The sequence below is a fragment of the Loxodonta africana genome, chromosome 5, assembly GCF_030014295.1.
Source record: "Loxodonta africana isolate mLoxAfr1 chromosome 5, mLoxAfr1.hap2, whole genome shotgun sequence".
Taxonomy (NCBI): domain Eukaryota; kingdom Metazoa; phylum Chordata; class Mammalia; order Proboscidea; family Elephantidae; genus Loxodonta; species Loxodonta africana.
Genome location: NC_087346.1, coordinates 21,040,845 through 21,185,023, shown reverse-complemented (window position 1 = coordinate 21,185,023; position 144,179 = coordinate 21,040,845).

The following is a 144,179-nucleotide window of genomic DNA, read 5'->3' as shown; positions in this document are numbered from 1 at the left end:
ATAACAAAGTGTGTATATGTCTTTGTATGAGAAACTGACTTGAATTGCAAACTTTCACTTAGAGCACAATAAAAAAAGAAAGAAAAGAATATTAATGCATGTGAATCTAAATTGCCTGATTGTAGGTCATGTGAAGATCTCCAAATGATTTTGTGAATGAGAATCTTCCCCAAAAAAGATTAAACAAAGAAAAAAAGCAAAATTGATGAAGGAGTTTCTGGAGAAACAGACAATTGGAGGCTAAATGTTTAGATTCAGGAATGATCTGTCTCAGTTACACTTGTTAATAAAGACATGGAGGAGCTACAACCAGGAGTTGCTTTATGAGTTGCAACCAGTTATGTCTGAGGAGAACAAGCAACTAAGACTTACTTAGTTGATACACCACTTAGGTTAGGTGTTAACAGTGTTAGATAATATATTAACAGACTTGAAGAATAATTTAAAGATGTATAATTTATAATTTTTTCTCAGAATATTCTTTGAGAATGACAACCTAATTAACAAATATTTATACATTTTAAAGGGAAGGTATGAACCATTACAGCTTACAGGAAGGTACACTATGTTACATAAATACACACTATGAGTTATGAAATGAAAATTTAGCATTTTGGAAAAATTTGCCAAAGAAAACTTGACATATAAAGAAATGAAAAAAAAAAAGTTAATGTCTAAAAATAATTTGGACAATTTCTGGAAACTAGTCTTAATAAATTCTTTTGTTTTTTGCTTCAAAAAATTTTTACTTTAAATGCTAAAACAAAAAATCCAGTCTGGTGAATGTCTAATCCTATACTGGTCTAAAAATGCATGCTTTTCTCCTAAATTTATGACCCTTGTTTTCATCCAGTTACCACATATTATGATCTAGCAGATAATTAGACTCATATGTCCAAAATTTAAAAACAAACAAACCAAAAACATAAGGGTTTCCAGTAAAGGACTTCTAAATATTGAAAAGAGATAATAAATATAATTCAATGAATTCATTAGAAGTCAGGAAAGGAGAGGAAAATAAAGAGCGTGACACCATACAAAATGCAAGAGAGGAATCCAAACGTATACAATTATCACAATATATGTAAACTGATAAAACACAGATAAAGTTAAAGCACAATTTTTATTGTTTTTTTAAAATGTTACAAATTCCTTTATATGAAACAGAGCAAAACAATGACACAGAAAAGTCAAAAGTAAACAAATAGAAAACTATACATCAAACAAACACTATATTAATATCACACCAAATGGACTTGAAACCAAAAAATATTACTGTGGGTAAAGAGGATCATTTTATAATGATAAACCAGCTGTTTGCCAAGAAGATGTAACAGTCTTGGACCTGTGTTCAACTAACAACATACTTTCAAAATAAATGCAATATTCAAATAATTTCTAGAAGAAAATAACAAATCCATATGGAAGATTTTAACACAACTTTGTGAGGTAGTGATAGACCAAGTATACAATTTATTACCTACGTATACAGACAAATCGAATAACACAATTAACATGTTTGGTCTAATTTATCTGTATAAGATTCTTCACTCAACAATTAGAAAATAGACCTTTTGTTCCAAACACTCATGAACCTTCTATAAAAATCACAAAGCAAATCACAACAATCAATGAATCAATATGATATTGTCCAAATGTAACGCAATAAAATTACAAATCCCTGTGTTAAAATAGACCTCCTATGGATCTCCAGATGTATAGGTTTTGAATTTCAAAGGAACATTATCAAAATACTTCATGGATCTCATAATGATATTTACAAAAATGTTGATGATGTTGAAGGAAGCCAACGTTGTGAGTCAGGTACGATGCTATGTTCACTACATACATCTCATAAAACCCTAAGGGTAAATTCTACTAATATTAGTATTATTTTGCTGATGAGAATATTAAAGCAGAGATCTAATAAATGATGGAGCCAAGATTAAAAGCCCAGACAATCTGACTCCAGATACTGTGCTTTGAACCACTACAGTGTGAAGATATCAAAATGAAAGTTAGAATTAAACAGCTGTAGAACACTGCATGCCAGAACGCTCCCTTAGAAGCAAGGATGGCGAGACTTCTTCTCACATATTTTGGATATGTTATCAGGAAGGATCAGTCCCTCGAAAAGGACATCATGCTTGGTAAAGTAGAGGATCAATGAAAAAGACAAAACCCTCAATGAGATGGGTTGGTACAGTAACTGTAACAATGGGCTCAAGCATAACAATGATTATGAGGATGACGCAGGACTGGGCAGTGTTTTTTTCTGTTGTGCATAGGGTCACTATGAGTTGGAACCAACTCAACAGCACCTAGCAACAACAACAAAACGCTGCCTATCAAACTCGCAGAAGCACCAAAAACGGTATTTGTAGAAAGTTTTTTCTTAAAACCATAAACCCAGTGCTGTCGAGTCAATTCCGACTCATAGCCACCCTACAGGACAGAGTAGAACTGCCCCATAGAGTTTCCAAGGAGTGCCTGGTGGATTCAAACTGCCGACCTTTTGGTTAGCAGCCGTAGTACTTAACCACTATGCCACCAGGGTTTCTGTTAACAACGTAGGATAGTATAAATCAAAACCAAAGCAAACCCGTTGCTGTCAAGTTGATTCTGACTCTTAGTGTCCCTATATATAGGGCAGAGTAGAACTGCCCTATAGGGTTTCCAAGGAGCACCTGATGGATTTGAACAGCCGTCCTTTTGGTTAGCAGCTGAACTATTAACCACCAGGCCACTAGGGTTTCCATGATAGTTTTATAGAAGATAAATTGAAAATTGATGAGCTAAGAGCTCAACACCAAAAGTTAAAAAGAGAAATCAGGCACAGTGGGCTTAACTCAATGATATTAGAAAGGAGGAAATAATAATAGAAAAAAAAATTAGTTGAATAGAAAACAAGGACACAGAATTAACAAACCTTTTTCTTTAGAAAGACTAAGAAGAAACACACTTATCTGGCAAAGCTGATCAAGAAAAAAAGTAAGAAGGCATATAAAAATATTAATATGATTTAAAAAGGAACATAAATACATGTAGAACAGAGATAAAAATCAGCTTCAAATTCTGTGAGAAATTTCAATACTTGGGTGAACTGGCCAATATTCTAGAATAATGTAAATTATTAAAATGGACAGGAGATGAAATTAAAAAAGCTTTATTGTCACTTAATCAGTGATGAAGAACCTATCTGCATATGGCACAAAATCAGATAATTTTATATACAAGTTTTACCAAATCTTCAAAGAAAAGGTAACAACTATCTTAAGCATTCTTTCAAAAATTGCAAAACAAGGAAAGGTTCTCAACACACTAAAGCCAGAGAGACAGAGAAAGAGAAAGAGAGTACAGGAAAAAACAATTATGGGCTAATTTAATTTATGAGAATAGATGCAAAAGTCCTAAATAAAATATTAACAAAATATTACATATTTTTATAAAATACATAAAATTTATTTTCAAAGCATGCAGATGAGTGTTTTATAGTTGACACACTTAAATTGTTTTCTGTAACAAAGTTGCATAACAATGAAAACTTTGCCAGACATCTGTCTTCAAAATTCCATCTTGATAGCAGGAATTATTTCCCAAAACAATAATTTTTTTTTTACTTTTTATTAAAAATACTTCTTTTGCATTTAGACATATTAAGGATGTGTGTGTGTGTAGATATCTGCTAAGCAAGCATTTTCATCACAGAAAAGGTCAGAAATTTGGAACAGTTGGTTTTATTTTTGTAAAAGAAAAATTTGTAACTCGTTTTCAAACATTCCAACTCTTTTAAGAACTTTACTGTAAGACAACTAACAAACCTCTTTATGACTCAAAAGATTTTTATGTCTACTCCCCATTTTAGTAAAAATCACTGTAAATATATATATATATATTTTTAATCACTAAATCCACTATAGTATAGTCTCTAAATTCCTCTGTCCTATAACCTGAGTGATGCAACTAGTTCCAATCTATATAATAAACTGTAGTAAGGTTAATTGTTTTCTATTTTTTTAGATAAAAATTAATATAAAAGGACCATCTTCTATATTCTCTTGAATACAAGCACTTTAGAAACTGTTACTCCGATGAAATAAAAACCCAAACCCATTGCGTTTGAATGGATTCTGACTCATAGTGACCCTATAGGACAGAGTAGAGCTGTCCGATACGGTTTCCTATGGAGCACCTGGTGGATTTGAACTGTCAACTTTTTGATTAGCAGCCGAGCTCTTAGCCACTGCACCACCAGGGCTCCCTGATGAAATAGAGTGGTCTAAAATCTTTCCACACTAGGCATGATCCAGTTGCTGGGTATCAACAGAGCTTTTAGGATGATTCCTCAAAGATGAGAGTAAGACATTTTGTCTCTATTTTGAGGACTCAAGATTTCAGTCGAAAGGTTAGCACTGCCATTGCCTAAATCTAGTAGGTGGCCAGGTAGTAGTACTCAGTCCAGAGAAAATTCTTAAAATCTATTTTGAAGTGTTAAATTTACAGAGGTAGGTTTTTTCTCAAAATTGAACTGTTTCTAGATACACACATGTATTATGTTAGCTTCAGCTAATTTTAACACCAATGATCTATTCATTGTAAAAGATACAATACTCAGCCATAATTATAGGGCTATATTTCAAATAATAAGACTAAAATAGTACTTAAGGAAATTGCCTTATTCAAATTCCTGAGATCTAACTCACTGCTAATTAGGGACTGTGGCTTTTATATGCACTAATAGAAATCTCAATGGCCATAACATCAAGCCCTCCTAGAGGATTTTTTAAAAGAAACATGTTTTTCTATTTTAACAGTGGAGCTAGGCTCCCTGAAAGCACATTATACATTAGGATGCCATTTGGTTTTATTTGCATTCATTAGTGCTAGTATTGAAAACAATTTGTTCTTTAGTGGAAAGAAAAAAAGAGTTTCAAGTCCTTCAATAACCCCTCTCATTAATTCTTTGTGCAAACAAACTCTAGTCTGGTATAAAGCAAGATAACCTAATGGATGTTTTGTAGAGGATGTGCAGCCACTTTGTTTACCAGTTAAGTTTTATCAAATAAAATGGACCATGAAAAGCCAAGAAAAGTTTGCAGCTCTATAAATCTCAAGCTATATTTTGAACATTCCTAAAACACTCAAACTCTAAACTTCAGCTTTGAATAGATTTATAAGAGCCAAAGGTCACTGTTCTTCCAAACAGAGAAAACAGCACGTAGAGTTTTTGCTTATTTTCTGTCTCTTAAAAAAATAAAATACGACCGTCAAGGACATAAAACACCAATATTCAACTACTGGTAGCAGAAGTAGGGTCTGTGGGTGTTTTTGTCTCTTTGGTTATCACGTGTAACAAAACCAGATGCAGATTAACTTTCAGATTTTCTCTATCTTGATTTAATGGAGGTTTTAACATATTTGTTTTAAATAATAGTGATATTCCATGGAACATCTACATAGAGAAAGCAAATCAATTTAAGTACTCATGAATTTAAGAATATGGAATAGACGGGAGGTGGATTGGTATAGCAGAAATATTTCTTTAACTTCAGGTTGGAAAAAATTAGTTTTAGTTCTAGCATTTTTACTTATTAGGTATCGGACCACCACTTGTCTGTCAGTTTGTTGTACTGTGGTGGCTTGCATATTCCGGTGATGCTGGAAGCGATGCCACTGGTATTTCAAATGCCAGCAGGGTCACTCATGATGGTCAGGCTTCAGCAGTGCTCCCAGACTGAGACAGACTGGGAAGGATCTGATGATCTACTTCTGAAAAAATTGACCAGTGAAAACCTCGTGACTAGCAAAGGAAAATTGTCTGATATATTGGTGAAAGATGAGCTCCTCGGGTTGAAAAACACTCAAAATAAGACTGGGGAAGAGCTGCCTCCTCAAGTAAGAGTTGACCTTAATGATGTGGATGGAGTAAAACTTTTAGGACCTTCATTTGCTGATGTGGAGTAACTGAAAATGAGAAGAAACAGCTGCAAACATTCATTAGTAATTAGGTAAGGAGTATGAATCTAGAAAAATTGGAAGTTGTCAGAAATGAAATGGAATGTTTGAAGATCGATATCCTAGGTAACTGTCAGCTGAAAGGGACTGGTATAGGCTTTTTTGAATAAGATACTCATATGTTCTACTATGCTTGGAATGACACACTGAAGAGGAAAGGCATCAAGTTCATTGTCTAAAATAACATTTCAAGATCTATCCTGAAGCACAGCATTGTCAGTGTTAGAATAATATCCACACTTACAAGAAAGACCAGTTAATAAGACTATTATTCAAAATTTAAGACACCAACAAAAAAGGCCAAAGATGAAAAAATTGAATATTTTTACCAATTTCTGCAGTTTGAAATTGATCAAACATGTAATCAAGATGCATTGGTAATTGCTGGTGATTGGCATGCAAAAGTTAGAAACAAAGAAGAAGGATCAGTCATTGAAAAATATGGCCTTGGTGATAAAAATGATGTTAAGAAATTTCATGATAGAATTTGTCAAGAACAACAACGTATGCATTGGAAATACTTTTTTTCAAAAACATAAATGGAGACTTTATACATGGACCTTGCCAGAAGGTATATATAGGAACCAAATCTTCTACATGTGTGGAAAGAGATGACGGAGAAGCTCAATATCAGCAGTCAGAGAAAGGCCAGAGGCCGACTGTGGAACAGACCATCAATTGCTCATATGCAAGTTCAAGGCAAAGATGAAGAAAATTAAAACAACTCCACGAGAGCCAAAGTACAACCTTGAGTATAGCCCACGTGAATTTACATACCATCTCACGAATAGATTTAACATGTTGAACACTAATGACTGAAGACCAGACGAGTTGTGAAATGACATCAAAGACATCATACATGAAGAAAGCAAAAGGTCATTAAGAGCATAGGAAAGAAAGAAAAGAGCAAAATAGATCTCAGAAGAGACTCTGAAAATTGTTCTTGAACATAGAGTAGCTAAAGCAAATGGAAGAAATGAAGAAGTAAAAGAGCCGGACAGAAGATTTCAAAGGGCAGCTCGAGAAAACAAAGTAAAGCATTATAATGACACGTACTAACACCTGGAGTTAGAAGACAAAAAGGGAAGAACACACTCAGCATTTCTCAAACTGAAAGAACTAAAGAATGTCAAGCCTCAAGTTGCAATATTGAAGGATTCTATGGGCAAAATTTTAAATGACACAGGAAACATCAAAAGAAATGCAAGGAATACACAATCACTATCTCAAAAAGAATTGGTCAACATTCAACCATTTCAGGAAGTAGCATATGATCAAGAACTGATGGTGTTGAAGGAGGAAGTTGAAGCTGCACTGAAGGCATTGGTGAAAAAACAAGGTTCCATTAACTGACCGAATACCAATTGAGATGTATCATCAAATGGAGGAAATGCTGGAAGTGCTCACTCAATGCCAAGAAATTGGGAAGACAGCTACCTCACTAAGAGACTGAAAGAGATCCATATTTGTATCCAGTCCAAAGAAAGGTGAACCAACACAATGGGGAAATTATAGAACAATATCATTAACATCCCACACAAGTAAAATTTTGCTGAAGATCATTCAAAAGTCGTTTCAGCAGTACATCAACAGGGAGTTGCCAGAAATTTAAGTCAGATTCAGAAGAGGGCACGGAACCAGGTATATTGTTGCTGACATCAGATGGATCTTGGCTGAAAGTGGAGACTACTAGAAAGATGTTTACCTGTGTTTTATTGACTTTGCAAAGGCATTCAACTGTGAGGATCATAACAAATTGTGGATAAGGTTGTGACGAATAGGCATTTTGGAACACTTGTGTTCATGCAGAACCTATATATAGACCAAGAGCCAGTCATTCAAACAGAACAAGGGGATACTGCATGGTTTAAAATCAGGAAAGGTGTGTATCAAGGTTGTATCCTTTCACCATACTTATTCAATCTGTATGCTGAGCAAATAATCCTGGAAGCTGGACTATATGAAGAAGAATGAGCATCAGGATTGGAAGGAGACTCACTAACAACCTATATGCAGATGACACAACCTTGCTTGCTGAAAGCCGAAAGGACTTGAAGTACTTACTGATGAAGATCAAAGACCACAGCCTTCAGTATGGACTATACCTCAACATAAAGAAAGCAAAAATCTTCCTAACTGGACCATAAGCAACATCATGATAAATGGAGAAAATGTTGAGGTTGTCAAGGATTTTATTTTAATGGGATCCACAATCAACTTTCATGGAAACAGCAGTCAAGATATCAAGAGATGTATTGCATTGGGTAAATGTGATGTAAAAGATCTCTTTAAAGGGTTAAAAAGCAAAGATATCACCTTGAGGATTAAGGTGTGACTGACACAAACCATGGTAATTTCAATTGCCTCATATGCATGTGAAAGCTGGGCAAATGAATAAGGAAGATCAAAGAATTGATGCCTTTGAGTTAGGGTGTTGGCGAAGAATATTGAATATACCATGGACTGCCAGAAGAAAGAACAAATCTGTCTTGGAAGAAGTACAGCTAGAATGCTCCTTGAAAGAGAGGATGGGAGACTTTGCCTTAAGTGCTTTAGATATTTATCAGGATGGATCAGTACCTGGAGAAGGACATCGTTCTTTTAAAGTAATGGGTCAGTGAAAAAGAGGAAGACCCTCAACAAGATGGATTGACACAGGGGCTGCAACAATGGGATCGAACATAGCAACTTTTGTGAGAACCTCGCAGGACCAGGCAGCGTTTCGTTCTGTTGTACATTGGGTCGCTATGAGTAGGAACCAATCTGAAGGCTCCTTACAACAAGAAAAACAACAGGTTTTGGAACTTTGGACAAGCTATGCAAGTTTGTAGAGCCTTTTAGTCTTCATCTGTAAAATATCTGACATCCTCTTTTCCTCCTACTTTTACTGTGTAGATTACCAGAGATCCTTATTAAGAAAAAAAAAATTTTTTTTTTAAATCTTGTTTACTATTTTGTTTTTTCAAGTTAAAAACTTATACAAGTTTAAGGTATCACAGTGATTTTGTGTAACTAAGTTCTTCCATTCCCAGAATTGCCTAGATCCCTGCTCTGGGCTCACTTACCTGCTTTTTCTGGGTAAAATGGGGAACCCCTAGGCAAGTGGCATCAAAATGAGCTACTATTGTTCATCTAGCAATCTTTACCAGAATTGGTGTTCTAGTTTCTTAAAATTTTATTTTAGAACCCCTGTGCTAACAGTGGCAGTGCTTTGTATGGTCTTACTTGGTGGATGCATTTGTAATATCAGTTGCACTGCTACTAAGTATTTAATTTTATAAGCGTATCAAAAATGGGAAACAAAAATGTCATTTCTATTCCCTACAGGGATACAGGTAATGAATGTAAATAGTTCATATCTCTGGATTTTTAAAAGTATCTATTATGCTTTTAAATTTAAATTCTAAGTCCATTGGGCAAGAATCTCTCTAATTCATCCTGGTAAATTATTGATTCACAAATGTTGCCTGTAAGTCTTATTTATGTAAACTAAATTTTTCATGTATTTCAGGAAGATCTTAGGTTTATATAGCAGATTTATATATTTATTCATCCACTCATATATTTATTATTTTTAGTCAGAATATTAGTATTTGCCAAAACTTATGCCAAGAGTTAATGCACTTTGGCTATAAGTTATTCTCACTGAAACAAGTCCTACTTTATCTTTATATAGTCCCTGATTGGCTCTTCTTTTTAGCTATACTTATAAAAACCTTCTGTTATTAGGAGCCTTAATTAGGAAGCCCCAAGTGTCTTTAGTCAATTTCCTTTAGGTCCTAGTTGATTGCCAACCAGCCTGGACAATAAAAAATAAAAAAATAAAAAAAATTTTAATAGGCTCTGATGACAGGTTGTCCCAGGATTCAAAAGCTGTGATGTGCCCGCTGAGCCATGCCAGGTCATCATTGGAAGAGTGCACAGGGGTGCATGTGCTAATCCCTGGGTTAGGCCATGGGGCAAACCTGTTGGTGCTGGTTAATGGTGCTGGGTGCATGGCTCAGCAAGCACATCACATCACCGGTGACACCCAGGTACATCCTGACCGATTCAAACGACAAGCAGGCACTCACTGCCTGTGTTAACACCCAATGACCACTTGGCTGTAGTGATACGTATCCTATACCTAGCCAGTTTCCACAGGCCAACCCCACATGTACTGAGACCCCTTGATCTCCCACTGCCTACTGATTCACCAATTTGTGGTCACATGAAGGGCCTACACCATCCATTTGAGTAACAATGCTACTCTGTAGCCAAGTATATGATCTGTCCTGCTTTCCTTCAGATGCATTAACTGCTAGCACCAATTTGGAAGGACCCCATGATACCATGAGAGCTGTGGAGAAACCCAGACCTCCTAACACTTGTCACCACAAAATACCAAGATGAAGCAAACAAACATTCAATCACTCAATCAATAAAATAACACCTTAATTCCTCAGATATAGCAGACAATATCAAATCATATAAAGATAGAGGACAAGATGGCTCAAGCAAGTGGCCAAAACAAAGGGACAGAAAATTTTCTTGAAGAAGAAACAGCAATAGAAGTACTTGATAAGGAATTCAATAGACTTACACATAGAATCCTCAAAGAGAGCAAGGAAAACACAGACAAAACTGTGTAAGAATTCAGGACAACAATGCAAGAACAAAATGACAAAATAAACAGTTAGAAACCATATAAAAACAGCAACTAGAAATCCAGAAGGTTCAAAATAAAATATCAGAAATAGATAGCTCAATGGAAGGACATAGAAATAAAACTGAATCAATGGAAGAAAAATCAGCAAAATACAGGACAAATCTCTTCATACTAATTTATTCGAGAAATGATCAGAAAAAAGAATAAAGAGAAAGGAAGAAAGCCTAAGAGTTATATGAGACACTACCAAGAGCAAAAATCTAAGCATGATTGGATTTCCAGAATAGAAGGAGACAAGAAAAAGCATGGAGAGAATTTTTGAAGAATTACTCACAGAAAACTTCCTGATATCATGAAAGATGAGAAGGTTTCCATCCAAGAAGCTCAACAAACCCCATACAGGATAGACCCCAAAGTCACCAAGACATATCATAATCAGACTTTCCAAAATCAAAGACAAAGGATTCTGAGAGCAGTTTGTGAAAAATGAAATATCACATTCAAAGGGACACCAATAAGACTAAGCTTTGACTTCTTGGCAGATATCATGTAGGCAAGGAAGTGATGGGTTGACATATATAACACCCTAAAAGAATTGCCAACCAAGAATTTTATATCAAGTAAAACTATCTCTAAAATACCATGGTGAAATTAGGACATTCCCAGATAAACATAAATTAAGGAAATTTGTAAAAATCAGACCAACCTTCCTAGAAATATTAAAGGAAGTCCTTTGGGCAGAGAACCAACCACGTGAGACACCGATCTGAGACCAAGACACATGACAACATCACCCAGATACCAACACAGACAAAGAACTCTCAAAATTAAAATAAAGCTACAAAGCCGAAAACAGCAAATCAGAGATGTCAATCTGAAAACAATGACAACTTCAAAACAAAAAGGGGGAATGAATGGCACAGTTACAGCACTTTCATATGTTGAGAAAGTCAAGGTGATATCAAAACATGACAGATTAAACATAGGATGGTAAAGGCAAACCTCATAGTAACCACAAAGAAAGTTAAAAAACATATCCACCAAAATGAAGAAAATAAAAAAGACCTAGTAAAGACAAAATCAAAAAAAGTGAAGGAAATAAAAAGACGATCCATTAACGAAAAGAACTCAGCACAGAAAATGATGCAGAACAAAGAAACCATCAACATCATAAAAAAGCCTAACAAAATGACAGCAGTAAATTCGTATCTATCAATAATCACATTGAATGTAAATGGCTTCAAGAGAGTGGAAGAATGAATACAAAACATGATCCATCAATATGTTCCCTACAAGAGACACACTTTAGACATAAAGATATAAATAGGTTAAAAATCAAAGGATGGGGAAAAGAGTGCATCAAGCAAACAGTAACCAAAAATAAGCATGAGTGGCAATATTAATATCTGACAAAATAGGCATTAAATTAAACTCCATCATAAGAGACAATGATGGACATTATACAACGATTAAGGGATCAATCCACCAAGAGGACATAACCATAATAAATATGTAAGCACCCAATGACAGAGTTCCAAAGTACATAAAATAAACTCTAACAGAAATGAAAAGAGAAGTAGACAGTCCTGCAGTAACAGTAGGAAACTTTAACACAATACTTTTGATGATGAACAGAACAATTAGAAAGAAACTCAACAAAGACACAGAAGATCTAAATAACGCAATCAACCAACGTGACCTCATAGACATATACAGAACATGCCACCCAACAGCAACACAATACACATTCTTCTCCAGTGCACATGGATCATTCTCTAGAATAGACCATATTTTAGGCCACAAAGCAAGCCTCAATAAATTAAAAAATGTCAAAATAATAGGGAGGCGGGGCCAAGATGGCGGACTAGGTAGACACTACCTTGGATCCCTCTTGCAACAAAGACTCGGAAAAACAAGTGAATCGATCACATACATAACAATCTACGAACCCTGAACAACAAACACAGATTTAGAGACGGAAAACGAACAAATACGGGGAAGCAGCGATTGTTTTCGGAGCCTGGAGCCAGCGTCCCAGTCAGCGGATTTTCTGGAAAAACTAGTTTCCCAGTGATGGCTAGGAGACAGCAGTCCATATCAAACCACCTAAAGAAGCAGACCATGACAGCTTCTCCAACCCCCCAAACAAAAGAATCAAAATCTTTCCCAAATGAAGATACAATCCTGGAATTATCAGATACAGAATATAAAAAACTAATTTACAGAATGCTTCAAGACATCAGAAACAAAATAAGGCAAACTGCAGAAAAAGCCAAGGAACACACTGATAAAACTGTTGAAGAACTCAAAAAGATTATTCAAGAACATAGTGGAAAAATTAATAAGTTGCAAGAATCCATAGAGAGACAGCATTCAGAAATCCAAAAGATTAACAATAAAATCACAGAATTAGACAACGCAATAGGAAGTCAGAGGAGCAGACATGAACAATTAGAATGCAGACTGGGACATCTGGAGGACGAGGGAATTAACACCAACATAGCTGAAAAAAAATCAGATAAAAGAATTAAAAAAAATGAAGAAACCCTAAGAATCATATGGGACTCTATCAAGAAGGATAACTTGCGAGTGATTGGAGTCCCAGAACAGGGAGGGAGGACAGAAAACACAGAGAAAATAGTTGAAGAACTCCTGACAGAAAACTTCCCTGACATCATGAAAGACGAAAGGATATCTATCCAAGATGCTCATCGAACCCCATTTAAGATTGACCCAAAAAGAAAAACACCAAGACATATTATCATCAAACTCGCCAAAACCAAAGATAAAGAGAAAATTTTAAAAGCAGCCAGGGAGAAAAGAAAGGTTTCCTTCAAGAGACAATCAATAAGAATAAGTTCAGACTAGTCAGCAGAAACCATGCAGGTAAGAAGGGAATGGGACGACATATACAGAGCACTGAAGGAGAAAAACTGCCAGCCACGGATCATATATCCAGCAAAACTCTCTCTGAAATATGAAGGCAAAATTAAGATATTTACAGATAAACACAAGTTTAGAGAATTTGCAAAAACCAAACCAAAGCTACAAGAAATACTAAAGGGTATTATTTGGTCAGAAAACCAATAACATCAGATACCAGCACAACACAAGGTCACAAAACAGAACATCCTGATATCAACTCAAATAGGGAAATCACAAAAACAAATTAGGATTAATTAAAAAAAAAAAAATGCTCATAACAGGGAATCACTGAAGTCAATATGTAAAAAGATCACAATAATCAAAAAGAGGGACTAAATACAGGAGGCATAGAACTGCCATATGGAGAGTGATACAAGGCGATACAGAACAATACAAGTTAGGTTTGTACTTAGAAAAATAGGGGTAAATAATAAGGTAACCAAAAAGAGGTATAACAACTCCATAACTCAAGATAAAAGCCAAGAAAAATGTAACGACTCAACAAACATAAAGTCAAACACTACGAAAATGAGGATCTCACAATTTACTAAGAAAAACGTCTCAGCACAAGAAAGTATGTGGAAAAAAGAAATTGTCAACTACACACATAAAAAGGCATCAAAATGACAACACTGAACACTTATTTATCTATAATTACGCTGAATGTAAATGGACTAAATGCACCAATAAAGAGAGAGAGTCTCGGACTGGATAAAGAAACACGATCCGTCTATATGCTGCCTACAAGAGACACACCTTAGACTTAGAGACACAAACAAACTAAAACTCAAAGGATGGAAAAAAATATATCAAGCAAACAATAAGCAAAAAAGAAGAGGAGTAGCAATATTAATTTCTGGCAAAATAGACTTTAGACTTAAATCCACCACAAAGGATAAAGAAGGACACTACATAATGATAAAAGGGACAGTTGATCAGGAAGACATAACCATATTAAATATTTAAGCACCCAAAGACAAGGCTGCAAGATACATAAATCAAATTTTAACAGAACTGAAAAGTGAGATAGACACCTCCACAATTATAGTAGGAGACTTCAACACACCACTTTCGGAGAAGGACAGGACATCCAGTAAGAAGCTCAATAAAGACACGGAAGACCTAATTACAACAATCAACCAACTTGACCTCATTGACTTATACAGAACTCTCCACCCAACTGCTGCAAAATATACTTTTTTTTCTAGCGCACATGGAACATTCTCTAGAATAGACCACATATTAGGTCATAAAACAAACCTTTGCAGAATCGAAAACATTGAAATATTACAAAGCATCTTCTCAGACCACAAGGCCATAAAAGTGGAAATCAATAACCGAAAAATCAGGGAAAAGAAATCAAATACTTGGAAACTGAACAATACCTTGTTGAAAAAAGTCTGGGTTATAGAAGACATCAAGGAGGGAATAAGGAAATTCATAGAATGCAACGAGAATGAAAATACTTCCTATCAAAACCTCTGGGACACAGCAAAAGCAGTGCTCAGAGGCCAATTTATATCGATAAATGCACACATACAAAAAGAAGAAAGAGCCAAAATCAGAGAACTGTCCCTACAACTTGAACAAATAGAAAGTGAGCAACAAAAGAATCCATCAGGCACCAGAAGAAAATGAATAATAAAAATTAGAGCTGAACTAAATGAATTAGAGAACAGAAAAACAATTGAAAGAATTAATAAAGCCAAAAGCTGGTTCTCTGAAAAAATTAACAAAATTGATAAACCATTGGCTAGACTGACTAAAGAAATACAGGAAAGGAAACAAATAACCCGAATAAGAAACGAGAAGGACCACATCAAAACAGAAACAACTGAAATTAAAAGAATCATATCAGATTATTATGAAAAATTGTACTCTAACAAATTTGCAAACCTGGAAGAAATGGATGAATTCCTGGAAAAACACTACCTACCTAAACTAACACATTCAGAAGTAGAACAACTAAATAGACCCATAACAAAAAAAGAGATTGAAACAGTAATCAAAAAACTCCCAACAAAAAAAAGCCCTGGCCCGGACGGCTTCACTGCAGTTGTACCAAACTTTCAGAGAAGAGTTAACACCACTACTACTAAAGGTATTTCAAAGCATAGAAAATGACGGATTACTACCCACCTCATTCTATGAAGCCACCATCTCCCTGATACCAAAACCAGGTAAAGACATTACAAAAAAAGAAAATTATAGACCTATATCCCTCATGAACATAGATGCAAAAATCCTCAACAAAATTCTAGCCAAATAGAATTCAGCAACATATCAAAAAAATAATTCACGACGATCAAGTGGTATTTATACCAGGTATGCAAGGCTGGTTTAATATTAGAAAAACATTAATGTAATCCACCACATAAATAAAACAAAAGACAAAAACCACATGATCTAATCAATTGATGCAGAAAAGGCATTTGACAAAGTCCAACACCCATTTATGATAAAAACTCTCAGCAAAATAGGAATTGAAGGAAAATTCCTCAACATAATAAAGGGCATCTATGCAAAGCCAACAGCCAACGTCACTCTAAATGGAGAGAACCTGAAAGCATTTCTCTTGAGAACGGGAACCAGACAAGGATGCCCTTTATCACTGCTCTTATTCAACATCGTGCTAGAAGTCCTAGCCAGGGCAATTAGGCTAGACAAAGAAATAAAGGGCATCCGGATTGGCAAGGAAGAAGTAAAATTATCTCTATTTGCAGATGACATGATCTTATACACAGAAAACCCTAAGGAATCCTCCAGAAAGCTACTGAAACTAATAGAAGAGTTTGGCAGAGTCTCAGGTTATAAAATAAACATACAAAAATCACTTGGATTCCTCTACATCAACAAAAAGAACATCAAAGGGGAAATAACCAAATCAATACCATTCACAGTAGCCCCCAAGAAGATAAAATACTTAGGAATAAATCTTACCAAGGATGTAAAAGACCTATACAAAGAAAACTACAAAGCTCTACTACAAGAAATTCAAAAGGACATACTTAAGTGGAAAAACATACCTTGCTCATGGATAGGAAGACTTAACATAGTAAAAATGTCTATTCTACCAAAAGCCATCTATCCATATAACGCACTTCCGATGCAAATTCCAATGTCATTTTTAAGGTGATAGAGAAACAAATCACCAATTTCATATGGAAGGGAAAGAAGCCTCGGATAAGCAAAGCATTACTGAAAAAGAAGAAGAAAGTGGGAGGCCTCACTCTACCTGATTTCAGAAGCTATTATACAGCCACAGTAGTCAAAACAGCCTGGTACTGGTACAACAACAAGCACATAGACCAATGGAACAGAATTGAGAACCCAGATATAAATCCATTCATGTATGAGCAGCTGATATTTGACAAAGGACCAGTGTCAGTTAGTTGGGGAAAAGATAGTCTTTTTAACAAATGGCGCTGGCATAACTGGATATCCATTTGCAAAAAAATGAAACAGGACCCATACCTCACACCATGCACAAAAACTAACTCCAAGTGGATCAAAGACCTAAACATAAAGACTAAAACGATAAAGATCATGGAAGAAAAAATAGGGACAACCTTAGGAGCCCTAATACAAGGCATAAACAGAATACAAAACATTACCAAAAATGATGAAGAGAAACCCGATAACTGGGAGCTCCTAAAAATCAAACACCTATGCTCATCTAAAGACTTCACCAAAAGAGTAAAAAGACTACCTACAGACTGGGAAAGAATTTTCAGCTATGACATCTCCGACCAGCGCCTGATCTCTAAAATCTACATGATTCTGTCAAAACTCAACCACAAAAAGACAAACAACCCAATCAAGAAGTGGGCAAAGGATATGAACACACACTTCACTAAAGAAGATATTCAGGCAGCTAACAGATACATGAGAAAATGCTCTCGATCATTAGCCATTAGAGAAATGCAGATTAAAACTACGATGAGATTCCACCTCACTCCAACAAGGCTGGCATTTATCCAAAAAACACAAAATAATAAATGTTGGGGAGGCTGCGGAGAGACTGGAACTCTTATACACTGTTGGTGGGAATGTAAAATGGTACAACCACTTTGGAAATCTATCTGGCATTATCTTAAACAGCTAGAAATAGAGCTACCATACAACCCAGAAATCCCACTCCTCGGAATATACCCTAGAGAAACAAGAGCCTTCACACAAACAGATATATGCACACCCATGTTTATTGCAGCTCTGTTTACAATAGCAAAAAGCTGGAAGCAACCAAGGTGTCCATCTACGGATGAATGGGTAAATAAGTTGTGGTATATTCACACAATGGAATACTACTCATCGATAAAGAACAGTGACGAATCTGTCAAACATTTCATAACATGGAGGAACCTGGAAGGCATTATGCTGAGCTAAATCAGTCAGAGGCAAAAGGACAAATATTGTATAAGACCACTTTATAAGATCTTGAGAAATAGTATAAACTGACAAGAACACATACTTTTGTGGTTACAAGGAGGGGAGGGAAGGAGGGAGGGAGAGGGTTTTTTTTACTGATTAATTAGCTGAAAAGAACTGCTTTAGGTGAAGGGAGAACAGCACTCAATACATGGAAGGTCAGCTCAATTGGACTGGACTGGACCAAAAGCAAAGAAGCTTCCGGGATAAACTGAATACTTCAAAGGTCAGCGGAGCAAGGGTGGAGGTTTGGGAACCATGGTTTAAGGGACTTCTAAGTCAATTGGCAAAATAATTCTATTATGAAAACATTCTGCATCCCACTTTGAAATGTGGCGTCTGGGGTCTTAAATGCTAACAAGCGGCCATCTAAGATGCATCAATTGGTCTCAACCCACCTGGAGCAAAGGAGAATGAAGAACACCAAGACCACACGACAACTAAGAGCCCAAGAGACAGAGAGGGCCACATGAACCAGAGACCTACATTATCCTGAGAACAGAAGAACTAGTTGGTGCCCGGCCACAATCGATGACTGCCCTGACAGGGAGCACAATAGAGAACCCCTGAGGGAGCAGGAGATCAGTGGGATGCAGACCCCAAATTCTCATAAAAAGACCATACTTAATGGTCTGGATGTGACTGGAGGAATCCCAGTGGTCATGGTCCCCAAACCTTCTGTTGGCACAGGATGGAAACCATCCCCAAAGACAATTCATCAGACATGAAAGGGACTGGACAGTGGGTGGGAGAGAGATGCTGATGAAGAGTGAGATAATAATATCAGGTGGACACTGGAGACTGTGTTGGCATCTCCTGTCTGGAGGGGGGATGGGAAGATAGAGAGAGTTGGAGGTTGCCAAAGTTTTCACAAAAGGAGAGACTGGAAGGGCTGACTCATTAGGGGGAGAGCAAGTGGGAGTAAGGAGTAAGGTGTATATAAGCTTATATGTGACAGACTGACTTGATTTGTAAACGTTCACTTGAAGCTCAATAAAAGTTAATAAAAAAAATAGGGAACATCTTTTTAGATCACAATGCTACAAATTTATACATCAATAACAGAAAGAACAAAGGAAAAAATACATATGTGGAAACTGAATAGCACCTTGTTTAAAAACCACTTTTTTTTTTTTTTTTAGTAGCAGAAATTAAAAATGAGATAAGAAAATTCCTAGAATCAAATGAGAATGAAAATACAACACATCCAAACCTTTGGGACACAGCTTATAGCAACAAACGCACACATCAAAAAAGAAGAAAGGGCTAAAATCAATACTTTAACCCTAAACTTGAACAAATAGAAAAAGATCCGTAAAAGAAGCCTTCAGCGTCCAGAAGAAAGGAAATAATGACGATTAGTGCAGAAATAATTGAAACAGAAAACCATAGAAACAGTCAACAAGACTAGAAGCTGGTTTTTTGAAAGGATCAATAGTATCGACAAAACACTGGCCAAACTCACAAAAGAAAAAAAGGAGAATATGCAGATAACTGATATAAGAAGAGAGATGGATGACAATACAGTAGAACCAACTGAAATAAAAAGGATCATAACAGAATACTATGAAAAATTATACTCTAACAAATTTGAAAACCTAGAGAAAATGGACAAATTCCTAGAAACACACTACCTACCTAAACTAATAAAAACTGACTTAGAAAATCTGAACAGACTCAAAACAAAAGAAGAAATTGAAGAGGTCATAAGAAAATAAAATAAAAAAAAAAACCTGGCCTGGATGGTTTCACTGCAGAATTCTACCAAACATTCAGAGAAGAGCTGACACCAATACTACTCAAACTATTCCAGAGTATAGAAAGTGAAGGAATACTACTGAATTCATTCTAAGAAGCCAGTATAACCCTGATACCAAAGCTAGGCAAAGACACCACTGACAAAGAAAATTATAGACCAAAATCTTTCAAGAGCATTGATGCAAAAATTCTCAACAAAATTCTAGCCAATACATAACAACCAAGGGAAATTCATACCAGCTATGCAAGGATTGTCCAACGTTTGAAAATCAATCAATGTAATTCACAACATAAATAAAACACAGGAAAATTATCACATGATCATCTCAATTGACACAGAAAAGGCATTTGATAAAGTCCAACACATGTTTCTGATAAAAACTCTTACCAAAACAGGAATAGAAGGAAAATTCCTCAACATAACTAAGTACGGAATACACAAAAATAGGTCATTATAAGTAGAAATTGACTCAACAACAATGGGTATGCAAAACTGACAGCCAACATTATTCTCAGTGGAGAGAGGCTGAAAACATTTCCCCTGAGATTGGAAATCAGACAAGGATGACCTTTATCATCACTCTTATTCAACATTTTACTGGAAGTAATAAGACAAGAAATGGAAATAAAGGGCATCCAATTCAGTAAGGAAGAAGTAAAACTATCCCTATTCAGAGATTATATGATCCAATACAGAAAGAATCCCAAAGAATCCACAAGAACGTTATTGGAACTAATAGATGGACCCAATAAAGTGGTAGCAGTGAAGATCAACATACAAAAAATCAGTCAGATTCCTCCATACTAACAAAGAGAACTCCAAAAACGAAATCAGGAAATAAATACCATTACAATAGCTCCTAAAAAGATTAAAAAAACTTAGGAATAAATCTAACTAGAAACGTAAACGACATAAAAATAAAACTACAAATGCTACTTCAAGAAGGCAAAAGAGACTTTCATAAATGGAAAAACATACCATGCTCATGGATAGGAAGACTTAACATTGTGAAAACAATACTATTCAAAGTGATCTATAGATACAATGCAATCCTGATCCAAATTTGAACAACATTCTTTAACACGATGGAAAAACTAATCATCAGCTTTATATGGAAAGGAAAGAACTCCTGGATAAGAAACGCATTACTGAAAAAGAAGAACAAAGTAGAAGGCCTCACACTACCCAGTCTCAGAACCTACTATACAACCATGATAGTCAAAACATGCTGGTACTGATACAATGACAGACACATAGACCAAAACTGAACAAAATTGAAAATCCAGAAGTAAATCCATCCACCTATGGACACTTGATCTTCAACAAAGGGTCAAAGTCCATTAAATGGTGCTGGCAAAACTGCATATCCATTTGCAGAAAAAAGAAACAGGATCCATACCTCACACCATACACAAAAACTATCTCAAAATTCATCAAAGACACAAATGTAATACTTTGTCTTAGTTATCTAGTGCTGCTATAACAGAAATACCACAAGTGGATGGCTTTTAAAAAGAGAAGTTTATTCTCTCACAACCTAGCAGGCTACAATCCAAATTCAGGGCGTCAGCTTTCTCTCTGTTGGCTCTGGAGGAAGTTCCTTGTGATGCATCAGTCTTCCCTTGGCCTAGGAACATCTCAGTGCAGGAACCTCAGATCCAAAGGCCATGCTCTGCTCCCGGCACTGCTTTCTTGGCAGTATGAGGCCCCCATGTCTCTCTGTTCACTTCTCTCTTTTATATCTCAAAAGAGATTGGCTTAAGACACTATCTAATCTTGTGCTCATCAATATAACTGCCACTAATCCATCTTATTTCATCAGTGGTAGGATTTACAACACATAGGGAAATCACATAAAATGGTGAAAATCACACAATACTGGGACTCATGGCCCAGCCAAGGTGACAGATTTTTTAGGGGACACAATTCAATCCATGACATACTTGAAACTATAAAGGTCATGAAAGAAAACATGGCATAAATAGGATATCCTGCATAATGAAAGATGCACAAACTCCAGAAGACAAATTAGATAAGTGGGACCTCCTAAAAATTAAATACTTACACTTATTAAAAGGCTTTATCAAGGCGGTAAAAAGAGAACCTAAAGACTGGGGGAAAAAATCATTGACAAGGACATATCTGATAAAAGTCTAATCTCTAAAATATATAGAAAACTTCAACAACTCAACAACAAAAAGACAAACAACCCAATCATAAAATGGACAAAGGACATGAACAGACACTTCACCAAAGAGGACATTCAGGTGGTTGACAGTACATGAAAAGATGCTCATAATCATTGGCCATTAAACCTTTTGCCATCCAGGTGACTCTGACTCATGGACACCCTCTAGGACAGAGCAGAGCTACCCCATAAGGTTTCCAAGGAGTGCCTGGCGGATTGGAACTGCTGACCCTTTGGTTAGCAGCTGTAGCTCTTAACCGCTATGCCACCAGGGTTTCCCTGTTAGCCATTAGAGAGATGCAAACCAAAACTATAATGAGGTACCATTTCATCGCTACAATAATGCTCCAATTAAAAAAAAAAAAAAAGAACAGAAAACAATAAATTCTGTTGAGGTTGTGGGTAAATTGAATCTCTCATACACTGCTGGTGGGAATGTAAAATGGTACAATCACTATGAAAACGATATGATACTTTCTTAAAAAGCTAGAAATACCATAAGATACAGAAATCCCTCTCCCAGGAACATATCCCAGAGGTATAAAAAAAAAAAAAAAAAAAGAGGTATAAGAACCGTCAAACGAATAGACACTTGCACACCCATGTTCATTGCAGTATCACTCACAATAGCAAAAAGATGGAAACAACCTTAGTGACCGTCAACAGATGAATGGATAAACAAATTATGCACATACACACAGTGGAATACTACACAATGATAGAGAACAATGATGAATCCATGAAACATCTCACAAATGGGATGAAGCTGTAGAGCATTACGCTGAGTGAAATAAGTCAGTCACAAAGGGACAAATATTGTATGCGACTACTGTTATAAAAACTCAAGAAAAGGATTACATGCACAAAGAAACAATCTTTGAGGGTTACCAGAGAGGGGAGGGGAAACCACTAACTAGATAGTAAAACAAAAACCCAGTGCCGTTGAGTAGACGTTTGTTAAATTTGGTGAAGGGAAAGGCAATACACAATATAGGGGAAGTCAGCACAACTTGACTAAGGCAAATTCGGAAGCCACTGAGAGACTTTTAAGCTGGATAAATGGAAACAGGAAACCAGGGAGCGGGGGTGGGGGAAGGGTGAGAGTGCTGACTCATTGCAGGGATTGCAACCAATGTCACAAAGCAATTCGTGTGCAAATTTTGTGAATGGGAAACTAGTGTGTTCTGTAAACTTTCACTTAAAGCACAATCGAATGTTCAAAAAAAAGAAGAAATCAAAGAATGCGTTACGTTGGACAAAGGTTCTGCAAAAGACCTGTTTTAAAGCGTTCAAAAGCAAAGATACCACTTTAAGGACTAAGGTGTGCTTGACCCAAGCCACAATATATTTTTTTTCTTTTTTTTTTTTTAAATTTATCGTGCCTTAGGTGAAAGTTGACAAATCAAGTCAGTCTCTCATACAAAAAGTTATACACATCTTGCTACATAACCCTAGCTGCTCTCCCCCTAATGTGACAGCACACTCCTCCTCTCCACTCTGTATTCCCCGTGTCCATTCAACCAGCTCCTGTCCCCCTCTGCCTTCTCATCTTGCCTCCAGACAGGAGCCTCCCACATAGTCTCATGTGTCTGCTTGAGCCAAGAAGCTCACTCCTCACCAGTATCATTTTCTGTCTTATAGTCCAGTCCAATCCCTGTCTGAAGAGTTGGCTTTGGGAATGGTTCCAGTCTTGGGCTAACAGAAGGTCCAGGGATGAGGAAGAGACACCCTTCACCAAAATGGGATGCAGAATGTTTTCTTAATACTTTTTGTTATGCCAATTGACCTAGGTGTCCCCTGAAACCATGGGCCCCAGACCCCTACCCCTGCTACTCTGGCCTTCAAAGCATTTGGTTGTATTCAGGAAACTTCTTTACTTTTGGCTTAGTCCAGTTGTGCTGACCGCCCCCGTATTGTGTTTTGCCTTTCCCTTCACCTAAAATAGTTCTTGTCTATTATCTAATGGGTAAATAACACTCCCGCTCCCTCTCCATCCTCATAACCATCAAAGAATATTTTCTTCTGTGTTTAAGAACTTTTTCTTGAGTTCATATAATAGTGATCTCATACAATATTTCTTGTTTTGCAACTGACTAATTTCACCCAGCGTAATGCCTTCCAGATTCCTCCATGTTATGAGACGTTTCACAAATTCATCAGTTCTTTATCATTGTGTAATAGTCTATTGTGTGAATATATCATAATTTGTTTATTCATCTGCTGATGGGCACCTTGGTTGTTTCCACCTTTTTGCTATTGTACACTGTGCTGCAGTGAACATGGCTGTGCATGTATCTATTCCTGTGAAGGCTCTTATTGCTCTAGGATGTATTCCAAGAGGTGGGATTGCTGGATCCTACGGTAGTTCTATTTCCAACTTTTTAAGGAAATGGATTTCCAAAGCAGTTGTACCATTTTACATTCCCACCAGCAGTGTATAACCCGGCCAACATTTATCGTTTTCTGTTTTTTTGAATTGACACCAGCCTTGTTGGGGTGAGATGGTATGTCATTGTAGTTTTGATCTGCATTTCTCTGATGGCTAATGATCATGAGCATTTCCTCATGTATCTGTTAGCTGCCTGAACATCTTCTTTGGTGAAATGCCTGTTCATAGCCTTTGCTCATTTTTTAATAGGGTTATTTGTCTTTTTGCTGTTGAGTTTTTGCCGTATCATGTAGATTTTAGAGATCAGATGCTGATCGGATTTGTCATAGCCAAAAACTTTTTCCCAGTCTGGAGGTAGTCTTTTTACTTTTTTGGTGAAGTCTTTGGATGAGTATAATTGATTACTAGGAGCTCCCAGTTACCTAGTTTCTCTTCTGGTGTTTCTCCACTGTTGGTAATGTTTGGTACACTGTTTATGCCATGTATTAGGACTCCTAGCATTGTCCCTATTTTTTTCTTCTGTGTTCTTTACCATTTTAGATTTTTATATTTAGGTCTTTGATCCATTTTGAGTTAGTTTTTGTGCATGGTGTGAGGCATAGGTCTTATATCATTTTTTTTTTTTTTTTGCAGATGGTTATCCAGTTATGCCAGTACCATTCATTAAAGAGAATGTCTTTTCAGCATTTAATGGACTTTCAGCCATTGTCAAATAACAGCTGCTCATATGTGGATGGATTTATGTCTGGATTATCAATTCTGCTCCTTTGGTCTATGTATATTTCTTGTACCAGTACCAGGCTGTTTTGACTACTGTGGTGGTATAGTAAGTTCAAAAATCAAGTAATGTGAGGCCTTCCACTTTGTTCTTCTTTTTCAGTAATGCTTTACTTACCTGGGGCCCCTTCCCTTTCCATACAATGTTGGTGATTTGTTTCTCCATCTTATTAAAAAATGCCATTGGAATTTGGATCAGGATTGCATTGTATCTGTAGATCACTTTGTGTAGAACAGACATTTTCACAATGTTGAGTCTTCCTATCCATGAGCAAGGTATATTTTTCCACTTATGTAGGTCTTTTTGCAATAGGGTCTTGTAGTTTTCTTCGTTTAGGTATTTTACATCTCTGGTTAGATTTATTCCTAAGTCTTTATCTTCGTGGGACCTACTGTAAATGGTATTGATTTTGTGATTTCCTTTTCGCTGTTTTTTTTTTTTGTTAGTGTAGAGGTATCCAACTGATGTTTGTATGTTTACCTTGTACCCGGAAAGTCGGCTGAACTCTTCTCTTAGTTTCAGTAGTTTTCTTGAGGATTCTTTAGGGTTTTCTGTGTATAAGATCACGTCATCTGCAAATAGAGATACTTTTACTTCATCCTTGCCAATATGAATGTCCCTTATTTCTTTTTAAATAATTTTTATTGTGCTTTAAGTGAAAGTTTACAAATCAAGTCAGTCTGTCACATATAAACTTACATACACCTTACTACATACTCCCACTTACTCTCCCCCTAATGAGTCAGCCCACTCCCTCCTTCCAGTCTCTCCTTTCGTGACCCTTTTGTCAGTTTCTTACCCTCTCTACCCTCCCATCTCCCCTCCAGGCAGGAGATGCCAACACAGTCTTAAGTGTCCACCTGATACAAGTACCTCACTCTTCATCAGCATCTCTCTCCAACCCATTGTCCAGTCCCTTCCTTGTCTGATGAGTTGTCTTCGGGAATGGTTCCTGTCTTGGGCCAACAGAAGGTTTGGGGACCATCACCACTGGGATTCTTCCAGTCTTAGTCAGACCATTAAATCTGGTCTTTTTATGAGAATTTGGGGTCTGCATCCCACTGTTCTCCTGCTCCCTCAGGGGTTCATTGTTGTGCTCCCTGTCAGGGCAGTCATTGGTTGTGGCTGGGCACCATCTAGTTCTTCTGGTCTCAGGATGATGTAAGTCTCTAGTTCATGTGCCCCTTTCTGTCTCTTGGGCTCATAGTTATTGTGTGACCTTGGTGTTCTTCATTCTCCTTTGATCTAGGTTGGTTGAGACCAATTGAGGCATTTTAGATGGATGCTTGTTAGCATTTAAGACCCCAGATGTCACACTTCAAAGTAGAATGCAGAATGTTTTCTTAACAGAATTTATTTTGCCAATTGACTTAGAAGTTCCCTTAAGCCATAGTCCCCAAACCCCCGCTGACCTTCGAAGCATTCAGTTTATCCCGGAAACATCTTTGCTTTTGGTCCAGTCCAGTTGAGCTGACCTTCCCTGTATCGGGTATTGTCCTTCCCTTCATCTAAAGTAGTTCTTACCTACTATCTAATCAGTAAATAACCCTCTACCACCCTCCTCCCCCCCCAATAACCACAAAAGAATGTGTTCTTCTCAGTTTATACTATTTCTCAAAATCTTATAATAGTGGTCTCATTCAATATTTCTCCTTTTGCAACTGACTAGTTTCACTCAGCATAATGTCTTCCAGGTTCCTCCATGTTCTGAAATGTTTCACAGATTCCTCACTGTTCTTTATCGATGCATAAAATTCCATTATGTGAATATACCATAATTTATTTAACCATTCATCCATTGATGGACACCTTGGTTGCTTCCAGCTTTTTGCTACTGTAAACAGTGCTGCAATAAACATGGGTGTGCATATATCTGTTCTTGTAAAGGCTCTTATTTCTCTAGGGTATAGTCCGAGGAGTGGGACTTCTGGGTTGTATGGTAGTTCTATTTCTAACTTTTTAAGAAAACGCCAGATAGATTTCCAAAGTGGTTGTACCATTTTACATTCCCACCAGCAGTGTATAAGAGTTCCAATCTCTCTGCAGCTTCTCCAACGTTTATTATTTTGTGCTTTTTGGATTAACGCCAGCCTTGTTGGAGTGAGATGGAATCTCATCGTAGTTTTAATTTGCATTTCTCTAACGGCTAATGATCGAGAGCATTTTCTCATGTGTCTGTTAGCCGCCTGAATATCTTCTTTAGTGAAGTGCCTGTTTGTATCCTTTGCCCACTTCTTTATTGGGTTGTTTGTCTTTTTGTGGTTGAGTTTTAACAGAATCATATAGATTTTAGAGATCAGGTGCTGGTTGGAGATGTCACAGCTGAAAATTTTTTCCTAGTCTGTAGGTGGTCTTTTTACTCTTTTCATGAAGTCTTTAGATGAGCATAGGGGTTTGATATTTAGGAGCTCCCAGTTATCTGGTTTCTTTTCATCATTTTTAGTAATGTTTTGTATTCTGTTTATGCCTGGTATTAGGGCTCCTAGGGTTGTCCCAATTTTTTCTTCCATGATCTTTATCGTTTTAGTCTTTATGTTTAGGTCTTTGATCCACTTGGAGTTAGTTTTTGTGCATGGTGTGAGATATGGGTCCTGTTTCATTTTTTTACAAATGGATATCCAGTTATGCCAGCACCATTTGTTAAAGAGGCTGTCTTTTCCCCAATTAACTGACACTGGTCCTTTGTCAAATATCAGCTGCTCATATGTGGATGGATTTATATCTGGGTTCTCAATTCTGTTCCATTGGTTTATGTGCCTGTTGTTGTACCAGTACCAGGCTGTTTTGACTACTGTGGCTGTTTAAGATGTTCTAAAATCAGGTAGAGTGAGGCCTACCACTTTCTTCTTCTTTTTCAGTAATGCTTTTCTTATCCGAGGCTTCTTTCCCTTCCATTTGAAGTTGGTGATTTGTTTCTCCATCACTTTAAAAAATATCATTGAAATTTGGATCAGAAGTGCATTGTACGTATAAATGGCTTTTGGTAGAATAGACATTTTTCCTGTGTTAAGTCTTCCTCTCCATGAATAAGGTATATTTTTCCACTTATGTAGGTCCCTTTTAGTTTCTTGCACTAGTACTATGTAGTTCTCTTTGTAGAGGTCTTTTACATCTTTGGTAAGACTCGTTCCTAAGTATTTTATATTCTTGGGGGCTACTGTGAATGGTATCGATTTGGTGATTTCCTCTTCGATATTCTTTTTGTTGATGTAGAGGAATCCAAGTGATTTTGTATGTTTATCTTATAACCTGAGACTCTGCCAAGCTCTTCTATTAGTTTCAGTAGTTTCCTGGAGGATTCCTTAGGGTTTTCTGTGTATAAGATCATGTCATCTGCAAATAGAGATAATTTTTCTTCTTCCTTGCCAATCCTGATGCCCTTTATTTCTTTGTCTAGCCTAATTGCTCTGGCTAGGACCTCTAGCACAATGTTGAATAAGAGCGGTGATAAAGGGCATCCTTGTCTGGTTCCCGTTCTCAAGGGAAATGCTTTCAGGCTGTCTCCATTTAGAAGGTTGTTGGCTGTTTGCTTAGTATAAAAAAAAAAATTTTTTTTTTTTTTTGCTTTGTATAGATGCCCTTTATTATGTTGAGGAATTTTCCTTCAATTCCTATTTTGCTGAGAGTTTTTATCATGAATGGGTGTCAGACTTTGTCAAATGCCTTTTCTGCATCAATTGATAAGATCATGTGGTTTTTGTCTTTTGTTTTATTTATATGGTGGATTACATTAATGGTTTTTCTAATATTAAACCAACCTTGCCTACCTGGTATAAATCCCACTTGGTCGTGGTGGATTATGTTTTTGATATGTTGTTGAATTCTATTGGCTAGAATTTTGTTGAGGATTTTTGCATCTATGTTCATGAGGGATATAGGTCTGTAATTTTCTTTTTTGTGGTATCTACCTGGTTTTGGCATCAGGGATATGGTGGCTTCATAGAATGAGTTAGGTAGTATTCCATCATTTTCTATGCTTTGAAATACCTTTAGTAGTAGTGGTGTTAACTCTTATCTGAAAGTTTTGTAGAACTCTGAAGTGAAGCCGTCCGGGCCAGGGCTTTTTTTTATTGGGAGCTTTTTTTTTTTTGATTATCTTTTCAATCTCTCTTTTTTTTAATGGGTCTGTTTAGTTGTTCTACTCCTGATTGTGTTGGTTTAGGTAGGTAGTGTTTTTCTAGGAATTCATTCATTTCTTCTAGGTTTGCAAATTTATTAGAGTACAGTTTTTCATAATAATCTGATATGATTATTTTAATTTCAGTTGGGTCTGTTGTGATATGGCCCATCTCGTTTCTTGTTCGGGTTATTTGTTTCTTTCCCGTATTTCTTTAGTCAGTCTGGCCAATGGTTTATCAATTTTGTTAATTTTTTCAAAGAACCAGCTTTTGGCTTTGTTAATTCCTTCAATTGTTTTTCTGTTCTCTATTTCATTTAGTTCAGCTCTAATTTTTATTATTTGTTTTCTTCCAGTGCCTGATGGATTCTTTTGTTGCTCGCTTTCTATTTGTTAAGCTGTAGGGACAGTTCTCTTACTTTGGCTCTTTCTTCTTTATGTATGTGAGTATTTATCAATATCAGTTGACCTCTGAGCGCTGCTTTTGCTGTGTCCCTGAGGTTTGATAGGAAGTGTTTTCATTCTCTTTGCATTCTATGAATTTCTTTATTCCCTCCTTAATGTATTCTATAACTCAGTCTTTTTTGAGGAGGGTATTGTTCAGTTTCCAAGTATTTGATTTCTTTTCCCTGATTTTTCTGTTATTGAGTTCCACTTTTACGGCCTTGTGGTCTGAGAAGATGCTTTGTAATATTTTGATGTTTTGGATTCTGCAAAGATTTGTTTTATGACCTAATATGTGATCTATTCTAGAGAATGTTCCATGTGCACTAGGAAAAAAAATATACTTTGCAGCTGTTGGGTGGAGTGTTCCGTATAAATCCATGAGGTCAAGTTAGTTGATTGTAGCAATTAGGTCTTCCGTGTCTCTATTGAGCTTCTTACTGGAAGTCCTATCCTTCTCCGACAGTGGTGTGTTGAAGTCTCCTACTATAATTGTGGAGATGTCTATCTCACTTTTCAGTTCTGTTAAAGTTTGTTTTATGTATCTTGCAGCCCAGTCATTAGGTGCATAAATATTTAATATGGTTATATCTTCCTGGTCAATTGTCCCTTTAATCATTATGTAGGGTCCTTCTTTATCCTTTGTGGTGGATTTAACATTAAAGTCTATTTTGTCAGAAATTAGCATTGCTACTCCTGCTCCTTTTTGCTTGTTGTTTGCTTGATATATTTTTTTCCATCCTTTGAGTTTTAGTTTGTTTGTGTCTCTAAGTCTAAGGTGTGTCTCTTGTAGGCAGCATATAGACGGATCATGTTTCTTTATCCAGTCTGAGACTCTCTGTCTCTTTATTGGTGCATTTAGTCCATTTACATTCAGTGTAATTATAGATGAGAATGTGTTTAGTGCTGTCATTTTGATGCCTTTTCATGTGTGTTGTCAACAATTTCATTTTTCCACTTAATTTTTTGTGCTGAGACGTTTTTCTTTGTAGATTATGTGTTCCTCATTTTCATAGTATTTGACTTTATGTTTGCTGAGTCATTACATTTTTCTTTGTTTTATTTTGAGTTATGGAATTGTTAGACCTCTTTGTGGTTAACTTAATATTTGCCCCTATTTTTCTAAAAAAAACCTAACTTGTATCGTTCTATATCACCTTGTTTACCTCCCCATATGGCAGTTCTATGCCTCCTGTTTTTAGTCCCTTTTTTTGATTATTGTGATCTTTTACATAATGACTTCAATAATTCCTGTTTTGAGCATTTTTTTGTTTTTAAAATTAATCTTAATTTGTTTTTGTGATTTCCCTATTTGAGTTGATAACAGGATGTCCTGTTCTGTGACCTTGTGTTGTGTTAGTGTCTGATATTATTGATTTTCTAACCAAACAATTTCCTTTAGTATTTCTTGTAGCTTTGGTTTGGTTTTTGCAAATTCTCTAAGCTTGTATTTATCTGTAAATGTTTTAATTTTGCCTTCATATTTTAGAGAGAGTTTTGCTGGATATATGATCCTTGGCTGGCAGTTTTTCTCCTTCAGTGTTCTATATATGTCATTCCATTGCCTTCTTGACTGCATGTGTTCTGCTGAGTAGTCTGAAATTACTCTTATTGATTCTCCTTTGTAGGAGACCTTTCTTTTATCCCTGGCTGCTTTTAAAATTTTCTCTCTCTTTGGTTTTGGAAAGTCTGATGCTAACATGTCTTGGTGATTTTCTTTATGGATCAATCTTAAATGGGGTTTGATGAGCGTCTTGGAGAGATATCCTTTCGTCTTTCATGATGTCAGGGAAGTTTTCTGCCAACAGATCTTCAACGATTCTCTCTGTGTTTTCTGTTGTCCCTCCCTGTTCTGGAACTCCAATCACACGCAAGTTATTCTTCTTGATAGAGTCCCACATGAGTCTTAGGGTTTCTTCATTTTTTTAATTCTTTTATCTGAGTTTTCTTCAACTATTGGTGTCAATTGCCTTATCCTCCATCTCCCCTACTCTGCATTCCAATTGCTCGATTCCCTTCCTCTGCCTTCCTATTGAGTTGTCTAATTCTGTAATCTTACTGTTAATCTTTTGGATTTCTGAATGCTGTCTCTCTATGGATTCTTGCAGCTTATTAATTTTTCCACTATGTTCTTGAATAGACTTTGATTTCTTCAACTGCTTTATCACTGTGTTCCTTGGCTTTTTCTGTAGATTGCCTTATTTCATTTTTGAGGTCGTCCCTGATGTCTTGAAGCATTCTGTAAATTAGTTTTTTATATTCTGCATCTGGCAATTCTAGGATTGTGTCTTCATTTGGGAAAGATTTTGATTCTTTAATTTGGGATGTTGTAGAAGCAATCATGGTCTGCTTCTTTAAGTGGTTTGATATCGACTGCTGTCTCTCAGCCATCTATAAGATACTGTAATGATTTATTTTATATTTGCTTACTGATTATTATCTTGTTTTGTTTTCTTTCAATATACGTATATGGGCTAACAGATTGCCCTGTCTTGATTGTTCTAGCCTTTGAATCACTTATGGATTATTACCAACTGGTTTGGGCTGTTACCAGAAATATAAGCCTAAGAGTCCATTCACTATTATTGAGTCGAATCTGATTTTGGGTCACCAAGTGTGTGGTGTAGACTATCACCTATTCACTTAGAGGAGTAGTGGTGATAGTTGTGTGCACCAGATTCTAGTAGCAGCAGGGGGTCACACTCCAGGGGGGCAGAATGCTGACGGACTTCCCCTAAGTTCCAGTGAGGTAGGTGTGTCTCTATTCTTAAAGCACTTTCGTGAGTGGGCTCTGCAGCTGTACTTTAGGCACACAATGCATGTACCTCTACAGATTGGTATGTGTCACTATCCTCAGACCCCTTTGACAGGAGCTAGGTGGTTTGGGTGGAGCTTTAGCCCTCAGTTCCTTGTTGTGGGTCAGTGAGGGCTCTGTTTAAATGGTAGAGATATCAGACCTGGGAAACTTGTCTTTCCAGTAATCTTCTAAAACGGTTACAGTCAGATCACTATTAAAATTGCCTTTGCATTATGATAGTCACCTTGTTCCCTGTAGGGATGAAAGCCCAAGTCTGTGGATCTCATATGCTTGGCTGGAGCTGGTTCTATATTTTTATTCCAATTTTGAGAAGTCAGGGAAGGATTTTTGGTCCTTGGGTTTTTTGTAGCTGCTTCTCTCAGGCCAGAAGAATGTGTTAGGAAAAGACAAAAAACAAAACAAAAACAAAACCCCCAGAGCACTTCACTCCCTGGTCCAGGAAATTCCAATGTTAATGAAATCACCTAGGAAGGGAGGGGAGGGATCAGATAGGAGAGAGTAGCACCCAGGAATATAGACAAAGTTACTTATCTTGCTTGTTGATGACTGTTTTATCTGAGATTCCCAAGGGGCGTGTAGCCTGTGTGCACTGGCTGGGTCAAGATTGCCCCCAGGGTCAAGCCGCCTTCCTGTGCTTGTGCTGTCTCAGAAGCCGTGGTCAGTTCCTCCGCTCCCAGTCCAAAGCCCAGTGCCAAGGTTCCCCGGCTGGGACACCGCACTCCAGGCTCCAAACCAGTCACTGCTGCCTGGTGACTTCTCCTCCTGTCAGTCGCTTCGCTGCGCTGCCTGCATACACTGTCTGGGCTTCCCCCGAGGTCACTTCAGGGGGCTAAGGCTGCGTCCCGTGGTTGTGCCATCTCAGGATGCCATGCTTAGCTCCCCTGTGCCCAGTCCAAAGCCCGGCACCAAGGTTTTCTGACTGGGATGCTGGCTCCAGGCTCCGAAAACAGTCGCTCCTTCCCCATGGTTGCTCGTTCTCTCGTTAGCCCTGTCAGTTTGCAGCCTGCTTGTGCTGGCTGAGTCTCTACCGAGGTTACCCCAGGGGGCTGGGGGTTAGGGCTGTGTCCCATGCCTGCCTCACCTTAGCAAGTCGCAATCAGCCCCACCAGTCGGCACCAGGGAACCGCAAGAACTCAAGGCTGTGGCGCCAGACTCCGGTTCCCAAGGCTGTTGCTGCTTCAGGGTGCAGGTTTTCGCTTGCCTGTCACTCGGGTCAACTCTTTAGATCTGTGTTTTATTGCCAGGGTTCGTAGATTGTCATGTATGTGATCGATTCACTTGTGTTTCTGAGTCTTTGTTGCAAGAGGGATCCGAGGTAGCGTCTACCTAGTCAGCCATCTTGGCCCGCCTCCACCCCTTATTTCTTTATCCAGCCTTATTTCTCTGGCTAGGTCCTCCAGTACAATGTTGAATAAGAGTGGTTTCCAATCTCAAGGGGAATGCTTTCAGACTCTCTCCATTTAGGCTGATGTTGGCTGCTGGTTTGTATTAAAAAAATGCCCTTTATTATGTTGATGAATTTCCCTTCTATTCCTATATTGCTGAGAGTTTTTAATCATGATTGGGTGTTGGACTTTGTCAAATGCCTTTTCTGCATCAATTCATAAGATACTGTGATTCTTGTCTTTTGTTTTATTTATATGATGGCTTACATTAATTGTTTTTCTGATGTTAAACCATCCCTGCACACCTTGTGTGAATCCCACTTCATCATGGTGAATTATATTTTTGATATATTGTTAAATTCTATTGGCTAGAACTTTGTTGAGGATTTTTACATCTAAGTTCATGAGGGATATAGGTCTGTAATTTTCTTTTTTTGTGGTTTCTTTTACCTGGTTTTGGTATCAGGGATATGTTAGCTTCATAGAATGAGTTTGGGAGTATTCCATCCTTCCTTATGCTCTGAAATACCTTTAGTAGAAGTGATGCTAACTCTGCTCTGAAAGTTTGGTAGAATTCTCCAGTGAAGCTGTCAGGGCCAGGGCTATTTTTTGTTGGGAGTTTTTTAGTTACCTTTTCAATCTCTTCTTTGTTATTGGTTTATTTAGTTGTACACCTGTTTGTGTTAGTTTAGGTAGGTAGAGTGCTTCTAGAATTTTGCACATTTCCTCTAGGTTTTGAAATTTGTTAGAGTACAGTTTTTCACAGTAATCAGATTTGATTCATTTAATTTCAGTTGTATCTGTTGTGATATTGTCCATCTCATCTCTTATTCAGGTTACTTGCTTCCTCTCCTGTTTTTCTTTTGTTAATTTGGCCAGCGGTTTATCGATTTTGTTGATCTTTTCAAAGAAGCAGGTTTCGGTCTTGTTAACTCTTTCAATTGTTTTTCTGTTCTCTATTTCATTTAATTCTGCTCTAATATTTATTATTTGCTTTCTTCTGGTGTCCAAGGTTTTTTTTTTGTTGTTGTTGTTCTCTTTCTATTTGTTCAAGTTGTAGGAATAATTCTTTGATTTTGGCCCTTTATTCTTTTTGGATGTCTGCATTTTTTTGCTATAAATTGACCTCTGAGAACTGCTTTAGCTTGTCCCAAAAGTTCTGATAGGAAGAGTTTATATTCTCATTGGATTCCATGAATTTCTTTATTCTCTCCTTAATTTCTTCTATAACCTAGTGGTTTTTGAGCAAGGCGTTCTTCAGTTTCCATGTGTTTGATATCTTTCCCCTACTTTTTCTGATATTGATTTCTACTTTTATGGCTTTATGGTCAGAGAAGATGCTTTGTAATATTTCGATGTTTTGGATTCTGTTAAGGCTTGCTTTATGACCTAATATGTGGTCTATTCTGGAGAATGTTTCCTGTGTGTTGGAAAAGAAAGTATACTTGGCTGCTGTTGAGTGGAGTGTTCTGTATATATCTATGAGGTCAAATTGGTTGATTGTGGCATTTAGATCTTCTGTGTCTTTATTGAGCTTCTTTCTGGATGTTTTCTCTTTCACCAAAAGTGGCGTGTTGAAGTCTTCTCTTATTATTGTGGAGCTGCCTGTCTCACTTTTCAATGTTTTTAGAGTTTGTTGTATGTATCCTGAAGTCCCGTTGTTGGGTGCATAAATATTTATTATAGTTATGTCCTCCTGGCATATTGACCCTTTAATCATTATATAGTGTCCCTCCTTATCCTTTGTGGTGGATGTAAATTTAAAAATTATTTTGTCAGAAATTAATATTGGTACTCTGGCTCTTTTTTGATTTTTTGTTTGCTTGACACATTTTTTCCCATCCTTTAAGTTTTAGTTTGCTTGTGTCTTTAAGTTTAAGCCGTGTCTGTTGTAGGTAGCATATAGATGGATTTTTTTTTTTTTTTAATCCATCCTGGTGCTCTCTATCTCTTTATTGGTGCATTTACATTCAGCATAATTATGGATAGGAGAGAGTTTAGTGCCGTCATTTTGATGTCTTTTTCTGTGTGTTGTTGACAGTTTCTTTTTCCACTTAATTTTTTTTGCTGAGTAGTTTTCCTTTATATATTGTCTTTTCCTCTTTTTCATTGTTGATTTTGTTTCTTTTGAGTCTTTATGTTTTTCTTGTATTTTAGTTCGATGTGCAGGGTTGTCATTCTCCTTTGTGCTTACCTTAATATTTACCCCTATTTTTTTAAGTTTAAACCAAACTTTTATCTTTTTAATATCGCCTTGACTTTCTCTCCATATGAAAGATTTATGACTATATTTTTTAGTCTCTTTTTATTGATTTCATGTTGTCATCTTTTACATAATGACATCACTGTTTCCCTGTTTTGAGTGTTTTTTATTTTGATTTATTTTTGTGTTTTTTCTATCTGAGTTGATATCTGGTTGCTCTGCCCTGTGTTCTTGTTTTGCGTTGTTATCTGATATTATTGAATATCTAACCAGAGGACTCCCTTTAGTATTTCTTGCAGTTTGGTTTGGTTTTTGCAAATTCCCTAAACTTCTGTTTATCTGGAAATGTCCTAATTTTGCCTTCATATTTGAGAGACAGTTTTGCTGGATATATGATTCTAGGCTGGCAGTTTTTTTCCTTCAAGCTTTTATATATGTCATCCCATTGCCTTCTTGCCTGCATGGTTACTGATGAGTAGTCCGAATAACTTATTCTTATTGACTTTCCTTTGTAGGCGACTTGTTGTTTATCTTTAGCTGCCTTAAAATTCTCTCTGTATCTTTGGTTTTGCAAGTTTGATTATATGTCTTGATCTTTTGGGATCTACCTTCAATGGGGTTCGAAGAGCAAATTGGAGAGATATCTTCTCATCTTTTTTGATAGCAAGGAAGTGTTCTGCCAACAAATCTTCAACAATTCTGTTTGTATTTTCTGTTCTCCCTCCCTGTTCTGGCACTTCAGTCACTCATAGATTATTTCTTTTGATAGAGTCCGATGTGATTCTTAGGGTTTCTTCATTTTTAAAAATTCTTTTATCTGATTTTTCTTCAAATATATTGGTTCCAGGTGTTTTTTCTTCAATCTCACTTGTTCTTTCTTCCATTTCCTCATTTTCTGCTCCTCTAAGTTGATAAATGAGTTGTCTAATTCTGAAATTATATTGTTAGTCAGAATTTCTGTTTGCTGTCTCTCTATGGATTCTTGCAGCCTATTAAATTTGTCATTATGCTCTTGTCTAATCTGCTTAAGTTCCTCTAATGTTTTGTATGTGAGTTCTTTGGGTTGTTCTACATTTGCCTGATCTTCTTGATCTCTTGAAGAGTTCTGTATATTAAGCTATTGTATTCTACCTCTGGTAATTCCAGTAAAATATCTTCATCTGAAAGATTCCTTGATTCTTATTTTCAGAGCTTTTTGAAGTGATCATGGTCTGCTTCTTTAAGTGATTTGATATTAACTGTTATCTCTGAGTCATCTATAAGTTATTGTATTAATTTATTTTATTTTTTCTTGCTGTGTCCTAGCTTTTTGCTTTGTTCTGTTTTGATATGCCCAAATAGGCTGTTTGAGTGAGCTAGTTTGATTATTTCTGCCTTTGAAGCTCTAACTTCCTGTCACCAGATGGCTAGAGCTGTTACCAGGTATATGAGCTGAAGCATCCATTCACTTTTCTTGTATGAATTTAACTCAGGTGTCCAGGTAGCTGGTCACCAAGTGTGTGGTGCAGGCTCTCACCTACAGTCTTAGAGGGACAGGTGTGATTGGTGAAGGCACAGGTATCTGTCTGCAGCAGGAGGTCATGCTCTGAGCAAGGCAAGGGGCTGACAGCCATCCCGAGTGTCTGCGAGGCAAGTGTGAAACAGCTGAAACAACCAAAGTTAGACTTCAGGCACATACACCTTTGTGCTGTGCCAATGAGGGCTTAAGCTTCCAAAATGGGCCCACTCAGGTCCATGCAGGGTTGAAAAGCATTCAAAGTCCATGGACTGCTTACGCTTATGTCCAAGCAAAGGGGCTGCTTCTGCCCTGAATTTCCAGCTAAGAGGAGCCAGCAGTTTATTTTTTCCTCATTAGTAAATTTGTTTCTTCTCTAAGGCTGGGAGAATGGCTCAGGGTAAGCAGCAGAACCTATCTCAGGCCAAGAAGAAGCAACTACCACTGAAGGCAGCTTAGAGGCTGGAGCAGAGGGAGGAGGGATCAGATAAATGGGAGAGAATTCTTTGAAAGGGGTGCTTTTTAACCCACACAGCAAATTAGAAGTACGCACTTATCTTTTGCTGAGAACACTGTTCTTTGCTGATTCCAGAGGCGTGAGTAGACTCCGTGTTGCTCACTCTCTCTCGCTGAGGAAACCACATCCTGAACACTACCACCAGACCCAGGGTATTAGGCCCTAGTTCCTGCTGAGTCAGGTCCAGCAATTCCACCCTGCTTCTGAACCATCTCTCCCGTCCCCTGCCACTCGCTCTGATTTCTTAACTTTACCTTTGATATTCAGGGCTCCTATCTTGTCGTATGTATAATTGATTCACTTGTTTTTTGTGGTCTGTCGTAAGAAGGAGCACCTGAAGGGTATGACTACTCTGCCATCTTGGCCGTCCCTGAAGCTATGGTATTTTTAATCATCTGATGTAAATGTGAAAGCTGGACAGTGAATAAGGAAAGTCAAAGAAGAATTGATGTCTTTAAATTACGATGTTCCCAAGGAATATTGACTATAACATGAACTGCCAGAAGAATGAACAATCTTTCTTGGAAGAAGTACAGCCAGAACGCTTCTTGGAAGCAAAGAAGTCGAGACTTCTTCTCAAGTACTAAAGTAAAGGGCCAGTGAAAAAGAGGAAGACATTCAGCAACATGGATTGCCACCCTAGCTGCAACAATGAGCTCAAACTTAGCAAAGATTGTGATGATGGCACATTTCCAGGCAGTGTTTTTTTATGCTGTACATAGGGTTACTGTGAGTGAGAACCTACTTGATGGTACCTAACAGCAACACACTAAGTACCCTAGTGGCACAGTTGTTAAAGCACTGAACTGCTAACTGAAAGTGCAGTGGTTTGAAACCACCAGCTGCTCCAGTAAAGAGAGATGTGATAGCCTGATCACTAAAGACTTATGGAATCTGCGTCAGCACTGACTAGATGGCAGGGGGCTTGGTTTACTAAGTACCTAAATTTTAAGATTAGAAGAAATGAGTGACAAGATCTATGTACATAAGGAACTTATTAAGAAAATATTGTAATAAACTATCATCCAATAGTTTGGAGGCACATTTTTGCTTTTGTAAATTGACTATGAAAAAAAGATGACAGGAAATAATGGATGGATGAAATAGGTAATAAGAATGGTGTTGTTTGAAAGATGAGAGCATTGGACATTTTTACTTTTGTGGGCCTACAAAATGGTGAAGGGTCTAGCATATTGAAAAAAAAATCATATCTGAAATTTGATTCTTGGTGTACCCATTCTAGGACGTGGGGATTTGAGATAATTAGTAGAAATTTATCTTGGAGTTGCTGACATCAGTTTACAAAGAGGCTGCTGACATGACTTGGTGCTATAGAAGAGAAAGTTGACGTGTGATAAAACTGAAGTTAATTCTACCTGCCAAAACATTAGAGAAATATATTTATCAAATAGAAATAATTAGTAAGTATGTATACAAAAACACCCACAATGGATTTTTACAATGAGAGGAAACAAGATAAAAAATGGAAAACTTGTAAGTGCTCCTTTAAAAGTACGTTAGATACAGATGAAATTGTTTTGCATCTTTCTATTTCTGAAGTGTTTAGTCCAGACATTTGTCTACTTATTGTGTAACTTGATTTTAAATTTTACTCATAAGAAAGTAGATGAACTTTTCTATATTGCAACTTTTTTCTTCTACTTTTCAATATGTGCTTTCACTTGAGCTAGTTTATAATTGCAGTTTTACTACTTTATTGCCATGTTTTATTCTTAATGTAATATGCTTACATAGTAAAGGGTGATATAGTGCACAAAAGTTATTACTATATGAACTGATGGCATCATTTTCCCTTGACCTTGGATTCTGTTGGTTGCTAGAATCATGAGGAGAGAGCTTTTTGTTTTTGGCCACTTGGGAGACTAACAAAGGCATTAATTTTAAAACTAGGCTGGAGTAATTACCATTACATTTATTTTAGAGGTTAACATTTGTGTTATTTCCTCTTATTGCCTGGCTTTACAGAATGTTATGCCCCACTGCTTTTATTAAATCCAGGTAATAGAGGAAATAACAGTGTTATTAACCTCTAACACTGATGAAAAATTCGTCTTAAGTAAAACATGGTTTAACATCAGAGCAGTTGTGTTAGTAGTCTAGCTGATTCCTTGAGGAAGCACAGTAAGGCTTTGTATTCTCGTGTCCACATTTAATATTATAAAAGTAAAAACAAAGTATAACATGAAATAAATCTCTGGGGATAGGGATTAGATTTTAATTCGTACTTGTACTGTTACTAATAAAAGTTGTAGGTTTCTATGACATTACACAAATAAATATTGATCCAAAGGAGTACAACTTTTTGGTGATTACAGATGGAATTAGTTTTGATAACTTGATTACTTTGGAGAAAAGCACTTAGGAATTTAATATATAATAATTGACTCAATCAGAAGTCTCCAGTAGGAAGCTTCTAAGCACAGATATTTTTAAGCTGGGGATTACTTTAGAAAAATTCTCTTTTCCGTGCTTGTTTGAATTTAAAGAATACTTTTTTTAAAGTGATTTTTGGTATCTAGGCAGAGGGAAATCTTGCTTCCCTGGCTCTAATGAGTATACTACATGGTGATGTGGGAATGTTTATTCTATTTTGGACGATAAAGCAAGTGTCTCAAAGAATTTCAGTAGTTTTAGACTAATGTGAAAATATATACTTAATAAATAAAATTAGGGTAGTAATAATTTATTATAGGAAATATTTGCAAAAGAATTAAATATCATAGTTTATTGATTAATTTAATCCTATATTTGATTCATAAATATTTTACTTAAATTTGGTATTAAGGTAACACATCTTCTCTATCAAGTAAAAAGCATTTATGTATTGAAAGGCTTTTTATTTGTTTGATTTAAATAAATCTTTCTGCCTAACATTTATTAGTGAATTGCCAAATAATTTGAAGGTAATATTTCTATTATGGAATACAATGCACCTTTTAATTGTAAGGGTATTGTTTTCTAACCTACTCACTGTATCTGCTACCATGAGTTTGAAAGTAGTGAAGTATTAAAAGATTTTCTTTTAATTAATTATTCTTATTTTAAATATAGAATTAATATACTTTAGAGATATACTGGAGCTCTGGTGGCACAGTGGCTAAGAGCTCAGCTGGTAATCAAGAGGTTGGAAATTTGAGTCCACCAGCTGCCCCTTAGGAGTAGCATTGGGCAGCTCTACTTTGTCCTATACCATCGCTATGAGCCTGACGTGACTGAACGGCAGTGGGTTTGGTTTGGTTTTTTAGAGAGATATTGTTGAGACAGCATTGACAAAGAAAATTATGTTTTATTTAGTTACTCAAAGAATTTGTAGGGAACAATAATATATTTGAAAGCTTCTATGCAAATTAAATTAAACCAGGTATACGTACGTGTTTTGTAGCTATGCAATTGCATATTACATAATAATATTATCTTCATGCCTTGTAGTGACCAGTTTACTTGGAATATGTATAAACTTCATTGTATGTCTATAATGTATATAAAAAAAAATGTATATTATCAAATAAAAATAATAAAGAAAAATAATCTTTAGGAAAATACACAACGCGGCTTCATAAACACCTCTATCTAAAAGGTCAACACCCCATTTACTTTTTAAATTAACCCACTTCGATGATTAACTTAGTATATCCAAGCCAATAAATTACTGAACATTACTGACTGGAAGCTTAGTTAGTATCCAAAACAAGACTGCCATTTATGAACTCATTCTCCAAAGAAAAGAAAAAAGGAGGCATCAAATCTGCATTGTGGATGTGTTTGGTTCCCTCACTCTAAACACATTATTACACTCTATTTTCCCATTTAGAGAGGCTCTTGTAAACTGAGCATGTGGCTGTTTAAATGCCCAGTAGGGCATCCGGGGCTGCAAAAGAAGGAAAAATTATTCGGAACCATTTGCATTCGTTCAAGGACAATGTTAAGCATTTTACAGCTGTTTTATTGATATTCTCGGGCTGTTTGAGCTGTCTTTTATGTCAGAAGCCCTTTCCTGCTTGCAGATCATCAGGAAGCATTCTGCTGTGTGCTCTCTGCCTAACCTAAGTTCCTCCAGGGCTCTGGGCCTTTGATCAAGGATACCATTTGCAAGCTGGTTAAAAATAGGAGACTGCCGCAATAAGCCTGAGTCCTGACAGTGAGGAAAGGGCCCTTTCCTTTTTCTTTTTCAACTTTGTTCTCTTGTTTTTTATCATTGGAACACATGATCTCACCACAGAGGAATAGTGTTCAGGAATTAGAGCACGCTTAAGGTGAAAGAAGTTTACAAGTGAAGAAAATTTATTAAAGAGTTCGACTTCTTGAAACCACGCTTATCATTTCAGTAAGTTAATGTTCTGAGAGAAAGGAGTAAATTATTCTCTTTGGGTATAACGTAAGCAACACTTGATCACCATACATTTAAGATACACTATTTGATGCATAATTTTCTAACTTCTACTCCAAAGGATGGCTTTTAAAAACAAAGGACTTACCTTTTTAGTGAAAGAAAGATATCTATGATGTTGATTGTTTCTTAGCAAACCAAACATAAAAGAGTTAAAAAATTATCATTATAAGGATAAAGTTATGATAAAAATGACTCACATTTTTATTATTTCTACTTCTTATCATTTATCAACACTTTCTTTAAGTTTGTCTACTTACCGAAAACTAAATCAGGAAGCTTTATTATGCATGGTTTTCTTGTTATAGACTTTCATTATCCATTGGTTAAGCAACAAATCAAATATGGCACAAGCCCTGAAATTAGAAACCTATTTGAAAAGGAAACATAATCTAGATGGTAAAAGTGCAATAACTTTGGGTACTGGAATATCAATATGACACTCTGTATAGAATATTTAGTATGAAGTGAAATGAAATGTACTAGAAGGGTCTTGAGGGTTTAATGAATTTCTGAATTCTCTGCCAGCAGACAGGACTATTTATTTGTTAATTTACCCAAATAAAGATCTGTGCAAAGTCAAATCCTATAATGCAAAGCAGGATATGAGAGTGCTATCAAAGAGACTAAAAAGGTATTTGTTTTAATGTCACATTCATTCTTGACAGAGATAGAGCCTGGATAAAATGTAGGGGACAAAGAGGAGTTAGTAAAAGAAAGAATCAAGGGAATAAATTTGCAGGGGGGATGGTTTTTAAAGCAGAGGAATCAGCTTATACAAATTTCAGGAAAAAGAGTTCAGAGAGTACCTTAAAGTGTAAGTGATACGGTTATGCTGGGCTGGGGTACAGGGAATGGGATCTGTGTGCCTTGTGTTGGGGGAGTTGGGAGGTAGAGGGCGAAGTGTGGATTGGGCTGGGCTGGGCTGGGCTGGAAGTGGAGGTTGGGGTAAATAAGCAGGGGCCAGATCATGGAAGAACAGTTGTGTTGTGTGCATTGAGTAATATTGATACTTTTTCTGTAATCAAAGTGTACTAACTTGTGCTGCTGTGTTTCTGTATTAATTCGTATATTTTTTAAACTCCTAATTGCCTAAATTTCAACATAAAGCAGAAAACTTTATAAATTGTTCTTGTGTTTGTGGTTAAATATGTGTACGATAGCTTATATTCCAGCAGATGCAATACTGTGGCTTAATCAGACCAAGTTTTATATTACAAATAATATAACATATAAGAAATGCCCCAATCCGTATCTTTGGAATGGAGACAATTATCTCTGAAAGTCCAACTCAGAGATTTTTTGGAGCATGATGTTGGGATTACCACTGCTTTGATGTTGACGTGTGATATACTCACCCTTGTCAAGCTGCAAAATCCTAGGATGGGTCTTTGTTACCTCTGTCTCAAGGTGATAATAGAATTTTGCATGCCAGGGAAAAGGATTTTACTGAAAAGATGGAATATACATTTGACTAATGTCTGGAAAATCAACTTGCTTCTAAGTTATTCAAGGACCTTAGAAGAAATCACTGAAGTTTTGTGATTTCCTATTATAATATTTTCTGGTAAAGTCATTTGGCCACTAAGCCTTGGAAAATTCAATTGGATCTCTTATAATGAGTGAGTGTATCCAATCACACATGATTTGGGAATTTATTTATTAATTTAAAAATTGTTATTGTTCAGGAAATAACAGAGGGGTACTAAATTTAACTTTCTTCTATTGTTCAATATTATTCTAAATTTGCTGGTGTAAATTATTAAAAATGAGCACTAAGTCCCAACTTAAATGAAAGTTACCTGTGTTGCTCAAATATGTTTTCATCTGCATGTCTAGCAAATAACTTTTATGTAAATTTGAATCTACATTGAGATTTTTAGGACAAGTATAATAGCGCTAAATTGGGTGCTTGATATGTACCAGAGGTGACCTCCGAATGGTAATTTTATTGGTCAAGGAGTCACCCTAAATAAGTAAGAAAAGCAGGAGGAGGGAGTGGGGAAGGTAAGGTGTGACACTGTCTTAGTCGTCTAGTGCTGCTGTAACAGAAACACCACAAGTGGATGACTTTAACAAAGAGAAATTTATTCTTTCACAGTCTTTTAAGCTACAAGTCCAAATTCAGGGTGTCAGCTCCCCGGGAACGCTTTCTCTGTTGGCTCTGGAAGAAGGTCTGTATCATTAGTCTTCACTTGGTCTGGGAGAATCTCAGAGCAGGAAGCTCTCAGGTCCAAAGGATGTGCTCTGCTCCCGGCGCTGCTTTCTTGGTGTATGAGGTCCCCATGTCTCTCTGCTCACTTCTCTCTTTATATCTCAGAGAGATTGGCTTAAGAGGCTACTTAATCTTGTAGACCTCATCAATATAACTGCCACTAATCCATTTTATTAATTTTATTACATCATAGTGATAGGATTTACAACATACAGGAAAATCACATAAAATGGTAGACAATCACACAATACTGAGAATCATGGCTCACCTAAATTGACAGGTATCTTGGGGAGACACAATTCAATCCATGCCACATGCCATTGCATGATTAAGTAGAAAAATATTTTTCTAACCAAGTTATCTACCTCATTTGCCTCTTTTTTCTGTTTTTGTCCTCAACTTTATCTTTCTTCTTTGTCCTGTTCTCCTTTGCTAGAACGTTAAGCTGTAAGCTGTACTGTGAGTTTAAATAAGTTGGATAAGTACCAGAGATAGTGACATTTTGAATTTACCGAAGGGTTTTTATTTGAAAATTGTCAGGGTATTGTTGTAAGACAAACAGAAAAAATGGGAGGGGAAATAAAAATAATTTAGCCTTAACACCCATTAGATTTTTCTGCCGCATCCACAAAACTTAAAGAGAATATCATGTGGGTTTTTCCATGAGTGAGGAGATAGACTGTGTAGTCACCACTGTGAAACTCCATGGCAGATTGAGCATATATCATCAGCACTGGCATTTCATTCACTGTAAGCTCTCATTAAATTCACTCTAGTAGAGAGCCAGAGAACATCCCATGTGCTCAGAGGAAAGAGCTGAATCATTAAACAATGCTCAATGTATATTTTATGTATTTACATTGACTTTTATAGAATAATGTTTCTTTCTAAATACAGTAGAACTATTAACTCAATGTTTGTTAAGGTGTAGCTACTACAAAGACAAAAACATAGATTTGATTATTTTAACATCAATTATTATTTTAATAGATCAATAAATATTCATCTTATATATAATTTTATATAATGAAATTACTTATTACCTTTTCTAATGACTCATCTGTGAAGGAAAAGTTATTCCAAAAAAGATATCTTCCCAAGGAAAAGAGAATAAGATTCCATAAGAGAAAAATGTTATCACCGTTATAGCACTTCTGTATATTAAGCCAGATTATATTAACCAATTAAATCTTCTTCAGAAAAAGACATAAAGGGATCCTAAAAGTGACTGCCGTATTGGATAGCACAGTGCTAGAAGAATAATCTGCTAAGTTTTTTTTTTTTTTTGCTTTAATCATCTTAGATCTCAGACATTCTCTTTGGGGGTGTTCTCTGTATGGTATTCGTATTATCAGATTTTGGAATGCCATGTTTCTGGAGATTGGGAAACTGTGGAGAACTTCTCATAAGAAATTCTACAAAGTAATTATGGGATAGATTATAACTATTATAAATCCCCGGTTTGATAATTCCAAAATACCTACTATCTCTGAGTTTGGTTCTGATGTTTTCCTTGTCTCTTCAGACTTTGTTTTTTTACTTTTTAGTATGCCTTGTAATTTTCTTTTGAAAGTCAGACACAACGTATTGGGTGAAAGGAACTGAGATAGACAGGCTGAGGTAGATAGTACGGGGTTTTGTATCTATCTGGCTAGAAGTTAGGCTATGTTTACTTTTTTCTGTAGCTGTGATATAGGAGGCTAAAATTTCCTGCAGTGTCCTTGTTTTTGTCTCTTCTGTTATAACTGGTATTCCCTAGAGACTCTTTCTCAAATAGTGCCTGAAGCTTGCAGTTCTCTCTGCTGTAATCCCCTGTTATTATACAGGAGCCCTATTGATGAGGTGGTAAAATGTGGAGGGAGAGCAAACATCTCTAGACCTGTGATTAGGTCTCAGTCCTTTATTGAGCCTGTCCCTGGGCTGTAACTTTCACCAGCACTTCTTAGCTTTTTCTCCCTCTCTTAGATGCGACAGGAAGGCAACAGAAGACTGGAATTGGTGGTATTTACCTTCCCCAGGTCAGTTAGGCTTTGGTAAAATAGTTTCCCTTGAGGGTAGGTATCGTTAAGGAGAACAAAAAACTCCCATGTATTTCAAAATGGTTACTTTTCCTCTTGCCCTGCTTAAATCACAAGGGGACTTTTCTTTTTATCTTCACAGTGAGAACCTGGTTGGGCTTTTGGAGGTAAAACTCACAAAACCCAAAGATTGGGCCCCTCCTGAATTTTAATGCTCTAGCTTAGCCACACTGACCCTGCAGCAATTTGTCAACTCCTTTTTAGTGTTCCCACTGGTTCTGGCTCCAGCTGCTTGTCTTCTGCTCCTGGGCTTTCCCTCCCAGTGAGCTGTGATTCTCAGCGTCAGCCTGTCTGTCTCTCCAGTTTTGAGGAAAACAGTTTTTCCTGTGACATCAATTCACTGTTGGATATAATAACAGCATTTGATTTTCAGTTCGTTCAACTTTTTCTCGTTGCAAGGATGGGAACGATGACTTCAAGTTTTTAAATGTAGGACAGGAAACCAGAAGTTTTTAGTTGCTCTACAACAGGCTATAAAATGATTTATTAAAAAAAAAAATTTTTTTCTCTCAATTCAATTTACAAAGCTGTCAAAGAATCAACCTAGTTAAAATATATTTTACACTTAAAATTTTTTGTTTGTTAAGTCCCACAAAAAGTAATATAGGTGATTTGTCTTTGCACGTTGCTGTTTTTCTAGTCAGAATGGCTAAAATGTGTAATGACTACTCTTCTTCCTCCCCCTTAGGTTAAAGAAGTTTTGCATTTATATTCAAAATCAAAGAATCTATTTCTTTTCTCTAGCAAGATAATGTTTAACACGCACATACACACAAATATTTATGGTAGATTATGCTATTGTTCTTTATTATTTATTCCCTCCTTACCTTTAAGAAGATAATACATTCCTGTTCCATTGATTTTAGACTTGACTATGTCACTTGCTTAAGCCAGTGGATATGCCATATCTGAATAGAAGTCCTTTTGTTTTGGGCCTCATGAGAAGAGCATGTATGAGATGGATGCTGCTTCTTCAGCCTGGACCCTGAAATTGGAAGACAAATGGAGAAGGCCCAGCAGACTTACAGCCTGCAGTAGAGCTCCAATCAGCCAGTAGTCTTCATTTAATCTGCACAAGAAATAACTGCTTATAGTTGTTAGGTCTGAGATTTTGGGATTGCTTTTTGTACAACAAATATTATCTAACACAAGTTTATAATATTTCTACTATAGCAAGTATTACTATAATGTTTACAATAATTATTTCAACCTTGCACTTGTACAGGTTGCAAGCTGCTATCAAATAGATGATCTTACTTGAGCCTCATGGCTACACTAAGTGAAGGTGAGTAAATGGAAGTTAAGAGAAGTTAATGAATTCTCCCAAGGGCAAAGTGCTATTAAGTGGAAGAAAAGAACTTGAACTCAGGTATTCTTATTTCAAGTTGATGTTTTTCTGGGCCTTAGTTTTACTAATCTCCAATCCACTTTATAAACTTCTTAAGGGTCGCACTTCATCTCAATTGTCCATCACTCCACCTCATGGTGACCTTGCCTGTGTAGGTACTTCATGCATATTAATCCGTAACTGGCATTTCAAAGGTCCCCCACTGACCTCAGGGGAAAGATCAAAATCCTTAGCATGTTCTACACCATTCTGAATTGTCTGAGCTCTGTGTATCTCCCTAGCCTCAAATTCCTCCTTAGTCACCTCTTGATTGATCTCTGGCCTCCAGCTGCACTGACTTTCTTTCAAGGTCCAGGGTAAGGTCATGCTTCCTTCAGCCACAGGGCTCTGTGCATTTTTTTTTTTTTTTCTTCTGCAAAATGCTTCCTCCTCACTCGAAATTTTCACCATGTACCATCCCATCTCCCCTCCCAATCTAGGTCACTTCTACTCTTTCTTCAGATCTCCCATCTGTAGTCAATGACCAGGAAACCTTTCCTGACTTCTTTGAGTAGATCAATCCCCATACTCTGAAAAGACATTTACTTCTGCCTTGGTTGTGACTGATGTGGCTCTCTTTGTATAATGTCTTTAAATTCTGTTTTTTACCAGTTATTATTATTTTATTATTAGGTATTTATTTTGCTTGCACTAGCCCCTAGCGCACTGCCTGGTACATACTAATTACCCAACAAACATTTCGTAAATCAATGAGTGTTCAGATACAACACTAAACATTAATTAACTGAGCAGCAATGGGTGCAACTGAGCTGACAGTGATGGGATAGAAGTATTTTAAGCTTGGTTAAGGGGAGAGATCTGTTGTATGGAGTTGGAACTAGCAATGAGAAGGAAATGTGGTGTGAAGAAAGCAAGGGGTCATGTGCAGCCATTGTTACATCAAGAGACAATAAACAGAAACATAATAGAAAACATTTTTATTGGACATAGCTACACAAGGCTCACCACTTTGAGGAAGCATGTGCCAATACCTCATTTCTCCGTAATGGCCCAACTCTTGAAACTTCATTTCCAGTTTTCACAGAGGTTTTGTTTCTCGACGTGTTCATCAGTAAAACGTAGAGGTTTTCATGTGTTTTCCCAAATCTATAATTTTAGTATCGTTTTATTTCCTGAGGTCTGTTTAAGTCTATTTTCTCTGCAGGTTTCACTTTTTTTTTTCTTCTTGAATAAGCATCAAGTTGTATAACTTTTGGGTCAAGTATGAAAAACTTTCTCTCTTCTCCTCTTATTTACTCCTGAAGTCATCCTATTTATTTATACCTATGTTTTCGCATATCTTTTCTTTCCTATCCTTTTTATTTCTAGTACAAATTCATTGAGGGTTTTTACTCTCTTTCGCTGAGTCTGCTTCTGTTTCACAGATGGCAACGTAAGATTTTCACTAAAACAACAACAACCAAACAAACAGAAACACTTCTTCCAGGATTTCTGATAAAGATAGGGACATGTGTGGGCATTGGCCTTAGGCCTTTGAAAATATGTTGGTTTAATGTTAAAAAGAGAGACATGGGATGTGAATAAAACAAAGTAAGGAGAGTTTGCCTATAAGAGACTCAGATTAATGCAAGGATCCAATTGAGAAGTATGAGGGAGGCATGAGTATTGATGTATGCCAAAGTAATTGAGCATGAGCAGGTATACTTGAGTGGCAGGCTAGCCTGGGAAACATCTTAAGTTGAGCTACAGGGAAAGCTAAGAGCTCATCATAACTCTTGGGTGACTGTATCAGAATGCACTTGAATTCCAGTATATACATGACATCTCTCAGCCTGGTTCCTCCCATTGCACACTCAAATCAACCCCAGTGTAAATCAATTAAAGTAGAGCTACTGCTGCACAGTCCAGGGTCCCATCAACTTCTCAATGATCTCAAGGTCTCCACTGTTTGAAAAGCTTAAGAGCTGGTTAAGGAAGCCTTATCATTTGTCTATTAAATATGACAGACATACACTCCTACTTGTGCAAGAGCCCATTCTACGGCACTTACAAAGAATTGCATCTAAATAGCTGAGTGCAGTTTAGAAACAATCCTATTACTGTCAAAATGGGTTATTGAACAGGTTTAGTTGCATAAAACAGTAAATTTAGCTAGTGTTTGCTATCACTTGATATTCATTTGTCAATTAAAATCCTTTGTCTGTTCTATGTCTGAACCAAGACATCAAAAATGTGATTTCATGACATTGTGTCACCAGCTTGACAATATCCCTTGCCTATGTTGCCTTTTTCCCTACTCCGCTTTTTCCTGCCATGTCTATTTTAGGGTCTTCAGGCAGAAATCTAACACTACATTTAGAAACTCTTAGTTTTTGATCTGATGTCTTTGTTTCGCTCAGCCACTATTCCCGTGTATCTGATCTTTTTGTAGCTCCTTTTACTCCTTTATCTTTTCTTCTTTTCCCCACCATCCTTCTTGAAGGCACTGTGCCAGTCTCTTCGTCTATCCACATATCATCTGCCCATCTCTGCTGTCAGTTTGCTGGTCTTCCTCAGCCAGGATAGGACGCTATTTCTTTACAACATATTCTTTCTTGTAAAATAACATACTATAGTAATTCAGCAAAATTTATACATTTTTGTTTATTTAAAAATATTTATGATACCATGCTTACTTTTTACATAAGCAGGCCTGTCGTCTGCGATCTCTCCTCATCATCTTGCTGCAGGGTACAGCAGTTTATCATAGAGGTTTTTCCTATGACTAAAGGCCACCAGAATCGAGGCTTTTGCATATGTTGTTGTTGTTGTTAGGCGCCATCGAGCTGGTTCTGTAAGGCGGAGGGAGAGAGCTTGCACTTGGGAAGAGGAAGAGGCAGGGGGTGGTGACATTCCTCAATAAGACAATCCCCAAAAAAGGAAGAGAGAGGCGGTGGTGACATTCCTCAATAAGCTGGCCCCTACACAGTTAAACTTTAAGCTAAGGAAATGATCTTTACAGGGGTCTTTGATTTGATAAAGTCCTTAACTTGATAAGATCCCTAACTTAGTAATTAAACCTTAAGCCAAGGAAATAGTCTTCATGGGGCGGGGCGGGGGGGAGGTCTTGTCCTGGCTTTTAAAAGTTAACAGAGACAGACAGAGAGACAAAAATGGTATAAAACCCCAAGAAAATGACTATTGGGGCACTCAGGTTCTTCTCTACCTGAGTAGCCCACTTGATACCTCCTAGTCAAGTGTGATTTACTACTAATCCTCTGCTTGCTAATAAATCTTTGCTTGCTTGGCACTATTTGTCTCAGTGTTTGAATTCTTTCCTACACCAAAGACAAGAACCAAGGCCATTCTCCGGTAACAGTTCCAACTCATAGCGACCCTATGCACAACAGAACGAAACACTGCTCAGTCCTGAGCCATCCTTACAATTGTTTTTATGTTTGAGCTCACTGTTGCAGCCACTGTGTCAATCCACCTCATTGAGGGTCTTCCTCTTTTCTGCTGACCCTATACTTTGTCAAAAATGATGTCCTTCTCCAGAGACTGATACCTCCTGACAACATGTCCAAAGTATGGAAGATGCAGTCTTGCCATCCTTACTTTTAGGGAGCATTTTGGTTGGACTTCTTCCAAGACAGATTTGTTCATTCTTTTGGCGGTCCTTGGTGTATGCAATATTCTTCACCAACACCACAATTCAAAGGCATCAATTCTTCTTCGGTCTTCCCTGTTCATTGTCCAGCTTTCACATGCATATGATGCGATTGAAAATATCATGGCTTGGGTCAGGCACACCTTAGTCTTCAGGGTGACATCTTTGGTTTAACACTTTATAGAGGTCCTTTGCAGCAGATTTACCTAATACAATGCATCCTTTGATTTCTTGACTGCTGCTTCCATGGCTATTGATTGTGGATCCAAGTAAAATGAAATCCTTGACAACTTCGATCTTTTCTCCGTTTATCGTGATGTTGCTTATTGGTCCAGTTGTGAGGATTTTTTTTTTTTTTTTATGTTGAGGTGCAATCTATACTGAAGGCTGTGATATCTGATCTTCATTAGTAAGTGCTTCAGGTCTTCTTCACTTTCAGCAAGCTAGGTTGTGTCATCTGCATAACACAGGTTGTTAATGAGTCTTCCTCCAATCCTGATGCCCCGTTCTTCTTCATATAGTCCAGCTTCTCATATTATTTGTTCAGCATACAGATCAAATAGGTATGATGAAAGGATACAACCTGACTCACATCTTTCCTGACTTTAAACCAATCAGTATCCCCTTGTTCTGTCCAAACAAGAGCTCTTGATCTATGTACAGATTTCTCATGAGCACAATTAAATGTTCTGGAATTCCCATTCCCATTATGTTATCCATAATTTATTATTCACATATTCAAATGCCTTTGCACAGTCAATAAAACACAGGTAAACACCCTTCTGGTATTCTCTGCTTTCAGCCAGGGTCCATCTGACATCAGCAATGATATCCCTGGTTCCATGTCCTCTTCTGAAACGGGCCTGAATTTCTGGCAGTTCCCTGTCGATATACTGCTGCAGCCGTTTTCAAATGATCTTCAGCAAAATTTTGCCTGTGTGTGATATTAATAATATTGTTCTATAATTTCCTCATTCAGTTGAATCACCTTTCTTGGGAATAGGCATAAATATGGATCTCTTCCAGTTAGTTGGCCAGGAAACTGTCTTCCATATTTCTTGGCATAGATGAGTGAGCACACCCAGCACTGCATCCGTTTGTTGGAACATCTCAACTGATATTCTGTCAATTCCTGGAGCCTCGTTTTTTGCCAATGCCTTCAGAGCAGCTTGGACTTCTTCCTTCAGTACCATCGGTTCCTGATCATATGCTATCTCTTAAAATGGTTGAACATTGACTAATTCTTTTTGGTATATTGGCTCTGTGTATTCCTTCCATCTTCTTTTGATGCTTCCTGAGTTGTTTAATGTTTTCCCCATAGAATCCTTCACTATTGTAACTCGAGGCTTGAATTTTTTCCTCAGTTTTTTCAGCTTGAGAAACGCCACGTGTCTTTTTCCCTTTTGGTTTTCTATTTCCAGTTCTTTGCACATGTCATTATAATACTTTGTCTTCTTGAGCTGCCCTTTGAAATCTTCTGTTCAGTTCTTTTACTTCATCAATTTTTCCTTTTGCTTTAGCTGCTGGATGTTGGTGAGCAAGTTTCAGAGTCTCCTCTGACATCCGTCTTGGTCTCTTCTTTCTTTCCTGTCTTCTCAATGACCTCTTACTTTCTTCATGTATGATGTGCTTGACGTCCTTCCACAACTTGTCTGGTCTTAGGTCAATAGTGTTCAATGTATCAAATCTATTCTTGGCATGGTCTCTATATTCAGATGGGATATACTCAAGGTCATATTTTGGCTCTTGAGGGCTTGCTCTGATTTCCTTCAGTTTCAGCTTAAACTTGCGTATGAGTAATTGATGGCCTGTTCCACAGTCAGCCCCTGGCCTTATTCTGACTGAAGATGTTGAGATTTTCCATCGTCTCTTTCCACAGATGTAGTCAATTTGATTCTGTGTGTTCTATCTGACGAAGTCTGTGTGTATAGCTGCCACTTATGTTGGTGAAAGAAAGTATTTGCAATGAAGGAGTCATTGGTCTTCCAAAATTCTATCATTCTATCTCTGGCATTGTTTCTATCACCAAGCCATATTTTCCAATGACTTAACCTTCTTTGTTTCCAACTTTCGCATTCCAATCACCAGTAATTATCAATGCATCCTGATTGCACTTTTGATCAATTTCAGACTGTAACAGCTGATAAAAATCTTCAATTTCTTCATCTTTGGCCTTAGTAGTTGGTGCTTAAATTTGAATAATAGTCATATTAACTGGTCTTCATTGTAGGCATATGTATATCACTGACAGAGTTGTACTTCAGCATTGATCTTGAAATGTTCTTTTTGACGATGAATACAACACCATTCCTCTTCAAGTTGTCATTCCCAGCATAGTAGACTATATGATTGCCTGATTCAAAATGACCAATACCAGTCCATTTCAGTTCACTAATGCCTAGGATATTGATGTCTATGCATTCCATTTCACTTTTGACTATTTTCAGTTTTCCTAGATTCATACTTTGTACATTCCAGGTTCCAGTTATTAATGGATGTTTGCAGCTGTTTCTTCTCATTTTGAGTTGTGCCACATCAGCAAATGAAGGTTCCAAAAGCTTTACTCTATCCACGTCATTAAGGTTGACTCTACTTTGAGGAGGCAGCTCTACCCCAGTCATCTTTTGAGTGCCTTCCAACCTGGGGGGCTCATCTTCCAGCTCTATATCAGACAATGTTCCGCTGCTATTCATAAGGTTTTCACCGGCTAATGCTTTTCAGAAGTAGACTGCTGAGTCCTTCTTCCCAGTCTGTCTTAGTCTGGAAGCTCAGCTGAAACCTGTCCTCCATGGCTGACCCTGCTGGTATCTGAACACCGGTGGCATAGCTTCCAGCATCGGAGCAACACACAAGCCCCTACAGTAGGACAAACTGAGAGACACGTGGGGGGGGGGGCTTTTGAATATAGGAATAATAATAACTATCTGCTGTTTTGAAATCTGGTTTCTGAATAAGGAGAAAAGTTGTATTGGGCTACAATTCTTGTATTATTTTTGTGAATATAGAGAGGAAGGATGATATAAATGATGTGTTCATCGTTGCATGTTCTGGATGCCTCTGCAGTGACCTTGCTCTGTAGCTTGTGTCTCTCCCTTTTGCTGTGTAGTTTCCATTGGCTTAATCTGATGGCTCCCGAAAGTGAGAAAAATAATTTTCTCTATTTTTAGCAATTAAGGAACAGAAATAGTCTTTAGGTATCTTTACTACAGCTTCCTTTCCTTTTGACACCAGGCTTAGGAAGGAGAATAATTAATTTATTAATTGCAATACAGAATTACGTAATTGTATAATTTTAGATTATACCTTCAGTATGTGAAGCTAATTACAGGTTGTCTATCATGTGCCAGATATTGAACCAGGTACTTTACATACATTATTCTTGATAAATATTATTATTCTCATTTTACATGTAAGGAAATAGAAGTTCAGAGGAGCTAAGATACTTTCACGATGGTATGTAATTAAGTGGCAGAGCTGAAATCTGAATCCAGGTCTATGTAATCTTTCCATTACACCTTTGCTATTTATCTGAAACTAACACATATACACACATACATATATTTCTATATTTTCATCTTGGCATGTAATATGTATTATTTCTTACTTTTTAATTAACTTGTATTAATTATCATAAATACAAATGTCGAGGCTAACTGCTTAATTAATATTGTGAAGTTAATCCACATAGTCACTTTATAAGTACGTGGCATGGACCAATTCTCATTGCCAAATGAATCCAAGAGGAAGAACTGCCTGAACACCAATAGCTTTATTGGAAGCCTCAGGAAGCAGGGAATTAGACTGATTGCTTAGACTTCAAGCTTTGCAATTACAGCCTGGCATTTGAGTAATGGCAATTTAAATTTCAAGTTTCAAGAACGGCTTAAGACCAATTCTATCATCTGCCTTTTTTTTTTCTCCCACATTTTTTGGAAAAAGAACAAATTACTTTAAAATGTATCTTGTGGAACTGCTAGGAAATTTTACTAAGTGTTTTCATCTCTGAAATGAACTTAATATGTGTTCATCATTTAAGAAGAACAGTCTGTCTGGTATAGGCAGAAATTGAGTCCCCATGGTAAACAAAATTGCCTCAGGCTTGCTTGAGCATGCATTTTCTAAGTAGTGGGCACAGAGACAGGGTAATTGGCTACCTCCTGGTTGTAAGTATAGTTATGTTAAATGTGGGCCTGAGGGGAACCGCCATTTTGGGTTGTAGTTTATTATTAGGTGAGGAAATTACTGGACACCTCCAGCTGCCATTAATCAGCCACAGAGTCAGACTGGAGCCAAGTGCGAAGCCTGTGGGTGGATTCTGCCCAGTGCTGTGGAAATACAAGAAGACAGAGACAAATGTTTTCCAGCCTAGCAGCACTAAACTCTGCCCTTTCACAGTCCTTAACATGCGTGTTCAAATTGATTTAGTCCATTTACTCCCTCAACCTAACCATCTATTTTCCTTGAAGACTGACAGTTTTATGTGTTGCTACCATGTTATTATGTGTTGCTGCTCTGCCGGTAGCTATAGTATTTCAGAAACATTTACTTCCAGACATAAAGGATGAGCAAGGAGGGGGATGGAGAGAAAGGGAGGCAAGAGAGCAAAACATGTCCATCATAGCATGGAGCTTTTCTCTCTCTTTCTTTTATTCTTTTTCTCTGTCAATGATTTCCATGAAAAAGCCTTGAATAAAATCTCCCACTAGAGAAACACATCTGTCAGGTGATGTCAACGCTTGGCTTACTCCCTTTCCTGTTGGGTTGCAAACATGGCATTCTCTCATGGTCCTGGAATGCTGACATGGTCGAGTGGAGAAAGCCAAATACAGGTAGGGTCAAGCTGAAAAAGGATGGGGCCCTTCTGTCCTCAGCTTAGCTTTGGAGGGAAAGGGAAAGATCTAGGAGAAATGTATTGTCTTTCCTGCTATGCAAATTCAGAAATGGGGGATGGTTGAGATTAAACACCAAGACAGTAAATAGCCTCTTGTCAGCTGCAGTGATGTCAGTCAAGATATTCCAAGTACTTGTCCAACTGGGGACATTTGCCTCAGGATAAGCAGGAATTCAGATTTGACCCTCACTCTCAAATTTTTGGAACTGGATGAAAGTGCCTTATCTGAACATGTAAGAGTATTTCTGGCACTGAAGGCCAAAGACTAGAACTCAGAGTTAAAATAAATACTGAGAGAAGAAAAGGAAACAGTGAGGTTAAAGGTTAAATCAGATATGAACCTCCAAGCTCACTTCGACTTTACCATAAAAAAAAAAAAAAAAATTACCCTTGTTTTATTCCATCCGGTTTTCATTTACTAATCTGTGCAGCAGCAAACAGTGAAACTCTTTTTTTCCTCTTCCTGCTTTTGTGTTGAAGGGTAGAAGAAGACAACTCCATTCAATTATCTATACAAATAAAGATAAAATAAGCAAAATAAAATAAGTCACTTGAAGTGTGTAATCAGATACAAGTATTTTCCACAATTTTCTTTGGATAAGTATTTTGGTGTGCATAATATCTGATTCTATTTGAGTACCCACAATTATTACCCATTAATAGAAATACCTTTGTAAATAGTACCTTTAGAATTAATTAGCCATTTTATAATGAAAAGAATTTGGGGGAGTGACACTGAGTGAAACATAATTACGTATATATTAAGATGTATATAAAGAAATCCCTGGGTAGTGCAAATGATTAAGCACTCAACCACTAGCCCAAAGATTGGCAGTTTGAACCAACCCAGAAGTGCCCCTGAAGACAGGCCTGGAGATTGGCTTCTGAAAGGTCGCAGCCTTGAAAACCCCATGGAGCCTTTCTACTCTGCATACGTAATTACCATGAGTCTAAATAACAACAGCATATACACACACACACAAACACTATAGTGTAGATAAAACTTACGGTTCAAGGTTTTAGTCTCCCAGTAACTCTTCAGGTGTGTCCTTTCTAGGCTGCTGGAGGTCACTAGGAGGGAAGGTGGGCGTTGAGGCGATGTTTGTGGTAATCCTTCCCTCATAAGCATTTAGATGATAGTCTGTTATTTTCCCTCTGATTTTCCAGGTTTGCTTGGTTGACTGTACCTAATCAGAGGTCACTTCATTGGTACGTGGAGTTCCTCTGGAGCAGGGCCCCTTAGGAAAATGAAGCATGTGGTTATTCAGCCAGACACTCAGTCTCTGTTTGATGACCGTGGAATGGCCAAGAAAGCTTTACTGACACTCACCCCTGTGTTCAAGTATTGTTGTCTGTTTGGTGCTTGGAGCATTGATTCAATACTGCTTTGTAAGCCTGAGGGTAAACCCAACCCAGTGCCGTCGAGTCGATTCTAGCCAAGTGAATTACCTATACTGCTTTCTGCAACAACTGAATTTTTTTTTGATGGAATCCCATGCAAATATCATTTGACAACATAAACTTTACTTAGTATGAAGATCTGATAGATAGTAGAACTACCATAGGGACTCTTACCCAGATGATGAATTTCAAAAATTATTTAAATTCTCTTTTTAAAGTACAAAAACTAATTTGTAAAAACTACTTTGTCATTTAAAAGTTATCTTTATTTGGAAATGTGATACAGAGGCTTTTTAACACTCTCAGGGATGGAAGATTGTATGAATATTTTTTCTTAATCCAAAATTGGAACATACATTATAAAATGTGTTGTTGTTGTTGTTAGGTGCTGTCAAGTCGGTTCCGACTCAGTGACTATATATACAACAGAACGAAATACTGCCCAGTCCTGTACCATCCTCACAATCGTTGTTATACTTGAGCACATTGTTGTAGCCACTGTTTCAATCCATCCTGTTGAGGGTCTTCCTCTTTTTCACTGACATTTTCCTTTACCAAGCGTGATGCCTTCTCCAGGAACTGGTCCCTCCTGATAAGATGTCCAAAGTACCTGAGAAGTCTCACCATCCTTGCTTCTAAGGAGCATTCTGTCTGTACATCTTCCAAGAAATATTTGTTCGTTCCTTTGTCAGTCTATGTTATATTCAGTATTCTTCACCAACACCATAATGCAAAGGCCTCAATTCTTCTTTGGTCTTCCTTATTCATTGTCCAACTTTCACATGCACCTGAGGTGATGGAAAATGTCATGGCTTGTACCATTGATCACTGCCCTGAAAGGGAACACAACAGAGAATCCCTGATGGAGCAGGAGAGCAATGGAATGAAGATCTCAAATTCTCGTAAAAAGACCAGACTTAATGGTCTGACTGAGACTAGAGGGACCCTGGAGGTCATGGTCCCAGAGCCCTTTGTTAGCCCAAGGCTGGAACCTTTCCTGAAGTCAACTCTTCAGACAGGGATTGGATTGGACTATAAGAGAAAATGATAGTGGTGAGGAGTGAGCTTCTTAGCTCAAGTAGACACATGAGACTATATGGGCAACTCCTGTCTGGAGGCAAGATGAGAAAGCAGGGGCGGACAGGAGCTGGTTGAATGGACATGGGGAATACAGGGTGGAGAGGAGGAGTATGGTGTCTCTTTAGGGGGAGAGCACCTAGGATTACAAAGCAAGGTGTGTATAACTTTTTGTATGAGAGACCGATTTGATTTGTAAACTTTCACTTAAAGCACACACACACACACACACAAAAAAAAACAAAGTAGATTATCAGTTTTATGTTCCCTAGTATATTACCAAAGTGATTTATCAACTGAATGTTTAAAACATCATCCTTGTAATTAAATTTTCCAAATAGTATAAATAGTACACACATAATTAATAGTGAACAAATTTACTCTGACATATTTGCATTAATAAGGCTTAATTCAAAAAATGTAGTTTTGATTTTGCAGTAGTTCATAAAATGTATTTTCCCAAATAAGCATTTTGTTGCTTTAATAAAATTTACTTATTCAATTAAAAAAAAAAGAGAGAAAATATCATGGCAGTCAGGTGCACCTTAGTCCTCAGAGTGACATCTTTGCTTTTCAACACTTTAAAGAGGTCTTTCGCAGATTTGCCCAATGCAATATGTCCTTTGATTTCCTGGCTGATGCTCCCATGGCTTTAATGATGATTCCAAATAAAATGAAATCCTTGACAACTTCAATCTTTTCTCCATTTATCATGATATTGCTTTTTGTCCTTTAAAATGTAGGACTGTCTTTATGGGAACCACAACTAGACTGTTTAAACTTGAGAATGTCCCAGAAAAATGGAACAAATGATTGCCATAGTTATAGTTTAAATAACTGATATTTTAGTATTTTTCAATCATGTTTTATATATGTAAACCTTTTCCCTAACAAAGCAGATAAAAATATCCAATAGAAACGTTTCTATCCATATCATCCAAGGGAACCACTCAGGAGTCAGAGAAGGATCTAGAGCTTGTGATAAACCTGGTCATCTTGATATTCCACTTTTTTCATCCTTACAGAAAGTTAGCAATCCAGTATGGATTCCCAGTGGCAGTAAATAAGCTTGAGAATAATTAGCATTGTACAAAAAGCCTGTAATTACAGATGAAAATTTTCCTTTATTGGTTTCACATTTTATATAGGCACATATCTGCAACTATAAACAAAGTCTCTCGGTGGCTATTTTCATTTTAAAATAATTGTTAAATGCATGTTTTTGCATCACTAAATTGTAATTTTTTTGTGTGTCTTTTGTTATAAAGTATTCTTGCAGAAGAAGATTTGAATGCATTAAAATGTTTGTTGGATGGTGATAAATGCCCAATAAACTATTAAAGAGGGATTTATGCTTTATTGGTATGATGGAAGGTAAGCAAAAGGAGCAAATTAAATCTTATTCTCAATTATAAATTATCATGGCAAAAATTGCTTATGTCTTGTATTCTTTCTGCCATAACACATTTATTGAGAGAGCCAGTGTTTTATATTTTCTTGCTTTCTGTTGTCTTGCAGGAAGCTATTAGATATTGAAAGTAAACTCCTACTTTTGACTAAAGGAAAATTGTCCTTGCCATTCGTTAGGGTCAGTGAATTTACAGAGCTAATTAAGGCCTGTGTGCTGTTCTTTGAAGCCCTAAAAGGAAAGCCTTGTTGTTGTAGGACAGTATGCTTCATCTTGGTTATATGATAGTATAGTGTATAAACAAAAGAGAGAGGACGTGAATAAAGAAGCCAGTGAGAAAGAACACACAATCACCTGGATAATTACTTTTTTTTTTTAGTTAAATACTTGTGGCTAAATTATATTTAGACTACAAGATGAGTGAAATGAGTTTGGAAGACTTTCAGTACAGACATTCATTATCAGTTATATCAAACTGTGTCTTACATAGCATCAGCTTACTACATGAATACAGATTATTCTCCAGAACCCAGAAAATACAGCCCAAGCAGAATAAGAAGACAGTGATTCCGTTTAGCTACATTGTGATTTAATTCATATTATTCTAAACCAAAACCAATATTAAAAAAAAAAAAAACCCAAACTCATTGCAGTAGAGTCCATTCCGACACATAGTGACCCTATAGCAACCCTATTCTACATGTTCAAAACTGGGAGCTGATGAACAAAAGAGTAAACCATCATTCCATCTCATCATCTTATTCAAACTATGACAGGTTTGATTTTATATCCCATTTTTATTTTTAATGACAGCTTACCTGTCTGCCTTTCTATTCTGTTTCCTGCCTTCTTTTATCATTGCAATAAGTGTAACTCGTGCCCATGCCGTCTTTGAATGCCTTGGTGGCCTCCCAGTACACTGCATTGGGATTTCTGGATGAGCTGAGTTAGAAAGTAGGAGTACTTGAAATTTTTTTTTTTTTGAGTCAGGGATTTATGACAATGGTGAAGTAGCTAAAATTCTGAACTTTTATGGCTGACCTAAAAACAAAATGTCTATTAATAATGTGGAATAATTTTCCCACTCTAAACCAAACTATTCCAAAATGAAAACTTAAGAATTTAATGACAGAGAAGTCTTACATATATTTTATATAATTATATATAAATTTGTATGTGTATATATGTGTGTGGATATATTCATATATATGTATGGATATATACATACGTTGTTGTGTTGTTGGGTGCCACCAAGTTGGTTCCACCTTATAGAGACCCTATGTACAACAGAATGAAACACTGCCCAGTTCTGCACCAATCGGTGTTATGCTTGAGCCCATTGTTGTAGCCACTGTGTCAATCCATCTTGTTGAGGGTCTTCCTCTTTTTTTCTGGCCCTCTACTTTACCAAGCACGATGTCCTTCTCCAGGGACTGATCCTTCCTAATAACATGTCCAAAGTATGTGAGACATAGTTTCTCCATCCTTGCTTCCAAGGAGCATTCTGGTTGTACTTCTTCCAAGACAGACTTGTTGGTTTTTTGGCAGTCCATGGTATATTCAATATTCTTCGCCAATACCACAATTCAAAGGCTTTAGCTCTTCTTCAGTCTCCTTTATTCATTGCCAGTTTTCACACGTATACGAGGAAATTGAAAACACCATGTCTTGGGGCAGGTGCACCTTAGTCTTTAAGGTGACATCTTTGTTTTTCAACACTTCAAAGAGGTCTTTTGGAGCAGATCTGCCCAATGCAATGCCTCTTGATTTCTTGATGCCTGTTTCCATGGATGTTGATTGTGAATCCAAGTACAATGAAATCCTTGACAATGTCAATCTTTTCTCTGTTTATCATCATGTTGCTTATTTTTCCAATTGTGAGGATTTTTGTTTTCTTTATATGGAGGTGTGATCCATACTGAAGGCTGAAGAGCATATATATATGTATATATATAATATATATACATATACATATATAACTTACACACATTTTTCCTTGGTAAGGATTTTTTTTTTTTAAGGATTTAGTATAACTCAACAAATATTTATAGAGCAATAACTAGATACTAAATGCTAGTAACAAAGGTGTTATGGATTGTGTCCTCCAAAAATGTGTGTCAAGTTGACTAGGTGATAATTTCTAGTACTATGTGGTTGTGCACCATTTTGTGCTCTGATGTGATTATCCTCTGGGTTATAAATCTTAACCTGTATGATGTTAATGAGAAAGGATTAGAGGCAGTTATGCTAATGAGGCAGGACTCTATAGGATTAGGTTGTATATTGAGTCAATCCCTTTTGCAATATAAAAGACAGAATTGAGTGAAAACAAGAGGGACCTCAATACCACCAAGTAAGAAGTGCCAGGAGCACAACACAAACTTTGGACCTGGGGTCCGTTTGCTGAGAAGCTCCTAGACTAGGGGAAGATCAATGACAAGGGCTTTCCCCAAAAACTGACACAGAGAGAAAGCCTTCCCCAGGAGCTTGTGCCCTGAATTCAGACTGCTAGCCCCCTAGGCTGTGAGAGAATAAATTTTTTTGTTAAAGCCATTCACTTGCAGTATTTCTGTTATAGCAACACTAGATAACAAAGACAGAGGGATAAGTAAAATATATAGATTTTGTCCTGAAGGTACTTAGGGTCTAAATTAGGAGATTAGAAGGTAAACAAGATTATTTTATTGTGTGTTGAGGTAAACATCAGTAAGTGCTGTGACAAGAGTATGCCCAGGCTGCTAGGCACTACAGGTGTACAGACTGTTCTGGAGGATTTAAAACTACACCTTGTTCAGAGGAAAACTGACCTAGAAGTTTGCATTCGATGTGAGCTTGTCCTTTTGGATGATTACCAGATTTACACAAGAACCTTAAAACTTTATATTGTTTTCCTTAATTATGCCGCTGACTAGATAAAATTTTTCTTTTCTATCTTGACATTTTGTTATTCGGTGATTTAAAAAATTCGGTTAACTGCTTGTTTTCTAAGGAGTACAAAGTTTAAAGTAAACTACACTCCCTGTACTTTCATTCTTAGTTTTTAAGATGATTTTGATGAATTTCACAGAATTTAGCCCTGTATATGTTTGAGACTGTTCCAGCAATTTTACCAACCAGTAGGTGCCATTGAATAAATTGCTATCCTGATGCTCAACTTTGATTCAATGATCATTAAAAAAACCCAAACAAACCCAGTGCTGTCGAGTCAATTCTGACTCATAGCGATCCTATAGAACAGAGTAGAACCGCCCCATAGAGTTTCTAAGGAGCGCCTGGTGGATTTGAACTGCTGAACCTTTTGGTTAGCAGCTGTAGCACTTAACCACTACACCACCAGGGTTTCCTCAATGATCATTACATTATATTAATTAATGTTTTCAAAAGTTTTGTTTAAGCCTAGATTATAATAACATGAATTACAGCGTTTTTCTTCTGGTATTTTAGACATCATTACCATACTGAATTAACTTGTAGGAATTCTGGCCAATTTTCGTGATAAATTGGCTCAGCCATGTCATGCATAATTCAGTGGCATAGGTGTCTAGCCCGGTGTGTTCTCTGAGGGATGCGGTTTTACTTTGCCCCAGTAAGTTTGATTTGTATCTCAGGAATGTGTAAATATGCACATAGTTTTATTTATTTATTTTCTACATAAAACCAAACTATATGCTTTATTATAAACATTGCATGTTTTTTTTTTTTAATCTACATGCTTAGTTGTAAAGAATGACATGATACTTTTGTGGAGATGTTTTCACATCATTCTTTTAATGACTTTCTTATTCAGAAAAATCCAGTTTTCTTTCTTGTCATAATTCCAATAAAAATGTTCTTGTGCAGGTATTCAAACTAGGTGTTGAATTTTCTATTATGAAAAAAAAACTGTATGGCAGAGTAGCTAAGAGTATGAGTATTGAAGTCAGAGACTCTAAGTATTCCTTTTCTGTTTTCTTAAGTGCTGAATGCCATAACATGAACAAAACCAATATATGCAAAGACTACCGAGCACTGTAGAAGTGACTCTAGCGTAGGTCCTACTCCCTAGCAAGTTACAATCCTGGTTTAGCTTAGAAACAGAATATATATATACATATTAATAAAGAGAATGAATGAATGGCAGTCTTGACAGTAGGTAGTCCACCTGAGTCTGGCGACAATAGGAAAGGTGAAACTGAAGCTGTACAGAGCTCTTTATCGATAAAATTTGTTCTGGGAGCTAAGATAGGTATAGGAGTCCCTGGGTGGCTAGGATATTAACCAAAAAGTTGGCAGTTTGAACTCACCCAGACGCACCTCAGAAGGCAGACTTGGAGATCTGCTTCTGAAAGACCACAGCCATGTACACCCTATGGAGGGCAATTCTACTCTGAAACACATGGGGTCGTCATCAGTCAGAATCAACCCAACGGCAACTAGTTAAGATGGATGTACTCCACGTGGGTGTATTTAGGGGCAGGAGTCCCCAGGTTATGAATGTCCAGTTTACGAACAACCCATAGTTATGATGCAATTTTATGTTATAAGCTTATGATATTAAAAATTTGAGGCACAATAACAAACAGGAGCTACTTTTTGACCCACATCAAAACATTATTATTACTGTATTATTGTGTTAAAGATATTTTAGTGTATCTGGAAGTGTTTCTTTACTGTTTTTCAAGCATAGAATGGTACACTATACAATATATATTAAGAAAACATTTTACTAATTGATGTTGGGTTTTTTTTTTTTTTTTTTTATGGACCATACCTGTCATGACTTACGTACAAATTCGACTTAAAGACAGATTTAAGAGAACAGGATGCGTTCATAATCTGGGGACTGTCTGTATTAAAATGACACCTGTTAGCTATGAACATCCCAGGGCACTTATGAACTGGAAAAGCCCTGCAGTGACACAGTTCCAAGGTGGATAATATCTGTTCCACAGTCATTGAAATAAAATTTCTTCATCAGGCTTCAACAATATGTAATCCTTGAGGTTTTAGAACGGAGGCAAGGGAGTACTTCCAGATCCTTGAAAAATAATACTTTTAGGCAGAATGTTTAGCAAATGAATTTTTACTTTAGTTGTGCTTACCTCTGAGGAAGTTCGGAAATTTCAACTTAAATGGTAGTTGTGAAATCCATCTTGAAATTCAATTTCAGGTGAGTATTATGTTCTTTTTAATTTCCTCCTTTAAAAGACTGGTGACAAAGATATCTACTCTTTAGCCAGCTGGTACATTCCAGGACAGGGTTGGATACAACAGGAGAGCTAGTTGCTAAATATTCTTGACTTCTTACTTGTACTTTGCTGTCATTGTTCTTACTTGTCAGAATTAATGAATGGAGATGAAGATGAAATTAATGCAATATTTTTATGTCAAATATGTTTTCAAGATTATATAGAGATGCTTACCATTAAATAATCATTTTTGTGAATGGGAACATGTCAGGTAATGATTATACTAAATACTGATTAATTATTTTATGTGTTAAGCTATATTACAGACAAATAACTGAAATCTCAATTTTGGTATGCAAAATACTCCTTTAAAGGTTATGATACCATTTAGAATCTAATTTGTGACTTATATAACTAAATTTCAACAATACGTAAAAACTTTTAGATAGTTTCATTTTAGGGACTCATTCATGGTTGTTACCTTTATGTAGTATAATTTAAAAACGTGGATCATTTACTAAAATATAACAACTTTTAATAACCTGTAATTGAATTTGGTGGATACATTCACTACTTCCCCCAATATACATACTCTAATATTGAGGAAACTGCAAAAGATTAATACGCAGTCATGTAGAGAAACCCAAGCTGGAAAATTAATAGCACAGCTGGAAAAACTACTGAACCTAGCATTTAAAAATGCTTGTGGAGGCTCAAAATCTATCCCTGGATCTCAGAGGTGGCTCTTTGTGACCTGATCAACCCAATCACGAACCTTCAGAACATTTAAATATCACACTGGTGGAACATGTCTGTCCCTACTGCAACCTTCACCATTTTTCTCCAGATTGTCTTTCAGCACTCATTATTAGCTTTTGACAAATTGTCATTTCTTATGTTCTTTTTAAAAAGACAAGTTGATAATTGACCGGCAAGGTAGCTGGCCTGGGTTAGAACTCTGTTATTGAATTCCTGTAGTGGGAGTGAAAACAAAAATACTGGAAGATACCCATGTTATGCCTACAATTAACAGGGTAAACATCTTAATAGGCATAGAAGACACAAACAGATGTTCTAATTGCATGTCTGTGAGAAACTGCTGTTTACTAGTTCCACTCTGGCTTGGCCTCTGAGACCTCAGGAAGTTGCTTGCCCAGTGGGGATTTCAGTGATTTATTGATTTCAGTACAATGAATATTTCAGAAACTAGCAGTATTTTTTAAGAGGTTAAACGCATCCTTAAAAGGTTAGCATTAATTCATGCTCGAAGGGAATGCCTTCTCTACTTTACCCGGGCAGAGATGGCCACCTTTGCCGTATTTTTGCATATGTCGGAGGAAAGTGGGCCAGGTAATGAAAGGGATTTCCTAGCAGAGAATGTAGAAATAAAACCTATACACGAAATTGTTTTTCTCCCTGAAGTGAAGAAAAAGGAGTAAGGCACGGATAACAGCAAAAAAACTAAGAATTCTTCTTTGAAACTAAGACACTGAGTGGTCTTGATCAAAACCGTGAAGATAAATTTCCGGTTTTTAATCGAGACCCTCAGAAGTGAATAACAGAATTTCAGCAGTAATAAGGTTCTGAAACTTGAAAGCTTTTTCAATGCTTAAGAAATGCGTTAGACGTTAGATTTACCGCTCACCTTCTGTACTGAATTTCAAAATCTATTCTGATGTAATTATTTGGTTGCTGTTTTCTTTTCTTTTTTTACCAGAAAACATTTAGAAAGTAATTGATGGGTACTTTGGACTCTTGTCTTGTGCTTGCTTTCATCTTTGACATGCTCACTAATATTGGTGGACTGGGATGTCTTCATTGATATTAATAATGATAGCCAATATCTATCTAGAATTTACTCCATGCCAGGTATGGTGTTAAGTGCTTTAAAGAAATTATTAAGTGAACGCCATTACATCAGATGAGTAAATATGAAATCACTGACAGACTGTTCATTTTGTAATAACTGCTGACAATATTTTATCTTCTAGCTTATCTTTAGAGCCCTGGTGGCACAGTGGTTAAGAGCTTGGCTGCTAACAAAAAGGTCAGCAGTTCGAATTCACCAGCCACTCCTTGGAAACCCTATGGGACAGTTCTACTTTGTCCTATAGGATCGCTATGAGTCAGAATAGATTCGATGGCAACAGGTTCAGGTTTTTTGGTTGGAGCTTTTCTTTCAAATTGTGTTCAGTTATTTGTTAGTCACAGTAAGATTAGGCTAATTTTTTTTTTTCTTGAGGTTAAAAAAAAAGAAAAGATACGAATTTCATGGTGGGACAGGCTTCCTGCTTTGTGTGGTATGGCTATAGACCAGCACCGTCCAGTACAGTAACTACTGGTCACATGCGGCTGTTGAGCACTTTGAGGCATGGCTGGTCCGAATCCAGATGCATCGTTAGTGTAAAACATACAACAGATACTGAAGACTTAGTATACAGAAAAGAATGTAAAATATTACCTTAATTATTTTTTATATCAATTACATGTGGACATGAAAATATTTTGGACATATCAAGTTAAATAAAATATATCATTAAATTAATGTCACTTGCTTATTTTTACTTAGTTTTAAATTTTGTTTTGCTGCCATTGTTGATTTTACTTTTTTTAAATGTGACTGCTAAAAAAAAAAAAGATCATTGCCATGGAGTCGATTCTGACTCACGGCAACCCCATGTGTGTCAGAGTGAAAATGTGCTACATAAGGTTTTCAGTGGCTGATTTTTTGGAAGTAGATCACCGGGCCTTTCTTCCAAGGTACCTCTGGGTGGACTTGAATCTCTAGTTAGAAGCCAAGTACTTCTACTCAGAGACTGCAATGTGGCTACTGGAAAGTTTAAATTTTAAGGACCAGAATTTCTTACCTGTTTGACAGTGCACAGCATCTCAAACCTTTGAAGCAGACTGAACACTGACAACTTTCTTTTTTTCAGTATGTCATTTTATTTTTTGTTTTTATTGTGCTTTAGGTGAAGGTTTACAGCCAAGTTAATTTCTCATACAAAAATTGATACACATATTGTTTTGTGACATTGGTTGCAATCCCCACAATGTGACAGCACACTTCCCCTTTCCACCTTGGGATTCCCTGTGTCCATTAACCAGTTTCTGTCTCTTCCTGCCTTCTCATCCTGCTTTTGGACAAGAGCTCCCCATTTGGTTCTGTGAATCTGATTGAACTAAGAAGCACATTCCCCATGTGTATTATTTTTTTTTGTTCTATAGTCCTGTCTAATCTTTGTCTGAAGACTGGGGTTCAGGAATGGTTTCAGTTCTGGGTTAACAGTACATCCGGAGGCCACAGTTTCACAGGTTCCTCCAGTCTCTGTCAGACCAGTGAATCTGATGTTTTTACGTGAATTTGAGTTCTGTTCTACATTTTTTCCTACTCTGTCCAGGACTCAATTTTGTATTCCTTATCAGGGCAGCCATTGGTTGTAGCCAGGCACCATCTAATTCTTCTGGTCTCAGGCTGGTGAAGTCTCTCGCTCATGTGGTTCTTTAGTCCTTTGGGCTAGTATTTTCCTTGTGTCTTTGGTTTTCTTCATTCTTCTTTGCTTCAAGTGGGATGGGTCTAATTGATGTCCCTTAGATGGCCACTTGCAAGTTTTTAAGATCCCAGATGCTATTCACCAAAATAGGAAGTAGAACATTTTCTTAATAAACTTTGTTATACTAATTGACCTAGGGGTCCCCAGAAACTATGGTCTCCAGGCACACCTTCATTTCTTGTTCTACACTGACTTTTGTCTAGCACTGGCTTTTTATTGCCTAAACCCAGATTCATAAAGATGTGATTTCATAAAAAAATGTAGCATGATGTATTATCGAAACCGTGAATTACCTTGATCTACTAACTCACATGGTGTCTGATGCATGTCTCTGTGATTTCCTCAAAGATTTAAAATATCCAGTGGCACCTCTGTGTTTTCACTAAGGTTCCCTGGTATGCCTTGGCACACAATTTGGAAACTGCAAGCGTAAACTGTTTATAATTTGACAAATTTTTGTTTGTACATATCTCATATGTTTATAGAATTGTAAATGCTTCCATGTCACATATCTAATTCACCTTTACACTCATTCATCTACTTATTCATTTAGTCACTCAGATTGAGCGACTAAAATGTGCAAAACACCAAATGCCGGGTGCTGGTGACGCAGTAATGAATAACACAAAGTCCCTGTTGCATAGAGTTTGCATTCTAGTGGATAGAAACAAATAAAAAAAAACAAGTAAACAAGATAACTGCAAACCATGAGTTTGCATATGGCTCCTATGGAAGGAGCGATGTTACAGAGCAATGTTAGGTAGGAGAGTGGTATTTAGGTGTTTAGGTGGCCTGGTCAGGGAAGACCTTTCTGAGGAGGTGACATTTGAATCAAGACCTGACACAGAGCATAAGCAAACCTGGAAAAATGTACCCGAAAAGAGCATTCTGGAAGAGGCAATAGCAAAGTCCAAAGGCAGTGAAGATGAAAATAACTTGAGGTGTTTGAACAGCAGAAAGGAGGCTGAGGTTGTTGAGGAATGGAAAGCGTGACAAATTTGAGGGATTAGTGGGAAAGACGCTATGCAAAAATTTATATGCTACTGTTATTACTTTAGATTTTTGTTTTCCAAAAGCAAGGTATCAGTCGTCTAGCACAATGCTTTGCATATAATGTAGGATTGTTGAATTAATGTGAATAAGCAAACAATGGGTACATATATACCCTTGATAATTTGCCTATCTATGGAGAGACTCACACACGAGATGCATACAGGGTCTAGTTTAAAAAATAAGATTAAAAAAAAAAAAAAAACCTGGAACCCAAAGAACTTCATGTATTCATCTAGGCCCAGAATATGCCTAAACCGGGGTTTTTTTTTGGCCTACCTTACCAAAAAGTCAGAATTGTTTTTCTAGTTTCAAACTTTCCTTGTTCTTAGGCTGACCATTTTACTTATCAAGTTGCTTCCCTCATTGACCTTCAGTTCCTATTCCAGGCTTACATTAAAGTTATCTTTTCTGGAAATACAAGCAGTATGCTCCTTCTGGTTTCTAGTTCCTACTGAACTAAAACTGTTTCTCTTCTTATAACCACTTCATCCTACTCAGCTCTCTAGGTTCACTTTTATCCATTTGTCTTGCAGCTCCGATCTATGCATCCATTTTCACCTCACCATTTCCCCTCTGTCTCTGTGTCTCTTCTCCTCTTTTATAAGGACAACTCTCAGCATGAATTAGAACCTATACTCTAGTATGATCTCATGCTAAATTAATTGATAACATCTCCAAAGACTCTATTTCCTAGCAAGGTAATGCTCATAGTCCTACCAGGGCTTAGGACTTCAACATATTTTGAACATATATGTTCAACATATTTTGGCAAGACAATTCAATCCACACCTTGGTATCACTCTATACTTAAAAGTTGTTTAATAAACTTTGCAACTCAAGTAACTTAATTAAGTTTGTGAGTCTTTCTGTTTCATGGACTCTGGAAGAACCTGCCTAATGATATACCTGAATGCTACCATTGAATCAGAGTAATTTTCTACATAACAGTATTTTAATTCTGGTGTGTCCCCCATATGGAGCCTCCCAAGCCCTACAACCTCACATATGTAAAGTATGAAACAAATGAGAAAATAAATAATTTGTATTGTCCCTGGAATAAAACAAGTTTCTTTTTGGAAGTCCCTTAAACCAAAAACCAAACCCATTGCCATCGAGTCAATTCCGACTCATAGTGACCCTGCAGGGCACAGTAGAACTGCCCTGTAGGGTTTCCATGGCTGTAGTCTTTACAGAAGCGGACTGGAGCATCTTTCTCCCACGGAGCAGCTGGTGCATTAGAACAACTGCACCACCAGGGCTCCTCTGAAAGTCCCTAGGTGATGCAAATTGTTTACATTTGACTACTAACCTGAAGGCTGGCAATTTGAACTCACCCAATGGCACCATGGAAGAAAGCCCTGGCGATTTCCTTTCATAAAGATTATATCCAAAGAAACCCTGTGGAGCTCAGTTGTTCTCTATAACACATAGGTTCACCATGAGTCAGAATCAACTCAACGGGAACAAGTTTGGTTTTGGTTTTACTGACTTACTCTCCAACATTTCTCATGAATTTCATCCATTTTATTTTTTGCTATCTTCTATAGTGATATTGGATTCTCCCCAAAACACAACAGACGTGGAGTAAAAATTCCACTAAAGGTAATTGTTCTCAGGTATGAATAAACTGAATAAGTTCAGATGCATTCCTTTGTTGGATATGTTTGGGGATGTCTTCCTACTTTTATGAACCTCACTTTTTACACACTACCAGTGGCCCTAGGAGGATGGCTTGTGGATCTTCCAGCTCTTCTGTCTAGAGAGGCTCCACATAGGTGTGCAGGCTTTTCCAGTTGCTGCATGCTTCCTAAATTATTCTTTCACAGTCTGAAAGTGAAGTAAACTATTTAGTTATGCCAATACATCAGTGAGCACAATCATTTGTGTGCAAGGACGAATTTTATCTGTAAACATTTGTTACACATATAATATCCAAAGGGAAGAAATCAATTGACACACTTGAGAAATCACATACTATTACAATTGTAAGAGAAGTTGAGGCCATTTTAAAACTTTTATGGAGATTTTGTTTCAAGTTTTGAGTATTAAAAAAATAAACACTTGGTCATTACGTTTTCAAAGTAGTGGCGGATCAAGGAGATTGTTATCTGTTTAGCTAGTTCAGAAAAATGTGGCTTTTGATAAAATTTTGAACTCAAAAATAGAGACCAGGCTGCTTTGACTATGTTATCACAAACTGCCAATAACTGATCCAGTTTCTATTTGCCTTTCCTCATTGTTGTTTATAGTGGTTGGAGATAGTCTGAAATATGAAGCTTCTACCAGTATAGAAAATCAGTTAATGTTCTCTAGAATTACACAATTTTGGTGATATAGGTGAAACCAGGTTTCTTGTTTCAGAAATCCTTCAATAGTGGAAGTACAGTTCATTTGTGAAAGGCAGGAGTTATTTTTTGTTAGCTAGATTTAGTTCAGTGAGTTCAAATTTTCATTTGTAAGTTCTTTTTCTTTTCAATTGGTACTTGGAAATTGAAAAGGCATTATTAATATTTAGTTACCTTAGCAAGAATTTATGACCTAATACAGAAGTCCAGGGTATATTCGTCTTTCCTCAGTTATATATTGTTACTGTTATTTGCTGCCATCGAGTTGGCTCCAACTCCTGGCCACCTTATGTATGACAGAAGGAAACGTTGCCTGGTCCTGTGACATCTTCATGACCCTTGGTATGTCTGAGTTCATTGTTTCAGCTATTGTGTCAATCTATCTCATTGAGGGTTGCCCTCATTTTCACCGATCCTCAGGCTCACTTCAGCGATTAAAGTAACATCTTCGTTTCTTAACACTTTAAATAGACCCCTTGCAGCAGGCTTTCCCTATACAATCTATCAATTGATTTCTTGACTGCTGTTTCCATGGATATTGATTGTTGATCCAGATAGACTGAAATCATTGACTTTCGTTTTTTCTTCACTTTTCATAATGCTGTTTATTGGTCCACTTGTGAGGATTTTTTGTTTTCTTCACGTCCAGGTGTAATTCATACTCAAGACTGTAATCTTTAACCTTCACCAGCAAGTGCTTCAGGTCATCTTCATTTTTGGCAAACAAGGTTGTGTCAACTGCATATTTAAGGTTGCTGTGAGTCTTCTTTCAACCTGATCCCACATATAGTCCAGCTTCTTGAATTATTTGTTCAGCATACAGATTGTATAAGTAAGGTGAAAGAATACAACTCTGTCACATAGCTTTTTCTTTTTTAATTTCTGAACTATACCGTATCCCTTTGTTCTGTTTAAATTACATAAGAACTCCTAAAAAAGTCAAATTTTTTTTGAAAGCTGGTTTCTACCCAAAGTTGACTATATGATCAGTAGTTTTCTTAAAGAATTGATTAGTGGCCAATATAATAAAATTATTTTCTTTGGTATGGAAAGATCCATTTAAATTATTCAATTTCATAGCAAGAAAGCAGTCTTGAGGCAAACGGTATGATAATTGAGCTGGGTAAGTATTAATTTGATTCAGACTAGAACCAACCAAGTGGTCAGTATTTGCTATTTCATTACAATGAGTTCTAAACATTGCTTTCTGTTCACATTGTCACCAGGTTGTAATTTTCTCAGAGAGCAATCTGTGGAGAATTAAAGACTTGTTTAGTAATTAGTCCAGGAAAGTGCCAAAAAAGTCTTGTGGCTCCTTAGTTATGCTTTGATATTGCCAGCATCTATTAAATAAATCAAGATTTGGGAAACCGGGAAGAAAGGAAAAAGTAACATTGTAACGGTGGCTTAATTGAACTGAGAATTACAAAACTTGAAAAAGTCATAATAAGCTTGTTTAATAATGATTATATCATACAAATCTGAAAATTATTTTTTAAAATCTCATTTAAGCTCGTTCTATTAAGAGATGATATGGGGAGTAGGAAGGAGCAGACTGAACTTAAACCCCCGGTAAAACTAATGGTATTAGGGGCAATGGTGGTTTAGAGGCATGATTCCCGCCTTCTGTGTGGGAGAAAACCAAAGCCAAACCTGTTGCCATTGAGTCAATTTTGACTCTTAGTAGCCCTATAGGACAGGGTAAAACTGCTCCACAGGGTTTCCAAGACTGTAATCTTTATGAAAGCAGACTGCTACATGGGAAGCGACTGGTGGGTTTGAACAACCAACCTTTCAGTTAGCAGCCAAGTGCTTATCCACTTCACCACCAGGGAGATTGGGGCTCATTTCCCAGTCAATGCACTTCAAGCACAGTCACCGCCCATCTGTGAGTGAAGGGTGTATGATGCCATGAAGTTGAACTAATTTCAGTAGCGCTTCTAGACTAAGATGGGCCAGGAAGAAAGGCCTGGCTTTCTGTTTCAGAAAATCAGCCAATTAATACCCTGTGGATCACAGTGATCTGATTGCAACCAATTGTAGTGATGGCATAGGACCAAGCAGCGCTTTGGTCAGTGATACATGGACTTGCCATGAGTCAGGGCCAACTCAATGGCAGCTAGCAACCACAGTAACATAAAAATCTGAAAATTATTTTTTGAGATGTCATTTAAGCACCTTTTATCAAGCAATGATATGGAAAATAGGAAGGAGCAAACAGAATTTAAACCCATGGTTTATTTAAACACACATATAATTTTTTTTTATACTCACACACCAAGTAAACAGGATTCCATAACCAAGTTCAGTGCAGAGATCTCTCTTTTAAATTGGAGACTAGTTGAAGCTCTTGTGGAACTTGAGGGCCTCAAATCGAATATGCAGCTAGCTCTTTCATTTGGAAAACAGAGAGCTTGATCTTGCCTACGGCAACTAGAATTCAAACTGAATTGAGAGGAAACTGATAAAAGGGTCTGCACAGGTGGCTTGTACCTTAGGAAGAGCAAGGGCCATTGTCAGCATCCTCTTGGCTTCCTTCCCTCTCCTTCATATGGGAGGATGGGGGGAGATATGAACCAGTGGGGGCTCTAGAGCCTTCAATGGGGAGAAGGAAAGAGGAACCAAGTCATAGTCATAGAGCTTCTCAACTCTGTTGGCCTTTACCCCTGTCCTTTGCTTCTTGGACCAACTCAGTACCACTTTTTTTTTTTTTTTTAATATTTTATTGTGTTTTAGGTGAAAGTTACCAGAGCCACTTAATTTCCTATTCCACAAATTGTATACAAAGTATTCCTTGACATTTGTTGCAATCCCCACACTGGATCAACACTCTCCCCATTTCTGCCCTGGTTTCTCCATTTCCTTTTGCCTGATTTTCCTACCCCTTCCTGCCTTTTCATCTTTACTTTTGGACATTGTCCTTTTGGTCTCTTAAAATTGTTTGTTCCATGAAGCACACTGTTTTCGGGTGTTATTGTTTATTTAATAGGCCTGTATCTTGCTTGGCTAGAAAGCAGTTTCTGGGAATGGCTGCAGTTACAAATCAGAGGGGTGTTTCAGGGCCATAGTCTCTATCAGGCCAGTGAGTCTGGTTTTTTTCTTATGAATTTAATTTTTTGTTCTACATTTTTTTCCCACTCTGTCTGGGGCCCTGTATTGTAATCCTGGTTGGAGTGATCAGTAGTGGTAGCTGGGTACTATCGAATTCTTCTGGTCTTGGGGTCTTGTAAGATGTGGTGAGCATGGCCTGTTAGTCCTTTGTACTAATTGCTCCCTTGAGTCTTTGGTTTTCTTCACTCTCCTTTACTCTAGACAGAAAAAGACCACTAGATTCAGTAGCATCTTAAATTATCTTGTCACTCTGACTTTCTTCCTATTATAGCACCTATCTGTTTTCATAAGTGAAGCTCTAAGTTTTCTTTCCATTGCTCTAAAAATACTTCATTGACTCTTTATGTCATACTGAATTGATTTTAAAACTTCACTCTGGCGTTTTGAGCTCTCAATAATTAGTTTTTTCCCCTTAATTTCCACTCTTCATGTCCTGAAGTGTCCTCTCCAATTTTTTTTGGCATATAAAGGAAGTGAGGTGGTAGTAAAACTCCCAATTAACACACATGCATTGGAACCACCACTGATGTGGTACAAGTGTGGGATACTATGTGAAAATGAGTTTCCATTCAGGGTCTTAGTGAATTTATTTATGGTCTTATTAATATCAATTCTATAATAAGCCATTTCAATTTAACATTTGTTTTTCCACCATATCTTTAAAACCCAAGGGTCTGAGAGTTCCTTTACCTGTAGAGATAGATAGATTTATTCTTTATAGGTTGGAGAGATTGTGGTTAGAACTACACCTTCAGGAAGTACTTCTGAAAGAGTCCCCGGGTGGCTAAATGGAATCTTATCTGGCCCAATAAATAAACAACTTTAAGAATGTAAACCCCCTGTGTTCTAATATTGCCACTGTATGCTGTGTGGCCTTGAACACTCTCTGAACCTTAAGTTCCATCTTTGGAAAGCTAAAATAAAAACCAGAATTAAGGAAATAATTTAAAAAATGTATTTGGATACTGAGCTGAAAGGAACTGTGTCAATAATTTTGGGAGAACTAGCATAAGTCAAACTCAGGGAATGACAAGTAGCATGGGGTGAAGCGATTTGTACTTTGACATGTATGAAGACACATGTTGATGATTGAGCCCTTACTAAAAAAAAAAGAACAAAAACTATAAAAAGGTATTTTATGTAGATTGACGAATGCTTTGTGATCCTTTAATTCTAGCTCAACATGTTTATGGTTTGGAGGAATGACACAGAAAATTTAGTAACAACCAGTAGTTGAGAATATACTCTTATCTATGCTTCTGCTTTGAAACTATGAATATTAGTTCTCTCATTCTAAAAATACTGGGTTAAAGATAACTCTTAAATGGTATTTATCTGATGGGGACTATCTGATAAATAATGTTTTGATGCAGATATTTATATTTTCCATAAAAAATAAACAATAAAAGACAAGGCTCTGTTTTGAGGGATTCATTAGGTGTTAGACGTAAGTCACTTTTTATATTTCTTAAAGAGTTGACATTCCAGTAGAGATGTAAGTATTTATTGAGTACCTCATAGCTATTTTCTTTGACAGTTCTATTTTTGAGATGGTATCTAAATTCAGATGAGATATACTAAAGGTCTTACTTTGGCTCTCATGGACTTGCTCTAATTTTCTTCAACTTCAGCTTGCATATGAGCAATTCATAATCTGTTCCGCAGTCAGCCCCTGGCCTTGTTCCAACTGACTAGATTTGTTCTGATTAGATTCGACCCATTGAACACTAATGACAGAAGACCAGACGAGTTGTGGAATGACACCAAGGACATCACACATGAAGAAATGAAGAGGTCATTAAAGACAGGAGAGAAAGAAAAGACCAAAATGGATGTTAGAAAAGACTCTGCAAGTTGCTCTTGAACAGAGTAGCTAAAGAGAAAGGAAGAAATGATGAAGTAAAACAGCTGAAAAGAAGATTTCAAAGGGTGACTTGAGAGGACAAAGTAAAGTGTTATAATGAACAGTGCAAAGACCTGGAGACAGAAAACCAAAAGGGAAGAACACGCTCAGCATTTCTCAAGCTGAAAGAACTGAAGAAAAAATTGAAGACTTGAGTTGCAATATTGAAGGCTTTTAAGTGGAAAATATTAAATGACTCAGGAAGCATCAAAAGAAGATGGAAGGGATACACAGAGTCACTGTACCAAAAAGAATTGGTTGATGTTCAACCATTTCAGAAGGTAACGTATGATCAAGAACTGATTGTACTGAAGGAAGAGGTCCAAGCTACACTGAAGGCATTGGTGAAAAACAATGCTCCATGAATTGATGCAAGGCCAGTTGAGATATTTCAATAAAATGATGCAGCACTGGATGTGCTCACTAGTCTATGCCAAGAAATTTGGAAGACAGCTACCTGGCCAACTGATTGGAAGAGATCCACATTTGTACCTATTCCAAAGAAAGGTGGTCCAACAGAATGTGGAAATTATCAAACAATAGCATTAATATCACACACAAGTAAAAGTTTTCTGAAGATAATTCAAAACCAGCTGTAGCAGTACATTGACAGGGAACTGCCAGAAATTCAAGCCAGATTCAGAAGAGGACGTGGAACAAGGGTATCATTGCTGATGTCAGATGAATCACGGCTGAAAGCAGAGAGTACCAGAAAAGTGTTTACCTGTGTTTAACTGTGCAAAGGCATTTGACTGTGTGGATCGTGACAAATTATAAATACATTGAGGAGAATGGGAATTCCAAAACACATAATTGTGCTCATGAGAAACTTGTACTTAGACCAAGAGGCAGTCATTTGAACAAAACAAAGGGATAATGCCTGGTTTAAAGTCAGGAAGGGTGTGCGTCCTTTAACTGAAGGCACTGGGTTACTGGGTATGCTGAGCAAATAATCTGAGAAGCTGGACTATATGAAGAAGAATGGGGCATCAGGAGTGGAGATAGATTCATTAACAACCTGCGTTATGCAGATGACATAACCTTGCTTGCTGAAAGCAAAGAGGACTTAAAGCACTTACTGATGAAGATCAAAGATCACAGCCTTCAGTATGGATTACATCTCAACATAAAGAAAACAAAATCCTCGCAACTGGACCAATAAATGACATCATGATAAATGGGGAAAATACTAAAGTTGTAAAGGATTTCATTTTACTAGGATTTCATTTTACTTGGATCCACAATCAGCGCCCATGGAAGCAGCAGTCAAGAAATCAAAAGACACGTTGCATTGGGTAAATCTGCTGCAAAGACCTCCTTAAAGTATTAAAAAAAGCAACAAAGTCACTTTAAAGACTAAGGTGCACCTGACCCAAGCCACAGGGTGTTTATAATTGCCTCATATGCATATGAAAGCTGGACAATGAATAAGGAAGACTGAAGAAAAACTGATGCCTTTGAATTACAGCTGTGGCAAAACATACTAAATATACCCTGTACTGCCAGAAAAACAAACAAATCTGTCTTGGAATAAGTACAGCCAGAATGCTCATTATAAGCAAGGATGGTGAGACTTTGTCTCATTTACTTGAACAAGTTATCAGAAGGGACCAGTCCTTGGAGAAGGACATCATGCTTGGTAAAATAGAGGGTTGGTGAAAAAGAGGAAGACCCTCAATGAGATGGACTGACACAGTGGCTGCAACAATGGACTCAAGCATAACAAAGATTGTGAGGATGGAGCAGGACCGGGCAGTGTTTCCTTCCATTGTACGTACAGTTGCTGTGAGCCAGAGCCAACTGGATGTCATCTAACAATAACAGTAGGTATTTTGCACTGTATTAGGTGCTGTGAAGGACACAGAGACATTTAAATCATTAAAAAAAAAAAAAAAAAGTAAAAAATGGCCTCTTTGCTATAGAAAACTAAAACCCGCTGCCATCCAGTCGGTTCCAACTCATAGCGACCCAACAGCATTTCGAAGGCTGTAAATCTCTAAGGAAGCAGACTGCCACGACTTTCTTTTGCGGAGCTGCTGGTGGTTTGGAACTGCTGGCCTGTTAGTTAGAAGGTGATCGCTTTTAACCACTGTGTTCCCCAGAAAACTCAGACCGTGTCAAAGTTTATGTTCTAATGATTTCTTGGAGGAATAATTTCTCAAAGAAAGCAAGGAGGAAGAAAAGAAAAATGGAAGCGAGGCAGAGAATAAGGGAAAAAAAATACAAAATGCCTCATTCTGTGCTGTCAGAGCTTAACAAGAAAAGGATGCTGGTTGCACAAACTCTGGGGAAGCCTTGTGGAACATTGCCTACTGGGATAGTTGCAAGCGAAGGTGGAACCATAAGAATTTATTTGCTAGATCCTTTCTGTCTTTTCTTATTTCCCCTCTTCCCTCTTCCCCTCCTTCTCTTTAATACCTTCTACTTGTAGGTTCTGCTTTTGTGCCTATGACGTTGCTGTTGTTGTTGTTAGTTGCTCTCGAGTTGACCCCTAACTCATGGCAACCTTATGTGTAATGAAAGGAAACGTCCCCCTTCATGATTTTCTTTTCTTCATGATCATTGGAATGTTTGAGTCCATTGCTGCTGCCATTGTGTCTCATTTTGAGTTCTGCTACATGAGCAAATGTCTCAAAAACTTCCTAGTCTTCACTCAGTCTGCATCATTAAGTTCAACTCTACTTTGAGGAGGTAGCTCTTCCCCAGTCACATTTTGAGTGTCTTCCTACCTGATGGTCTCATCTTCTACCACTGCATCCATCTGACAAAGTTCTGCTGTTATTGTGAGGTTTTCTTTGGCTGATTTTTGGAAATAGATCACCAGGTCTTCCTAGATAGCCCCCGGATAAACCAGAGTCTTCATGGATTCAGTTGGAGAGGACTTAGGTATTGGGGATTCTGAAACACCAGTTGTCCAGGCGTGAAGGAGGTCATGCTTCTAGAAGATGAGGCAGTGCTGAGCTGGAGGGTTCAGGTTTTCAACTGTGAGGATAGCGTGAGCTATTACTGGATCCACATGGGTTGGGAAGTAGGAAAGGTGGCAGAGGCAGAGATGGGGTCAGATGAGAATGCACAGATCTGGGAGGTGCATAGCTGGGCCATTACAAGTAGTAATTGCTAATGGGCTATCATTAATAGTGCCTTAAGTGCTCAAAGAATTCAGAGATCATTGGCTCTCTTAAAATGGTGTTTGAACCCTTATTTTAAGAAAGAGGAGGAAACATTGAATAAACTCTTATACTATGCCAAGATTATTTTTTTTTTTTTAAAGTAAGTGGGGAATAAACACCAGATAGACAAGCTTTTTAGTGGAGAATAAGACATTCTCAAAAAGAAACAGAAATTTGGAAAGGAAGAAAGAAGGGTAGCAGAAAGGTGAGGACTCTGGGAAGAGCAATAGAAATAAATAAACTTCTGGAATAAGAAAGATGTGTTATTAAAGTCATATGTATGGAATACTAAAATGGACTTAATCACATCTAAATAAAAATTTGTCCAAATGGTTAGCCAGATAAAATAATTTATGTCTCATATTTCACAATTCTGGTGTCAAGAGAAGATCCTCTTTTATTACTTTGACAATCATTCTTACGACACATAAGAAAAAAATACAAAGTCAACCAAAAATAAATTGTGAATTTTAAAGTGTGATGATGAACAGAAATAGCTAGTCTTTGTTAAGGTTTCTGGTTTATATACTTCCCTACATCATGGAAAACATTTTGATTACTTTCTTTAAGGAATAGAAAAGCATTAATAAATTTTTAAAAATTGTGACTTCAAAGAACTGTATGAGAGGATATTTGGAGAAGAAGAGGTCTAAGTATGTTACAAGTAGAGAAATAATAATAATGATTTCAGAATTGTGGAAATAAGAGAAACTATAAGGCCCATCCTGCTGTTTTATGTTTATTTTGTCTTCCCAGAAAATTCTGTATCCTCGCCTCTAAAGTAGTGCTCTTTTAAGGATACCCCACTGTTTGATACTGAAATATGTAGCAAAACATGTATAAACTGCATTTCGTATAAATAGGAAGCAATTTACTTTTTAAAGAAACTAGTTTCTAAGGCGAAAGGAGTAGGAAAGCTGTGATTTTTGTTAATTCTTCTCTGAAAGTGGCCTGGTAGTCTGAGGCAGCACTGGGGTGAGCGTGGCGCTTGTGTTGCAGCCTGAGGTAATCTGTTTTGGGTGGTAACATAATTCTCTTTCAGTAGTGAGTTTGGGGTATTAATTATTTATCTGATTATGTATGCTTTCTCTTTTTCATGGAATCCTGCTTTTCTCAGAGTATGTGTAAATTCTTTGTAGGATTATCTTTATCATATTGGACACTGAAGGACTTTTCTGCCTCCATACATTCATATGAGCAGCACCCACTGGGGCGAAGGGGGTGACTTGGATCCACTGAGGTGGCAATTTAGAACCTTGGAGCTGCATGGCTCACTTGACAAACCTACCTGGAGGTTGTGGTATGTTCCCTCCAGTCCCTCCCAGTTGAGAGTATTTACAGTAAAAAATCCAAGAAATCCCTCAGAATTGTCCAGCATAATTCTTCACCATTTCTGAACATAGTGGAGAAGCTCTAAGAAAGAGAAATGTCTCCCAAATTTTCATATAGATGAAACAAAGTCTGTGTGTATCCTCTGTGCTGCTGAAGCCAGGCTGTTTCTTAGTCTTTCACACAACTTGCCCTGGAGTCCACTGCTTTTCTATCTAGTAGAAGAAAGCTGCTTTCAGCTCTGCTCTTAATCCGGAAGTTTCTCTTCCCACCAGTAGTAGTGTGCATATAACTTTGTCCCCATAACTGCAAATCTGGCAAAACACCAGAATTCACAACACCTGTATAAAAAGCCAACCCTTGTATAGGTAACTCATGGGATACATTAAGCAGAAAGCATTGAAGGAAGGCAACATTAAAAAAAAATTTTTTTTTTTTTGACGTAGAAACTATGTCTTTAAATGTTGTGTAAAAGTATGTGATAATTTTCTGAAATTCATAATGTCCCTGATACAAGTAAATTACTTTCAGGGTAGATTAGTTTGGAGTATCACAGTATGGAACCCACCAAAATGGATCCACTGATGAAGATGAAGAGAAAGCTGAGCTGTGCCAGCTTATAGCTACACGTTGCTAAAGGGTTTTAACCTGTTCTTTAGGGAGAAAAAAAACTCCCATTAGGACTCTACTGTTTTTGTGTACGTGGTTAGGTGACTGTACTTTAGCCATTCTCAACCTATCCTCTTTGTCTCTATTAGGTTCTTAATGATTGAACCCTTTTAGACATAGTCATAGATCAAGAATCTCAGTCAGTAGAATAATTTCACAGTCAGTAGAAATTACAAACTATTAATGTGCCATGTCTTATTCCAGTTTCGATGTGTAAATATTTTTCCATCTCTAAAGGCTTACTAACATTACTAATATTTGGCTCTTTAGGACAAAAATGGAAACCCAGGTGGCGTAGTGGTTAAGTGCTACAGCTGCTAACCAAAGGGTCGGCAGTTCATATCTGCTAGGTGCTCCTTGGAAACTCTATGGGGCATCTCTACCCTGTCCTATAGGGTCGCTGTGAGTCGGAATCGACTCTATGGCACTGGGTTTGGTTTGGTTTTGATTTAGGACAAAAATTCTTAATATTGATTCACTCTCTCTTTATATATAGTTCCCTTGGGCATGGGTATCTGATATCCAATTTGTTACTACAAATATTTATTGAAGATCTTATCTGACTCTATGCTAAGTTCAGGTATATAAACACAAAGAAGTTAAAAGAAGAAAGGAGGCAGAAAGGAAAGAAAAATAACCAAAATAAAATAAAACACAACTATCTTTTAATGTAGAGGCAGAGTTCTAGTCATATCATGAGGCCTTGAGGGCATTACCATATCGTAACAATAGTTTTTGAGCCCGTATGTCGAAAAAACTAGAACTTATTTTAGGCCAAACATAGCAATGATTGTGAGGATGGTGCAGGACCAGGTGGCGTTTCCTTCCGTTATACATAGGGTAGCTGTGAGTCGGAACTGAATCAACAGCACCTAAAATTAACTGTTTAGAAGGCAGGAAGCAGAGGTAGATACATAAGGAAAAATTCATCAGGTTGTCTATGCATGTATGTATACAAATTATAATTGTATATAAAATATAAATTAATTTTTAAAATATAAACTCAACTCAATTAAAAAGAAGAAGGCAAGGAAATGTGGGTATTACGTAAAGCATCATTAAAAAAACAAAGCGGGATTCATTTGGATAATAATCTCTTGCTTATTTGGGAAACTCACTTATAATGGTTGTTACCTGTGCGTTCTGTATAACTCTGACTTTCTGTGTTCTAAAGAATATCCTGCGTTAATTTAACATTAAATTCCTCTTTGTCCCATCATTACTTTTGGTGAATCTTTTAGCTTCTTAAGCATGGTGCTTAAGCACCTGCTCCTTTTTCTAATTTTTTTTTACATGTATAATTCTCATGCTGTCTTAGTATCATATTCTTCAGCCCTCATGTGAGAGACTAAATGTTATAATCATAAAAAGAACTCCATGTTGTGCCATGGTGTGGGGATTTTTGGGAACACAGGACTAGGCTGGAGTAATTTTCTGGAGTGGCCACAGACCTAGCAGAAATATTCTGGTGCTCTGAAGCCCTGGCAGTACCCTAGATTGTGGATCTCTCTTTTAAACATTCTGAAACTTCCTCCCAAACAATAGATGAATTGATTTTGTGGTCAGAAAGCTTGTGCACAGATACAAGGCCAGCTAACAATTTCAATTTATGCAGTTTGGAGAAGACATAGAGATAATGTCAACTTTAATTCCTGTTTTTTTCCAAACACAGAGAATAGGCCAGAGGTCATGAGTGGAAATTAAAGAAAAATGGAAAACAGATGTTAGGAAGCTCAGTATAAGAATGAGAACACAAGCAGCACTGAGCAGCATTATTAAATTAAAAAAGGAAAGGCCAGTACTTAAAAAAAGAAAAAAGCAGAAAGTGAAGATCTTATGAATATCTTATTTTCATAATATATATTCAAAATAGTCTGATTTTTAAAGCTATTTTATTGAAGTGATTCCATGTAGTCTCCTCATTACATCTAGAGACAGCATTCAGAGCAAAAGAAAATCTTAGACTCTGTCCATTACAAACTCCTCCTGAGAAGATGTTGCCTGGAGAAAGTTTCTTCTCAACAACTAAAAACACAGGCCCTTCTCCAGCGCCCTGCCCCCAGAGTACCAAGCTTCGATTAAGAAAATGTTTGTCTTTCAATTGAAAGTGGTTGTTACTTTTCAAAATATATTTATTCTTAAATTGTCATGGTTTATATTTCAGATCAGAAGAACTTTCTGTTAAAAAAAAAAAAAAAAAAAGGTTTTTTAGGGCAGTTAAATAGCTTCCGTGCCATAGTAAGAGATACAGTTTTATTACAGTGAGAATAGATACTTAGGTAGAAATTCATTTTTAGATTATCAAATACATCATAATGACTTTCAAACGGTTTGTGGAGTTTCTTTTGTATTTAAAGGATCTATGCACTTGACATGTTTTAACTTTATATCCTCTCCTCAGATGAAACGAAAGAAAATACTGCAAATTCACACTGAACACCTAGGACCTGTCCTGGAATATTTTCCTGTGTTATCTTTTTAGAAAATCAGATAAAATTTATAAAAATAAAAAAGAAAAACAGGTATTTAACATGAGTGAAAAACAATTCCCCTTATTTTAAATAAAATCCACATTAGGAAAAAATTATTCAAAATATGTGTTTCTCAGCATGGCTTTTGATTCACTGCTAATTTTCTTTTGTGACTCTATATACAGTATTTATTTTCTTGAGTAGTAACGAATTGACTTAGACTATGACAAAGGGCAGTTGGCATGCATTTGTGGTAGGTGTGTAATTAAGAGGTTGTAATTAAGGCTCACTGTTGGGTGCCGGAATGGACTCGAAGCACTGGGTTTTTACTGGATTGGGTGCGCTTACATTAGGGCTGTAGTTATGAAGACAGAAGAAGGGTCGGTGCAACAGCCAGGGCACGGATGCCAATGTGTGCTTGGAAACCCAGAACTAAAATGAGTTCCTATGTGGAGGGAACTCCCCTAGCCACTCCAGGCGTGCGCTCTAAGGACAGTGACAGCAGTGGACAAGGAAGATCATGGGAGCCTCCATGTCCAGGTTCAGCAGCCTCTAGCAAATCATTTTCCCTTATCCTCTTTTGCTCTCATCCTACCCCACCAGACAAAATGTGCAGCATACCATTTTTATGTGGATTCTTATGAGTGGTAGACACATTAACGTGATGGGTTTAACCATAGTTCATTTTATTTATGAGCCTCTGGTTAAATGTTAATAGCTTGAAGTGAAGTATCAAACACAAGAATTTACAGCTAAAGATCTTGCAAGCTGTACTTCCTAACTATCCAGCAGGATCATGATCTGGCCAATCTTGTTTCTTTTAATATTATCAACAGCAAACACTTATGAGGCTTTTTACATGCCAGGTTCTGTTCTAAGTACTTTACATGTATTAACTCACTGGATTCTCATAACAGCCTCATGAGGCAGCTACTATTATCAACTGTATTTTAAGGTGATAAAACTTTGGAACAGAGAGGTTAAGTAAATTTGCCCAAGGTCACACGACTGGTGTGTGGCAGAGTTGGAATTCAAACCCAGGGGATGTGACTCCAGAGTCTGTGCTCTTAACTGCCATACCACTGTCTGTGCCTTTTCACAGTTGTCAGATAGATAGGTCATTTCATGCTTATCTCTGATTGTTAGAAGGGGTCAAAATTGTTGGGCTGAAAGCATGCTGAATTTTCATGTTGTATAGATATCAGTGGGGAGTTTTCTCAAACTCTCTATTTTATGTGTTGAATATGCAGCTTGCTCTATTACACACCCTAACATGTGATACTAGACAAACTATCTAATATCACCACATAAATTTGTTGTCATCCTGTCTCTAGTATGAGTAACTCATAGCCTCAACACTAGCAAGATAAACTGATTCTTAATAAAACAAGGCAAGATTCTATCTGGACTAATTAAAAAGAAGGAAGCTGATCTCACGTCCATTAAATTTCTAGTTTGGTCTTTTTGGAAAACATCCAAAGGGTTAAAATATGTGTTTTGCTGAACTGTAATGAAAATTCAGGACTGGTGAGGAATTAGGCAAGGATGAAAAGAAAGGAGGAGACACAAAATATGAAATAAAGAAACCTTTTCAGAAACATAATTCCACTCCTTACATTCTACAGAGCCCTCAGATATAGAGAAAGGTTAACCTTAGATAGGTCTTGCCCTGCCTATCAGTAATCTGTATCATTAAGACACAACAACTTGATTTCATAATCATTTTCTTCCGGCCAACCAGCTGTGGTTACTCAAGGCAGATTAACTAGAACCTGATGGATTTCAGCCCCTGCTCAGCAATGCCAGCCAAATGCTATAATTACACAGGATGCAGGCTAAGATAATGTCAACCTTGTACTTAGAGATAGTCCTAGATAAGCTGAACTGTCGGATTTGCAGGTCAGGCTTTTCAATCACTGGGGCTGTATTGGTGAAGGAGAACAGACAGTAGGAAAAACAAAAACACAAATATAAACAAAAGAAAACACTTCATTTCAGCTGTCCTGAAAGAAGACAGCTATTAAAGTCAAAACATTCCAGAGATAGGAGTAGCTTCCCCAGTGTAAACTTGCCAGAGGCACGTGGAGGACGTACCTTCATTAAGGTGAAGGTAATCACTGCTCTCCCTGGGCTCATGTATTATGTGGACAGGGTGTGTGAGAGCCTCTCCATTTGGCAGTTTGCACAGTGCACTGCTGATGTTATGAAATTTACACTAGGTTGGAAAAACAGTCCTTGTCATACTTTATCCTTTCGGAGGAAATGGATTTCCTTAATAAGAGCACCACTTTATTTGCCTCATGAATTTGGATAGGGAACACATTCCTGAATGGCGTTCTACCAAAGAGAGAGACTGCAAGCCAGTGGCTTATTATTCTAAAAATGTTAATGACCCAGAAGCAAAATATTTTTGGTTCTTATGTTATAGACATAAATGCTTAAATTCAGATTTCAAGTGCCAAGAGCTCTGAGATATGAGTCTTGGAAAACACCCAGAGATGAGGGATTCAGGGAGTATTTGTCAATGGTTAATGAATAATTCGCTAAATCATCCGGCTATTAACTAGTCTAAAATGCCGCACCTCTAGGTCCTCATAACTGTATTAAATATTGCATAGGTTTCCTTGTTTTTGATAAATTTTAGGTTAAATGTAAAAATTCTTTAGGTATGTCAAATGGTGTGCCATGCTTTCCTTTTAGTTTAACACTTTCTGAAGTGCTGCGAATTCAGACGTTTCTGCCTTTGCCCATGTGTGTTTCCTTTTCAAAGAATGCCTTGTTTTTTTTCCACCCACCTTCCCCTAGTGGGAAACCCTGGTGGTGTAGTGGTTAAGATCTATGGCTGCTGACCAAAAAGTTAGCAGCCTGAATCCACCAGGTGCTCCTTGGAAGCGCTATGGGGCAGTTCTACTCTGTCTTATAGGGTCGCCATGGGTCGGAATCAACTTGATGGCAATGCTTTTTTTTTTTTTTTTTTTTTGTTTCTCCTGGTGAACTCCTATTCATCCTTCAAAGCCTGGCTCGGGATGCTACCACATGTTTGGTGTTTTCACTACCATGTCCGTTTTTCTTTCCTCCACGAATTAGTTGTTCCCTCACTTTTGGGTACATTGTATAATGTTCCTGCTTCTATTATGCCATGTATCACATTTTATTATATTTTGTTAATTGGCAATTTCTTCAGCTACAGTTCTTTAAGGACATTGTCGGTGGCTTATTTGCCTTTGATCACTAGCAAAAAAGAACCAGGGGCAGGGTGGGAACTTAAGAAATGTTTGTTATATGCATGAATGCATGAGTAAAAAGGAACACAGGTCATTTTAAAGACCAAGGTTCATCCTTAGTACAGCTTCTAAGTTTTCTTTTAAAATATCAAAGGTTCAAAATTATATTTTTCTAATATAAATAAACTCAGTGGTAGACCAAGAAGAAACTGAAAGATGCCATTGCTTTTAAAAGTATATTAGAACTTTTTTTCCCTATTCTATGTATTTCCATAGAGAAGAGAAAAATTCCTCTTCACTCTCCAGAAGAAATTATGAGAGAACGATTTCTAGCTTCTCTCCACCCCTTCACTGACTCCTCTCTATCAATTACTAAAAATGAGGGAAGGAATAAAAGAACATTTGGCTCAGTGTCTTCTGAATCCTCTCCATCTGCCTTCTCCTCTGTTCTCTGGCAAGTTCAGCAGAGGAAACCTACAGCTTTAGGGGTAATTTCAATGCCAGGGATATTTATTAGGTCTACAGAATAATGTGGAATTATCAGTAATGAAGGAGTCCCTGGCTGGTGCAAATGGTTAACACGCTTGGCTACTAACCAAAAGGTTGGAAGTTCAAATCCACCCAGAGGCACTTGAGAAGAAAGACCTGGTAATCTAATTCCAAAAAAATATACCACTGAAAACCCTACGGGGCACAAATCGACTCTGACACACATGGGGTTGCCAAGAGTTGGAATTGACTTGACGCGCAAATGGTTTTATCAATATTAAAGCTGTTCAGCTTTATTAGTAACACAGTTGATATTTTACTTCCATTTATCTGACTTCTATGTCCAGCTCATGTGTATCCAAACTCAGGGGGGAGAAAAACTCATTGCCGTCAAATCGATTTGGACTCTTAGAGACCTGATAGGACAGGATACAACAGCCCCATAGGGTTTCCAAGGAGCCGCTGCTGGATTCAAACTTCCCATCTATTGGTTAGCAGCCAAGCTCTTAACCGCTGTGCCACCAGGTCTCCCAGGTAGGAGAAATGGGATAATATTGATTGCTTTCCCTCCAAATAACTCCAGTGCAATACCTCTTGTAGTGCACTCCCACAATGTTGTGGAATTGTAGAATTTCATTGAGCTCATTATAAACACACTGTAATTAATTAAATTTAATATTTTTAATACAAAACTGAGGCAGAGATACCAACTAATATTATCTTCTCAAAAAATATTACAGAATCGTTCAATTATCTGTCTTTTCAGAGAATGACATCAGGTTAGAAGGGTTTATAGAGACCAGTCTAAACTCTCATCTATTACAAATATTGAATACAGTCCACCTTCTGCTCGGATATAGTGGGCCATCTGATAATAGGGGACTCTTTAATTTTATAGACTTTCTATTTTCTTGTCAGATAACTCCAAAGATTAGAGAATAGATTCTTTTACTAATCGAAACTTCACTTTCCTGTAAATTTTTCTAGGTCTATTTCCTGGTAGAAAAAAAAAAAAAGCAAATCCATTTTATATTTTTTTCATGATAAATCTTCAGATATTTAATGTATTTCCTTGAAATCAAGGACTACACATTTTTCAACTGTGTATCTCCTCCCCTGCTTAATATTAATTTGACAAAATATTTTTGAGCACTGGACATCGTGCCTGGTATTGGTCATAGAAAAATGAATATGGCATGGTTTCTTTCCTGGGGGGGGGGAATATATGTATATATATAATATATATATGTATACACACACACATACATATATATACATGTAAGAAATGTATACAAGTCATTGTTTAAATTACTATAACAGAAGTATGTACAAAGTGCCAAGGGAACCCAGGAAAAGATCTATATATGAAGAAGCTGTGGCATAGTCACAGGAGAAATTATTTGAAGTTGAGTCTCAACACGGGAATTTCCCAAGCAGAAAAGAGTTTTCCAGTCAGTAAGCTGAGCGTGTACAAAGGTGCAGAGAAAAGGCAGATTGTGGCACACAAAGTGAACGTGAGTGTTCAAAACGGCTGAAACATGTGATAAGTGTGTGGAGGGTGGTGGATGAGTCCAAAAAAGAAGGTCCGAGAGCATGAATGACTTCATACACCCCGCTCAGGGTATGAGTGTTGACCTGTAGGTTTATAAAAGCCACTGTAAGATTTTAAGTAGAAAAGAGGGTATATTAGATATTCATTTTAGAAGAATCACATAAACAGTGGTAGAATGGAAATGGGCTGAAATTCAAATTCGGAAGAACATTTAGAAGGATGTGTGTTTCTTTCTTATTTGAATTGAATGGCCCATCTGACTGCTAAACAAGTCAGTGAAAATAGAGATTAAGAGAATAAGATGGATATGAAATATACATAGCACAGAGAATAAACAGGATTTTGTGACTAGGTAAAAGTGGGATGAGGCAGGGAAGAGATTTAGGGAGTAAGGTAAGAAGTCTGGTTTTGTACAGGTTTGGGTTTTTTGGGGTAGAGATGTAAAAAAAGAAAAATTCCAGAAGATGACAGGTATTGAAACAATCTTGGGAGAAAGTTTTGGCATCGATAATATTATGGAGCTGTGAATCTTTAACATATGAGTACTACTTGAACAACTAGAGTGTCACCAATGTAAGAAAATACAAATGCCGTGATCAAGGCCTTGGGGAACATGAACACTTTGGGGACCATTATTGAGGGGTTAGCAAAGCAGACTTAGAATTTCTCAGACAGATAAGAAAATCAAGAGGAAAATAATGCCACAGAGGCCAAGAGAAACGATTTTCTGGGAGGAGAGTATTCATCATTGTTAGAGGCCACAGAAAGGTCATGTTAAACAAGGATTGATAAACTTCTGTTGGCTTCCTTGATTAAGCCATTATTGATGACTTTTACTCGAGAGTGATTTGCATGAGTTGACTAAAAAGAACAGATGCTGTATTCCAGATAATGAGTTAGATAGGAGGTATAATAGAAATGAATAAAGAATGGAGCTTTTGGGGGTCCTCTATTTGTTTAATTGTTTAATTTTGCCTCATCAACTCTTGAAAAAAAGTTAGACCAAACAGGTTTCAATACCAGGCTTCATATTAAGATAAATACCTAACAAGCAGGGTTTATGTCCTGGATATGCTTTCAACGTCTCCTTTTGTGTGATTCTGGGGAAATAATTGAGATTTGCCACTGCCCAGGTTGTAGTAGGGTCAATGTGGCCAGTCTTGCTCATTACCCACTGGAGGATGTGTGAAGGCTGTTATTATCTCCAACTCTGCGCTATGGTTTACCAGAAAAGTCAACCCTGGCCACATATCTGAAAAGTCTCCAAAATTTGAGCTACAGAAATATCTGCCTTTCCTAAATGTAAATAATAATAATATGTGTTATCAGAGTGGAAGTTCCAACTGCTCATGATTTTTTTTTCATTGAAAAACGTGGGTATAAATTAACGACAATAAGAAAATGACAAACTGGTTTAACGTATCAGTTTAGTGGATTGATGCAGTTTTAAAAGAAAGAAATAAAAAAAGAATAAAAAGATTAAGAGGAATATCTGTTCTGCACTTTGTGGGATTCTTTTACTGGAGAATTATGTCAATGGCTTCACAACTTTAATTGAAATTTCTGGAAATCTATTGTGTTTGAAATAAATATTGCTTTTTTAAAGTTGATATGTAACGCTTAATTTTACATGTTTATACTGAGCTTCGTTAATTGGAAAGAAAAACAAGTTAAATATCTAGGAAATTAGGTTTTGTTAAAGGTACAGTAATTTAATTATTGAATCACTGTGCAGACTAACATTGAGGAAAGTGGCATACCATGTGAAATGTTTTGCTGGCCTATTCTACAACTCAATTACAGAAACAGCAATATTTTAAGGACTAAGAGAGATTGGTCAGAAGTTACACTTAATTTCACTGCAACTTTGACTTGTACTTATTTGCAGCCTGATTTAGGAGGAATTGGCTGGGGTTATTTCATGGAAACATTTCTTATTTTTCTTTTTCAACCCTCTGACCCCCTTCTTGAAATAAATCTCTTCAATGACAGGCTTATTCAGAGTTGGTCCTGAATATTTTCCCCATCTCTGTGGTCTTCAATTGGAAACAAGCCTGACTGGCCCTGGGGAATAACAGGCCTCTAACTGTATTACTGTAGACAATGAGAAGTCTTAAGTTCACTGGTAGAATTCTTGCCTTCAATGCAGGAGACCCTGATTCAATTCCTAGCCAGTACACCTCATGCACAGCTACCACCCATCTGTCAGTGGAAGCTTGAGTGTTGCTATGACTAAGATGGCCTAGGAGGAAAGGTCTGGTGATGTACTTTCAGAATTCAGCCAGTAAAAACCCAGTGGTTCCCCAACTAATCATGGGAATGGTGCAGGACCAGGTAGCATTTCATTTCATAGGCTTCATTTTAACAAGTCTCCTGTTTGCTGGACTGATGAGTTCTGTTCTCCATCAGAAGAACTGTGATTTTCTACACATGACCGAAATCAGAACAATTCCCTTGTGGCCTTGGAAAATGATACCGGAGGGACGACATCCTTGGATATAAATATGTAATGTGTTGGGAAATTGACTCGACGGCACTGGGGTTTCTGGGTGCTGGGAAATATGTGTTCACCATAGCATCACTTGGAGCATTACCTTTACGACTGAATGACTGTTTCTTCATTCTCTCAATGTACTGGGAAGAGATGTGAGAGTGAGAATGCATATGAATGAATTGGTAAATATAATTTTTAAATTTCAGAAACTAATAAATGAAGGGATCATGTCTTCAAAGATAATGAAAAAGATGAATAGACTTTACTTCTGTAGCCTTGTTACTTTTTTTAATTAAGGACTATTAATATTTATAAAGAACTCTAAACTTCCTGAAATCTATGCTTTAAAACAATTTTTTTGTACGCATATTTTTAACAATATTTATTTATTGACCCAAATCAAGCTAAGAATGTCTTTTGTACACATTAAAAGCCCATGTTTGTGGTAGATCATGCTGATAATGGCCATTGGTTATGGGTGACAGATAAAATACTGGCTGCCCAGTTAAATTTGAAATTTAAATAAACAACAAATTATTTTTTAGCATATATATATATCCTATGTAACTTTGAGATATACTAGAAAAATTATCTACTGTTTTTCTGAGTTTCAAATTTAACTAAGCAAACTATATTTTTATTTGCTAAATCTGGCAACACTACCTGTCCTAGGCTGGGTTCTTTGGAGAAGTAAAACCAGTGCAGCATATAAATATATATGTAGAGAGATTTATATAAAGGAAATGGCTGGCTCAGTTGTAAAGACTGGAAATTCCCAAGTCTGTGGGTCATGCTGGAGGCATCTCCTGACTCACATAGCCACAGGTGCTGGTGGATCGAAGATCGGAAGCTTAGGTAGCAGGCCTCCAGCTCACAGGCTCTGGGGGACGATGAATCCCAAGATCTGCAGGAAAGAAGGCTGGTGAGCTGCCAGCTCAAGTCCCAAGAATTGGAGGTAAGATGAACAGAAGCCAGCTGCAGGATCCAAAGCAAGCAAAAGTGAGCAAGCCTTGCCAGAAAGTTTACCTACCTTGGATATAAGCCACACCCCCAAGGAAACTCCCTTTCAACTGATTGGCTGTTCACAGCAGATTGCCTCATGGAGGTGATCACATCATATTATATCAGATCTCAGTATGGGGGTGATTACATCATTAAAAAGCTGCCAAACTACATCATAACTGCCAAACTATGGAAGATCACTGCCTAGCTAAGTTGACACACAACCTTAACCATGCTACCCTTAATAATAACTCACTCCCTCTGTCCACCCCACTTTGTAATGTGGCATTGCTGTTCTCCCTCAAAAGTGGCCTATTTCTCCATCCTGTTGAATTGAAGTTGGCTTTGTGATATAATTTGATCGATAAAATGTGGCAAAAGAGACATTGCAAGTTCCGGTACTGTCTTAGTCATCTAGTGCTTTTATAACAGAAATACCACAAGTGGATTGCTTTAACAAAGAGAAATTTATTCTCTCACGGTCTAGTAGGTTACAAGTCCAAATTCAGGGCGTCAGCTTCAGGGGATGGCTTTCTGTCTCTGTTGGCTCTGGAGGAAGATTTCTTGTCATCAATCTTTCCCTGGTTGATCAGCTTCTCCGCGCAGGAACCTCAGGTCCAAAGACGAGCTCTGCTCCTGGTGCTGCTTTCTTGGCAGTATGAAGTCCCCACTCTCTGGCTAGCTTCCCTTTCTTTTTATCTCTTGAGTGATAAAAGTTGTTGCAAGCCACAACCCAGGGAAACTACCTTTACATTGGATCAAGGAGGTGACCTGGCGAGGGTGTTACAATCCCACCCTAATCCTTTTTAGCATAAAATTGTAATTCTACTGTAATCCTCTCTAACATAAAATTACAATCACAAAATAGAGGACAACCACACAATATGGGGAATCAAGGCCCAGCCAAATTGATACATAATTTTTGGAGGGACATAATTCAGTCCATAACAGGTACCAAGGTCTAAGACATGATGTGTTTTCCATCTTTACTCTTTTGGAACCCACCTGCAATGCACAAAAGCTTGGGTTAGAGTACTGGACAAGGAGGAAGACTACGTGAAGAGAGAAGTCGTATCTTTCAGCCTCCTCACTGAGGCTCCAGGCTGTGGATGAAGCCATCTTGAACCCTCCAGCTCCAGCTGACCAACCAGAAGAAAACAGCTACTCATGTGAGCCCAGGTGAGACATGCAGAAGGGTCACCCAGTTTCCCCACAGAATCATGAAAATGAACATATTGTTGTTGTTTTAACCTGCTAAATTGTAAGGGTGGTTCGTTAGGCAGCAGCAGATAACTGACACAATGCTGTTCAGAATGCCTGTCATTGAGCCCATTCGGAGTGATCAAACTATTATACTTCTTAGGACAAGTGGTCTTCTGTTTCTGGCAGTGCGATTAGATAGTGAATGACTCTGCCAATGCGAAACATATAAATAAGCTAGATAAACATAACTTTACCACGTAATATGCTGATATTAACAAAAAGCAGGAAAATAAAATCAGAAACCAAGAATAAAATTAAAAAGCAACTAGGAGCTATGGTAGCACTGAGGCTGGAACTTAACAAACAAGTGATATGAAGAAGGAAAGAGCAAAGGCTAAACTAGCCAAGAAACTCAAAAAGAATAAGTTTTTTCCCCTACTATTCAAGCCTGCTCTTTGCCATTTATGAATTACACATGGAGACCCATATATTACTTGTCTTAATACTTTCAAGCATGTATTTAAAGCTAGGCCCATAAAAAGCCTGGCCTTTATTCTTACTTAGAGCCTCATGGTTCATTCCCCAGAGATATCCCTGGGAGTCCAAAGGCAAAAGAACTGACTTCCTTGGCCCAGGTCAGCCCTTCAGTCTGATCTGTGGCACTGAGCTACTCTGGCTTAGCAGGGTGGAAGCTGCGCCAGGACCAGGAATCCTGTGCAGTGAATGGAGCAGGGCAAAACCAAGGTGAAAACTGACCAGGCCAAGCTTCCCTTCTCATCCTTAAACCAGTTGCCATCCAGTCAACTCCAGCTCATGGCAACCCTATGTTTGTAACAGTAAAAATTTGTTCCAGAGGGTTTTCAGTGGCCGATTTTTCAGATGTAGATTGCCAGGCCTTTCTTCCTAGACACTTCTGTGTGGATTTGAGCCTCCAGACTTTTGGTTAGCAGCCGAGTGTATTAACAATTAGTGCTATTCAGGGACTCCTTCTAATTCTAGCTAAGGTGTTATTGTATCAGTGCCTTATCAATCCTGGTATCATCCTGTTGAAGAGGAAGAAGGGAAGAGGAGATCTGAGACAGGAAAGAATATGAACATGGAATCATTGTATTGGCTGAATATAAATACTGAATTAACTCAGCATAGACTCAAAGAACATCAGGCTTCAAACTGGAAATGACTGAATTGCCATGAAGTGGCAAGAGTGATCATTTTCTGCTTTATGGAGTTGATAAAAAGAGCTAAATAAATGATTAACATAGCGAATTAACTAAATTAATTAATACACATAAAGAAATTACCAAGGTGCCTGACCTGTAGCAGACACTCAGAGGTATTATCACTGGTGAAAATCTGGGCTCTAGAGAAAGTTGAGTTCAATTCATAAAAGGGAGGACTATTGCATTTAGGCCCAGTTAAATCATATTGTATAAAAACTCACTAAAACTGTGAAAAAAGAGCATATATTGACAATGGCTTAGAAATGTTATGCTCAAAATCAAAATAACCAATATTTCTACAATTAAACCTAACATTGAAGGTTTAATTACTAGAGAATGTCATCCATCATATATAATTCACCCTGTTAGTTTCAATTTTAAGGAGCCCTGGTGGCACAGTGGTTAAGGGCTTGGCTGCTAACTGAGAGGTTGGCAGTTAGGACACACCAGCTGCCCTGAGGGAGAAAGATGTGGCTGTCTTTTCCTGTAAAGATTAAAATTTGCTGCTGTCGAGTTGATTCCAACTGATAGCAACCCTACAGGTCAGCACAGAACTGCCCCATAGGGTTTCCTAGGCCATAAATCTTTATGGAAGCAGACTGCCACATCTTTTTCCCAAGGAGCATCTGGTAGGTTAGAACCATCAACCTTTCCCTTAACTGCTGTGCCACCAAGGTTCCCTCTGTAAAGACTATATATAGCCTTGGAAACCCTTTGTGGCAGTTCTACTATGTCCTATAAGGTCAGTATGAGTCAAAATCAACTTGATGGCAACAGGTTTTTTTTTTTTTTGTAGTTTCAATTTTTATCACTTTTTCAGTTTTAAAATTTAATTTTTACATAGCAGTGATTTTATAGTCTTTAAAACTGTAGTGTTTTGTTTAATATTTTTCCATATTTAAGTATTATTATAATTAAATCAATATCCATGTCTCTTAAACTACGTTCTCTATTAAAAGGGACTCTTTGCGATTCAACCATTCAACAAACTTATAACGTATTAAACGTTATACTAGGCAGCGAGTGTACAGCTCTGAATGAAGTAGATGTAGTCATTGCCCTCATGAGGTGTACAGTCTACGAGCAAGACAGACAATAGATAATAAGCAGTGGAGCTAGGAAGAAGTCAGCAAAATGATTAAAATGATGCGATACACTTTTATAGACTCAAGAAACCATTTGTTAAGTTCCAGAAACAAATGAATGAATGATAAGGAAAAGGTAGATTTTTCATTTCACAAAAAATCTTCACTGCACTTGGAATTTGCTTTTTAAGTTGTGAAGTAGAGATTTACAATCCTATTCTTCCTTTTTCTCTACATGGATAAGTAGGTGTCCCAAAACCATTTATTGAATGCTCAACATTCTCTCACTTATTTATAACACCTTATGTGTCAATTATCAAGTTTTATTAATAGTTGAGCCTGCTTCTGGGTTATGAATTCAGTTCCATCATTTCAACAATAGTCTATTGTCTTAAATAGGATAGGTTTATCATAAAACTCAAGGAGCCCTGTTGGTTCAGTGGTTAAGCACTTGGTTGCTAACTGAAATTGAAAGGGTACTGGTTGGAACCCACCAGTCAGTCTGTGGGAGAAAGATGTAGCAGTCTGCTTCTGTAAAGATGACAGCTATGGGACAGCTCTACTCTGTCCTATAGAGTGACTCTGAGTCAGAATCCACTCAGTGGCAAAGGGTTTGGTTTTTGTATCATAAAAGTCAATATCTAGTAGAGCCAGCACCTCTCTGAGTCTCAGACAAGAGGATGCCTGCCTGAAGCCCCATGCATTAGGGTCCCACAGATCAAAAAGTTTGTTTTTTATTTTATTTTTTTCATTTTGAGACCTGCAGAAGAGCCACCCACCAGCCCACAGAATCATGAGAAAGAATGCATGATTCTCAAACATAAAGTTTTTTTTTTGGTATCCATAACAATTATTTTTGAAAGTTGAGTAATCAATTGAGCATAAGGGAGTTAGGAATTCATGAGCCTAACTGGGTCCCCAAGGCCAGAAGATAAGGGGCTGAAAGCCATATGAATTTGAGAAATTCAGCCTTGACTTGGAAACCACAGAAAAAGTCACTCTTAAAGCTGACTGTGCCAAATCACTCAAAATACTGACCAGGGAGACTAGGTTCCTCAACTAACTGCACTTATTCCTTCCCTTTTGCTTGGGAAGTAGTTTCAAGGCATTAGACCTACCTGAATAGTAAAAAAAACAGTAAGCAAGGTACGCACAGGCTTACTTGTGCTTACTTTCTAATCTGTAGTGCATAATCAAAGATGTGGTGAAAAACAGGTGAAACTCTGCACTACAGATTAGTAAGTAAGCACAAGTAAGCCTGTGTGTACCTTGCTTATTGGGTAATATGTTCTAGCTGGAAAGGCTGAGTTGGGGAAGTGGGACCTGAGAGAGGAGCTTGTCCATTTTGGAGAAGAAAGTAAAAACTCTACCATCGATTCTCCGAAGTATGTTCCCTAGCATCTGTATACCATTTCTTTTTTCTTCTTATCAACAAAACCTGGCTCCTATAGACTAAAGCCCTTAAAGTTGTGTTCTTTCACAGCTCTTGTACCTAAAATGAGCTGCGAAAGATGACTTTGGAAGTTTAAAAGTGAACAAATAATTGATATTTGTTCTTAGCTGTCTTGGCTGTTTTGACCTCTTTATAAAGTATACCTCAAGCTCAGTGGGTAGAGGGCTGTAAGAATTATCGTGAATGAAAAATGGAATGGATAATTTTTCAAATATCATTCCACTATGCAATAAGCTAAGGAGCCCTTGAGATGTAATGGTTAAGCACTGAGTTGCTAACTGAAAGGTTGGAAGCTCAAACTCACCCAGCACCTCTTCTTGAGAAAAGACCTGGAGATCTATTCCTGTAAAGACTACAGCCTAGGAAACCCTATGGAGGCATTTCTACTCTGTCCTATAGGGGTCACTATGAGTTGGAATCAACTCGGCGGCACACAACAACAACAACGTACAATAAACTAATCATAAACCATTGATTACTTATTTATTGAAACTAAAGTGTAAGTTAATATGCACAATGATACAATCCATGCAAAAAATTCACCTTCAAATTGATACTGACTGCAAATTCAATAAGTGCAGATAATTTTTTGTCACACTTTTACTTTCATATGTCTCTTACCCACTGCAGTTGAGTCTATTCTGACCCCTAGAGACACTGTAGGACAGAGTAGAACTGCCCCATAGAGTTTCTAAGGCTGTTATCTTTACAGAAGCAGATTGTCACATCTTTTTTCCATGGAGCGTGCTAGTGGGCTCAAACCGCTGACTTTTAGGTTAGCAGTCAAGTGCTTAAATATTACTATACTTAAGGTAACTAACAGAGAATATTAAGGGTCATGATCAGATTCACATTTTAGGACTATAGTACTAGAGCAAAAGTCTGAAAACTACAGTCCATGTGGCAAACTTGGCATGCCACCTATTTTTGTAAATACAGTTTTATTGGAACTCAGCCATTGCCATTAGTTTATATGTTGTCTGTCAGTTTTCAACATGTATCTATGAATTAAGAAGTTTTGACAGAGATCTATGGCTTTTAAAACCTAAAGTATTTATACCATGGCCTTTTATGGAAAAAGTTTGCTGATGCCTGCCCTAGAGGATGGACTGAAAAGAGGGAGAAAATGTTTGCATGAAAATGAATAAAAAAGTTATTGCAATACTTAGTAAGAGAGATGGTAATTGTCTGAATTAAGGCAGTAGCGATAGGGATATGAAACAATCAGATGATACAGAGTCATCAGAACTTGATGATCAACTGGATAGGTGAGGAAGTAAAGGAAGAAGCCCAAGATGGGTCTGGGTTAGTGCTCTGAGTGACACGTGAAACTTAGCATCACTAACTGAGATAGAAAACATATGGTAAACAGAAAGTACATGAGTGTGTGCATGTATTGCAAAATAAGTGTTGGGTGGTAAAGATAAATAAGGATACAATAGAAAACATGACTGTTTGAAGCAATTTGAATGCTGAATATGCATTGAAGCCCTCGCTGCGTGGTGGTTAAGAGCTCAGCACTAACCAAAAGGTCTGCAGTTCAAATCCACCAGTTGCTCCTTGGGAACCCTACGGGGCAGTTCAACTCTGTTCTGTAGGGTCACTACAGAGTACAATGTTCTTTTCAAGGGACTGATCCCTCCTGATAGTATGTCCAAAGCATGTGACACAAAGTCTCGCTATCCTTGCTTCTAATGAGCATTCTGGCTGACTTCTTCCAAGACAGATTTATTCCTTCTTTTGGCAGTCCATGGTATATTCAATATATTTTGACAATATCATCATTCAAAGGAGTCAATTCTTTAGTCTTCCTTATTTATTGTCCAGCTTTCACATGCATACGAGGCAAGTGAAATCACCATGGCTTGGGTCAGGTGCACCTTAGTCTTTAGAGTGACATCTTTGCTTTTTAACACTTTAAAGAGATCTTTAACAGCAGATTTACCCAATGTAATGGGTACTTTGATTTCTTGACTGCTGCTTCCATGGGTGTTGATTGTGGACACAAGTGAAATGAAATCCTTGACAACTTCAATAGTTTTTCCATTTATCATGGTGTTGCTTATTGGTCTAGTTGTGAGGATTTTTGTTTTCATTATGTTGAGGTGTAATCCGTACTGAAGGCTGCGGTTGTTGGTCTTTATCAGTAAGTGCTTCAAGTCCACTTTCAGCAAGCGAGATTGTGTTATCTGCATATCGCAGGTTGTTTATGAATCTTCCTGCAATCCCGATGTTGTGTTCTTCTTCACATAGTCCAGCTTCCTTGATATTTGCTCAGCATACAGACTGAACATGGTGAAAGGATACAACCCCGATGCCCAACTTTCTTGGCTTTACCCAGTATCCTCTTCTTCTGTTTCAATGACTGCCTTTTGGTCTAAGTACAATCTCGTCATGAGCACAATTAAGTGCTCTGGAATTTCCATTCTTCTCAATGTTATCCATAATTTTTTATGATCCACACAGTCTAATGCCTTTGCATAGTCAGTAAAATGCAGGAAAACATCTTTTTGGTATTCTCTACATTCAACCATGATCCATCTGACATCGGCAATGATATCCCTTGTTCCACATCCTCTTCTGAATCTACTTTGAATTTTTGGCAGTTCCCTGTTGAAGTACTGCTGCAAATTCTTTTGAATGATCTTCAGCAAAATTTTACTTGTGTGTGATACTAATAACATTGTTCAATAATTTTCAAATTCTATTGGATCATCTTTTTTTCCTTTCACATTGTCTTTTATTATTTTTCTTCATACTTTTTTTTTTTTTGGCTTTTAAAAAAAATTTATTGTACTTTAGATGAAGGTTTACAGGGCAAACTAGCTTCTCAAACAATATACATATTGTTTTGTGACATTGGTAGCTTGTCTCACGTGTCAACACTCTCCCCTTTTCAACCTTAGGTTCCCCATTATCAGCTTTCCTGTCCCCTTCTGCCTTCTTGTCCTTGCCCCTGAACTGGTGTGGATCACCTTTCTCTGGAATGGGTACAAATATGGATCTCTTCCAGTTGGTTGACCGGGTAGCTGTCTCCCAAATTTCTTGGCATAGACAAGTGAGAGCTTCCAGCACTGCATCCATTTGTTGAAACATCTCAATTAGTATTCTGTCAATTCCAGGAGCCTTATTTTTTGACAGTTCCTTCAGTGCAGCTTGGACCTTTCCTCCAGTACCATTGGTTCTTGATCACACACTACTTCCTGAAATGGTTCAATATTGACCAATTCTTTTTGGTATTGTGACTCTGCATATTCCTTCCATCTTCTTTTGATGCTCCCTGGGTAGTTTAATATTTTCCCCATAGAATCCTTCTATATTGCATCTTGAGGCTAAATTTTTTCTTCAATTCTTTCAGCTTGAGAAATGCCAAGAGTGTTCTTCCCTTTTTGTTTTCTATCTCCAGGGTTTTGCATATTTCATTTTAATACTTTGCTTTGTCTTCTCAAGCTGCATGCTTTGAAATCTTCTGTTCAGCTCTATTACTTCATCATTTCTTCCTTTTGCTTTAGATACTCAGTACTCAAGAGCAAGTTTCAGAGTCTTTTCTGACATCCATTTTTGTCTTTTCTTTCTTTCTTTCCTGTATTTTTGTGACCTCTTGCTTTCTTCATGTATAATGTCTTTGATGTCATTGCACAACTTGTCTGTTCTTCGGTCATTAGCACTCAATGTGTCAAATCTATTCTTGAAATGGTCTCTAAATTCAGGTGGAATGAACTCAAGGTCATACTTTGACTCTCGTGGACTATTAGGCTATAGCTAATATCATACTTAACAATAGAAATTTACTTTTCCCTAGTATTGCAAACAAGGCAAGGATGTTTGCTCTTACCACTGTCACTCATCATTGTACTGTAGATCCTAGCTAGTGCCATAAGGCATGAAAAGGAACTAAAAGGCTTACAGTATGGAAAAAGAAAGAAAGAAAGAACAACACTTTATTCAATAACACATGATTTCATTCAAAGAAAATCTACAAATCTTCTACCAGAACTAGTAAGTAAATTTAGCAGGGTTGTAAGATACAAGGCTGATATAAACAGTAGCAATTGTGTTTCTACATTCTAGCAATACACCATTGGAAACTGAAATAAAATTAGCATTTATAATAAACCAAACCAAAAAGCCAATTCTGACTCATAGCAACCCTATAGGACAGAGTAGAACTGCCCCAGATGGTTTCTAAGGAGTGGTTGGTGGATCAAACTGCTGACCTTTTGGTTAGCAGCCTGAGATCTTACTCCAAAATATGAAATACATTGAGATAAATGTAACAAAATATGTACAAGACTTGTAAACTGAAAACTTAAAAACATTAATGAAATAAATTGAAGAAGACTTAGATAAATCATTAAGATTCAAAATTGTCAAAATTGAGGTGAGAAAAAAAAAAAAACAAGAACCAAACCCATTGCTGTCGAGTCGATTCTGACTCATAGTGACCCTAAAGGACAGGATAGGACTGCCTCATAGGGTTTTCAAGGAGCACCTGGTGGATTTGAACTGCTGACCTTTTGGTTAGCACCTGTAGCTCTTAAGCACTGTGCCACCAGGGTTTCCAAATTGATGTATAGATTCAATAAATCCCATTAAATATTTCGGAAGGCTTTTTCTTCCCTCTGTTAAATTTGACAACTGATACTAAAATATATGTGGAAAAGCAAAGAATCTTAAGTTAGCCAAAGTAACTTTGAGAAAAAGAATAAGTTTGAAGCACTTATAATACTTGATTTCTAAGATTACTGTACAGTTTAACTAATCAAGATAGCACGGTTTTGGCATAAAGATAGACATATATAAATGAACAGAATTGAGTATTCAGAAATTGACTCAAACGTTTATGGTCAATTGATTGTTGACAGAATTTACAAGGTAGTTTGATGGGTAAAGCATAGTGTTTTAAACAAATGGTGAACTGGGTATTCATATGAAACAAATGACCTCTGAAATTGACCTCACACCATTCACAAAAATTAATTTCCTTAACTGTGTTAGACCTAAAAGAGGCCAAAAATAGCATAGGCCTGACCCTAAAATCTGAAATTATGAAACTTCTGCATGAAAACAAACAAGAAAATCTTTGAGACTTTGGTTAGGCAAAAAAAAAAAAAAAAAAAAAAGAGAAAAACTTTAGATAGAATTTTTTTAGGCAGATTTTTAAAAAATTGATAAGATGGACTTCAAAATTAAAAACTGCTGTTTGAGACACGCTATTAAGAAAATCAAAAAAGCAAGCCCAAAACTGGATGAAAACATTCACTAGATACAAAAGCCTTGTATCTAGAATATAAAAGGAAAGGTTTTAAATGAGTAACTAAAGGTAAACCAATCAATTTAAAAAATGGCCAAAAGATCTCAACAGATTCTTCTCAAAAGAATATATATGAATGCCAGATGAAGACATGAAAAGATGTTCCACAGTATTAGTCATCAGAGAAATCAAATTAAAACTGCAGTAATGCAATACTCAGCATTCAATTTGGGATTTTCTTTTTTTTAAGTTAAACATATACTTACCATATGACCAGGTTCTACCCCTCACCACAGCACTGCTTCTACGCCATAAATTGATAATCATGAAGAAGTACAGTTCTCAGGTAACAAAAACAAATGTTTCTGAGAAATAATAATTTTTGTGGAAATTCTCTTAAAAAATTGATAACACTTCTCTGCCTTCTTAAACAATAGATGCTATCCACCATGGGTGGTGTGCAGGAGCTGGCTCATATGACTCTTGGGCAACTCTTCTCACCTTTCCCACATTCAGGGACGTCACTGTGGTAGCTTGAAATCAACCATCGTGGGGATATTTACACCAAAGAAATTGGCAAAAACACAACAAATCAAATCTTTTTTTTGTTTGTTTTCTCCATAGGAATGATTTACCAACACACAACTGGTCAGAAGCATCATCTTTAAATAATGGAAAGGACAATAGAGGGAATTTAGTTAACCTTTTGGAATACAATATATAATTATCACTCACTGTGGCTAGGAGAGTTGAACTTTTGATGTTGTTTTAAGATAGGAATTGGCTAATTCACTTAAAAGGTTAAGTTTATTAATTAAAATGAGATCTGAACTAATTTGAACCTATTAAAGGAGAAATTTTACTTTTAGTTAAATTTTAATAATACAAATCAGATTTATATTTATAAATCATATCTTGGATTTATAAATATAATAAAATTTGTTTGTAAAAAATATTTTAAGTACATCTTGTTAATACGTTTCCATTTGGCAAGTGATTTCTGTGTATCTTGTTCAGCTCTAGTTCAAGGTTTATAGTTGCATAAAGACACTGAACATATGGACGTTAGAGAACAGAAGCAAATATAGGAATACTAAGCCTTCCGTTCTTTGTCAGACTCCTTCCTCAGTGGCCTGGATCTGTTACAGACTATTTCGACCTGACTTGTTTAGAGGTCCCTTTTACTTCCTAATGGGGACATTGCTGGAATATGTCACTGATTTATATGTCCTCTCCCACCTTGTTTTTTTTTTTTTTCTCCCACCTTGGAGTCTGTAATCTCCCCTGGTTTGATTACTTGTTATGTTTACCTGTTCATCATTTAACATAAGAAAACCATTCTGTTTCTTTCCTGGCAATGTATTCACTTACGAAAAGGTTAGATTATATTCCTGGCTACCCTTGCTGCCTGACCAAAAAAAAAAAAAAAAACCTGCTGCCGTTGAGTCAATTCTGACTCACAGGGACTTAAGGACGGAGTAGAGCTACTTTAGGGAAGCAGACTCTCACATCTTGCTCCTGCGGAGCGGCTGGTGAGTTCAAACTGCCAAACTTTCGGTTAGCAGCAGAGCACTTAACCACTGCACCACAGGGGTTTTTCCTGCCTGGCAACCACCCCTAATTTAACAATGTACAATGCACCATTTTTTTATGCTTATGGATTCTGTGGATCAGAAGATTGGAAAGGGCACAGTATCGAAGGCTTGCCTTTGTTCCATAGTGTCTGGAACCTCAACTGGTAAGACTCAAAGACTGGGACTGCCTTAACAATTAAAGGCTGGAATCTTCTGAAGATTCATTCATTCAAATATCTGGCCCCTGGGCAGGAATGAATGGAAAACCAAGACTGCCAACCAAAATTCGTACTCTCGGTCCTCCTTGTGGCATGGCCTTCTAACAGCATGGTAACCTCAAGATCCATAGCCCAGGGCGCCAAGTGCAAATGTTGGAGGAAACGAGGCAAAAGCTGCACTGCCCTTTCTGACCTAGCCTTGGAAGTCAGGCAGCTCTCTTTCTGCCTCATTGTGTTTGGTTCCAAGGGAGTCACAAGCCCACCCAGGTTCAAAGAGGTGGTTCATAAAAAAAAACATAGATCCTATCATTTGACCAGAATTAATTCAAGATCATGTTGTAGATGAGATTGTGAGATAAGAGACATTTTTTGCTGCCATTTTTGGAAAGTTCAATCTGCTATACATGTGATTTCTAAGCTATCTTCTTATTCCCCTGTCCACAATTCACTATGACTCAGGAGTACTTGAAATAAAATTTTAGCATTCATCCTCCTCACTGTACTTTCATCTTCATCTCAGTGGTGGCCTCCTCCATGTTAGCCATATTTTATGGTTGTAAGGCCTTGAACCAAGTGGAAGGTCAACTTTTATAATTTATAGTTTTTTTTTTTTTAATGCATGTGTATGTGTTTATTTTTTATAGTTTTACAGGACCAAAAAAGAAATGCATTAGTACAGCTCTAAAGACTTCCTGCTAGATGCCCAGATGCCTGGAAAAGTAAAACGGAATGTAGAAAGAACATTGCTAATCAAATCAGTAAATGACGCTTACTTTGACAGTGTTTGATTATTGAAAAAAAAAAAAATTTTCCCCTTTATTGCAAAGTTACCATCCTGACTTAGATTTCAATGAAAACAGGGGTTATAATAAGCCACTCTTTTTTAAAAAAATGAAAATAATATACTTTTATGGTTATGTTTTGTGATGTAATTTTCAGGTATAAATTAATTCGTTCAACAAATGTTTATTGCATACTATCTCTCTTTCAGAAACCCTGGTGGCATAGGGGTTAAGCGGTATGGCTGCTAACCAAAGGGTCGGCAGTTCAAATCTGCCAGGCACTCCTTGGAAACTCTATAGGGCAGTTCTACTCTGTCATATAGGGTCGCTATGAGTCGGAATCGACTCGACAGCACTGGGTTTTTGTTTTTCTTTTACCTCTCTTTCAGACGCTATACTGAGTACTGGGTCTACAATAGTGAACTGAACCCATAATGGTCCCTACCCTAATGGAGGTTCTAGTCTAGTTAGAGGGGGAAGGTAGGGATCGGTTATGATAGTCATCACGTAAGTGAATGCTCAAATGAGTGTACAATTACAAATTGTGGTAAGTAAAATGAAGGAAAAGAATAGGGTACTGTGAGAGACAAAACACAGGTGAACATCTTTGTAGTATTCTCTGCTTTCAGCCAAGATCCATCTGTCAAGAACAATGATATCCCTCACTCCACATCCTTTTCTGCATCCAGCTTGAATTTGTGGCAGTTCCCTGTCAACATACAACTGCAGCTGTTTTTAAATTATCTTCAGCAAAATTTTACTAGGATGTGATATCCATGATACCAAACCAAAGCTGTTCCCATTGAATTGATTTCAACTCACAGTGACTCTGTAGGACAGAGTAGATCTGCCCCATATAGGGTTTCCAAGGCTGTAATCTTTAAAGAAGCATACTGCCACATCTTTCTTGTGTGAAATGTCTGGTGGGCTTGAACTGCCAACTTTTTGATTAGCAGCCAAGTGTTTACCCACTGTGCCACCAGGGATCCTTGGTATTCATGATATTGTTTGATGATTTTTGCATTTCGTTTAATTGCCTTTCTTTGGAATAGCCACACATATGGATCTCTTCCAGTCAGTTGACCAGGTGGCTATTTGCAAATTTCTTGACATAGGCAAGTGAGCATGTCCAGCTTTACATCCATTTGTGGAAGCATTTTGATTGGTATTCTGTCAATGCTTGGAGCCTTGTTTTTCACCAATGCCTACAGTGCAGCTTGAACTGTTTCCATAAGTACCAGTAGTTCTTAATTATGTGCTACTTCCTGAAATGGTTGAAAGTCAACCAATTCATTTTGGTACAGTGACTCTGTATGTATCCTTTCCATCTTTCAATGCTTCCTGTGTCATTCAATTTTTTGTCCATAGAATCCTTCAGTCAAAGCCTTTAGTATGGATTACATGTGAACTTGAAGAAAATGAAAATCCTCACAACTGGGCTGATAAATAACATCATGATAAATGGAGAAGGAATTGAAGGTATGAATGAATTCATTCTATTTGGATTAACCATCAACATCCATGGAAGCACACGTCCTGAAATTAAATGACATGTTGCATTGGGCTAATCTGCTGCAAAGACCTCTTTGAAGTTTTAAAAAGTAAAGAAGTCGCTTTGATGACTGTGTTGCATCTGAACCAAGTCATGGTCTTTTTAATTGCTTCATGTGCAAGCAAAAGTTGGATAATGAAAAGGGAAGACAGAAAAAGAATTAATGCATTTAAGCTGTGGAGTTAGCAAAGAATATTGAATATACCTTGGACTACCAAAAGAATTGGCACTAGTTTTTTTTTTTTTTTTTTACCAAAAGAATGAACAGATTAGTCTTAATAGAAATACAAACAAAATGCTCCTTATAAGCAAGAATGACAAGCCTTCTACTCACTTACTTTGAACATATCATCAGGAAAGAACAAAGGATATATTCGGACAAAAGGATAAAAAAGGATACATTTGGTAGAGAGCAAATGAAAATGAGGGAAACCATCAATGAGATGCACTGACAGATTATCTGCAACAAAGGACCAAAACAGCAGTAATACAACCCAGGACCATTTTATTCTGTTATACATGAAGTCCCCCTGGGTCTGAAATGACTCAACAGCAACGAACACTATGAGAGAGAATATAAAGGAAAGTTCATTTTGATTAGAGGAATCAGAAAAAAATCTCTGAAGAACCGACATTTTGGTTGATACTTCTTGTTGTTAGGTGCCATCCAGTTGGTTCCAATTCATAGTGAACTTATGTATAACTGGCTGAAATCTTGCCTGGTCCTGTGCCACCCTCACAGTAGTGGGTATGTTAGAGCCAGGGCTGGATTAAGGCATGTGAGGGTCCTGAACACTGTTAGTCTGTGGTGTCTCCTCCTCTGTTTACCCACACATTAGAACAAGATATGTGAGTTACATATATATACATATGTGTGTGTGTGTGTTAGCCATCCTTGATGTAACTTCTTCTTCATTGTGACTATAACATTAGCTATTGAATGCAAAGGCGACATATGCCATTTTAGCAGAATGAAACGAACTGGATTATAAAATTTTAGTAGATGTGGGGTACTAAGATTTTTTACTATACAGCACATTTTCTACAAAAAGAATATTCTACAACAAAGAAAATGAGTCAGTGAACTTAGTTGTTTCAACACTCAATGTAAAATTCTGCTGATCTCCCACAATGAAAAACTAACTTTCACCAATTTTGCTTTAAATGGCTCATACCATACTTCAATTTTGATGCTTATTTAGTAGTAAAAGCTATGATTATAAATGAACAAATGAAAAACATCTCATAAAAGAAAATTTAATGATGAGCAAATAATTACAACAAATTGCTATATATTTTTTTAATTTTTATTGTGCGTTAAATGAAAGTTTACAAATCAGGTCAGACTCTCACACGAAAACTTACACACACCTTGCTACACACTCCCAATTACTCTCCCGCTAATGAGACAGCCCGCTCCCTCCCTCCACTCTCTCTTTTCGTGTCCATTTCGCCAGCTTCTAACCCCCTCTACCCTCTCATCTCCCCTCCGGGCAGGAGATGCCAACATAGTCCACCTGATCTAAGAAGCTCACTCCCCACCAGCATCCCTCTTCAACCCATTGTCCAGTCCAATCCATGTCTGAAGAGTTGGCTTCGGAAATGACTCCTGTCCTGGGCCAACAGAGGGTCTGGGGGCCGTGACCACCAGGGTCCTTCTAGTCTCAGTCAGGCCATTAAGTCTGGTCTTTTCATGAGAATTTGGGGTCTGCATCCCACTGCTCTCCTGCTCCATCAGGGGTTCTCTGCTGTTCCCTGTCAGGGCAGCCATCGGTTGTAGCCAGGCACCATCTAGTTCTTCTGGTCTCAGGATGATGTAGTCTCTAGTTCATGTGTCCCTTTCTGTCTCTTGGGCTCGTGATTGCTTTGTGTCCTTGGTGTTCTTCATTCTCCTTTGATCTCCTTTGGGTTGGAACCAATTGATGCATCTTAGATGGCCGCTTGTTAGCATTTAAGGCCCCAGACACCACTCTTCGAAGTGGGATGCAGAATGTTTTCTTAATAGATTTTATTATGCCAGTTGACTTAGATGTCCCCTGAAACCATGGTCCCCAAACTCCTGCCCCTGCTACACTGGTCTTTGAGGCATTCAGTTTATTCAGGAAACTTCTTTGGTTTTGGTTTAGTCCAGTTGTGCTGACCTCCCATGTATTGTGTGTTGTCTTTACCTTCATCTAGAGTAGTTCTTATCTACTGTCTAATTAGTGAATACTCCTCTCCTACCCTCCTTCCTCCCCCCGCTCGTAACCACAAAAGAATGTTTTCTTCTCAGTTTAAACTATTTCTCAAGTTTTTAATAGTGGTCTTATACAATATTTGTCCTTTTGCAACTGACTAGTTTCACTCATCACAATGCTTTCCAGGTTGCTCCATGTTATGAAATGTTTCACAGGTTCCTCACTGTTCTTTATCGATGCATAGTATTCCATTGTGCGAATATACCATAATTTTTTTATCCATTCATCCACTGAGGGCACGTTGGTTGCTTCCATGTTTTCGCTATCGTAAACAGTGCTGCAATAAACATGAGTGTGCATATATCTGTTCCTGTAAAGGCTCTTATTTCTCTAGGGTATATTCCAAGAAGTGGGATTGCTGGATCGTATGGTAGTTCTATTCTAGCTTTTTAAGGAAGTGCCAAATTGACTTCCAAAGTGGTTGTTGATTTATCTTTGAGTTCCTTGTCTTTATTGAGCTTCTTTCTGGATGTCCTATCCTTCACCGAAAGCGGTGTGTTGAAGTCTCCTACTATTATTGTGGAGCTGTCTATCTCACTTTTCAATGCTGATAGCGTTTGTTTTATGTATCATGCAGCCCTGTCATTGGATGCATAAATATTTAATATGGTTATATTTTCCTGGTGTATTTTCCCTTTAATCATTATATAGGGTCCTTCCTTATCCTTTCTGATGGATTTAACTTTAATGTGTATTTTGTCAGAAATTAATATTGCCACTCCTGCTCTTTTTTGATTGTTGTTTGCTTGATATATTTTTTCCATCCTTGAATTTTAGTTTGTTTCTGTCTGTAAGTCTAAGGTGTATCTCTTGTAGGCAGCGTATAGAAGGATCTTGTTTTTTAATCTGTTTTGCCACTTTCTGTCTCTTTATTGGTGCATTTACCCCTTTTACATTCAGGGGAATTATGGATAGGTATGAATTTAGTGCTATCATTTTGATGTCTTTTTTTGTGTGTTCTTGACAGTTTCTTTTTCCAACTTAATTTTATGTGCTGAGTAGATTATCTTTATATATTGTCCTTATATTTGTTGTTGTTGATTTTGTTTCTGCTGAGTCTGTATTTTTTTCTTGTATTTTATTTTGATGAGTAGGATAGTTTGTCTCCTTTGTGGTTACCTTATTATTTACCCCTATTTTTCTAAATTTAAAACTAACTTTTATTTCTTTGTATCACCGTATCTTCCTCTCCATATGGAAGGTGTATCATTACATTTCTTAAAAAAACAAAACAAAACATTTCTTAGTCCCTGTTTATTATTTTAATGTTGTTATCTTTTATTTAATAACATTACTGTTACCCTGTTTTGAGCTTTTTTTTTTTTTTTTAAATCTTGCTTTGTTTCTTGGATTTCCCTGTCTGGGCTGACTTCTGGTTGTTCTACCCAGTGTTCTAGTCTTGGATTGATACTTGATATTGATTTTCTAACCAAAGAACTCCCTTTAGTATTTCTTGTAGTTTGGGTTGTTTTTTACGAATTCCCTAAATGTGTATTTATCTGGAAATGGCTTAATTTCACCTTCACATTTAAGAGACGGTTTTGCTGGATATATGATTCTTGCCAGGCAATTTTTTTCCTTCAATTTTTCAAATATGTCATCCCATTGTCTTCTTGCCTGCATGGTTTCTGCCGAATAGTCCAAGTTTATTCTTTTTGGCTTTCCTTTGTAGGTGATTTTTCGTTTATCCCTTGCTGCTCTTGTAATTCTCTCTTTATCTTTGGTTTTGGCAAGTTTGATTATAACATGTCTTCATGACTTTCTTTTAAGATCTACCTTATGTGGAGTTCGATGAGCATCTTGGATAGATATCTTCTCATCTTTCATGATATCAAGGAAATTTTCTGCCACAAATCTTCAATAATTTTCTCTGTATTTTCTGTTATCCCTCCCTGTTCTGCTACTCCAATCACTCGTAAGTTATTTCTCTTGATAGAGTCCCACATGATTCTCAAGGTTTCTTCATTTTTTTTTTTAATTCTTTTATCTGATTTTTCTTCAAATATATTAGTGCCGAGTGATTTATCTTTGAGTTCAGAAATTCTGGCTTCTACTTCCTCAAGTCTGCTCCTTGACTTTCTATTGAGTTGTCTAATTCTGTAATTTTATTGTTAATCTTTTGAATTTCTGATTGCTGTCTGTCTATGGATTTTTCCAGCTTATTAAACTTTTCATTATGTTCTTGAATAATCTTTCTAATTTCTTCAATTGCTTTATCTGTGTGTTCCTTGGCTTGTTTTGCATATTGCCTTATTTCCTTCCTGATGTCTTGAAGGGTTCTGTACATTAAACTTTTGTATTCTGGCTCTGGTAATTCCAGGAATGCACTTTTATCTAGAAAATCCCTGGATTCTTTGTTTTGAGAGTCTGTTGAGGTGATCATGGTCTGTTTGTTTATGTGACTTGATATCGACTGTTGTCACCAAGCCACTGTATTAGTTTATGCTTGCTTACTGTGTTGTAGCTTCTTGGTTTGTTTTGTTTTGGTATACCCCTATGGGTTGCTTGAGTGAGCTGGCTTGATTATTTTCACCTTTGGAGCTCTGATGTCCTGTCCCCAGCTGGCTAGAGCTGTTATCAGGTATATCAGTCTAGGAGTCCATTCAGTTTTCTTGTATGAATTCAGCTCAGGTTTCCAGGTTGCTGTTCATCAAGTGTGTGGTACAGGCTCTGTCTTACAGTCTTAGAGGGGCAGGGGTGATTGGCGTATATACCAGTATCTGATTGCAGCAGGGGTTCACACTCTGAACAATGCAGGGGGCTGAGAACTGACACCCGAGTGTCTCTGAGGAAAGCGCGTCCCTGTTCTGTACAGTGTGCAGGTGGGTGGGTTCTGCAGATGGACCGTGGGCACCCAGAATTTTTGGCTGTAAGGAGAGGGATGTACCAGTTATCTTTGGACCCCTGTCATGGGTCGCTGCGTGACCTGAGTGGAGCTACCAGTCCTTAGGTCCCTGATATGGGTAGGTGAGGACCGTGTTTAATAGGCAAAGTAATGTCAAACATCAAACACCCACCTCTCCATTGCACAGCTGAAATGGTTGGAGTTTGCCAACAAGGGCCTATTCTCCCGAAATAGGCCCACACAGGTCCATGCAGAAGGGAAAGGTGCTCAAAGTCCATGGATGGGTTATGCCTGGACAGGAGCCACTTCTCTCCTGAGCTCCCCCTGTTAGTAGAACTAGCAAATTTTCTTTTCCTCCAATTGCAATTTTTTTCTTTCCCCAAGGCTGGGTGGATGGCTCTAGGTGCTCAACAGGGCCTGTCTCAGGCCCAGGGAATTCAGCCACTGAATCTGGCTGGAGTGCCGGGGTGCAGTAAAATACACAGAAGTACTTAGCTTTTGCCGAGAGCACCGTTATTCTTAGGTTCTGGGAGTGTGAGTAGGCTGTGTGGCTGGCTGCTTCTCCCTGAGGAAACTGTGGCCGAATGTTAGTACCAGTCTGCTGCTGCTGCTCCAGGAATGGTCCCTGTGGCCTCCCTGTTATTCAGGTCCAGTAACTCCTCTCTGCTTCTGAACGGTCTCTTCCTCCCCCTGCCCCTCAATTCATTTTCTCAGCCGGCCTTTGAAGCTTAGGCCTCCCAGCTTGTCACAAATATACTCGTTTCACTTGTTTTTCTTGTCTTTGTTGTAAAGAGGGCTCTCCAGAGGCATCTGTCTATTCTGCCATCTTGGCTCCGCCTCTCTATATTTTATTTTTAGGTAGATTTTTCATCTCTGACTTTTTATAATTAAAAATATTTCTTTCTATTCTTTGCTCTTACAAATTCTTCAATGATTTTGTCACAATTATGCTGCCAAACAATAGCTACTTTCATTCATAAGAATAATGAATCAAGTCTTTCTTAAAGCATTGATTTACACTGAGTGTTTTTGTGTTTCTTTAGAGTTGAAAATGAATGTTCTGTTGTGTAGTTTATGATCAATAAATTTCAGAATATATGTAAAGCAATTTGAAGAATTGGGAAATATGCATTGTATTTTATCTTCAATTATGGGATCATACATGCCTACATGAGTAAAATTTGTCTTTCCTGAATCTGTAAAGTTAGTTCTCATGTAAGAATGAAATTGTCACACTTCTCCATAAAGGTTTGTATTTAAGTTATCGGGATAAGCCTGCACTAATTTCTTGGATATTTTCATGCATTCTTCATCACATGTATCTACATTGTTTAAAAAGGAAATTCCATTTGAAAAACCATACACTTTTGCCCTTCTTTTCATGCAAGATTCAAGTGTGTCAATGATGGTGTAGTGTATGGTAAAGCAAAATTGATCTCTGGCACTCAGTGCTTCTGGAACACTTCAGTCATTTACTTGTTTCTTCCTCATGCTTCTGCAGTGATAAGCTGCTTGATAATCAGGATTTAGCAGTCTTTGTTTTGTTGTATTTTCGAAATCTTCTCTTACAGTATGTAAATACCCTGTTAATGACTGGTAGAGATCCATGCATGTTTTTAAATTGACTTCTGAATCTTGGAGAACCTGATTCTTCTGATGAAAATGCTGCAATATATTATTCCACATAACTGACATTAGTACATATTCTAATGTTTACATTTTGTTGGCAATGTTTTCAGCTTCTCTTTTGCTTTCAGCTTCTCCTTTTTATGCCTGGTCTTCAGCAATATTTTCTTTCTGATTGTGCTTTAGGTGAAAGTTTACAACTCAAGTTATTTTCTCATTCAAAAATTTATGCACATACTGTTTTGTGACATTGGTTGCAATTTTCAAAATGTGACAGCATGCTCCCCCTTTCCACCCCGAGGTTCTCTGTGCCCATTTGTCCCGTTTCTTTGCCTTCCTACCTTCTCGTCCTGCTTTTGGACAGGAGCTGCCCATTTGATCTCGTATATTCGATTGAACCAAGAAGCACATTCCTCAAGTGTGTTATTTTTTGTTTTATAGACTTGTCTAATTTTTATCTGAAAAGTGGACTTCTGGAATGGCTTCAGTTCTGGGTTAGCAGAGTGTCCAGGGCCCATAATTTTGGGGGTTTCTCCAGTCTCTGTCAGACCAGTAAGTCTGGTCTTTTTATGTGAATTTGAAGTCTGTCCTGTGTTTTTCTCCTGCTGTGTCCAGGACTCTCTGCTGTGATCTCTGTCAGGGCAGCCACTGGTGGTAGCCAGGCACCATCTAGTTCTTTTGGTTTCAGGCTGATTCATGTGATCCTTTAGTTCTTTGGGCTAGGTAGGATTTGCCTTGCGTCTTTAGTTTTCTTCATTCTCCTTTGCTCCGGGTAGGTTGAGACCAATAGATGTATCTTAGATGGCCACTCTCAGGCTTTTAAGACCCCAGATGCAACTCTCCAAAGAGGGATGTAAAACATTTAATTTATAAACTTTGTTATGCCAGTTGACCTAGAAGTTTCCCAAGGCTATGGTGTCCAGGCATTAGCCCCAGCCACTCAGTTCCTCAAAGTATTTGGATGTGTCTAGGCAACTTCTATCGATGGCACTAGTTTTTTTTTTTTTTTTTTAGGCAACTTCTATGCTTTTGCTTCAGTCCAGTTGTGCTGACTTCCCCTATATTGCATGTTCCTGCACTGAGTTGTTACTTGTTCTAGTTAGCGGTTTCCCCTCCTCTGCCCTCCCCACCTTCATAACCATTAAAGGGTGCTTTTTTTCTTTGTGTAAACATTTTCTTGAGTTCTTATAATAGTGGTCTCATACAATATCCGTTCTTTGTGACTGACTTATTTCACTCAGTATAATGCCCTCCAGATTCATACATGTTGTGAGATGTTTTGTGGATTCATTGTTGTTCTTTATCATTGCAGAGTTTTCCATTGTGTGTATGTAACATGATTTGTTTACCCATTCATTTGTTGATGGACACTTAAGTTGTTTCTATCTTCCTGCTATTGTGAATAGTGCTACAATGAACATGGGTGTATATACGTCTATTCATATGATGGCTCTTATTTCTCTAGGGTATATTTCTAGTAGTGGGATTTCTGGATTGAACGGTATTTCTATTTTAGATTTTTAAGGAAGTGCCATATCATTTTGCAAAGTGGTTATACCATTTTACATTCCCACCAGCAGTGCTTAAGAGTTAAAATTGCCCAAAACTTGTCATTTTGTGTTTTTTGGATTCATGCCAGTATTGTAGGAGTGAGATGGTAGCTCAACGTAGTTTTCATTTCTCTAATGACTAATGTCTCAAGAATTTCCTCATGTGTCTTTTAGCCACATGGATGTCTTCTTCAGTAAAGTGTCTGTTCATATCCTTTGCCTATTTCTGTTGTTGAGGTGTTCCAGAATGTTTAGATTTTAGAGATTAGACACTTATCAGATATGTCATAGACAAAAATTTTATCCCAGTCCATAGGTTTTCTTTTTACTCTTTTGGTGAAGTCCAGTGTCTGATTTTTAGGAGCTCGCAGTTATCTAGTTTCTTTCCCAGTGTTTGTGCATTGTTAGTTATGGTTTATATACTATTTAAGCCCTGTATTAGGGCCCCTAGCAGGGTCCCTATTTTTATTTCCATGATCTTTATTTTTTTAGATATTATATTTAAGCCTTAGATCCATTTTGAGTTAGTTTTTGTAAATGGTGTGAGTTATGGGTCCTGTTTCATTTTTTTACAGATAGATATCCAGTATGCCACCACTATTTGTTAAAGAGACTGTCTTTTTCCCATTTTACAGACTTTGGACCTTTGTCAAGTATCAGCTGCTCATAGATGGGTGGATTTACATCTGGGTTCTCAATTTTGTTCCATTGGTTTGTGTGTCTGTCATCGTACCAGTAGCAGGCTGTTCTGCCTACCATGGCTGTATGATAGACTCTAAAATCAGGTAGTGTAAGGCCTCTTACTTTGTTCTTCTTCTTCAGTAATGCTTTACTTATCTGAGGTCTCTTCCCTTTCCATAGAAAGTTGGTGATTTTTTTCTCCATCTTATTAAAAAAATGCTGTTGGAATTTGGATTGGAATTGCATTGTATCTGTAGATTGCTTTGGGTAGAATTGACATTTTCACAATGCTGAGTCCTATCTATGAGCATGGTATGTTTTTCCGCTTATGTAAGTTTCTTTTGGTTTCTTGCAGTAGTGTTTTGTAGTTTTCTTTGTATATGTCTTTTAAGTCTCTGGTTAGATTTATTCCTAAGTACTTCATCTTCTTGAGGGCCACCGTAAACGGTATTGATTTGGTGATTTCTTTTTCAAGGTTCTCTTTGTTGGTGCAAAGGAATCTTACTGATTTTTGCATGTTTATCTTGTATCCTGCTATTTGCTGAAATCCTCTATTAGTTCCAGTAGCTTTCTTGTGGATTATTTGGGTTTTCTGTTATAACATATCATCTGTGAATAAGAATAATTTTACCTCTTCCTTACCAATTTGAATGCCCTTTTTTTTTTCTTGCTTAACTGCTTTGGCTAGGGATTCCAGCACAATGTTGAGTAAGCGTGGTGATAATAGGCATCCTTATCTCGTTCCCATTCTCAAGGGGATTGCTTTCAGCCTCTTCCCTTTTAGAATGATGACCTCTGGCTTTGCATAAATGCCCTTCATTATGTCAAGGAATATCCCTTCTATTCCTATTTGCATAGGGTTTTTTATCAGGAATGGGTGTTTGACTTTGTTAAATGCTTTTTCTGTGTAAATTGAAAAGATCAGATGTTTCTTTGGTTTTATTTATGTGGTGGATTGTGTAGGTTGATTTTCTAATGTTGAACCATCTCTGCAACCTAGTATGAATCCCAGTTGATCTTTTTTTTTTTTTTTTTTAATATACTCTTGAGTTCCATTGGCTAGAATTTTGTTTAGGATTTTGTATCTATGTTCATGAGGTATATTGGTCTGTAGATTACTTTTTGGTCATGTATTTGCCTGGCTTTGGTATCAGGGTTATGCTAGCTTCATAGAATGAGTTTGGTTGTTTTCCTTCCTTTTCTATGCTCTGAAATTGCTTCAGTAACATTGGTGTTAGCTCTTCTCTGAAGGTTTGGTAGAATTCTCCAGTGAAGCTGTCTGAGCCAGAGTTCTTTTTTTTTTTGTTGGGAATTTTTTTTTTTTAGTTCTTCAATCTCTTGTTTTATTATGGGTTTGTTTAGTTTTTCTACCTCAATTTGTGTTAGTTTAGGTAGGTAGAGCATTTCTAGGAATTTTTCCATTTCCTATAGGTTTTCAAATTTGTTGGAGTACAGTTTTTCATAGTATTTTGATTTCACTTGGGTCTGTTGTGATATCACCCATCTCATTTCTTATTCTGGCTATTTGCTTCCTTTCCTGTTTTTCTTTTGTCGGTCAGGCCAATGGCTTGTTGATTATGATCTTTTCAAAGAACCAGCTTTTGTTCTTGTTGATTCTTTCTATTGTTATTCTATTCTCTATTTCATTTATTTCTGCCGTAATCTTTATTATTTCTTTTCTTCTAGTGCCCAAGGGCTTCTTTTACTGCCCTCTTTCTATTTTTTTTTTAGTTGTAGGTTTAATGTTTTGATTTTGGCCCTTTCTTCTTTTTTGATGTGTGTGTTTATTGCTACAAATTGACCTCTAAGCCCTGCTTTTGCTGTGTCCCAAAGGTTTTGGTAAGATGTGTTTTCACTTTCATTTGATCCTATGAATTTCTTTATTCCATCCTTGATTTTTTCTATAGCCCAAGAGTTTTTGAGCAAAGTGTTTTTCAGTTTCCATGTATTAGATTTTTTTCCTTGCTGTTCCTGTTATTGATTTCTACTTTTATGGCATTACGATCAGAGGAGATGCTTTTTATTATTTTGATGTTTTAGATTCTGTTAAGGCTTGCTTAGTGGCCTGTAATGTGGTCTGTTCTGGAGAATGTTCCTTGTGCATCAGAAGAGAATGTTTACTTAGCTGCCGTTGGGTGGAGTATTCTGTATATGCCTATGAGGTCAAGTTGGTTGATTGTGGCATTTAGATCTTCCATATCTTTACTGAGTTTCTTTCTAGATGTTCTGTCCTTCACTGAAAGTGGTGTGTTGAAGTTTCCTACTATTATGGTGGAGCTGTCTATTACTCTTTTCAATTCTGTTAGTTTGTTTTATGTATTTTGGAGCCCTGTCATTGGGTGCATATATATTTATTATGGTTCTTTCCTTCTGATGTATTGACCTTTTAATCTTTATATAGTGTCCTTCTTTATCCTTCATGGTGGATTTTGCTTTAAAGCCTTTTTTATTGGAGATTAATATTGCTACTCCTGCCCTTTTTTGGTTGTGGTTTGCTTGATATGTATTTTTTCCATCAATTTTTAGTTTGTTTATATCTTCATGTCTAAGGTAGATAGCATAAGGATGGATTGTGTTTTTTTTTTTTTTTTTTTTTTAATCCACCCTGCCACTCTCTGTTGCTTTACTGGTGCATTTAGGCCATTTACATGCAGTGTAATTATTGATAGACATGAGTTTACTGCTGTCATTTTGACCTTTGTGTGTGTGTGTGTGTGTGTGTGTGTGTGTGGTATTGACAGTTTCTTTATTCTGCTTAATTTTCTGTGTTGAATTCTTTTTGTTTATGTCTTTTCTTTCATCTCTTTCGGTATTGTTGATTTTGTGTTTGCTGCATCTTTATGTTTTTCTTCTTTTTTAGGTAGGTTTGTTAGCATCCTTTGTGCTTACCTTGAAATTTACCTTTATATTTCGAAGTTTAAACCAGTCTGTTATTTCTTGATATCACCTTAACTTCATCTCCGTATGGAAGTTTTATACTCTTTATTCCCTTTTTTGTATTGACATTTTCATCATTTACATATTGACATCTCTGGTTCCCTATATTCAATATTTTATCTTTGATTTGTTTTTGTGAATTCTCTGGACTGATAACTGGTCAATTTGTCCTTTGTCCTAGTCTTAGATTGTTGTCTGATGTTGGTTGTCTAACCAGACTTCCTTTAATATTTCTTATAATTTTGGTCTGGTTTTTACAACTTTCCTTAATTTCTGTTTACTGGAAATGACTTAATTTCATCATCATATTTGAGAGACAATTTTGCTGAATATGATTTCTTGGCTGGGAGCTTTTTTCTTCAAGTCTTTACATATGTCGTTCTATTGCCTTCTTGCCTGCATGGTTTCTGCTGAGTAGTTAATGTTTAGTCTTATTGGTTCTCCTTCATAGGTGACTTTTCATTTATCCCTAGCTGCTCTCAAGATTCTTTCTTTACCTTTGGTTTTGGCAAGTTTGATTATGATATGTCTTGCTGACTTTCTTTTAGGGTCTACTCTGCATGGGGTCCGTTGAACTTCTTAGATAGATACCTTCTCGTCTTTCATAATATTAGGGAAGTTTTCTGTCAGCAAACCTTCAACAATTCTCTCCGTATTTTTTTTTTATCCTCCCTGCTTTTGTATTCCAATCACTCATAGGTTTTTCCTCTTGATAGTATCCCACATAATTCTTAGGCTTTCTTCATTTTTTTAATTTTTTTTTTTCTGATTTTTCCTCAGACAAAAATGTGTCAAGTGTTTTATCTTCAATCTCACTAATTCTGGCTTCCATTGTCTCAATTCTGCTCCTATGACCTTCTATTTAGTTATCTAATTCGGATTTTTTATTGTTAATCTTCTGAATTTCTAGTTGCTCTATCTGTACGGTTTCTACCAGCTTGTTTATTCTTATGTTTTATTCTGGTATTGTTTTCCTGAATTCTATTGCTTTATCTGTGTGTTCCTTGACTTGGTCTGAATTTTGTCTGAACTCCTTCCTAATCTATTAGGGAGTTCTGTATATTAGTCTTTTGAATTATTTCCCAGGTAGTTCCATTGCCTTATCTTCTTTCAGACAGTTTTCTGGTTCTTTATTTTGGTTGCTTGCTGGAGCCATCTTGTCCTGCTTCTTTATGTGATTTGATATTGACTACTGTCTCCTAGGCATCAATACACTACTATATTTTTAAAATTTATTTATCTTATTTTTGTTTACTGCATTATGTATTTTTGTTTTGTTTTGATATGTCCAAGTAGGCTGGGTGTGTGAGCTACTTTGGTTGTTGGCATCACCGAAGCTCTCACATCCTGTCTCCAGCTGGTCACAGTAGCTACTAGATGTGTGAACCCAGGTGTCTGTTCACTGTTCTTGTGGGGTTGTGGTTATTCAGGGCACACACAAGTGTCTGGGTAATTGGTCACCAAATATGTGGTGCAGGCTTTCCCCCACAGTCCTAGGCAGGCAGGGCTGCATGGGGGTGTTTGGAGCAGGCACAGGTCTCAGTTGCAGTGAGGGGAGGGGTGTGGGGCAGTGCAGGGACCTGAGTGCTGCCTCTGGGTGCCTGACAGAGGGAGTTTTCCTGTTCTCTAGAGTGTGTAGTGGGAGGAGTAGCACAGCCAGTTCTTGGGCACCTGGTGCTGTTGGCTGCAGTGATTGGGAGGCACCACTAATTCTCAGACCCCTGTTGTGGGCAGCTAGTTGTAGTGGGTGGTACTGCTGGTCCTTGTGTCCCCAGTGTGGGGATGAGGCCTTTTCTTAGGGGGTGTGGCAGTGTTGGATGTCACAAATCTACAGCTCCCCCCTTGACTGATGCAGGTGAAAAAGGGCTTCTGCCCTGCTGTTTTATGCTAATGAGGATATACAGTGTTGAGTTGGCTCACAAGGGACTGGGTGGGGGTGAGGGGTGCTGCAAGTCTGTGGACCCAATATGCTAGTGGTTGGGCTAAGGGGCAGCACCTTCTGACTGGCCCTGAGTTCCTGGTTTGGGGGGCATGACATTGTTGAATGCTGCAGGACTGGTGTTGGAGCAGGGTAGGGGTTGGTGAAGGGAAGAAAGTGCTTCTGTGTTGTGAAGTTCTGGGGAGGGGAAGAGGGGTCATTTTCTCAGCACATGTGGTGGGTTGAGGGCTTGCACTTAACTTTTGCAGGGCTGGTGTCACTCTTGTTTGATTTTGGAGGTGTGTGCTGATTCTCTGCTTCTTTGTTGCACCAAATGTAGTAAGCTTTGGCTTAGAATGTTACTGCTGGCCATAGTTTGTGAGAATTGTGCAGACTCAGCTAGCAGGGTGCCAGGGAATCAATGATCTGCAGTTTTCTGTTTCCACTGCTTTTGAATTGTCATCCCATTCACTTGCCATTCAGACCAATTCTTCAGCTTTGTCTTTGATGATTAGGGTTCCTAGGTTGTCATATACATTTGATTCATTAGTTTTTTGGGGGCCTTTGTTGTAAGAGGGATGACAGAAAGCATCTGACTGTTCCACCGTCTTGGCCTTACCTCTGAGCAATATTTTCTAAGGTGTCTAGAATCTGAGTGTATGATTCTAGGATTCCATTTGTTTCTACAGCATGTGATTCCCAATGTGTATTAGAATTTTAATATTAGATCATTGCCTAAATATGTTTTAAGAACAGCCCATTGGTAAGTAGAGGTGGCAAAAAACATTTAGAGTGACTGAACAGTAGAAAAAAAGGTCAACTCCTTCCAGGCAACAATCTATTGCACTGTGTCCTATAAGATTAAGTGAATAGGCAGTAGATGGTATGAAATTGGCATATTCATTACTTTCTAAAATGTTCTGTTTCATGTCTTTATAATGCCCTGACATACTTGCAGCATTGTCATAGGACTGGCCTCTGCATTTAGAAAAAATCAGTTTTTTGCAAACTTCCTATAAATAGTGAAGTACTTGATTTGCAATTTCTTTACCAGTATGACTTTTTAAGCTAGTAAATGTGATAAACTGCTTGACAGGTTTTCCGTCTGTTGGAGATGGATATCTTAAAACAATACTTAGCTGATCTCTATGAGAAAGGTCAGGAGTAGAATCTACAGACAAACTGGAATATCTAGCTATACCTATTTCATTGAATATAGTTGATCGAACTTTATCACTTATTAATTCCAGACATATATGATGGGTTGCCCTTTCTTGTGTTACCATATTTTGAGATATGACCTGCTAAAAATGGTACAAATTGAGCAAGAAGATCAAGTAAACCCCCCAAAGTTTCCATTATGCAGGAACCAAAACACTTCATTTCTTACTTGAAAAGCTAGTCCGTGTTTAGCAATCATTATAATGACACCAACAGTGCATTGCAAAACTGTTTTCCAATACTGACATTTTTCATTAATTTGTGTTTCCAGTTCATGAATTAAACCAAAACCATGTCTTTGGTTTATGTATAACAACATACAATCTCTGTAAATTGAGCTGCTTTCATGTTTGCCAATCATATTTAAGTTGTGCCAATTGCTAAATCCCTAGCTTAAACAATCTTGTGCATGGACACACTCGTGACCCTGAATGAACTTTATTTTTGGCAGGCACATTCTCACACACTGCAGCTGGTACCAATTTCATTTAGTGCTCTGTCGTTCCCTTCCATTGCAGTGTTTGCTTTTTCTTATATCATTTCTGCTTGGCATCTATGGGTCTTTGCTTTGGACAACTGGTGTCCGTGTTTTGTTTGCCCTAAGCACTTGCTTATTTTGCTTATTGGGTAATATGTCCCTGGTTTGGGTCCATTGTTGCAGCCAGCATGTCAATCCATCTTCTTTTTTTTTTACTGACCCTCTACTTTTCCAAACATGATGTCCTTCTCCAGCAATTGATCCCTCCTGAAAACACGTCCAAATTAAATGAGATGAAGTCTTGTCATCCTCCATTCTAAAGAGCTTTCTGGCTGTACTTTTCCAAGACAGGTTTTTTTCATTCTTCTGGCATTCTGTGGTTGTTTTAGTCTGAGTTCTCTAGAGGAGCAAAACTAATGAAGTGTGATATAGAGAAATATATAGAGAGATTTACTTCAAAGAAATGGTTCATACAGTTGTGGGGATTGAAAAGTTCCAAATCCATGGGTCAGACAACAGGCTGAAGGTTTCTCCTGACTCATGCTGTTGAAGGAGCTGGCGAATCCAAAATCTGGAGGTTGGTGGCAGGCTGAAGGCTTCTCACACCCCCAAGAACCAAATGTCAGACAACAATGAGAAGAATGCAGCATTGATAGAGAGAAGACAAGCTTTGCCAGAACATATATATATATATATATATATATATATATATATATATATATACATAACCAAAACCAAAACCAAAACCAAACCCACTGCCATCGAGTCAATTACAAATCATAGTGACCCTATAGAACAGAGTAGAACTGCCCCATTGAGTATCCAAGGAGTGCCTGGCAGATTCCAACTGCTGACCTCTTGGTTAACAGCCATAGCACTTGACCACTACGCCACCAGTGTTTCCATACATATACATATATATATATATATATATATAGGAAACCATGGTAGTGTAGGGGCTAAGAGCTATGGCTGCTAACCAAAAGGTTGGCAGCTTGAATCCACCAGGTACTCCTTGGAAGTTCTATGGGGCAGTTCTACTCTGTCCTCTAGGAATCAACTTGATGGTAATGGATTATATATATATATATATATATACACGCACATATATGTATGTATGTATATACCAAAACCAAACCTGTTGCCACTGAGTTGATTCCACCTCATAGCAACCCTGCAGGATGGAACACAACTGCCCTCTAGGTTTTCCAAGGAAAGGCTGGTAGATTTGAACTGCTGATGTTTTGGTTAGCAGCCAAGTTTTGAACCACTGCACCATCAGGGCTCCATATATATACATAGGATGCAGGCCACTATCCCAAGGAAATTCCGTTTCCAACTTATTTACTGCTTGCAGCAGATCACAACATGGAGGATGATAGCATAATGTCTGCCAAACCACTGATGATCATGGCCTAGCCAAGTTCACATATAACATTACCTATCACAACACTGTATTCAATATTCCTTGCCAACATCATAATTCAAATGAGCCAGTTCTTCCTAAGTGTTCCTTTTTTTATTGTCCAGCTTTTGCATATGAGGTGACTGAAATTATCCTTGTTTGAGCCAGGTTCAACTTAGTCATCAAAGTGACATCTTTGCTTTTTAAGATTTTGAAGAAGTCCTTTGAGCAAGATTTGTCAGACGCTGAAATTTGAAAAATTGTAAATTGTAACTAGTGAGGTAAATTAATTTTTTAAAAAAGTTTCTTTTAGGCATAGGGAAGAATCTTTTCAGAGGCTCTGAGTCAGATAAAACTTCATTTGTTAGTACTTTATTTTATTACAAGAACTGTAAAATGAGAAAACACTGAAGAGTTTTAAGTGGAGGAGTGAGATGTAGATATTTGCATTTTGTAGAGCTCACTGTGGCTGTCGATATGTTGAAAATGGATTTGAGCAGGGCACGAATAGAATTGGTCCTTGTTAACATGTTTGTGAGAATGGAAAAAAAAAATGACTAAGGTGTCATAGATTGAACTGTGTCACCCTAAGATATGTGTCAACTTGGCTAGGCCATGATTCCCAGGATTTTGTAGTTGTCCTCTATTTTGCAATCTGATTTTCCTCCATCTTGTGATGTGTTGTAAATCCTAGCCTCTATGCCTGTGGTTATGGTCCCACTTGGGAGTGAGCTGTCTGTTACGTTAATGAGGCAGGGTTAAGTCATGTTAATGAGAATTAGTGGGATGCAACACCCTTACCCAGGTCACAGCCTTGATCCAGTGTAAGGGGAGATTCCCTGGGGTATGGCCTGCATCACCTTTTATCTTTTAAGAGCTAAAAGGGGAGAGAAGGGAGGAGAGAGACAGGAACCTCAGTACCACCAAGAAAGAAAAGCAGGGAGTGGAGTGCATCTTTTGGACCCCAGGTCCCTGCACTGAGAACCTCCTAGACTCAGGGAAAGATTGATGCCAAGACACGTGGAGATCTCCAAATGACGCCAGGCCATAGATGTTGAAAGGAGACAGGACTTTCTCCCGGAGCCGATAGAGAGAGAAAGCCTTCCCCTAGAGCTGGTGCCCTGAATTCAGACTTCTAGCCTCCTAAATCGCAAAACAGTAAATTTTTCTTGTTAAAGCCATCCACTTGTGGTATTTCTCTTATAGCAACACTAGATAACTAACACATAAGGAAATAATTTACCAACTGAAAGAAGTAAAAAACCTCCCAAATTTCCTAATTACTGCAAAGAAATCACTTAACCCTAATCTAGCCTGAAGGGTATATAGAATAGTTGGGTCCATATGCAACACCACAATAAGAAAATTCTCCAAGCTGCTTCTTTCTGAGTACCTCCTGCATGCTTACCTCCCGCTTTTGCACAGATTCTCCATTATAACTCCTGGGAAAGCCCTGCCCTCTTTAATTAGCCACTGAAATCCTAACCATCCTTTAAGTACCAATTTAAATATTTCCTTCTCCAGAAAGGCTTGATCCCCCATTCAGATATTTCCTCTTTCCTGACTCCAACTTTCTTGCACATACTTTTAAATCATTCCTATGTCATTTTTCTTTGAGTGCAGAACTAAATTTATTCGTGGAGTTATCATAGTCATCTCCCCAGCATGTATTTTGAACAGTGTCTCTCTCCATATTTACTTAATGAAATATAAATATAAATATCACTTACTCTCTCAATTTATTTTGAAGTGGATTTACTGATTTACCTGGCTAATATGAACTCCTTTCTTATTGTCATTCTAAAAGACCATCATTTGCATGGATAAAATCTGCATTAAAATGACACAATTCATAAAAGGAAAGTAAATGAAATAAATATTATTTCCCATCGTTTGCTACCACCCAGTCAAGCATCAGTTAACATAGTGCTCTTTTGAGAGTTTAAGTTTCCACTTTATCAATCTTTTATGCTTTTTAAATCTCTTTTTGTTAGGTAAGTATTCCGTCGAATGAAATCATTAAAGGGAGTACTTGTAAATCTAGAGTTACACGGTATTATGTAATGTTACTTGGTGTTTAGGATTAAATAAATACACATTTAGGGGATTAAAAAATACATTTAAGAATGAACAATCAAGTAACATTAGAAGCGATACAACATATATTGTATTTCAAATAAAATAGGATGTTTACTTCAGGAATATGTGATGTTCACATGCTATATGCAGTTCATAAGCCATAAGAATCTAAGGACTAAGTGACACGTTGATAGATGGATCTTACTGATGGCTTCTTCAGTCTAACCACAGATACGGTCTTGAAAGTCCACTGTTGTAAGTGTAACTTATTATTTTGCCTTAAATTCCTTAACCTTAAACATACAAAAGAAATAGTGCTCATATTTATTCATTGACAATAATTAAACAAATGAATAACAGGCTTATTAAGATCTCCTTGGTATATTTTTATTTTAAATAAGTGATTTTGCAATAGATAAGTATCTAACAAGCAGTTTGCAGGGTACAACTTTGGAATTTTCTAGTCACTAAAGCATTTGTGGTATAAAAAGCTATTCAGTGGAATGAGGGTTGAAAAAACATCATATGATTCAAATCTCTTCCTGGTTCCCTCACTCCCAATTATGTAATCTTGAACCCTTTTTTTTTTACTGTAAAAGAAGGAACACAACATAAGAAGACTGGTTTTCTTCTTTGGTCAGTAATCATGTTGATGGATCAATTATCCTTATTGTTTTGTTTTCTTCCTCTCTTTGCACAGATTGCTTCCAAGTACAAGAAATGACAGAACGAACATTCCGCTTGATCACTAGCAATGCCTCAAGACTTATGTCAGGGAACTTATTCGGTGATTTGATTAAAAATTATGGCTATTACTGAGTTTTATTTTAATCCAGGATGATTGTGGATTTCTCTATTTGGAGGAAGGATTAAGTATTTCCCTGCTTGCATCAGAAGTACGTAAAGAGAACTCCTGGATCATATCAGGTAATGGATAATTAGTTTGGCACCTGACCAGAGTGAGGTTCAGGAATGAGTATTTTATTACTTTCTAGCACAAGTGAGCATTCAGCTTTTGGGTCAACTCAGATACCTGACAAACGGCTACTCTGGCACATTTACAACCTGGTGAACAAATTTATGCAATTTTAGGTCCCTCTGCTGATTTACCTGGAAAGACCATTATGTAAGATAATGAATTTAACAGACAAAAATCAGCATATGCTTTTGCAGGCTGTCACTTTATATTATAAGGAAGATCCGGCATTTCCTCACTTCAGAATGTCCATCCTCATGTGATCAATGTGCTACAGAAAGTGGCCTCTGCTTTCAAATTGAAAATTTCCCTTGATTAATGTGAATGTTTCCCTTGAATAGTGTATATATTTAGCCCATGTATTTTTAACCTGAGTTAAGTGCATGTACTATGCAGACAGCTTCAAATATTCAGGCTGAAATGACAATTAACAGTGGCAAGTATAGAAATCATTTCTTCTTTCCTGAATTTATGTTTTAAAAGAGAGATGAAGCTCTAGTCAGTGTATTCACTAAAATGGGATTATGATTTGGATAAATGTGGAGGTTGGGATTGGAGTGAATAAGGAGTGGGGTGCATAGAGGCTCCTTTCCTCTTTCAATATCTTATGCTTTTTCAGGAGTGATGGTCTGGTTAACTCATTTAGGAATTTTAAGATTTATCAGTAGACATAAGCTAGATAAACAAACACAGTTATAACATTTACGAGTTACTGAAGGGAAAAAATTAGAACCAACCATAGAAAAGATTGACAAGAAAAGAGTTAAAGGAGTTAAATAAGAAAATTTCCAGAAGGAAATAACACAATAGATACACCAATAGGAGCTGAAAACCAGCAAATGCCAGAAGAACAGAGCTTTGAAAAGATAGAGGAAGAAAAGAGTGAAGGGACTGGAGGGGGATGAGATTAAAAAAAGTTAAACTTTTAAAAAGGTGGATCAAGTTATCTTATGAAAGAGCGGTTTTATCTGTAACCTCTGTAGTGGAACTGATGGCCCTGTGATTTCTACCCACGTTATAGATATACATATAAGAAATAAAATGACATTTATAATTATTCTGAGACCTTTGATACTAAAATAACCTCTGAATAAGATCCAAACTCTTGGATTTGAATTTTGGCTTTGCCACCAACCATATCAAGCTACTTAACTTCCTTTTGCTTCAGTGTTGTCATCTGAAAAGCAAGATATAATAATATCACCCATCTCTTAGATTTATTATGTGCTTTTAATGAATTAACACACATTAAGCTCTTAGAAACTAGTGCTTACAACATAGTACATATTACCTAAGTCTTAGCTATTATTATGGTTGGATAAAGTCTTGTAATACAGTATCATTGTTGTCCCTCTCTTCAGAATCAAATATATCTATATACATATATATAGATATTTTTTAATAAGGGATCCTCAAGGAATTTGCAAGCTATAAGGTATTTCCTTAGTCTTTTTTTCATGTTTCTGTTTTGAATTGAGGACCAGGTGGCTTTTTAAAATCATTTAAATTATGGAGATGACAGGGCAATCGTTTTGAAGAGTTTTGTTGTACATAACTAGAAACAAAAGGAGATGGTTAACGGTTGTCAGCATAAAATCTTCATCTGTCCTATTCTCTGAATTCAATTTTCTTTACTTTAAATCCCTTTGCCCAAGAGTGGCCAGGGAAAATGCTGGGAATGAGTTTGATTAGAAATTGAAATAAATCTGCTGAAAATCTAAAATTCGTGTTGGTTTATCGCATTCCTTCTATAATCCAACGTGCCCTGAGGAGTGATACTGGATGATTAGAATTACTGGTTTATGAAAGCAGCTGGTGTGGGTTTAACAGTTTAAAACTGCACTGAGAGCAGAAACCAACATCGCATATGTTTTAGCTTAATCACATATGCGTTAGCTTAATCTCCTGATATGAGTTGAACTTATTTGGAAAGAGTTAACCAGAAGTCATGATGCATTCACGTGTGCAACAGTGAGTGGCCATAGCCTTGGCTGACAAAGAAAGGTACATTGTTGAGAAAGAATGTTATATGCAGTTTTTGTTTTTGGAAATCTACCTGTAACTAGCAACCAAAAAAGTGTTACTTTATTTCCACAGCAAAAGTAAAACAAAACAATGTTTAACACAGCTATCATTGCTACAATTACTTCCATCCAGTAACCACTGCAACAACAATGGCCTTGGGTGATTGTATGGCAGCTGTGGCAGGCACTTTTCAAATGCTTTAATATAATTTCATGTAATCTTTATAAGAATTCTCTGAGGTAGTCACTAACAAACCCATTTTTGGGTGGTAAAATTAAGGATCAGGGCTGTTAAGTTATTGATCCAAAGTCACTCAACTAGTAGGTAACAGAGCTGAGTTTTGAACCTAATCTTGTATGACTACCAAACCAAATACGCTTTCTATTATATCAAAGAGTATCATAATTTTGTATTTCATAGGTCTTTAAAATTTTAAAGAAATTTTAGAATCCTTCATAGGCCAGGATATTAAAAAAAAAAAAGAAAAGAAAAGAAAAAATCATTTCTAACCTCAGAATAAACAGAATACATTTAATATTATAACTGAATATATTTAGCCTTATGAAACCCCAGTTGTTTTGTTGTTAGGGGCCATTGATTCCCCTTAATGAACCCATATAAAAAAAAAAGAGTAGAACTGCCTCACAGGGTTTTCTAGACAAAAATCTTTGTGGGAGCAGATCGCCAGGTCTTCCTCCCCTGGAGCTGCTGCGTAGGTTCAAACTGCCAACTTTTTGGTTAGCAGCCTACTGCTTAATGGTTGTGCCATGAGGGCTCCTTCAAAAACCCAATACATTGTTCTTATTTCTTAATTCTATACATACTAGTGAAAACTATTTCCTGGATGTGCACCAGTAATGATTTAACATGTGGAAACCACTGCATAACACCACAGTATATTGATGGCTTTTGTCGGTAGGTTAAATCCAGCTTTTATATTAGGGGGGTTACTGAAAAAGATGTGTTAAGTGACTTTGCCTATATTAGACGATAATCTTTCATTTATTTTATTATAAATTAGGAAATGTGCTCCTGTGGAAAATAATTGGGCTGTACTCTTTTTTTTACTCATAATACACATGACACCTAAAGATCCTGGAATCCTTGTGATCTGAATGATGTGAAGTTGATATGCATTCATTTTGATCACTGCATCAAGGTTAAATAAATAATTAATATGATTTTGCATATAATTTTAAAGTAAATATTTTAAATATTAACATCATACATATTTAAGAATTTGCGTTTTATTAAAATTTTATTTGACTTCTTATAAGAAGTCAAATAAATTTGTAAGTAACGTAGAATAATGGCATTCAGCTCAAGTCCCTAAATTTCTTTACAATTTTCCAAAGAGAATATGAAAACAGCACTGGACTTTTTTAACTCTAAAATTATTTTTATGTACATAGGTAAAATGTTCCCTTAAAGTGCTTTCTGTATAGGTAGGGCACAGTGTATTTTCTTATTTGATTTTTCTGACATCCCTATCCAGTTACCCAGTGCCGTCGAGTTGATTCCGACTCCTAGCAACCCTATAGGACAGAGTAAAACTGCCCCACAGAGGTTCCAAGGAGCTCCTGGCAGATTCGAACTGCCGACCCTTTGGTTAGTAGCTGTAGCACTTAACCACTGTGTTACCAGGGTTTCCAACTTATCCCTAGCTTTTTCAATATAAGATTTCTATGTTGAATATACTATGAACAAATCTGTCTTGGAAGGACTACAACCACAGTTCTCCTTGGAAGTGAGGATGGGGAGATTTCCTCTCACATACTTTGGACATATTATCAGGAGGGACCAGTCTGTGGAGAAGGATATCATGCTTGGTAAAGTAAAGGGTCAGTGAAAAAGAAGAAGAATCTCAACAAGATGGATTGACACAGTGGCTGCAACAATGGGCTGAAACATAGCAATGATTGTGAGGTGGGTGCAGGACTGGGCAGTGTTTCATTCTGTTGGGCATAGGGTCACCAAGAGTCAGAATTGATGGCATCTAACAACAAAAACAACATGTTCTCTTCCACCACCAAATATTGCCATACATAATCAGATAATTTGTCTTTCTCAGAATGGAGAAATAAACTTTACCTACCAGCTTAAGGCTCGCATCGCATATAGTTTAAATATAACCAACCTCTCCTCCATAGTCGGCCACTGGCCTTGTACTGACAAGGGATATCGAGCTTCTCCATTGTCCTTTTCCACAGTAGTAGTAGATTTGATTCTTGTGTATTCCATCCAGCAAGGCCCACGTGTATAATCACCATTTAAGTTGTTGAAAAAAGGCATTTCCAATGGATAAGTCATTGGTCTCACCAAATTCTATCATGCAATCTCCCACATAGTTTCTATCACAAAGGCCATATTTTCCAACTATTGATCCTTCCAAGTTGATCCAAGTTGAAGCTGAAGAAAATTAAAACAAGGCCAAGAAAGCCAAAATATGACCTTAAATGTAACCCAAGTGAATTTAGAGACCATCTCAAGGATAGATTTGATGCATTGAACACTAATGACCAGATAAGTTGTGGGATGACATCAAGGATACCGTATATGAAGAAAGTAAAAGGATATTAAAAAGACAGGAAAGAAATAAAGGAACAAAATGAATGAAAGAAGAGACTTTGAAACTAGCTATTGAATGCAGAGCAGCTAAAGTGAACAGAAGAAATGAAGAGGAAAAAGAGCTGAACAGAGGATTTCAAAGGCTGGCTTGAGAAGACAAAGTGTTATAATGAAATGTGCAAAAACCTGGAGTTAGAAAACCAAAAGGGAAGAAAGTGTTTAGCATTCCTCAAGCTGCAATAACTGATGAAAATATTCAAGTCTAGAGTGGCAATATTGAAGGATTCTATGGGGAAAATATTAAATGATGCAGGAAGCATCAAAAGAAGATAGAAGGAATATGCAGAGTCACTGTACCAAAAAGAATTGGTCGATGGTCATCCATTTCAAGAGGCAGTATATGATCAAAAACCAACGGTACTGAAGGAAGAAGTCCAAGCTGCAGTGAAGGCATTGGTAAAAAACAAGGCTCCTGAAATTGACCGAACACTAGCCGAGATGTTTCAACAAACAGATGCAACTCTGGAAGCACTAACTCATCTTGGGCCGGGACCCCTTCCAGACCTCACCGGATGAATCTTTTTGTTTGTATCCTTTCTGGTTATAATAACTGGGTAGTTGTAAGTATAGTTAGTCTCTGTGAGCTCTGTCAGCCAATGTAATGAATTAAAAGACCCACAGGGAGCAATGAGAGCCAGCATCTATAGGCTGCACCTTCTCATTTGGCAGTAGGAAGGATGGAAGGACAGAATCCTTTTAACTTGTGAACTCTGGCTTATCTTGGAGCGACTAATTCAGAGAAAGGCTGCGCAGGCAGTTGATCTGAAGGGCAGATTCCTTCTAACTTGTGTGTTCTGACTTAGCTTGGGGTGGCTAATTCAGAAAAGAGCTGCATGGGCTTCTAATTTGTGAGCTCCTATTCAGCTCTGTGTGGCTGGAGGTTGGAGAGGTGTTGCTCAGGCAGATGCAGGCAAGGAAAGAGATGTGGGAAGGTGAGGACTGGATACATTTTCAGGTGGGAATTGGATTCATGCAGATCCTTACCATGAGGTTAGCACTGAAGGTGGGATTTGCCCATTGTGTCCTTGCTTGTTAGTGCTGTTAGCATTGCAAATAGGGTATAAACTGATGCTCTATATAGGTCAGTTAAGACTTATTAAGACCTGAACTTTGCCACCGAAGACCTTTCAACACTGGTAGGGGAAGATAAAACAAACTCATATGAACAATTAACACAGTATAAAAAGTTTATAATAAAATTTATTGTGTGGCATCCTTGGAGCCCTGGTGGCACAGTGGTTAACAGCACAGCTGCTAACCAAAAGATCAGTAGGTCCAATCCACCAGCTACTCCTTGGAAACCCTACGGGGCAGTTCTACTCTGTCCTGTAGGGTCGCTATGCGTTGGAATCAACTGGGTGGCAACAGGTGGGGTTTTATTGTGTGGCCTAAGAATTACGTGGTATTTAAAAGAGAAACGTTCACTACAGATTGAAACAGAAAGATCTTAGTCGTGGGAGTGCTAGAATGTGAGTTTTCCTTTAAATAAAAGGACTTCTATAGTGGAGGAGGAAAAATAAAAGCATAAATATTTATACAGAAATAAGCTTGTTATGCTTGTGTCATATTTGTAATACCAACCAGTAAGTCGTCACTGATGCTTATGCCTTTCTTCTTGCTTGTAACACCCACTAGGCAAATCTTTTCCAGTGAAGCAAAAGCACAGTTTTCCAACAAATCCCAGATCATTGTTTCTGTCAGAGCCAATGTTACTTTCTAAGTAAATGCTGAAACTAATGGCTTTATAATGATATTTTTACAGACTTTACTTATTTAAATAATCTCCTGGCTATTAAATTACTACATTGGATCTGGCAAATGAAAGTATCTGGATTTTGCTTTACAAATTTGTTTATATCAAAAGTTGTCTTTTCAAAAAAGAACAAGGACCTTAAGGTGGAGATAAGTCATCCCATTCTAAAGAGGTCTGCGTTTCCCACTTAAAAACTGAAAGGCTAGGAGTGATGGACCCAAATGCAGAAAAAGTCATAATTCTTTCTGAAATATCTAGGCTGGCATTCAGTTGGGAAAAAAGCACAGAGGAAAAAAAAAAAATTCCTTACAGAAACATTTACAATGAGATGAGACCTTACACAGATGGCTAGAGTAGATATGGATGGATGTATACCTTTCTCTCTTTCTCCCCCCTCCTTCTCATCTTTCTTCTTTGTGTCTAATCTAAATTACCACTACATGCTCATCTGTCAGCTTTGTTGTCAGAAATGAACCTCACAAAATTTTCCAGGCTGTGGCTGTCTCTGTGCTCAAGAACAGATCCGTAGCCTGCTATGTTTCTGCCATCTTGCCTTGCCACTGCTCTAGGCAGCAGATTCTTATGAATCTGCCATCTTACTGGTAAAGCTGCCTTCCATAGCTGATCAGAAGAGTATTTACCACCTTAGTCTTGGAGAAGAAAATGCTGTTATCCTATGGAACAGTCTCTTTTTCTGTAATTATCCTCAGCATTGAGATCAGACATAATTTTTAGCTTGGGAGCCCTGGTGGCACAGCAGTTAAGAGCTTGGCTGCTAACCAAAAAGTAGGCAGTTCAAGTCTACCAGCCACTCCTTGAAAACTCTATGGGGCAGTTCTACTCTGTCCTATAGGTTTGCCATGGCAACAGGTTTTTTTTTTATATGAAGGGGTTAATGAATAATGGAAAGAAGCTACCTTAAAGAGAGGCTTACAACTACTTCCCAGGTCCAGAGTCATGTCTTTCTTCCATAATGCATCCATGTGGCATGACCTGCTCATTTTCATTACATGAGACTATTTCAAATATCTATACCTTTGGATACCAAATCAAGCTGTTCTAAGATTTTCTCTAGTTTAAAGTTTGCTGTTCTAAGCTTTTCTCTGGTTTAAAGTTTGCTACTGAAATGTTCATTTTCTGTTATAAGAGAAATTTTCACAACTTTCTGAATTTTTGAGTACAATGGATTCCCATTCTCTTTTACTGATACATACACATTGTGTGGGGTGTGTATCAGGGGAAGTTGTGGTACTCACTCCACTGAAGAAAGCATGTGGCCCCCTGCACCTAATAAGGACATATTACAATAGCCCAAAACTAGCATGTTTTCTAAAGTTTGGGCTATCCAGTCCTATAAAAATCGCAGGTAGAAAACAATCCAGGCCAGGTTAAAAAAAAAAATTGCCGTCAAATGGATTCTGACTCATAGCGACTCTATAGGGTGGAGGAAAACTGCCCCATAAGGTTTCCAAGGAGTGCCTGGTGAATTCCAACTGCCAACCTTTTGGTTTGCAGCCGTAGCTCTTAACCACTATACCACCAGGGTTTCCTGGTCCAGGTTAGACCATGCTAAACTCAGTCCAATTCCTCTTCCATCTTTCCATATAAAAATATTAATTAAAATCTCTACATCTAGACTTACTCATTAGGTGTCTTCAAGTCAGTTCTGACTCATAGTGGAGTGACCTTAGGAACAACAGAACAAAACACTGCCCGGTCATGTACCATCTTCACAATTGTTGTTACATTTGAGCCCATTGTTGCAGCCACTATGTCCATCCATCTCATTAAGGATCTTCTTCTTTTCACTGACCCTCTACTTTACCAAGCATGATGTCCTTCTTCAGAGACTGGTTCCTTCAGATAACATATCCAAAATACATGAGCTGATGTCTCGCCATCCTTGCTTCTAAGGAGCGTTCTGGCAAGAATTGATTTGTTCATATTTCTTGCAGTGTATGGTATACTCAATATTCTTTGCCAACACCGTAATTCAAAAGCATCAATTCTTCTCCGATCTTTCTTATTCACTGTCCACCTTTCGCATGCATATGAGGCAATTGAAAATATCTGGCTTGGGTCAGGCACACCTTAGTTCTCAAAGTGACGTCTTGGCTTTTTAACACTTTAAAGGACTTTTGCAGCAAATTTGGCCATTGCTATACTTCTTTTGCTTTCTTGACTGCTGGTTCCATGGGTGTTGGTTGTGGATCCAAGTAAAATGAAATCATTGGCAACATCAATCTTTCCTCTGTTTATCATGATGGTGCTTATTGGTCCAGTTCTGAGGATTTTTGTTTTCTTTATGTTGAGGTGTAATCCACACTGAAGGTTGTCATCTTTGATCTTCATCAGTAAGTGCTCCAAGTCCTCTTTGCTTTCAGCAAGCAAGGTTGTGTTGTCTGCAATCACAGGCTATCTGCACAGTCAAATGCCTTTGCATAGTCAACAGAACACAGGTAAATATCTTTCTGGTACTATCTGCTTTCAGCCAAAGCATCAGCAATGATACCCCCTCGTTCCACGTCTTCTTCTGAATCCTGATTGAATCTCTGGCAGTTCTCTGTAGATGCACTGCTGCAATCATTTTTGAATTATCTTCAGCCAAATTTTACTTGCGTGTGACATTAATGATATTGTTTGATAGTTTTCATATTCCGTTGGATCACCTTCCTATGAAATGATCTCAGATATGAATCTCTTCCAGTTGGTTGGCCAGATAGCTGTCTTCCAATTTTCTTGTCATAGACAAATGAACACTTCCAGCATTGCATCTGTTTTTTTGAGACATCTCAATTGGTATTCCATCAATCCCTGGAGACTTGTTTTTCATCAATGCCTTCAGTGCAGCTTGGACTTCTTCCTTCAGTACCATTGGTTCTTCATCTTATGCTACTTCCTGAAATGTTTGAATGTTGACAAATTCTTTTTGGTACAGTAACTCTGTGTATTCCTTCCATCTTCTTTTGATGTGTCCTGTGTCATTTAATTTATTCCCCATAGACTCCTTCAATATTGCAACTGGAGACTTGATGTTTTCTTCAGTTCTTTCAGCTTGAGAAATGCCAAGTGTGTTCTTCCCTTTTGGTTTTCTAACACCAGGTATTTGCACATTTCATTATAATTCTTGACTTGTCTTCTCAAGCTGCTTTTTGAAATCTTCTATTCAGATCTTTTACTTTATCATTTCTTCTGTTTGATTTAGCTACTCTATGTCCAAGAACAAGTTTCAGCGTCTCTTCTGACATCCGTTTTTGTCTTTTCTTTCTTTCCTGTCTTTTTAACGACCTTTTTCCATTCTTAATATATAATGTCCTTAAAGTCATTCCACAACTTGTCTGGACTTCAGTTGTTAGTATTTAATGCATTAAATATATTCCTGAGATGGTCTTTAAATTCAGGTGGGATATAATAGATCATGTATGATACACATACATACATTTGTGTACCATCTCATTCCATATAGAATTTGAAGCATCTTTACTCTTAACCACTATGCCACCAGGGCTCCAGCTTTAGATTGCTTGAGAATGCTTTAAAAATATAGGCCATCTAAAACAAAATAATCAATTAGCCCAGAGGAAATAATTATAGCAACAAGAAATGGATGAGAACAATGAGAAAAATAGCACTCAGATATATTCTATAACTTCCTGAGGTTGAGTCAAAAATTTGGCCATGAGCTTTCTGTCAGGCAAAGGAAAAGTGGAAACAATATTGTCAGTTGTTGAGGTCCTAAAGCATTACTTGTTCGGACATTCCTAAAGGGAACACTGGGTAACGGAGGAGTAACACAAATGTCTTACTTATAACAAAAATACCAGAAGTGGGTGGCTTTAAGAAGCATATATTTATTTTCTTAGTTTAGGAGGCCTGAAGTCTGAATTTAGGGAGCTGGCTCTAGTGGAAGGCTTTCTTTCTCAGTGAGTTCTGGAGGAAAGGTCCTTGCCTCTTCTGAGCTTCTGCTCCTGGGTGATATTAATGTGGCTTGGCATCCCTACCTCTCCTTTCTAGCTTATGTTTAATCTCTTTTATATCTCAAAAGAGATTGACTGAAGATACATCCGACATTAATCTGGCCTCATTAAATAAATCCCATTCTGAAATGGGATTATAACCACAGGCATAAAGATTAGGACTTACAACACATATCTTCAGGGAACGCTATTCAATCCACAACAACAAAGAACACAGGAGATGATGTCTTTATTAAAAAAAAAAAAAAAAATCCAAAAAACCAAACCCGTTACCATCCAGTCAATTTGACTCATAGCAACCCTATAGGACAGAGTAGAACTGCCCAATAGGGTTTCCAAGGAGTGGCTGGTGTATGCCAACTGCCGATCTTTTGATTAGCAGCTGTAGCTCTTAACTACTATGCTGCCAGGGCTCTGATGCTTTCATTAACACCTCCAAAATAAATGTACCATTTTTTATTGCCTCCTCCATTAAACACTCACTCTAGTTCAAGACTCCATCATCTCATACCTTGCCTACATAAAAATATCTTCTAATTTAATCTCCCTTCTACTCTTACAACGTAAAATTTTTATGGTAGCTTTTTAATAGTATCCTTTTCAAAAACAAATTATATCACATCAATTCCCTCATTACTGGGAAGTTCTTCCATTGTGAGACTAGAATAGAAACTCTTTATCATGCTTCAAATTCCCTGCTTGATGTGGCCTCTTCCTACCCCTCCTGCATTGTCTCCAACAGCGTTTCCCTCATTCACCCATGTGGAGGTAGGACCATGCAAATAAGGTCTATGGAACCCTAATGAAGGGATTGGTCAGTTTTGCTGTCCTTCTAGGCTTAAAATGAACCATCCCCCGGCATGAAAGAGAGGATCTCACCACCACCAGGGAAGAAAAGCAGAGTGGAGCGTATACTGGAGAAGCTCCTGGGACTAGAAGACTGAGACAAAGAGAGAGAGAGAACTGTCACACTACAGACAGCAAGAAGCGGTGTCAGAAAAACAGTGATAGGACAGACTTGCAAGATATGGCACAGTGGGCTTCCAGGTACATAGAGCGAGAAAACTGAGTGCCTTTGGGCAGGAAGCTTGCTGGAGGAGCAGGGTGCCTACGGGCCCTTGGTGGAGGTAGGCTTGCCAACTGTGACGCTAGAGCTGAGAGCCTTCAGCTGAGGCTTGCTTGTGGAGTGGGGTTCTCTGGGACACTTACTGGCAGAGCTAAAAGAGTAACACTCGCCCGAGAGGCCAAGGAGCCAGAGAGAGGCATGGCTGCTGGCATAGCTGAGAAGAAGCTGTCCTGATGGAAGAACTGTATCCTGAGTATTCCTGAACCTGAATTGTAATCTGTCACTTCCCTAATTAACTACATAATTGTGAGCATTTTCTGTGAGTTCTGTGTGGTCATTGCGGTGAATTATCAAACCCAGCAGAGAAGTAGAGAGTGCTGTAGGAGGGATGGATGACGTCAGCATTGGTAAAGATGGTGGAGAAAGGGAGCACGTCTGACCTCCACCTCATTGGAATTCTTCTCCTCTCTTGTGAAGTTAGAGGAGGTCAGACACTGCCCACACACCATTTTTACACCATCCTAGATCAATAGGATTCCAGCAGGTTTGCAGGTGCATGAGCAATAAGAAATTGCTATTTTTTTTAGGGCTGGTTTGTTAAGCAGCAATAGCTAACCAATACAATATTTCTTTTCCTGTCTCTCCTGTAAGTAATTTTCAAAAGTAATTCTTTCTGTGCTTCTTACTTGATACATCTTTTTTTATATAGCTCTTACTTTTTAGAATTTTATTACTTCTTGACTTGAAGTCCTCATGGGAAAAGAGGATTATTAGATTTTTCTGCCGTCTTTAAATGTAGATTATATTAGGCTTACTCACTCAGGTCTCGAGTGAGAAGACAGGATGCTTTCTCAGCAATCCAGAAATGAACAGGGTCGGGGTAGGAGGTGGGTTGCATAGGAAGCTGTGACCTTAAGTAGCAAAACTTCATTCCTGCAGTGTTTCTTCTACTTGTTTGGTGAACCTGTTCTGCTAGTTATAATGTCTAGTTTGACAATGTCTTCTTGTGAGTACTGTTCATGCTGTCAAGGAGCAACTGTACAGGTTTTTGTTTTTTGTATATTCCATTGCCCAAGCCCTTTAAAAGCAGATGCCCTAATTCTATGTAGCCTCATTACTGGTTCAGCTACCTCCTGAGAAAGGTCTCTTCTGCTTTGGGAAAAGCCATCACCATGACTACTAGATACCTGCTTCTTAAACTCTGTGAAAGAGACTGGGCAGGTGTTCACAAATCCTACTTCTTCCTCCTAGAGACTTTGCTCGACTAAGTTTCCCACTTTCCTTTACTGTGACCACTTGATTCACTTCATGGCAATAGAATGTGAGTAGAGGTGCTGGCACTTCCAGGTATCACTTGTAAAAACTCTCCTCACACAATCCTTTCTTTTCTTCTCCCTTCCATCAGCTGAATGCAGAAGATTCCAGTGGCCTACATGAGTATGGAGCTACAAGATGAAAAGAGTCTATGGCACTGTGTGACCAGGAGGAAAGCAGCTCATTGACCAGGAACACCCAATGGGACCGTACGAGTGAGAAATAAACTATGATGGGGAGCCACTGATATTTGGGGTTTTATCAGTAATAGCAGTTAGAATCACTTGCTTTAACTAACTGGTATCTTGAAGTGGAGTACTGGAATAATAAAAACCTTAAAATATGTACTATTGGCTTAGCTGTCAGTATTCAAGAATAAAGATGCAGCAAGCTGGATGATTGAAGAATGCTATTAGTCCATGACAAAACATTTGGTAAGACTGAAGCCTGCATTAATTTAGATGGTGGACCACATGCCTACTAGGAGATCTTATTGGTAAGAGTTGCAATAATGATGTACGCTAGCTATTTATTAGCTGCTTTTGGCAAGAAATAATTGGTCACTCTTCAAATAGAGATTAAAAAGAAAATGACAAAGTCCAGTAATGAAGGATTATTCCTGACCCAATGTAGTCGGAAAACCAGCTGCTGTTGAGTTGACTCGGCCTTATGGGGACCCCACATGTGTCAGAGTAGAACTGTGCTCCATAGGGTTTTCAATGGCTGACATTTTTGGAAGTAGGTCACCAGGTCTCAGTGGTATCACTAGGGTTGTTGTCACCCAGTGTGACACTCATGGTGTCACCCCCCCCACAGAACTCCTCTCATACTAGTCTGTATAGAATCCTTAGTAATGTTTTTGTACTGTTCCTTGTAAATCATAATTCCCATATATCACTCTTTCTTTTCCTTTAATTACTATTTCATTCTCAAAAAGTTATTGATATGGGTTCACAAATACTAATTACCACAATATGGTAGCTAAAACACCAGAAAATTTGACAAAACCAGTGACTATAAAGACACTGGCAGCAACTAAAACAACAGCACATGCTTAGAGTGTGTACAGATGAAACCATTTGATTCAAATTGGGCAACAACAGCAGCTCTGAGCATTAGAAGGCTCAAAAAAAAAAAAATTATCATTTAGAGCTTTAGCCTTGTAAGTATATTGATACATGTAAGCTGGGCTTATGAAAAATGTTTTTGTTGTTATAATAACTACAGGAGTACTTTCATAGAGAGTCATTTTGGTGTCAGCCCCTCTGACAGTGTCATCCAGCGCTGGCTGAACTCCCTGCACCACCCTAGTGATATCACTGCCAGGTCTTTCTTCTGAGGAGCCTCTAGATGGACTCAAACTTCCAACCTTTTTTTTAGCAGCAGAGTGTGGTAACCATTTGTACCATCCAGGGACTCAGAAAGTAATGCAGTAGGAAATAAACTTAATTCAGCAATGCAACAGGAAATAAACTTTAAAAAAAGTTGAAGAGGTTCAGTAAGATTTTTCAATTAATCAAAGTGATTCATCCTTGATGAAAAGATCAAATTAAGATTTATTGGTTATAGCTGCAAGCATTACTTATCCTAACTAATAAAGCTGACAGTACTTTGAGTGTTTCAACATGACCAACCATGAATTTAACCTAGATATTTCCGTATTCTGCTGTCTGCTGCATCAAGGTAAAATCTTGTCACATTTGTGTAATGCACCTTCCACTTACCCAAACCCACTCCCCATTTAGTGCAGGCCAGTGTTTCTGGAGTAATATCTATGAAAGGAAGGTGGGAGAAAAACAATTAGGCAGACGAAGTACAACTGTTAGGCAAACCTGACACACACCAACCTGATAGGGTGCTCTACAGTTAGTAGGTGCTACCTGCAGTGTCCCTTGTTGGTCCAAACAGCTGGGCCTTTGTCTTCTGTTGGGACTGATTGAGGCCTCTCTACATAGTGCTGTCTCACTCAGTCCCACAGCGGTTGCTCCCAAATGGGCATGATCTCAGGCAAGATGGGTCTCTGCAGTTGAGGACAGCCATTCAGGAGTGAACAGTTGGAAACTCCCTGCTGATCACACTCCCTGTTCCTTGAACAGAATCCTGGCAATGATTTCTACCAAATTTATGCCCTCCGCACTTGTTTTTTTCAATCTTTCTCCCATTTCCATTTCTCTCAAAAAAAAAAAAAATTTCTTTTTTATTATGCTATTTCTTCATGATGATATTTGCTATGACTCTTAGCAGTTCTCTGTTTCCTTTTTCATCAAAAGAAACTGGAAGTGCTCTGAGTCTGTGCAGATTAAAAAAAAAAACATCTTGAGACGAATAGCATTTGATCATCAAATATTAAGGGGCTGGTTCCTCTTAGTTAGCAAATTTCATTGACTAGTATGTTTAACACCAGGAATGATTAATTTTTTTTACATCTCCTCCTCTATTCAATAAAATTACTTTTAGTAAATTTCATAAAATGAAGAAATCATCATAGGAATAGAAGAACCAGAAAAAAAAAAAATATATATATAGATGTATAAAACCATACTAGTATAAAAATAAAAATAAAGTAATTATGATGGTATGAAGTGATAAAATCATAATTAAGATTTGTAGCTACATAACTATAATTTGAATTTTGAACTTTTCTTTAAAATTTTATGTAATGATATTTCATATAAATAATTGGTAGCTAAATTTTAATGAATTCTAATGAAAGCAAATGTAAAAGCTACAATTTAGGCAACTACTAAGACTCCTCATGTAACATTTTATTTGCATGATTTTTTCATTATTTTGAAAACAAACAACAAAGTTTCTTGAAATGTTAAACACAAATTTACCCCATGATCCAGCAATTGCACTTCTAAGCATTCATGAATGAAAACATAAGTCCACACAGACTTGCACAAAAATGCTTGTAGCAATACTTTTTGCACTAGCCAAAAAGTGGAAGCAATCTAAAAGTCTATTAACTGGTGAATGGATAAACAAAATGCTGTATAAACAA